The 144,179-nt window shown below is 35.6% G+C and overlaps 6 protein-coding genes across 20 annotated transcripts; all 6 read left to right on the top strand.

Annotated features, from left to right (window-relative positions):
* Nucleotides 1-3,344: 3,344 nt before the first annotated feature.
* LOC110102451 (protein MHF2 homolog) lies at nt 3,345-18,818 on the top strand. Its single transcript, XM_020830794.2, has 5 exons — nt 3,345-3,462; nt 3,585-3,668; nt 9,220-9,256; nt 18,368-18,421; nt 18,532-18,818. The coding sequence occupies exons 1-5, from the start codon at nt 3,382-3,384 to the stop codon at nt 18,633-18,635; spliced, it is 360 nt and encodes a 119-aa protein (XP_020686453.1). The 5' UTR covers nt 3,345-3,381; the 3' UTR covers nt 18,636-18,818.
* Nucleotides 18,819-19,376: 558 nt separating this feature from the next.
* On the top strand, nt 19,377-61,065 carry LOC110102461 (methylcrotonoyl-CoA carboxylase subunit alpha, mitochondrial). Of its 5 annotated transcripts, XM_020830808.2 has the most exons (17): nt 19,861-19,987; nt 21,766-21,984; nt 25,526-25,647; nt 25,765-25,912; nt 38,533-38,670; nt 41,065-41,160; nt 41,240-41,299; nt 41,585-41,680; nt 41,848-41,959; nt 46,541-46,645; nt 46,731-46,867; nt 56,320-56,551; nt 56,637-56,803; nt 57,044-57,160; nt 57,279-57,521; nt 57,610-57,705; nt 60,736-60,781. In XM_020830808.2, exons 2-17 carry the CDS (start codon nt 21,955-21,957, stop codon nt 60,739-60,741), a joined length of 1,905 nt encoding a protein of 634 aa, XP_020686467.1. In that variant the 5' UTR covers nt 19,861-19,987; nt 21,766-21,954; the 3' UTR covers nt 60,742-60,781. The 5 variants fall into 5 exon arrangements, with proteins under 5 accessions (XP_020686465.1, XP_020686466.1, XP_020686463.1 ...); XM_020830804.2 differs by lacking the exon at nt 21,766-21,984 and having other exon boundaries at nt 19,381-19,987; nt 60,736-61,065; XM_020830805.2 differs by lacking the exon at nt 21,766-21,984 and having other exon boundaries at nt 19,383-19,987; nt 41,588-41,680.
* Nucleotides 61,066-68,577: 7,512 nt separating this feature from the next.
* LOC110102453 (serine/threonine-protein kinase STY13) lies at nt 68,578-75,349 on the top strand. The gene is made up of 6 exons (XM_020830796.2): nt 68,578-69,578; nt 73,666-73,787; nt 74,111-74,319; nt 74,398-74,572; nt 74,678-74,812; nt 74,955-75,349. Exons 1-6 carry the CDS (start codon nt 69,278-69,280, stop codon nt 75,162-75,164), a joined length of 1,152 nt encoding a protein of 383 aa, XP_020686455.1. The 5' UTR covers nt 68,578-69,277; the 3' UTR covers nt 75,165-75,349.
* Nucleotides 75,350-80,403: 5,054 nt separating this feature from the next.
* Nucleotides 80,404-121,706, top strand: LOC110102450 (homocysteine S-methyltransferase 2). 11 transcript variants are annotated; one of them, XR_002303826.2, is made up of 10 exons: nt 80,404-80,693; nt 83,991-84,047; nt 84,151-84,380; nt 84,492-84,621; nt 85,647-85,850; nt 92,964-93,035; nt 102,610-102,791; nt 103,178-103,217; nt 120,381-120,436; nt 121,384-121,706. XR_002303826.2 is itself a non-coding variant. In XM_020830788.2 (9 exons), the coding sequence occupies exons 1-7, from the start codon at nt 80,517-80,519 to the stop codon at nt 102,781-102,783; spliced, it is 1,044 nt and encodes a 347-aa protein (XP_020686447.1). In that variant the 5' UTR covers nt 80,404-80,516; the 3' UTR covers nt 102,784-102,791; nt 103,178-103,217; nt 120,381-120,856. The 11 variants fall into 11 exon arrangements, 8 of the variants coding, with proteins under 8 accessions (XP_020686447.1, XP_020686451.1, XP_020686448.1 ...); XR_002303831.2 differs by lacking the exon at nt 102,610-102,791 and having other exon boundaries at nt 121,384-121,704; XR_002303827.2 differs by lacking the exon at nt 103,178-103,217 and having other exon boundaries at nt 121,384-121,703.
* An 8,891-nt stretch (nt 121,707-130,597) lies between these two features.
* Nucleotides 130,598-134,686, top strand: LOC110102458 (type IV inositol polyphosphate 5-phosphatase 7). Its single transcript, XM_020830801.2, has 12 exons — nt 130,598-131,414; nt 131,501-131,588; nt 131,900-131,968; nt 132,149-132,236; nt 132,361-132,465; nt 132,541-133,041; nt 133,139-133,274; nt 133,353-133,546; nt 133,637-133,745; nt 133,905-134,053; nt 134,140-134,530; nt 134,646-134,686. The coding sequence occupies exons 1-11, from the start codon at nt 131,385-131,387 to the stop codon at nt 134,360-134,362; spliced, it is 1,692 nt and encodes a 563-aa protein (XP_020686460.1). The 5' UTR covers nt 130,598-131,384; the 3' UTR covers nt 134,363-134,530; nt 134,646-134,686.
* A 5,397-nt stretch (nt 134,687-140,083) lies between these two features.
* On the top strand, nt 140,084-141,466 carry LOC110102448. Its single transcript, XM_020830786.2, has one exon. The coding sequence runs from the start codon at nt 140,084-140,086 to the stop codon at nt 141,464-141,466; it is 1,383 nt and encodes a 460-aa protein (XP_020686445.2).
* Nucleotides 141,467-144,179: the final 2,713 nt, after the last annotated feature.

Genomic DNA, 144,179 nt, shown 5'->3' with positions numbered 1-144,179 from the left:
GTTTTTGCCTCGAGATTCGTGCCCGATCAAGATAATTTTGTGATGCCGTATCAAATATAAAAATAGTATTCTTAAAGAGAAAAAAAAAATGGAAAATCACTCAACTAAACTCAAAGTGCACAAAAAGTTTTACTTAAAAATCTTAGAACTTAAAACTATTTAAACTTGTTGCGGGGTAGAATATACATGGCGATAGAGTTAAAATATTGCGTCTTAACGTTGTACGAATATCCAGCTCACACACAGAGACACAAGACATTTTTACGTGGAAAAAATTGGAAAGGGGAAAAACCACGGGGACTGGCCCAGTCTGAAATGATTTCACTAGTGTTTGGGTATATTACAATAGGTTAACTTGTCTCTGAGGGCGATCAGATTACAAATGTCAACCGTTTGGTTGAAATCTACTGACAAACGGGGATGAAAGTACATCGTCACTTGGTGGACTAGCAGAAGTTTGGTGTTACTTGAAAATCCAGGCATTAGTTGGTGGTCCGACGGAACTATGGGCCTGACGTGGTGGTCCAACAGAAGTCCGGGCCTCAGGTGGCGGTCTGGTGAAAGTTCGTGCCTCAAGTAGTGGTCCGGCGGAACTCTGGGTCTTCAAGTGATGGTCCGGCAGAGCTGGCGTCTGGTGGTAGTCCAGTTTAGGTGAGGGCCTCAAGTGGTTGTTCGGCGGAGGTGAGGGCCTCAAGTGGTGGTATGGCGGAGGTGAGGGCCTCAAGTGATGGTTCGATGAAGCAACGACGTCAGGAGGTGGTCCTGCGGTGGTTGAGGAGGACCAAGGAGGCAAGAGCGATATTCGATCTCTCTCTCAAATCCTTTGGCTTGGAGTCCATTTTCAAGAGAAATGGGGGTTCTATTTATAAATTTTTGAAGTGACATAACCCATAAGTATGTGGGAGATCAAGGGAAAATGATAAGTGGTTGGATGGACAGCTGATGTTAAATCCCCTAATCATGGGCCATTTGATGAACATTTGAATATCTTAGTGTTTTTGGAATTTGGTGATCTTAGGCTCGTTGGATTTGTCTCGTCAAGCCGCTCGATTGGACTATAAGCATGTTATGTTTGGAAAATGTTTGGTAATCTAAATTGTGGTTCGAACCTTCCAACATTGCTTCTAACCATTGATTTGGACCCATTTGGGCTCAGATTGAGTTGGATTTGGTGTCGTTGGGTTTGTATTCTCAAGACGTTCAATTTTATTGTAAGTTTGTTGAAATCGGAATTCGAATGGTCCCAATTTTAATTTCGGAAGTTTCCAACTTGATTTTGAATTGAGATTCGTGCCCGATCAAGATAATTTCATAATTTTTTGATGTCGTATCAAAACTCAAATAAAAATTTGCGACATAATATTTTTATTTAATCACCTCAAGAAGAAATATAATATTAAATATAGAATATAAAAGTAGGAACAAACAAAATCAATTTTTAAACTAAAATTTTTTAATCAATTTTTAAACTTAAACCTACATATAGTCTTGGCAAGTGAGAGAGAGAAAACGAGAGAGGTGGGGGCAAGTGTTCATTCACGGACTAGCGATATTGTCCTACAAAGAGCAGAGTAGTCAGAGAAGTGGAGCAACTGCGAGTTTGCACGAGTGGGCTTGAGATTGCGGGGTAGGGCAAATAATATTATTTTTTGACACGACGCAAAAAAATTCGGGTTCGGGTTGACCCGGTTAGCAAACGAGTCGGGTTTGTGTTCAAATTTTTGGCCCTTTTTAAAAAATGGGTTGGGTTCGGGTTGACCCGTAAACCCAAAATTAACCCGACAATGACCGAAATATCGGACATGGACTCCGCTGCTGTGCTCTCGCGTGTCGCGACTCTGGACTTCGCCTACAGGCTGCAGCCATGCACTCGCGATCCCGCAGATCACGAACGACTCTGCTAAAACCGTTGGCTCTGCCCGCTACCGCAGTTTGCACTCTCCTACTCGGACTTCGCCGGTTCGCCTGTGCTCGTGATCCCGCAAAGTCGCACTCGCGGACTCATTCACTGCTGCTCACAGGCGCACTAGGGACTTGTGCACTCGCGGGATTCATTCGCTGCTGCTCACAGCCGCACTCGGGACTTGGACTCTACCGCTGGCACTCGTAGCGCGCTCGCGATCCCGCACAGCCGCACTCTCGGACTCACGTTGCTTCAACGGTTCTGCCAAATCTATGAAATACGGGTTAGGTCGGGTCAACCCGGCAACCCGAGTGGGTCAGGTCTGGGTTGAAATGTCCGATCCATTTGCAAAAAATGGGTCGGGTTCGGGTTGATCCATTTGTATCCGGGTCTGCTCGGGTTCGGCTCGAACCCGACCCGTCAACTAGAATTGACACCCCTATCCCCGAGCTTAACTTGGTGTCACCCATGTTTATATCATACCTCTAGAGTATATCATTTTTTCTGCACAAGGCCTGGTAACCCTCTACTTTTTTCACATTAAATTTTTGGTGTCCATTGCATTCTTTATTATTACATATTTATTACATCTTTGTGAAAAGTTAAGACATAAATATTTTATTTCTATGTTTATGAATTTTCTAGCACACAATAATTATGATAAATGAACATTCACAATATTTTAAATTTATAATCAAATTATATTATAAGACCAAGGCTTTGTTTGAGACAGCTTTCCTACTTTTTTTTTAAAAAAGAAATTTTTAGTATAAAAATTTTTAGCTCAAATAATTTCTTTTAATAAAAAGTTTCTATATAAAATAGTAAAAAAATTATTCCCAATGAAACCTAAGAGACTATTTGGTTTATTGATAAATAAATGCATAGAAAAAGGAATGTATGAGATTTTGAAAATTGAATGATTGGCTTGATAAAAATGTATAGTGTGAAATTTTAGTGGATTCATTTTTTAACTCAATAGTTCATTGTTGATTTGTAGTAAACTAGTCAAGTTTTGACCGAATTCCTTTTCACCACAAACTGACTCTGTTTTCAGCTCCTGTCGCTAATTGATGCCTATAGCTACCAGTGCCAGCTGCCGCTGAACACCACCAATGTCAACCATAACTACTCATCACCACCGTTGCCCACAACTATTACTAGCCTCAATCTACCTCATTCATAATTTTTTTTTAAGCTACATTCAATTTACTTCAAACTAAAAAATATCCTACATTAATTTTACACGCCACCAAATAATTTCAAACATTTTAAATATACTAATTTTTTTTACACTTTATTGCTTTTTAGTTTTTAGCAAGCCAAATAGTTCTTATGATTGAAAAAGTATATGCTTAACAATTAAAAATTTATTATTTTTTGAAAGCATGCCTAAAATAAAAGTTTATATATAATAATAATAATAATAATAATTAGACGAGTACAGCGTAATCCGCCTTTCTATTTATCCCGCCTATATGTATAGTATTAGACGAGGACATCGTAATCCGGCTTTCCTTTTCGGTCATTCCCGCCCAATGGAGAACACCTTCGACAGCGTAAGCCTAAACCCTAAACCAGTTCTCCATACTTTTGTCTTCTCTACCGCTCTTTCCCTCCCTCCAGAAGATACTTCCGAAATCTCTCAGCTTCGGTGCCTTTTTATGGTGTTAATTATTAGGACCTAATCTACTCCATATTCAAACTTGCTTGGAGTAGGAAAACGCCCGATAAGAGCAAAGAGGCTGAACCAATCGATACAGAGGTACGATTTTGATTAGGACCAGACAATTGATTTTACTTAGAATCATTTTTCTTTTTGAAAGGATGAATCGATCCGGATTGATTCATTATATCTGTTATAGTAACTGATCGGTGTAAATTTTTAGGGTGCGGCAACTTTGATAAGGTTCCTGATTTATGCATTTGGCGACTTAGTTTGCTCTGCACTTTGTCATAGGGGTTGCTGGAGAGTATTTACTACATCAAGAGGGAATAGAGATGCGCTGAGTTAATTGCTTAGCCAGGGTTATTGCAGAAGATGCATTAGATGTAATGTAGTATTGTTTTCTATATTGGTGCTCGAAATGCTGAAAGTTGTACTCCTAATTAAGAAGTTGCCCAATTGATGAAAATACTGAGGTCGAACCTAGTTTGGGAGAAGTTTTAGGTGAGCACAGCTCCCAAGGGTTTTTTAAAGTGTGCTATATTGGTATTCTTGATTTTTATTGTTCCATGATAGTGTTGCTAGAATGGGTGGGATCATAAAAACACAATCTGATTTGGCACAAATTTTATGCAACACACAAATCTCAAGATTACTTAAAAGTATGAATTAGTACTCAGTTTATTAAGAAGAATAATTTGGTGGCCAAATGAGTTTGTAATGATGCAAAGACCTTGCTAAAAGGTCCGGCTTGATGCAACAAATTCTACGATACTAAAACAATCATTTGAATTTTGAAGCATTGGAAGGCTTAAGAATCTATTGATTCAGAGATCAAGTTGGCTTAAACTTCACCTACTGCTCTTGAATGTCATGAGGACGTTAGGGGTGGGTTGGTCATTAGACCATTTTCTTGCCTACTTCTCAGTGCGAGCATTGTGCCTTCATTGTCTGATTGAGTTAGCACACATTAATTACCATGTAGATTGTTAATGAAATTTTCAAATTTTCATTGTTGTGATTTCAATGTGCATTTTACTTGTAAGCTATTTGTGGCAAAAAGCTTTTCTTGAAAACACGATCATATTATATAAAAAAGTTGAGACTTTATCATTATTTTTTGGTAGGTCCAATTTCGAGTGACGAACCTTCTTGAAATTATTTTTGCCAATTTGGTCATTAAAACTTTGGAACATCACATAAGCAAACCTTCATGTCTAATAAATGTGCAAATGAAAATGGGGTGTGAAGAGAAGGGAAATCCCAACTATTGCCTTGAAACCGGGTTCATGACAATATTCTAGTCACATTCTTACCATTACCATGCTTAGATAGATCAAGGTACGCATTGTTTTTCAACACGCACACCCCTTATAAGGTGTGGCTATTATTTGTCGAAGATCAAGTGATGTAAATGCTTTTTAATCTATCGGACAACATTAATTGTACTATTAGTTGTACCATTAGGTCCACATCCATGGAATACTCCCACAAGCATTAAGGCACCTTCCTCAATGTCATCAACTCTCTTTCATGGACATTAAATCACATTTTTTCCGGCAAAAAATATTTTGTTATTCAATCCATTTCAAGTAGCTCACATTTGTTTTCTTTATTCATCCATTGTTATAATATTTAGGTTTGCCATTGCCACTTTATCTTGTTGTCGCTGCGATTCGTATGCTTGTCACAACCTTAGTCTTTAGGCACCCATTATTGCTAACTTTTTGCCTGCCATTGCTACATTGAGGTTTGTCACTATCACCACTTTTAGGTTTAATTTGTCGTCACCATATTTTTTTATTTTAGTTGGATTACATCGAGGATTATATTTAAACTCATATCTTTTTTGCTTTAATCATGGTTGTTTTTACTTGACATTTTGCAATAGGATGTACCATGGTGTATGCTTTTTGCTGATGATATTCTTCTAGTTGATAAGCCTAGAGAGAGAGAGTTGAAGAAAAACTTGAATTATGGAAGTCAAACTTAGAGTCTAAGTGTTTTTGTTTAAGTAGATCTAAAATAGAATACATGGAGTGTAATTTAAGTAGTAATATATCTAGTGGTGGATTATGATATTGGACTTTCAAGCCATTAAAAAGAGTACACATTTTAGATATCTTGAGTCTATTATTCAAAGTGATAGCGAAATAAATGAGGATATTATTAGTAGAATTTTAGTTGGATGGTTAAAGTGGAGGAATGCATCAGTTCTGTTCTGTGATAGAAAAGTATCCGTCAAACTTAAGGGAAAATTCTATAAGGTGGTGGTGAGGCCTGCAATGTTTTATGGTGCAGAATGTTGGTCAGTTAAAGAGAAACATAAAATTATGTTAGGTGTTGCAGAGATGAGAATGCTCAGGCGGATGAGTGACTTTACACTTAGAGATAGAATGCAAAATGAGTATATACGTGAAAAGGTTGGAGTAGCTCTAGTGGCTGATAAGATTAGAGAGAGTCACCCTAGATGATTTTGTCAAATAAAACTTTAGCGTTCTGATGACCCTGATTAGGAGAGTAGATGTATTCTATCAAACCTATGTTAAGAAAGGTAGTGATAGTCCTAAAATGGCTTCGTTAAAAAGTATTATAAATGATATATTCTTAGCATATTTAAATGATAATTTGACTTTTCATAGGACATAATTAAGAAAAAAAGATTCATGTAGTCGACCCCATGTATTAGGATAAAGGCTTGATGTTATTGTCATTGTTGATTTTTCATCCACCCTTAAACACAACCATTTATTTACTTATAGTCTGTATTACGTGTGCATCGCTTTGTGCATCTCTATTATCAACTTTACTTTGCCTGCTCATACAACAGTTGTGCTGTCACAACTCGGCCCAGTAAGCTCGCATAGGCGAGGCGGAAACGAAGGTCAGACTGTAGACTAAACTAACCAATCTCTAAATCTATCACCATAACATTTGAAAGAGTTGTTAAAAACATTAAATTCAAGAACACAAACTTAAAATCATTAATATTCATATAATTACCTTTCTTCAGGTGCTCCTCTTATACAGCATACATTTCACCAATTCTACTCATTTTGGCTTAAAGTAATTATACCTAAAAAATTTAACAACTAACAGTAAGCCAATGCTTAGTAAGTAAAACACGATTCTAAACTACAGTAATCAAGGCAGAATGAATAATATGCTAGATGCCACATTTCATTTAAACATATTATAAATTTGCTTTCTATAAACATAACATTAAACATACATGTAAATCATAAATTCATATCATTTTATATTCATTTCAATATTCGTAACTTCTCATTTCATATATATTACAACCGTTATAGGAGCCACCGTCTAGTACTATAAAGGTACTCCTTTATCTTTACCATGATCAAGGGGTGACAATTGCTTCATGACATTGAGGGGAGTTCATGTTGATATTTAGGCAGTGGTTAGATATTCTCAATTATGTACTTCTCTTTGTGTGAGTAGTTTATGAGCGAAAACAATAATGATGTCCTATTGCATCAATATGCTCTTGTTATTGGGTAGATCAATTATGGACTTCTTTAATTCTAGAAGTCATAATGAATATTCATTTCACGAGCCTTTTGGTAAATGAATCCTCTCTGAGACATACTTATTCATGTAAAAGTGGTGAGATATTCTCACCATTTTTGGTGGTTCCAAATTTGAGTGATAATATTCTTGAAAGCATTTTTGTCAAGTTAAAAACCAAAGTTCTAATTCGTAACCTTCAATGAGCTAGTAGTATCAAGATGTACAATGTGGTGTGTCTCCTAGTCTTCAATTAAAGATATCTTCGTAGGGAACTGCCGTTGGACCACCGACAACACACATATTAGCCTTGGCTCGAGAATTTCAGTCGGGTTGGTGTATGAGAGACATTTTCCAATCATGGAAGGCTATGATCTGTATTCTGTGCCATATGGAAGGCTATGCTAATTAAATATCGACACCATTTTTTTGGATAACTACAAGGATTATTCTAGATATATTATTAAATATAAGAATGCCCTTAAATTCTATAAATATCATTTCATTTAGTTCATTTGGAGTTTTAAAAAAAGGTAGCAATTATGGTATGATAACTATGAAATTCTAAAAGTTACCTAAATATTTGGAGAATTCATGCAAGCCATTGGCGCCAAAATTTTTCTTGTAGATATCACTCTAAAAAGATGAGTATGTTAATTGTCGCTGCAACATGATCCACACTTGAACCTTATTCACATTGCAACCATCTTTAGTAAGACCTACATTCTGACTTGTGCCGCAATCGCCTCCATCAAGGCCTACATCATAACTTTGCTTGAATGGTAGTTGTTTCCATTAATGCTTGTGCCACTTTCTCTTTTGTGTTGCAGTTCTAATCACATCCAAATTTGTGTCACTGCAAACATGTATCCAAGACCTTCATGACAATATTGATTACACCTCAGTCTTATCCTGCAGGACCTGTGTCGTTACCTTGCTTGGGCTGTTGTCATTTTTCTTAAGGCCTACGTTGTAACTAAAGCTTAAGCCACACCCATCTTCATCAAGACTTTTGTCACAATCCCGCTTTTGTTGCAACTGTTGGCTCAGTAAGATTTGCATTGTAACTTTATATGAACACCACTCATTGCCACTTTAATACTACAACCGCAATCTTGCTTACACTGCATGTTTTCCATTAAAACTTGCGTTTTTACCTTGCTTGAGCCATAACTAGCTCCTTCAGGTTTACCTCACTCGTGTTGTAACCATCGCCTCATAAAGACTTGCGTTGTAGCTTTATTTGCATTACATTGTAACCCTACTCGTATCACAATTATCCCCACATCAAAGCCTGCACTACAACCCCACTTGTGCCTTTGATTCTTCCTTAAATTCTTACACCATAGCCTCCCTTGCATATTAGCCGTGCCACTTCCTTGCTTGTGGCATTATCACACTTGTGCCACAATTGCCTTGGGTACCTCTAGTTATGCCACCGCTCTAACCACGGCATGCTTCTACCATAAGGAGATCTTTCATGCAAATCCCCTTGACTTTTTGTATGCTTTTAGCTTCACTAGCTGAACGTCCACACAAGTCTAGGCACAAATTTTATTTTTTTAAAGTCTAGGCAGAAATTCTGATATCATGAAAATCACTTAAGGGAAGGCCGGAAGGGAATATTCCACTGTACTGCGATCCTACTTAATGCTTCTAGATTTGGTGCAAAGAGACATGTATAAAACATTATTATTCTGGAGTCAAATATTCAACATGTTTTATTTTTTATTAGTTCCTTGGAGATGTTTCTTGATGATATGTAGACCTTTCATCTGTTTGATAAAAGCCCAATCCATATGGGTCCAAAAAATTCATTATTCTTCTTCTAGCTGTTTACCATTTTAATTTGTTTGTCTTATATCAAGTTTTCTTTTATGTGATTAACCTGGAGAAACTGTCAGAAGTCACCATTTTCATTGATGACTATACTTCAAATTTTCTAGGATGGGAACTTTTTTGAAATCCTCACCCAACTTTATGTTTGAAAATTATTTTAAACCAGTCCTAATTTTCTTTATTTCTTCGTTAAAGTTTTTTTCCTTGTCTTTCATATTCATGGAAATACTTGCTTGGTTATTTTTATGCAATAACATAATATTTTTATGCTCTGACCTGGCAGGTTGCAAGAGCATCAAAGAAGAATCGATCAACTACTGGTACATCTTATCATTACAATACATTTAGAGCTAATTTTTTATTTCAATAATGTATCCTGGATAATTTATTTTAAAACAAAATTAACGGTTATGCATTTCTTTTTGCTGACACAAATAAACTAAATCGATACGAATGCATATTGTTACACGGTAATTTCTATTTTATCATCGATTATTGTTTCTGTGCTTATTAGCTTTTTTCAAAGATATGGTGTGTCATTTATTGGCGATTATGGGATATATATATAGATGCTGGGAGGATAAACATCAATGTATATTCTGAAACCTGATGGAGTCAAAGTCATGTCAAAATAGCACATAATCTTAAGTTATATAATGGACTTAGCCTTGCGTTTTAGCTTTTGGCGTCTTTTCACTAACCCTTTTTTCTTTATTTCTCCCATTTTGAGTTTTCCTTTTTGAAGAATTGCTTCGTGGAAGAACATTTTTGCTTGTTTTATTATCTACTTTTGAGCCTTGGAAATTATTTCACATTTATTGTGCAAATTTGCAATCGACTTGATGCCCTAATCTAAGTGAGGCAGCACGCATTTGTAATTAGAAGTACTGTTTGCTATTGCAAATTTAAATTGCGGTAGCTCTTGTATGCCATGCATGATCATTGAAGTAATTGTCAATTAGTTATCAGGAACAATCATTTTAGCCCCACTTGCATTTTGCTGGATTTAATTGTCATGGGAATGCTTGTACAGAACTTGTTTTATCCAAATGGAAAGTCTCAAAAGTCTCAATTGAAGAGGTTTGATGAAAGGAAAAAAAAAAAAAAACTTTTCGCTTAGAAAGTTGGCGATTTTTTTGAAGAAAATCTAAGATATGTTATTGTGCTGCTAAATCCAGACAAAATAGTTTTCTTAGAGCAATCTATGACCACTTAAGGATGCACCACAAAAGGTATCGTGGTTTTCTTATGCTAGAGCATTGGAGTAACTTCGTATCTGGGTTGTCAGTTCACTTTGTTGGTCTGTAGGGCTGGTTCCGGTTTTGACAAGGCATACCTAATAAGTAACTTTGTTCCGAGATCTGGAATTTTGTCATACCAAATCTAACTAGGTCTTTAGTACGTCTCAGCAATATTTAATTTGAAGTTTTGAACTGTAAAAGTTGAAGTCCAGGATGAATACCAACATAAAATGTCATCATATTCTATTGCCATATATTGTCACCAGTTTGATAGTGTTGATGTTTGTAGCGATGGCGGCGACAAAGTTGGTGGGTGTTGGGCCATTATGTCGGTGGCATTTTTTTGGCCTTAGGCAATTGCGTGTGTTGACATTACTGGTGATGGCAAGCTAGTGTTGGCGACGGTGTCGGTGTTGATGTTGGTTACTTTGGCTTTATATACAATGGTGCACATGAATATTGTTGGCGACGGTGGGCGACAAATGCTAGTGTTGGTGTTCAAGGGATTGCTGTCGGACGATAGCGGTCAAGGAGATTATAGTTTGGTGAACGTGGTTAGGAGGCCGTAGTTGAGAGACGATTGTTGGAAGATTGTAGTTGGACGAAGGTGGTCGGGACATTGTAGTCTAGTGATGGTGATCAGACGGTTGTAGTCGGGAGACTTTAGTCGTACAATAGCGATCGGGTGATAGTAGTTGGGTGATGATGGTTGGACAATTGTATTGGGCAACATTGGTCGAAAAACTGTGGTTGGGTGATGCTGGTTAGAGGATTGTAGTCAGACAATAATGATCATGATTTTGTAGTTGGGTGACGTTGATTGGAGGGCCATAATGGAGTGATGGTGGTTGGAAGATTGTAGTCAGACGATGGTGTTAGAGAACCATATCCGGAGGATGGTGTTCAAAGGATCATAATAGGGGGATAGTGTTTGGGAGAGGCCATATTCGAGCAATGATGGTTGGGAAATTGTAGTTGGGCGATGTTGATCGGAGGTTCGTTGTTAGGCGATAATATTTGGAGGACTATAACTAGGCCATGATGATCGAATGATTGTACTTGGGTAATTGTGGCGAAAGGACCGTAGTCCAAAATTGGGCTCAAACATGCACGGGGCCGAACCAACTAATTGCTGCCTAAAGCCAATAGTGCCAAAAAGCTTTTTTGCACTCTAGGTATGTATGCTAAAGGTGTGCATATGATACCCGATTTTTACTATTTTATTATTTTTTTTAATTTTCAATTTGGGCACCTAGATGGGGGATCGATTTGCCCGCATGAATAGTGTGCATCCGACCAATTTTTATGATGCTTTTTTGATGGCAAAATTGATATATAGCCAATAAATTAAAAAAATTTTTCTCATGCTTTTTGCTCCTCTCATATCAATAAATAATCCTATTGGGGTTAGGGATGTGGCACAATTCTCCTGCACATAATTTGATTTTTCTAAGTAATGGGTGTAAAAACAATTTGCAGGAGGGCGACAATCAAAGCGGTCAAGAACTGTAGTCTCTATGATGAGGCTCCGATATTTTCTTAAAAATGTGTTAATTTTCCTTATTTGGCTGACCAAATTCCAAGATGATTAAGGCTTATAGTCCCTGCTATGTGGCTTTGATATTGCCTTGAAATATGTGTTATTTTCTCATCAGTTGAATTTGGAGCGATCAAGGTTTGTCGTCCCTACAATCAAGATTTGATTTTTCCTTGAAAAAGATGTTAGATTTCGTCATTGGATGGATCAAATTTGAAAGAGAGTTTTTTTTTTGTCCCTGTAATGAGGCTCCGATCTTTCTCTTAGGAGATATCAACTATAATCATTGGATGAATCCAATTTGGAGATGATATTTTTCCCCCTCTTATAAGGCTTTTATTTCCTTCTCATTGCCCTTATCTTTTTGCTTTAGTCATGGATGTTCTCATTGGACATTTGCAAGAGGTTGTACCCTGGTGTATGGTTTTTATTGATGATATTCTTCTTCTTGATAAGAATATTGAGAGAGAGAGTTGAAGGTAAATTTGAATTTTGGAGGTCAACCTTAGAGTCTAAAGGTTTTTTTAAGTAGATCTAAAACCAAATATATGGAGTGTAAGTTTAGTAATAATAGTTCTAGTGTGGGGATTGTGATTTTGGGGGATCTAGTCATTAGCAAGAGTAAATGCTTTAGATATATTGGGTATATTGTTTAGAGTGAGGGTGAAATAGATGGAGATATTATTAGTTGAATTTAAGTTGGATGGTTGAAGTGGAGAAATGCATCGGGCTTGTTATGTAATATAAAAGCCCCCCTCAAACTTATGGGAAAACTATACAAGATGGTGGCGAAACTTGCAATGTTTTATAGTGCAGAATGTTGACCATTAAAAGAGAAGCATAATATTAAGTTAAGTATTGCATAGATGAGGATGCTCAGTTGGATGAGTGGCTTTAGTCTTAGAGACATGATAAATAATGAGCATATACGTGAAAAGGTTAGAGTAGCTCCAGTGGAAGATAAAATTAGAGAGTGTCCTTAGATGGTTTGGTCACATAAAACGGTGACCTTTTGATAACCTAGTTAGGAAAGCAAATGTATTAGATTTGGCTTATATTAAGAAAGGTTGTGGTTGACCTAAAAAGCCTTGGTTAGAAAATATTAGATATGACCTTTCTTTATTAGATTTAAATGAGAATTTGACTTTTAATAAGACAGACTGGAGAAAAACATTCATGTAGCCGACCCCATGTAGTGGGATATAGGCTTGATATTGTTGTATTGTACTTATCAAAATGAGTTGAAATTTTTTGTAGAAGCTCCCATTGATGTGTTGATGCTTTACTAAAAATCTTAGACATTTGCAAAAGGATGTACCTTGGTGTATGCTTTTTGCTAATGATGTTGTTCTTGTTGATAATACTAGAGAGGGAGTTGAAGGTAAACTTGAATTATGGAGGTCAACCGTAGAGTTTAAAGGTTTTCGCTTGAGTAGATTTAAAATTGAATATATGGAGTGTAATTTTAGTAATAATGGACCTAGTGGGGGGGATTGTGACTTTAGTCGACCAAGTCATTAATAAGAGTACACATTTTAGATATCATGGATCTATTGTTCAGAGTGATGGTGAAATAGATGGGGATATTATCAGTAGAATTCAAGTTGGATGGTTGAAGCGGAGTAATGCATCGCTTGATAATAGTAATATTTCAACTATTTGAAAGAAAAAAAAAATCAAGGATAAAAATAATGAAGTGATGAAAGATTTCTTAATAATCAAGAGTATTTGCGGGATTGAGTGAAACTAGAAACCGAAAGGTGAAAGTAGTGTGAAGCAAGAGAGTGCGTGAAGATGAATTGCCGAGAAGCATTCTCGGGAAGAATTTTCTAAGTGAGAAGCTACTTGTGCTAGTGGCGAAAATCAGTGAGATTAAAAAAAATTTTCATGCAAGCGTTATGTTGTGAGCTTGTGTTACACAGACAAATGCCTAGGGCCAATGCATCACTTCACTCCTGCATATTATGTTTATGCTGTATAAACGATTATGCAAGTTCACTTGGTCTTAATAAGAAGTTCAACTACATCTATTGGTTTTCTTGGTACTATGACAAATTCTAGTTGACTTGTTCTGCAAACTTATTAATAGATGAATTGTATGCAAGCTATTTATAAATTGTATCAAATACTAACTGGATGCATGTTACATTTTTAGACAACATAACATATTACCTTAACACTTCTATTAACAATCTTAGTTTGTAGATGAATTTGCGGTTGATTGACAATTGAAAATTTTTGTTAGATTACTATTTTCTTTCACAAATTCTTCAAAATAATTCATAATTTTACATCTTTATTAGCTATAATGTTTTAGTTAAATTATGTAATTTAATCACTTCATTAAAACATGATTGTGCCATGTGATGCATCTTCAATCTTATTAGAAGATAGGGTGATATTCATGATTACAGTAGCAACAGCAAGCCTTTATACCACTAGCGACATTGGCTGAATTAATCTTTTTTCTCCATTTTGTCCTATTAAGAGTCAAATTCTTATTTAGATATAATAAAATGTTATTTTAAATACTTTCTGACCAAGTATTTTTAGGTCTACATCTACTTTTTTAACATATGATGGATCTAGTACATCTACTCTTTTAACAGAGTCATCGGAAGGCAGACGTTTTATGTGACCAATCAATCTAGGTGGACTCTCTCTAATCTTATTTTCCACTGGAGCTACGCCAACCTTTTCACATATTTACTCATTTTGTATTTTATCTCCAAGTGTAAAGCTACTCAACAACTTGAGCATCCTCGTCTTTACAACATTTAACTTAATTTTACGCTTCTCTTTTAATAGCCAACATTCTACGCGATAGAACATTTTAGATATATCTTATAAAATTTTTCCTTAAGCTTAAGGGGTGCCTTTATATCAAATAACATGTATGATGTATTCCTCCACTTTAACCATCCAACTTGAATTCTACTAATAATATTCCATCTACTGCGCCATCTCTTTGAACAATAGACCATATATGTCTAAAACACCGACTTTTTTTAATGACTTGGTTACCAAATGTCACAATCCAACCACTAGATCAATTACTAATACAATTATATTCTATTTATTTTGTTTTAGACTACTCTAATTAAAACCTTTAGACTGAAAGGTTGACCTTTTTCCTTCAATTCCATTTGTAGTCTTATTAATAAGAAGAATATCATTAGCAAAAAAACATAAATCAAGGTGCTTCCTCTTGCAAATGTCTAGTAAGAACATCCATGACTAAAACAAAAGGATATGGGCTTAAAGCTAATTCTTGATGTAATACAGCTGAACTAGGAAAATACTTGGTCAAACCACTTTTTGATTGAACACTAGTGGCAACTCATATATACACACCCTTAATAATAATAATAAAAAAATATATGTACCCTTGATGACTTGAATAGAAGCATTATTAGTTTTTTTAGTAACTCTCCGGAGCACTTCTCTTGTGAATTTATCATATCTTTCTCTAAATTAATAAATATCATATGAAGATCCTCCTAAGTTTTTCTATACTTCTCCATCAAACCTCTTAGCAAATGTGTAGCTTCTATAGTACACCTACTCAACTTGAAATCAAATTGATTCTGAGAAACATTTGTATCAGGTTGTAACCTATGCTCAATTATCCTCTCTCATAATATTAATGTATGATATATTAACTTAGTTCCTATATAATTTGCACTCTTGTACCTCACCTCTAAATTTGCACCCTAAGCCCTTAATAATAATAAAAAAAAGTGTACGTACCCTTAATGACTTGAATAGAAGCATTATTAGTTTTTTTTATTAACTCTCCGGAGCACTTCTCTTGTGAATTTATCATATCTCTCTAAATTAATAAATATCATATGGAGATCCTCCTAAGTCTTTCTATACTTCTCCATCAAACCTCTTAGCAAATGTGTAGCTTCTATAGTACACTTACTCAACATGAAATCAAATTGATTCTGAGAAACATTTGTATCACGTTGTAACCTATGCTCAATTATCCTCTCTCATAATATTAATGTATGATATATTAACTTAATTCCTCTATAATTTGCAATCTTGTACCTCATCTTTATTCTTAAAAGTAGGGATTAAGGCACTCTTTTTTCACTCATCTAACATATTTTTGATCTTCTAAACAATATTAAAGAGTTTAACAAGTGAAGAAATAACTTGATCTCCTAAATATTTTCACAATTCTATTGGAATATCATCAGGTTTAAATATCTTAGATTTTTTGCACAAAATATTGTGACATAGATATTGATATAACATCTATAGTTGATATTGGATAGTTAAAACTGAGTAATATCTTTAGAGCTCTGGATGATAGGAGCATATCATTGAGGTTTAAAGTCAAAATTTTCAAACCGTAATGATGCTTGCGATGTTGTATGGATTGTAATGTTGGCTATAAAGAAGCTTTTGATATTAAGTTGATTGTGTATAAGTGAGCGCAATAAGATGGATGTGTGATAAAACTAGCGATGATAAATTAAGTAAATGATTATATATTTATATTATTAGTGGAAATGTTGAAGAAATATCAATTAAGAATAAGCTGTCTGAAAATAGACTTAGGTGGTCTGGATGTGCAATGAAGGGTTGAAAATGCTCTTGTTAGATAAATTGATAAAAGTTAAACTGATATGTCATCAAAAAAGTATCTTGATCGGACACGAATCTTGAGGCAAAAATCAAGTCGGAAACTTCAAAAATTAAAATTGGGATCATCTGAACTCTGATTTCAGCAAACTTACAGTCAAACTGATCGTCTTGGAAATACGAACCCAACGACACCAAATTCAACTCAATTCGAGCCCAACTGGGTCCAAATCGAAGATCCGAAGCGATGTTGGAAGATTCAAACCACAATTTGGATTACCAAACATTTTTCAAATATGACATGCTTATAGTCGAATTGAGAGACACGACGAGACGAATCCAACGAGCCCAAGATCGTCGAATTTCGATATCATTAAGACCTTCCAATGTCTGAAGAACGGTCCACAATCAAGGGGTTCAATATCGGCCGTCCATCCAAACCACTCCCCTTTTGCCCTTGATCCTTCTATTTACTGGCCATGTCATCCTCAGAAAACTATAAATAGCTTCTCATTTCACATAAAAGGGGACCCAAGCAAGAGAAGAATGAGAAGAGAAGATAAGAAGGGAAGGAGGGAAGAGACTCCTCCTTGACCACCGCCGGAGTTCCGCCCGACGTTCAAGTGATGCCGGAGTTCTGCACTACTTCCAAGTGACGCTGGAATTCTTCCCGACTTCACGTGACGTCGGAATTTTATCTGACTTCCAAGTGACGTCGAAATTCTTCCCGACTTTCAAGCGACGTTGGAATTCTGCCCGACTTTCAAGTGACGTTGGAATTCTGCCCGACTTCCAAGTGACGTCGGAATTCTGCCCGACTTCCAAGTGACGTCGGAATTCTGCCCGACTTCCAAGTGACACCGAAACTCTGCTCGATCTCATGACTCTGGAGTTTTGCCGAACACCATCAAACGCCGGAGTTCTCCCCGGCCGCCAACTGACTTCAGATTTCTACCCGACGCCAGACCTATACTCATCGCCAGATTTCTACCCGAGACCGTACTTCCGCCCGTTTTCAGACTTTCGTCGGACATCTATTCGATGTTGGATTTCTATCAATTGCTGAACTTCTATTTGACGCCGTCCTTCTAATCTCCGTTGTTAGACAACGGTCATTCCGACTTACGTCGCTCACTGACTACAGTCCTTCCGACCTCTGTCGTCTGCCGACTATGGTTCTTTGGACTTACGTCGCCCACCGACTATTGTCCTTCCGACCTCCATCGCCCGCCGATTATGGTCCTTCCGACCTCCGTTGCCCGCCGACTACAGTCCTTCCGACCTCCGTCGCCCGCCGACTACAGTCCTTCCGACCTCCGTCGCCCATCGACTACGGTCCTTCCGACTTACATCGCCCACCGACTACTGTCCTTCCGACCTCCGTCGCCCGCCGACTATGGTCCTTTTGACTTACGTAGTCCATCGACTACAGTCCGTCCGACCAAACGAACACATCAACATTGATTCTTTGTATTCCCACCATGTAATGTACTCTATATGATGTATATTAAGCTAAGGCCTTTCCCCAAAGAAGGGCCTCATTTGTAATCGACTGCAAATAATAGTGGATTCATTCAAACTGGTCTAGGCCCCGTGTTTTTTTCCTATCATCAGGGGTTTTCCACGTAAAAATCTTGGTGTCTCATAAATGCTACACCATCTCTTTTTATCTGTATGCGTGCCGGATCTTCGTACAACGTTAAGACACTAAATTTTATATTTCTCTACCGCCACGAATACTCCAGAACGCAATAGTTATGTTAGATAATTATGAGATAAAATGTTTAGATTATAGATTTCATGAACATAAGTTGTTTGAAATGTTTTACTAAAAAAAGGATTAGCACCTAAGTCAAAGCTTAACATGTCTAAATGAAAAATGAGGATTCATTACGCCAGTCTGTTGACCCCAAATAGTTGCGATATATGACTAATGATGATGATGAGAGAATTTTAACAAACCAAAAATTACGAATTCTAGTTTATTTATTTTTGTATTTTCAATTTTGATATCCATTTATTTGATGTCATTAACCATAGATTATTGATGTTTGTAGCTAATTCCAATGCACTAACGGTTAGCTGCGAGCTTCTTCGCATCTTTGTCACGGGTGAGATTGAACTATCTGTAGATAGAGTTCTGTTTAATATTTTATTGAGTTATTAAAGGCTGTGTTGATATTAAGTTTATCACTGCAAACGATTTTTCTTTCTTTCACAGAGGCGGTAGAAAGAGCTGCAATAATCGCTGAAGCAGAGGGCAACGGTAAAATTGAAGCCACACATTTAGAGAGGATACTTCCACAGCTGCTATTAGATTTCTGACCACGCATAAAAATCCGCGGTAGAAGTTGTGCGAGTCTTTAGCCCTTCGAAAGTTTTTGTATCAGTAATTCAGTATGAATGTTGAAGTTGTTTAATTTATGTTAAGATAAGTGTTTTATATAAATAATAAATTAAAAATTATATTAAACTATCTGAAAATAAATATAATGAATTTGAAATTCATGATAACTCTATTTTCTTCCTTCTGTTAAGGCTGAGCTTGTAATTCCTCAAGGTTGCAACTTGCTATTAGTGATCTACAAAGTGCTTGTGATAGGCATCGTCCGCATGAAATTTATTTCCAAATTGTATTTGTGAGAATTTTTGGTTCCGAGGGTGACAATATACTCTTAATAAGTATGTTTTTCTCATTTTATTTTTATCATTTTCTCACTTTATTTTTATCATTTAAATGATAATTAATAAATAATGAAAAATATTTAGAGAAATTGAAAACTTTTTTTATAGGAAAAATCAAAATTTGTTCAAGTGAAAAAAAAAACAAAAACTATAAGAAAACTTTTCAAATTAAAAGCTCCCCTAATTATATATATATATATATATCATTCAGATCTATAATTTCTTAGTTGATGGTTAAAATATAAGATCTTTTAGTTGATGGTTAAAAAATACAATTAATAGATAAAAAAATCTGCGTAAAAGCGATTACTTAATATAAGCAAACAAACAAAGAGCCAATTTAGCTTCTTGCTGGTTTGCAGTTCTTCGCGAGTTGTCAACTGTCAGGCATTCTACCCCGCTAGTTTCCTCCTCGCCGAGTTGTCTTATTATTCCGGCAGACCAACGTTATGAACAAAATATGGGCCCCGCTCTGACTAATTAAGCTTATCCATACCCCTACAAGATCATTGCCAAAAAATTTGCCCATCAGTGTTCTACGCCCTTTCACCAGTGATCTTACCCATATATGAGTTGTTCGACTGCTCCCACCTCGCCTGGGGAGGTAAGTCACAGTCTCACTCAGATAAAGCTAAATGGCGTTAATGTCTTCTTTGTTTCGCAGAACAGCACTTCAACGACCTCCATGCCGAAATCCTACACATACAATTTCACGGCGATGGGCGTCCTCATCGCCGACATCGCCGGAGGGGAAGGAAGGAAGGACTATTGAGAAGATATTGGTGGCGAACCGTGGGGAAATCGCTTGCCGGATCATGAGGACGGCGAGGAGGCTTGGAATCCGGACAGTCGCCGTCTTTAGCGACGCTGACCGTGGCGCTCTCCACGTGGATTATGCTGACGAGGCCATACGTATTGGACCGCCTCCTGCTCGCTCTAGCTATCTCAATGCATCGGCTATTATTGAGGCCGCACATCGAACTGGAGCTCAGGTTGTTAAATCTTTTCTTCTCTAGTTTTCTTTTGTGCTAAGAGAAATGTCGCAAGTGATTAAACTTATGCGTTTTTATTTGGCGATAAGTAGGCCTTAATTTCGAAGCAGGAGCGAGGATAGGTTATATAAATCAGACAAGTTAGCTATGCAAATGTATGGGTTATCGCTTGGTTTAACAGCGTCAAGTTGGAAGCGGAATGTAGTCATCTGTTTGGTGCTGTGAAATATTAGCTGACTTTTCCTTAATTAAGGAAGGAAGATTAGAGATTTGAAGGAGGAAAGGTCCAACCCAGATCATGCGAGAGTCTTGTATTCAACCTTATAGAAGATCTTGTTACAACGGATTATTTCTTGGTGCACCAAGAAGAGTGGTGCTTAAGAAGGCACATTATTCCTTGGTAGATTTGCCATCGTCTTGTTCTCCTGCATAGTTGGAGTTAGAATTGGCACTTAGTTGGCGCTATCTTGGAGAAATGGGTATGCCATAATATAGGCTCCCTTTAAGGTTTGGGAGTAGGCATTCAAGTTGCTGAAAGTGAAGGTTTAGTGGCTTGTGCAGATGCTGTCATAGGCGTTCACTATAAATGTGACGTCCTAGCAGATTATTGTTAGGTACTGGAGAGATCTGACCAAGTGGCGTTTAGGTAGACAGCTTGATAGGTCGTTGTTGAGGAAATTTTGGTGGCAAATGATTGGAGATGGGCTTCTTGCGCGATGAAGTATGCCAAGTAGGTATTTGGTTTGGCTTAAATGGATACCTTGGGTTGTGAAGTGAGCTTGCATTCCAGGGAAATAGGAAAACTATCCAAGATGGAACGTATGAAATGCATTTCGTAGTGTGTTGAGGAAGTTAACGATGACTTTGGCATTTGTTCCTATGATAAGCTGGTTATGAACCTAAATTACAGTATAAATATGTGGTGGTTTTGTATTTGTAGAACATCAGAGAAGAATCTATTGAACTAGCCTTGTGAGCATGACAAGCCATTGTCTAGGAGCTTGTTTGAGATTGCACATGGCCTTTTTGAGGAGGAAAATGTGGTTTGGAATTTGAGGGTCTCGGAAGCCTTGCAATTGAGCAATGTAGACGTTTTCATTAGGACATCAAATAGATAAGGAGGCAGTTGGTTGGAGGATAAGGAACTCTTTTGACATGGCCTTGCGTTAATTAGGATATCGAATAGCTAAGGAGCAGTTGGTTGGATAATGCATGATTGTGGTATGGGAGAGGTTGAATGTTTGCTTTGGTTGGAGGTGGCCACTTTTAATTTTTGATCATTTGGTGGTGGATGGGTGTCAACTGTAAAATAGGTGGAGTTGCTTGCTATGGAGATTGGTTTGGTGGGAAGGTGCCAGGTGAGTTGGGTGGTTGTGTAGTAGGTAAGGATGGACTACTTTATTGTATTGGCAGTGTTAGCATGCAGATTGAGGCACCAATTTCTCCCCCCCTTTTTTTTTTCCTCTTTTGACAATTAATTATAAGCAACGATAATTAATTATAATTAATAAGAATTGATTATAATTAAACTCCATTAATTATAATTAATGATAATTAAAAAATTAGTTATAATTAATAATAGTTAATTATAATTAACAATAGTTAACCATAGTTAAAAAAGTAATAATAATTAATTATAATTAACAATGATTAATTATAATTAATTATTTATTATAATTAACTATAGTTAATTGTAATTAATAATAATTAAATATAACTAATAATAATTAACTATAATAAAAAAATTAGAAAAATTTAACCTATTGTAGGGGGTTCAGTCGGATTGGCTTGCAGGTGAGTTAGAGAGGATTGAGAGGCACGAGATGCTTGATGGCTTGCGTAGGAGGTTCGTGCGAGAGCAAGAGATTTCGCGAACAAGGGAAGAACGAATGACCGAAGTCCTTCCCTTGTCTTTGCCTTAACGATGAGGCATCGTGCAGGAAGACAGGTTGGAGCACGTCGTCGGCATGTCTGGTTCGTGGCCGGATGCCAAACAGGTACTCTAAATCCCCATTTTTTGCTTTTGTATACAAATCAACAGAATGAAGTAAGATGATTCATAAAGCCAATCCGGAATAATGATGATGATAGTCTTTGCATTGCCATTTAGGCTTAGGAATGATAGTTTATTAGTTTTATATGCTTTTAATGATTTTAAATTGAAATCGTTGAAGTCTCAGTGCTTTTTTGTTTTTGTTTGCACATATGTGGGATAAAGGCTTGATGTTGTTGTTGTTGTATATGTGCTGCAAGCTGGTAGATGATAAATTTATGTGCAAGTTGAACTATAGCTCTTAAAGTGGTTCTTGTGTATAATTTGTAACCATAAATAACCTTGAATAACAAATACATAAGTGAAATACTTTTATTCTATCTACATTACATCTACCGATTAGTGCAAATGATGTAGAACCAAGCTAGCCATGGCTGGATAATTCAAATCTGAAATTTAATTTTAGATTTTAACGTTTGGAGAGGATGGAAAAGTTTAAATTTGAGTCTTCTCCAATTAAAGGAGAGAGGGAGGGTGGGCCTTAAGAGGGGTTGCTAAGTTTGAAAATTTAAATTAGGAAAGGAGGTTTAGAGTATCTTTTTTTCAAAATTTAAATTAATTTGAATGGTGGGGCCTTTTCTAATTTAACTCATCTATTTTAGGGAAATAATTTCATATTTTAAAGAATTTAAAATCTGATTTGAAAATTTTGATTTTGAATTGGGAGGTAAGCAAATTCAAAATTTATGAAATTAATTTCAGCCAAAAGGGTGGAGGTAATTGAGGAATTGATGGCTTAATTGGGGAAGCTTTAATTGGGCTCCTAATTAAAGGAGAGAGGAGGGGAGTATTGGGGGGGGGGTCGGCGGCTAGGAAGAAAGGAGGGGAAGTGGCAGATAAGATAAACCACGAGCCCGGATGCTTCCTGTGGCTGATGAATAATGCTTTGTCCTCACCTAGGGACTTCAAACCACGAGCCTGGACATTTCCTACGGCTGGTGGGTAGTACATTTTCCTCACCCAGGGACTTCAACTCTCATAACAACTCTCAAAGCTTTTAAGAACAAGAGTGCATAATTTTATTTCTTAATAATCATCCATTCCCTCAAAAGAAGAGGGACTATAAATAGCCAAAATACAATAATAAGACAAATAACAAAAGTGCCCTCAGGGGTCACATAGGCCTACTTCCTCAAGTGAGGGTAAAAATGGAAAATTTGCATAAATAAATCAAAATACAACTATTCACTCAAAATAAAGTGGAACAATCATGGCCGTTGATCTTCGACTCCTCTGATAAACTTTCATGGTCGGATGTGCTCATCAGAAAAGTTGGAGGAAAGCTTTTGAGGATGTGCTTTTGGTTGTTTCATATTGACTATCTAAAAAAGAGTAACTATTGCAAAAGAATATTACAGTGTCATCCAATCAAACCATTCGGTAAAGAATAATGATTTGATGATTATGTCACTGCCAATCTTCTTTGGAACATGATAGTTGGTTATCACTATTAGGGTTGGAGAATCTATTTTGCAACATGATTGAATATATAGTCTATTTATAGGCATACATGATGTACGCATATGGAAACAAAAAAAGGGGAGAATATTCAAAGTCATGGTGACATAAAAGCATCTTATTCGGATTAGCTCTTCCTAACATGACACTTCTTAATACATATCATACGCCAATACTCCCCTCATGGCGAAGCATATATTATATGTTAGCTCCAGCTTCTTATATAAATGACAGAATAATAAATGATCCAGGTCTTGAAAATATAAAAAGTAATGATATTTTTTGAAAACACAAGATTCCATAGAAAATTCTTAATCAACTTAAATACATTTAGTTTGCTCATGAAAAGAGTTGGATTGTTGGCAATATAGATAGCAACACAATTTTCACATTACCGTGTCATAAGTTGAGAAACAAGAAAATCAAACTCCCTTTTAAATTTTTTACTCTCATCATTTCACATACCGAGTGAGCCATAGTTATGTATTCAGCTTTTACTCTAGTATTTGCTATATTAATTTGCTTCTTTTTTTGGGTTGGGGGAAGGGTATTTTACCTACAACAAAAATATAATTTCTTGATGTTGATTTATTATCTTCAACAGCGCCAACATAATCAACATCTAAAAATACTTCTATATTCAAATGTTCAACTTTTGTATATAGAAACGTTTTTCCAAGAGTTTTTTTTAATGCACTTAATTGTAGCACAGTTGCAAGAATTTCTAGAGCAACCTTGCAATTGTTCTGTTTTAGAGTTTGTATGTACTGGTTTTAGGCATGATAATTGTCAAATAAATCAATTTATCAATTATGGTTCAATAATGAGAATGATCATTGATTAGCTCTTTGTTCTCAAATGTGGTTTGAGTCTCGATATTAGCTGACTTTTTGCAATTAAGAAGATCAATTTTTCCAAAAAGAGTAGTAGCACATTTTTTTCAACATAATAGTATTCTTTTTCTTGTAAGCAAATTCAATTCTAAAAAAGTACATTGGCATTGCCTTGTATTTGGTTACAAAACACTTCAAGTAATGTTTAACCTCAAAGATGCTATCATGAGCATTTTTAGTGAGCAAGATGTCATCAATATAAATAACAAGTATATTGATAGGATGATTTTTAGTGCTAACTTGCCAACCAATCTGAACCGGGGCTTGCAAAATTTTTTCTAAATAAGCTTGTGGAGTCTATTTACTATCATGGATAGCCTTGCTGGTTAGGTTTATGCATTTCTCCTCTTAAGCAATGTATCCAGGAGGCTTCTTTAGATGATCTCTTAGTTAGCTTGCCGTACAGAAATGCTTATTTCCATTTATAGAGCATAGTCCATCCTTGATTGATGGCCATAATAAAAGGATTCTGATCGAGTTTAGTTAAGCAATTGAGGACAAGATATCAAAATTGTTATTCTTTGAGACTTGTGTGAAATCTTTTGCAATCGATCGTGTTTTGTGGCAATTGTTCTATCCATTAGGATGAAATTTAATAGTGAACACATGTCAAAAGATAACTGCTTTTAGTTTTAGAGGTGGAACAATAAAATCCCTTATATGATGATTGAATAGAGCACCCATCTTATATCCATAGTTTATTTTCATAAAAGATTTTGTAGCGCTTTCAGATATGCCCTGAGAATAAACACAAATGTCATGGACAAGGCAAATGCATGGAAAGAGTATGATAAACCATCAATAACATATAATAGGCACGAATGTGATGATCATAAAAGGAAACAAATAAGATATGAGCAATGAATTACTCCTTGACCTTGTTTCAAGTATTTTATATTTTCTGTAGCAATTTTTAAAATATGGTTCGGTCTACCAATTCATTAAATGTATCTTTTTTTTAAGTGTCATGAATGATTTTACTATCCAGGCTAGGCTTCGTTTATATATTATATAAGTACTCTGGCTGAGGCAACTATAGACTGCCTACTGAGATACAAATCTCAAAGTACTGGGTCGATAATGTTTTATGCAGGAATTGTGGTTTTTTTTTCATGATCACAGTACACTCTGCAGGCTATACACCCCGGATATGGTTTTCTTTCAGAGAGTGCTGACTTTGCCCAGCTTTGTGAAGCTGAGGAACTTAACTTTATAGGTCCTCCAGCATCTGCCATTCGTGAAATGGGTGACAAGAGGTACTAATTCTAGAGTAATTATATGATGTTATTTTTTCTTCTTTCTCATGTCATTAATTTGTTCTGATGAGGATGATACACATTACTATGCTACTTTTCATGCCATCTCACTGTTAGTGCATCAAAGCGAATCATGGGTGCAGCTGGTGTACCACTTGTGCCTGGTTATCATGGTGACCGACAAGATATTGATTTCTTGAAAGCAGAAGCTGAAAAAATTGGCTATCCCATTTTGATAAAGCCTACACACGGTGGAGGAGGAAAGGTATGAATTTAAGAACGTTTTTTTTAAGGAGGTATGAACTGAACAAAGAAACTTGTATTGCGATTTCCATTACAGTATTAAAGTTGAGGATCTTGTAAATATTTAAGTTCTCCGATCTCTTTTGTTAGAATGAACATGCTTATATTTTCTTTCCTTATCTCAAAATTTCTTCTGCACTATTGTTTGTTTATATTTTATAAGTTTAAAAAATTTTGTCAATAAATTTCATTTTGGGATATTTACACGTGTATCATCAAAATATTTTTTATTTACAAAAAATCACCAAAATGTTTAAGTATTTACATGTGATATACCCTAATTATTGAGCATTTAATAAATCATTGAGAAGAAAGTTGATAGATTTGTTGTGCACTTCACGATTATGGTCTTATTATAAATAGAAGTATTTGGATGAAAGTTTTGTTAAAAAAAAAATCATTTACATGTATTTATCCCTTTTATTTTATTTAAAGAACTCTACTCCCTCCTCCCTATCCATTGGAGTTCCTCACTACATAATTTCCATTCCTAGTTAGGTTGCTATATAAGCAGTTATGTATATTGATCTCGATATTATGCACTTCTTTGCCATGTACTTTTTTTATCCTTTTACTTCGCTTTAATATGGCCATTGGGAACAATATCAGTCAAAGCCAGTTGGTACTAGCCTGATAAAATAGAATTGGCCTCCCGTATAGGTCATTTAAAATTTAACATAACAAATTATTATCTCCACTTAAGGTTGAACACGTGAAGTAAATTATTTTGATTGGCCAGGTGAATTTATATTTCAAATTCTGTTGATTGGCCAAGTGAATGTACATCACTAGTTAAGCTTTTATGCAAATAGTTAATAGACTCAATATATTTTAAAGACACCCCAAATATTTCTAATTGAGTCTAGAAAAATAACAAGACATTGATTCTTTCTCGTAAATTGAAAATTGGAAATGTGCCTTGGAATCATTGTTCTATCCGCCTTGGATCGAATGACATCCATTGGACGGCTCATTTTGCATACCTGTACTAAGCCCTTCTCAATTACATGTAGGTTCATACAACCTTCTAAGGATGAGGGCTTAGGTTGCACTCTCCTTAATTTATGTGCAAGTCCTTGCAGCTATATGAAGATGTTTTTTAGGGTTGTAAGCTAAGATTTGGTGTTTTTCATGGCATATCCTCAAACATTTTCATGATCAAGACATACCCTCTCAATTAGAGTTTTTTTTTAAAGTATTTTGGAGTAGAAGTCATCTTTATTTGGCTTCTCTCTTTGACTGATGACAATAGAATTACAATAATGACAAGCGATTTCAACAAATGTTCTTAATGGCTTTGTCTTGGCGTTGATATCTTAGTGAGAGATGAGCATCTAGTATTTGCGAGTGTCTTTAATCTTCTTTGTTGAGCATTGCTGGACTTTGGATATGGGAATGGCTTGTGATTCTTCATTTAGTGCTCTAAATTTATAGCGTGAATGTTATAGTGGATCATATCCCTTGCACTCTTTTTCAGGGATAGGCTTGGTGAAGTCAAACCACTCTTAGTCGCTTTTGTAGTTTGTGTTATTGATCTTATTGTGTTTTTGATTTATGGCGCTTCCTACTAGCTCTTGGTAAGCTTTCACATTAAGTTTTGGGGTCGTCATTACATCGAACTAGTATTACAATGAGGTTGTGAAGTACAATGGCTATGAGATTTGAAATGAAGGAGATTGCTGGTTCATGCTTTGTAAAATCAAGATTCATTTGACGATTCGATTATGTTTGGCATAACGTTTTGAGGAAACTATTAAGGAATTAAGAGTGCAATTTGGGTTGATGGTTAGGTTTGGTTTTGAGCTAAAGTTGATTTGACTAAAATCTCATAGGTTTTGAGAAAACTACCAAGGAATTAAGAGAGCAATTTGGGTTGTTGATGGTTAGGTTTGGTTTTGAGCTATAGTTGAATATGGTTCAACTAGGTTTAATGCATGGTTCAAGCCTTATTCGAATATGATTCAAACTATGATTTAACGCTATTGAAGAGGGTTAAAACATAATTTGAAGGGTTTATGTTAGGCCGGTTCTTGTTTATAGGAAGCGGACAAAACCGCCTCCCTTTTGCTTTGCCGCCCAAGCTAGTGGACCCCACTAGGCAATTAATTAGGGAATGAGAGGGGAGCAGCTAGGTTTGGGGGGGAAATTTGGAATTAAGAGTTTGAAATTAGAGAACTAGTGTATTAAATAGTAAGAGTTGTTTAGGGTTAGATTATGCTTTGTTTTGTGGCTTATTTTGGAGTTCTTGTTCTTAGTGTCTTGGGCCCTAGATTCGTCTAGGGATTGGGAGAGAACGATCCTTCTCTCGAATTGAGGATCAATTGTATCTCACTTTGTTTCTTCCTTTAGTTTTGTTTTCATCAATAAACATTGCTTTTTGTTGATTTTCTCATTGAATTCGGGGAGCGATTTGCTGTTTTCATCTCTCTTATTAGGGTTTACTTGAAATCTTTAAGTATTTCCTAACAAATTGGTATTAGAGCGATCTTGGGACCGTTGGTGGGCTATTTTTGGTGAACTTCAGTGGTTGTTTTTGGGCCGGTAAAGGAGGAAATTTCTGCTTTTAGGGTGAAATCCATATTTTTGAATTTGAATTAAAAAATCCGGGGATTGATGGTTGCTAAGAAAGTGGATGTGCTGGAGGAGATACTTGAAGGGGAGATGAGCCAAATAAAAGCAATGATGGAAGACTGAATTTCATCCGTAGAATATAAGGTTGCATCTGTGGAAGACAATGTTTGCGATCTTCATGAGATGGTGAAGAAGTTATTGGAAAATCAAATTCAAACGGCAGCATCAGAGGAAGAAGGAACAGCAAGGACAACGACAAATTTTGAATTTCGTAGGAGGGACAATGAGGTGGAAATCATGGAGGAGAGAGGTGGAAGGTTTGGAGATAGGTATGGTTAGAGGGGTATGAATCAAGGGGTGTTAGTTGGGAGAGAAAAGAAGGGGAGTATGGTAGGACGGGTGCTGATTTTGAATAAAAGAGGGGAGAAAGTGAAGAGAGGTTTGGGTATGAGCTTAGGAGGGAAGATTGTGAGACTTGGGGGGAGCCAAGTACTCGTGAAAAGGGAAAATTACGGAGGAATACTTGAAAATGGGGGAGATTCGAAGGTGAGGAAGTTGAAGATGCCCATCTTTGAAGGGGAGGATGCACACGGGTTGATCTACAAGGTGGAGAGGTATTTCACCGTCAATGAGATGTTGGAGGTGGAAAAGTTGATTGTAGCAGGTTTATGTTTGGAGAGGAAGACGTTGTCTGTATCAGTGGAGGGATCAGAGGAAACCCATATGAAGTTGGAAGGAATTCAAGGAATGCTTATTGGAATGTTTCCGAACCAGTAGAGGAGGGGACTTATATGAGCAGTTCTTTGCACCAGTACAAGACGGATAAATGGCAGACTATCATTAGAGATTTGAGCACTTGGCCAGTCGGATGGAGCGATTATCAGAGATTGTGTTGGAGGGAAACTTCATGAAGGGGCTGATTGGCTGAAATCCGAGATTAGAGCTGTGGTGAAGGGTCATGAGGCCTCGTGACTTGGGAGAGGCCATGAAGTTGGCATAGTTGGTGGAAGATCAGAGATATCTAGAGAGGGGAGCCATGAGCAGCAGTTCAGGTGGCTCTTATAGGATGACTACCACTCTTATAGCACCCAAGGGTCTTGCAACAGGTGGTTTTCGTGAGACTACCATGGAGAAGTTAGTAGGAGGGAGTGGGGGAAATTTTAAAAGATTGATGGAGAGGGAGATGTAGGAGAAGAGGGTGAATGAATTATGCTTCAGGTGTGATGAGATGTATTTTCTAGGGCACAGGTGTAGGGATCGAACTCTTCAGGTTCTCACCATCTATAATAGCGAGGAAACTGAGGGATAGTTAGAGGGAGAGATGGACAAGCTGCACCTGGATGTGGCGGAGGTATCCATGAACTCAGTGGTAGGATTCACACCGAATCATATCATGAAAGTTAAAGGGGAATTATCAGACATGGAGGTTGTAGTGTTGATTGACAGTGGGGCTACCCACAATTTCATCTCCAACTAGGTTGTGAACCAATTAGGGGTGAAATTGGTGGATACAAGACGTTATGGAGTAATGATGGGTATTTGGAAGGTAGAGATGGGCCAAGGGATCTGTAGAGAGATAGTGTAGACTATACAAGTGGTTCATGTGATGGATGATTTCCTCCCATTAGAGTTAGGGAGTGCTAATGTCATCTTGTGGATGAAGTGGCTGTAGACCTTGGGAGACACCAAGGTTAACTATGGGGGATTGATGATGGAGCTAGTGGTGGAGGGGAAAAAGTAGTGATAATAGGTGTAGGGCTCTCCAAAGCCATGGCTTCACTTAAGACCATAGTGAGGAGCATATAGGAGGCGGGGCAAGGTTATCTGATGGAACTACACAGGTTGGAGGGGATCAGGCTGGAGGAGGGAGGGGAGGTTCCTCTTTCAGTACAACCATTGATTCAATAGTTCAGTGAGGTTCAACCAAAGGATTGTCATCACCAAGAGAGCATGAGCATGCTTTCACATTGAAGAAAGGGATGCCACCCATCAGCGTCAGGCCCTACCGCTATCTTTAATTTTAGAAGGATAAGATTGAAAGGTTTATTAGAGAGATGTTGGAAGCAGGGATCATCAGACCCAATATTAGTTATTTTTCTAGCCAGTGTTACTGGTTTGAAAGAAAGGAGTTGGAGGTTTTGTGTAGACTACAGGACAGTGAATAAGGAAATGATGCCAGATAAGTTTTCTATTCCAATGATAGATGAGCTGTTGGATGAGTTGAGTGGGGCAATTATCTTCTCCAAGAAAGATCTGAAGTCATGTACCATTAGATCATGATGAAAAGAGAGGATGTGCCAAAGACTGCTTTCAGGACTCATGAAGGGTATTATGGGTTCCTAGTGATGTTTTTTGGCCTCACTAACACCCCAACCATTTTTCAATCCCTTATGAACAAGGTCTTCAGACCCTACCTCAGGCGGTTTGTGTTTGTGTTTTTTGACGATATTTTGATTTACAGCAGGACAGAGGATCACTGGGAGCACTTGAGGAGGGTGCTAGAGGTGTTATAGAAGCAACAACTGAGAGAAAATATGAAGAAATATTGCTTTGCCCAGGCTAGTGTGGAGTACGTGGGGCATATCATCTCTAAAGAGAGGGTGGCAACATATCAGGTGAAATTGAGGCTATGTTAAGATGGCAGTGCCCAAAAATCTTAGGGAGTTGAGGGGATTCCTGGGATTAACAAGATACTACAGGAGATTTGTGAAGGGGTACAACACCATAGCATGGCCACTGATAGAACAGTTAAAGAAGGATGTATTCTTATGGGGAGAGGCGGTTATAGCAACTTTTGAGAGCTTCCATGACCGCTGTACCGATTTTGACACTACCAGACTTCACTTAGGTTTTCATAGTGGAGATAAATGCCTCAGGATTTGGATTGAGAGCAGTACTCATGCAGTGCAGTTGACCCATTGCTTATTTTAGCCAGATATTGACAATTAGGGCAAGGATGAAATTAGTATATGAGAGGGAGTTGATGGCCATTATGTTAGCCACCCAGAAGTGGTGACCATACTTGTTAGGCTGTAACTTCATCTTCAGGACAGATTAGAGGAGCCTAAAGTACTTACTGGAGCAGAGGATGATGATCAAGGAGCATCAGAGATGGTTGTCCAAGCTATTGGGGTATGATTTTGAAATACAATATAGGTCAAGCATGGAGAACTAGGCGGCCAATGCATTATTTAGGTGTACGGGGGAGTTGCAAGCGATAGTAGTGTTGGTCTCGTTGATGCTAGATTGGGAGGCCATCAATGAGAGTGCACGGTATGAGGAGTTGGGGAAGGATTAGGGAAGATTTGAGGAAGGAAGGGAATAGCCACCCAGGGTATTCTCTAGATGGGGAGAGGCTATTGTATCAGGGGAGGTTTGTGCTACCTAGGACATCAGTCCATATCCCACACCTACTCCAGGAATTTCATTCGAGCGCGATTGGGGGCCCTTCAAGGGTGTAAAAGACATACAAGGGACTTGCCTCAGAGCTGTATTGGAAGGGGATGCACAAGGATGTGGTGGAGATAGTAGTTATATGTAAGATCTGTCAGAGTAACAAGTACATGGCCATGTATCCAGGAGGGTTGCTACAGCCTTTAGCTTTACCATGTCGGGTGTGGGAGGAGGTATCCATGTACTTTATAGATGAATTACCCAGATCAGAGGGGTTCACATTAATCTTGGTGGTAGTGTATAGACTGAGCAAGAATGCTCATTTCATTCCCCTACGACATCCCTACACTGCCGTGATAGTGACATTAGCTTTTATCAAGGAGGTGGTTTGCTTGCATGGGACACCAGAGTTTATAGTATCAGATCGGGATAAGGTGTTCCTCAACCATTTTTGGAGGGAATTATTCAGGCTACATGGGACAATACTGAAGAGTAGCACTGCTTACCATCCATAGACATATGGTCAGATATAAGTGATAAACAAAAGTTTGGAAACATTCCTACGATTCTTTGTGTCGGAGACACCCAAGCATTGGGCAAAGTGGTTGGCTTGGGCAGAATATTGGTACAACACTTAATATAATTCTGCTTCTTAGATGATCACATTCAAGGTATTATATGGAAGGGATTCTCCTCACTTGGTGCACTTTGGGCATAAAAACACCCCAGTATTGTCTGCAGAGGAGTATTTTGAGGAAAGAGACAAGGTGTTGGAAGAATTAAAGAGGCATTTATTAAGGGCACAACATATTATGAAAAAATAGATTGATGGGGCATATGAAGGATATCCAATTTGAGGTGGGCGAAAGGGTATTCTTAAAACTCTGACCTTACAGACAGAGGGATGTCGCCAACAGAAGGAATGAGAAGCTTGCACCAAGGTATTTTGGGCATTTTGAGGTACTGGAGAGGATTGGGGAGGTGGCATACAGACTGAAATTGCCTCCAACAGTAAACAAACACCTTTTTTTTTCATTTCTCACAGTTAAGGGCGATTGGGAAGCATGTAGCTAGTTTTGAGCTACCAATGACATTAACATATGACTTGAAGGTGATGTTGGAACCCTTTGAGTTACAAGGGGTGCGCAAGGGAGGAGGGATAAAAGAGGTGTTGATAAAGTGGAAGGATCATCCATATTATGAGGCCACATGGGAGCCTTACGAGAGGGTGAAGCATCAATTTTCCTCATTTCACCTTGAAAACAAGGTGATTCTGTGAGAGGGCGGTTGTGACGCCCCAAGATCTAACTTGGAAGAATTATTCAGTTAATCCTTTAAGTCAATCTTCTACCAGAGCTATCTATAGTCATCAATCAGTGACAACGGTCTAACAAAAATCTATAAGTTAACAACATCACGTAAAATTTTCTATTCATTCCCAAAAGTTCATTTACAAATATTCAGGATCTACACATTAATCACATGTAATCCATCCTGTCCTGAGTACAAAAAAGAATCGCTATACCAAAAGGATAAAAACCTGAAGATTCCTGATCAACCTCAATCTCCTGCTACCTTGCCCTGACCTGAAATATTGACCACATATAACGAGCTTCAAAAAGTCCAGTAGGTCACCAAATACCTACAACTGAAATCAAAGGACGGTACGAAAGCAATATGCATATTAATCAGTCAAAACAATATCAGTCACTTACACATGATCATTGAGTCAATGCAGAAATAGGAATTAGTACATAAACAGAAATCAATACAGAAACGGTAATCAATACAAAAACGTGTAGAGCCATAATTATCAGTAGAAGAATCAATAAACAGTATAAAAGTTCGTAAAGCTCAATGAATCAATACGTGCGTCAAATCTCTACAGTAGTAGTCGTATCAATAACACCAGTCAATTTAGTAGACAAATCTTCATATCTAAAATCTTAGTTAAATCGTTAAAGAAATCTTCGTATCGGTAATATCAATCAAATTAGTCAATAGTATCAATCGTATAAAGAGAATTCATCGGTTCAATAATATCAGTCGGTATAAAATATCAAATCAATACTATCGTTCATGACTGTTGAAATCAAATCAATGAAATAAAATCATAACATCGTTTGAAACAGTTGGAATCAATCAATGCCGTAGAATCATATCAAGATGTACACTTGTAATTCAGTTATCCAATATCACGTGCTCAGTGAATCACATGCAATCCAATAATCTATATCATGTGTTTAGTGAATCACATGTCACTTACACAGTATATCACGTGCATAATGTCAGTACAGTGAATCAGTAGTATCAGTGCCTGTATCAGTATCAGTAACAATCCAGTGACATGAACAGTAATGCTATTAACAGTAAAATCATGCATTAACAGTAAATCCGTACAGTAACGATAAATCCGTACAATAACGATAAATCCGTACAATAACGATAAAAACAATGATTAAAAACTTGTATTTCAGTAATCAGTAATCATACTCACAACATACTCAACAAGTAAAAGCCCTGGCTATTACGGTGTTTTTCAGTCTTGTATCAGTATCAGTATCTTATATCTTGTATCGGTTGGCTCAGTAAAAAGAGTCGTCACTCTTTGCCCATCGGCACAGTAATCACCTTCTTATAACTCCCATAAGTAATCACGTGATCAGTAGAGGATAACACCAAACCGTATTTAGAGGAAAGCCTGTCGGCCCACCATCCTGTACAGGTCAATCTTCAACCAACGGTTCAACTAGTCTTTACTTATCTTTCAGTAATATAACCGTAGTTCAATCATATATCCACAATCATATACATCTCATTAATACATTGCAATCAACAAATACAATTAACTCAATTGAAGAAAATCGTTAAAATATTGTGCAGTCGACAGAAATCCCAAACAATATCAAAATACACAGTTTCAGAAAATTACTAGAAATCGAATAAAACATCATTTTAAAACTTTACTTGTACTGAAACAATATTTTTCAACATCTGGATAATTTTCTATTAGATAAAAACACTTCAGAATTCAGGATACCCGGTGAAAATTTTTCAGAAAATACTCAAATTGTGCAAAATCATCATTTCAATAACATACCAAAAGTTACGCAGTAAAAGTTTCATCAATACAAAGATATGCAAGAATTTCGATAACAGAAACATAATACTGAGAAAAAAAAAATACGAAATCTTCGAAATCAGAAATAGGATTCGGATTTCTTACAGTGAAACAAACAATTCTTCCAACAGCGGCGTCGGACGAAAATCGCACCGTGGCCTCCAAAACCAAGCTTCTTCTTTTTCTTTCCTTCTATTTCTCTCTCCTGCTTTTCTCTCTCTTCAAAAGATCTTTATGTTCGTCCAGACGATGTTTCCCATTCGTCCCGGGACAAAACTCTCTTGACACATATCGTACAGACGATGATAGATTTCATCCCTGGACGATGCTATCGGGCAAAAATTTATCTCGGACGAACTCAGGTTCGTACAGGCAGTTCGTCCGTACTAACCATACAGATTTTCACAATTTTCTTCAGTTCGTCCCGTACTAAGGTCAGTTCGTACAGACTAACTGCACTAAAAAAATGAAATTCTGAGGGGTTTTATAGCGGTATTGTTAGGCCGGTTTTCACTGAACCGGTTCAGATGGCCCAAGGGGGGCACCTTCAATTAGGGAAGGATAGAGGGGTGGCTAGGTTTGGGAGGGAAATTTGAAATTACCGAATTTATTTACAGTGATAATTTTTTTTTCTTTTATTAAATGTTCTGAAAGATAATGCATGCTTATGAAATCTTTATTGTTAATTAGATTATGATTTATATTTCTCATAACCAATGATTGATCATGTTGAGTTAAATAAAAGTTTATGTTATATTTCACATTATCATCTAATGTTCATGAATGTTAGAAGAATGAAATGACTAGATAGATATGGTTGCACGTGAATGTTGACTGATGGAGCACACCCCATTATAGTACTGGCTGGGGACGCAATGTACCCGTGCATGTAAATAGAAAATGTTATAAAAAAGGAAAAGGAAATGAAAAAAATGAGTACTTTTCATTGTTACATGGTAGCTTCTGTGACGGTTGTATAATTTATAAGAAATAATAAAGATATAGATAAAAGTATTGTTTATGCATAATATTAAAGTCATGAAATGAAATGAATCTAAATGAAATTATTTTATGATATGAATTGAAATGCTCATGCATATTGTTTCAATTACATTGGATTACTATAATTTAGAACCATGTTTTACTCACTGAGTTGTAGCTTACTTTTAGTTGCTCTAATATTTTCAGGTATAATTTAATATAATAAAAAATTAAAAAATGAGTAGAAGAGGTGAAAATGTGTACTGTAGACGTGATACACCGAATAAAATGTATTTAATTCATTTCATATCAGTTTATTTTTTTTTTTTTTAAGTTTTAGTTGCTCTTTTAGTGTATTGGAGATAAATTTAACAAATGAAAATTTAATTTGCCGTCCGACTGTCTGTTCTTGTCTCGTTAATTTGAGCCTCTAGGCTGAGTTATGTAGTATTTTTGTTCTTTAGGATAATATATTATTTTTTATACCATGCTTGATCACAAAATATGCAATTCGTTGAGGTTGACAAAATTTCTCCAACACATGCATGTTCGAATCTTGTTCTAACCATGTTAGAACATTGATAAGTTATGTTCAAATCTTATTTCAACCTTGTTTGAATATTGCTCGGACCTTATTTCAGCCATGTTCTAACTTTATTCTGACCATGTTCGAACCTTGTTAAACCTTGATCTAATCTTATTTAAACCTTGCTTAAAAAGGTGTAAATAAGATTAAGACATTTTCACAATAGATAATGTAATACCTAATGCCACTATGGTTTTAGGTTTAAGAGTGCAAAATTCAAGTAATAACTTGGGTCTATTATTCAGAGTGATGATGAAATAGATGAGGTTATTATTAGTAGAATTCAAGTTGGCTGGATGAAGTGGAGGAATGCATCGGACTTGTTGTGTGATAGTAAAGTACCACTCAAACTTAAGGGAAAATTGTATAAGATGGTGGTTAGATCTGCAATGCTTTATAGTGCAGAATGTTGGCCATTAAAAGAGAAGCATAATATTAAGTTAAGTGTTGTAGAGATGAGGCTGCTCAGGTGGATGAGTGGCTTTACTCTTAGAGATAGGATACGAAATGAGCATATACATGAAAAGGTTGGAGTAGTTTTAGTGAAATATAAGATTAGAGAGAGTCTCCTTAGATGATTTGGTCTTATAAAACGACGGTCTTTCGATGACTCGGTTAGGAGAGTAGATGTATTAGATTTAACCTATGTTAAGATAGGTAGATGTAGACCTAAAAAGACTTGGTTGGAAAATTAGTAGAATGACCTTTATTTATTAGATCTAAATGATAGTTTGACTCTTAATTGGACACAATGGAGAAAAATGATTCATGTAGCTGACCCCACGTAGTGGGATAAAGGCTTGATGTTGTTGTTGTCGTTGTGCGAAATTCAAATATAAATAACCAGACATAAAATCACTAACTTCGAATAGTAGCTGGAGAAGTAGATAGAAATTTTGCAGCGAATTTTTACACATGCTCTGAGATTGTCGGAGATCAGTAAGGTGTTGGGAAGAGGAAAGGTCTAGCCTCTTCTTGTTTGAAAGCTTGTGCGATTTCTTGTGTGACGGTTTTGAGTTCATTTCTATGAAATGGGGATATTTCATTTGACTTGAACTTCAAGGCATATTTTTTGATTTTTTCATAAAAATAAATATCGGGCATAATTTTTCAATTATGAGGCATATGAAGTCAAATTTCCCATTATAAACAATCCCTAAGGCAAAATCTAGATAATCTTTATGAAAATAAATGTGAAATATAAAAATGATTAATTACTAAAAAATTTAAAGTTCTAATACTTGAATAAAATCCTATATTTAGATCATCATCAATTGGATGGAAGATTGTGTCATAAGATTTTAGAGTGTTTTGGATTTGGGGATGTACTTTTTCTAATGCACCATTTTGATTGTATTTTTTGTGACTTATTGTTAGTTGATCAAATTTGCTATCATTTTCTCTCAACTTTAGTGCAAGGGCAACCTCTGGAACCCGGCTGTCTTCTCTATTGTTGATATCTATAGTTTCTTCGTTGTACATTTTATCGGACCTGACTTTTATGGGATTTTAAGGGTGCATTTGCATTGATGACTTTTATTGTAGCGCTTTCCTACAGCTATTCTTCTCTGATTGTGTGGCATTGAAGTGCATCTTCAGCAATCTGCAAGCAGAAATTGAAACATAATTGTTATGGTATTATATATATATATATATACACACACACATGTATCCGTCTTCATTAGATGGCGCAAATACAGTATTGACCATTTGTTAAATTTTTAGCGCCGCCTGAATTCGCAGTCATCAGAAACATTCGCTGGATTGATGAAAATTTTAAATTCGTCATCTTGTTTTTAGAAGTAGATAACTTATTGCACTGTAATGGTCATTATTTGATGGAGAAGCTCATGCTGGTTTTGTAATGCATGCCTTCGGAGAGTAGTTTTCTTTTATTCTTAGTCTTGCAGTTTTTCGATATTCTTTCCAGGGGATGAGAATTGTTCAAAGTCCGGATGAATTTGTTGATTCTTTTTTGAGTGCACAACGTGAGGCTGCTGCTTCTTTTGGAATAAGTACAATTTTAATCGAGAAGTACATCACTCAACCCAGGCATGTAGAAGTTCAGGTAACATTGTTTGAACTCTTAAATTTCTTCAGTGCTTAGTCGTACACCAACTTAGATGCAATCTCATTGTGATATGCCGTACAGAATTCATGTCCTTATGCTATTACGATCCCTTAGATTCTTTTCCCCGCAGGGAAACATATCAAAATTAATTCACAATAATCAATCAATAATTCAATTTTGCCCCATGAGTTTATTTGTAGTGAGAGGGCTTTAGGGACACAAGCGACACATTTGAAAGAAAATAATTGTATTTAAAATATTGCATAAAAGTTTAATATTTTCAAAATATAAAATGATTACAATTGAAATAAAATATTTAATTAATTGTACTATTAATGTCAAACATGTGGTTAGCTCAAACAGTCATCAATAATTCCCTTGGGGCGTGAGAACTCATCCAGAAGATCTCCTAACTTAAATAGATGAGGCGGAGGAGGAGACGGATCACAAAGCCATTAGTTTATTTATTCTTATCTTGGTAGTAGTCGAGACAAAGTCCTTTAAATTATAATAGGTCAGAGTCCACACATTATATGTAGGAAAGGTCAAAATCTCTACATAATAAAGTCATTTAGTAATCGTATTTATTTGAAGTAACAATTATTTACATTTCAAATGAAATATGGCAAATCTGTGTAAGAGCATTTTTTAAGTGCCTACAACTTTGGAGTTCTGTGAGGGCAAAGCAAATTGGCAATCTCTACTTCCTTTAGGGTATGCATTAATTTTTTTCCTTAAATGATATACCTAAATATGGCATATAAAACTTAGGCATATGTCAAAATAGCCTATTAGAGTTAAAGGTTTTTTGTTTTGCTTCAAAAGTTTGGGCTTTGGAGTTATATGAGCACTGTGTTATGAGAACGCATAATAAATCGAAGCTCTCTAATGGTGCTCATAGGTTCAGTGGTAATATAGACTATTTATTTTGAATTTTTTATCTTGCCTATGTTTTTTATCAAATGATGAATCTAGAGATATACCCACCTTCACAGATGATTTTTTTAATGAAAGTAGGTGTTTTCATGATTTAGGTGACCTGTTTAAAATGTTTAAGGAGTGGTAGACAAATTATGAAGCAAACTTGTTAGAAAGTCGAGAGGTTGAGAACTAAAAATAGCTTAAATTTCTGTTATGTTGAGTTTTGAGTCATTTTGTTGTAAGGAATGTATTTCAGGCTCAAGCTCCTAGTAAGTATATATTAACAAAATGAAATGGTAGAAAGAATAAACATGACATGCTTTGAGAGGGCTATATGCATGTTATATCAAATGTTAGTTTGAGTAAAGATTGTTGGGTAGAGGTTGTTAGTAGCACATTCCATTTGATGGAAAATCTATGTCTAATGATATTGAGTTGAGGATTATATAGGAGGCACAATCAAGCCATTTTCCTATCTATAACCAATGCAGCCTTCATTATTGCCTTGCTCAACATAGCCTTCATTACTACCCCACACCTTGCACGCTTGATTGATATAGCCTTCATCGCTATCATTGGCCGTTGTCACAATGTTTGAAAGCCAATTCCTCCCAAAGTTTTGACCAAATAGGGGACTATATGGTGTACCAAGGGACTTGTTAGCTCTACATCTGTGCGACTAATTCCAGGCTGGGAATGAAAGATCTATATTCTCCAGCTCGAGGGGGAGTGTCAAAATTTCAGTCATCCCTTGGCACTTGATCCCACGGTTAGGATGAGAATCCATGGGAGACTCACTTGGATCACGTCAATCTCCTTCTATATTTGGGTAGCTGAATTAAGAAGGATTATATTGAGGCAATTATGTATCAATTAGAAGTTATTTGTTTCTTTATTAAGAGATCTTGTATAGATCTATATATAGGGATAATTAAAAAAATAAAATAAAATAAATAAATATGGATAATTTTGTATAATAATGAAAAGCATATTTTTCCGTCTCAAATTCTATGAATTCTAACAAGATACATGATTAGATCATGTAGGTTAAGTCGTTGGAGGGAACAATGGTAGGCCAAGATTACACTTTTTGAACAAAGAATTACATAAATTGAAGTTATCACCACATAGCACGGAACATGAATAAATAAAGCATTCACAAAGCTAAAGAAAAAATTCACAGAACTAGAGAAGAGAAATTCATAAGGCTCACCTTGAATAGCTGAGGTGAGGCTGCTGCTGCTGCTGCTGATGCTGGGACCATTTATTTCCTTGTGAATATGGAGAAAGGGCGTTCTGATAAATTATGCTTTTTTAAATCCTCTAACTTTGATATAAATGACTAGAAACCATATGATTTTCTCAATGCATTTTGTTTTGCGTTTAGATTATTTAGTTCAATCCTGTAGGCTTTATATATCATTTTGGTGTTTTAATCAATTGATATATTTTATTGATATAAATACAAAGGTTTTTGGAGACAAGCATGGAAATGTCATCCATTTATATGAGAGAGACTGCAGCGTGCAAAGAAGGCATCAGAAAATAATTGAAGAAGCACCTGCTGTATGGTTCATATGTCCTCCATACTGCTGTTATTGTTCTTAATATGATTGTAATAGCTATCTGATCTCTATTGTTGCAGCCAAATGTTGTCAATGAGTTCCGTTCTCACCTGGGCGAAGCTGCTGTTGCTGCTGCAAAGGTGAAGTGATGCTTATTCAAATCAATATTTTTATATCATACTTCATTGCAATTGTTTGATAGGAGTTTTTTTTTTTTCTGCTAAGAAGAGAACCTTTCCTTGCACCATGAGGTCTTGTTTTTTGTGGCGCACTATATTTCATTCCCACTATCTTTGTGCTAGTGCAAATGAAGGAGCAAGTTTTGCCACATTTTTATTTCTTTCATTCAGCTGCTTTGATATTCAATTTTTCTTCATTCTTTCTATATTATGCTGATTGAGAATTACTGGCATTTATTCTCCAAGAAGGCAGTTGGCTATTACAATGCTGGAACCGTGGAGTTTATTATGGATACTCTTTCTAGCCAATTTTATTTCATGGAGATGAACACCCGACTTCAAGTACGCTAACTTCTGTTAACTTTAATTGATTTAGTACATCATAAAAGCATGAGCTTGGATATATTTCTGTCACCTTTTTCCTTTTTTATATTTTAAACATGAGTGTTTAGGGCGTTGAAAAATAGTTTACCCGAAACAGTTTCCTGATTGATGACAAAAACTTGAAGGTTGAACATCCTGTAACTGAGATGATTGTCGGGCAAGACCTCGTGGAGTGGCAAATCCTTGTTGCAAATGGTGAAATTCTGCCTTTGACTCAATCAGAGGTGCCCTTAAAAGGTGACATAGTTTAAGATGCAGCATAGGGCATCATGCTATTAATTATGATGACGTTTTTACCATACATTTATTTCTAATCCAACATGTTTTTTTAAGTTTTGAGGAGGCTTGATACTACACAGGATCTTGCACTTCTTGAAACTTGTTTTTACATGGTTGTTTGCAAAGCAAATGCTAGTGTGCTAAATATGTTTTCTTTTTTGGCAAGTGTTAACCACTGCAATCAATAATAACAAAAAAACACGACTTAATTGGTCAGGTATTATAGCTTCAGTTTCATGATAGTATACGAGTGGCCTTATTTTACAGATCACTATCTTATTTTTGTTTGGATATAACTTTTTTAATATTTTTTAAAAATTATTGTGATGAAGAGTTTTTCATAACTAATAAAAAGTTTGTTTTTTTTTTTCTAAAAGGAAAAATTATAATACAATTAAAAAAATATTATTCTTTCCATAACAGTTCTAGTTAGAAAATAGCCTATGTTCATAGGATAAGAGAGAGAATCCAATCTACTATAGAGAAGCAAAATATAAAAATAAAAGTGGCACAATATTCTTCCCTCAAATAAAGTGGTATGTATGTAAATCCCCCTAAAATATTCTTCCCCCCAATCTAAATGCACTTAATCCAAAAAAAAAAAACAAAGTCCTACAAACCGAGCAGAAGGGAGAATCACTCAAGTATTTTATAATTTATATGCATGATATAAGTACATGTGATCACTTTTGTCAGCGAGTGGAGAAATATAAGTACATGTGACCGCTTTTATTAGCGAACAGAAAAATTCGTATGCATGAAATATAAGTACTCGGTGAGAGGAGAAATTCATATGCATGAACTATAAGTATCTGTGAGCACTTTTATTAGCGAGCGAGAAAATTTGTTTACATGATATAAGTACCCGTGACCGCTTTTATTTGCATTGGAGAAAATTTATTATATATAAAAAATTTAATTACCCATGACTGCTTTTCTTAGTAGGTGGAAAAATGCTATATTTTATGAATAGGTACTTAATGACCTGTGCCCACTTTTATTAACGAGAAGGGAATGAAATTTCGGCCACAATATCCCCTGACACCTACCGTGACTGGTTTTATTAGCATACGGGAAGGTTTTATACACCTCAATGCATCCCCCTACATTGGGAATAACTTGGGGTGTTGTTGAAATTTACAACAAAAACTCATGACTTAGAAAAAATCTAAAGAAATTGAAATCTACCCAAACTCCTTCGTTAATAAAATAAAAAAATAAACTACATCCTAGGTTTTAAAAACTAAAACATAAATGAACAAAAAATAAAATGTAATCAAAAGAACTTACAACAAACTTGTAGGAGAACTAGTTGCTCGTCGACCATCGCAAGTAATAACCTGTTTTTTCCTCTCTTAGCTCCTAGCTCATATAAACCCCTTAGCAACATGCCCTATCAATTGAAATTTGTAAAGGAATGAACTAGGGTCGGGTTTTCTATTTATAACTCAGAAAATTGACCCCCCTTGTGGGACCTGCTAAACTAAACTCTAAGCACAAAATGACAATGGGAGGAGTCACGGGTGCACAAGGCCTTAGGTGTCCTGCACGCCAACTGTTTAAGTCAGGATACTCCTACGTCCCGTGAATGTGTCGTACACCACATGAACATTTGTCTTTGAAAAAAAAATAAAATACTACATTGTTCCAAATCACGGGCGGTACGTCTTTCTCATTCAAGTGTGTGAGATGTGTCAAAGCACAAAAAAGAAACGTCTCCTACACATCTCTTGATCGTACATTGCAAATGCTTTCGCTCCATACAAGTGCACTATACGAGCACACTGTTGCATGTATGTATATTGCCAATTATATGGGTGCACTGGATACTATGTATGCATGTCATTAATCATACAAACGCATCATGCAAATGTACCAGCAATCATATAATGATAGCATGCATGCATACCAAACAAACATACAAATGCATCATGCACGTGCACTAAGTAAAATGCAAGTGCCTCATACAAAGTGCACTAAAATACATTTAAGTGTATCACACAGTAAATGCATCACGTATATTTACAAGTACATCACGTGCGCGGACTACACTACATGCAAACTCATCGCATGCATACATTACGCAACATGTAGATGTAGCAGACCTACGCGACACACAACATGCAAATGCTTATGCAAGCATGCTGATATACAAACAAATATATGAATGTGTATACAAATATGTCATACACATCCAATGTGTCATATATATATATATATTGATGAATAAATATATCATGCAAAATGCATTTGAAAAGCACGATACCCGCATGTGCTCCAACAAGTGCATTACGTTCCTAAACTCTTACCTGAGAATGTTGCGTAGGTTAAAAGCGAACTTAGGTTCAAGTCCAATCCTCTTTGAATAAGTCGGAGTTGACATGATTTGAACCACCGAAAATACACTCATATTAGGCCTTCTAGGTTATTACAAGAAATGTTCACTACTAAAAATATAAACTCTTGGGATCGTCGTTTGTTAAATCAATTCGAATTTTATACGTTCATATTAAACCTTTAAGGTCTTTTATAAAGAAAATTCATTCATCAAAATGCATAGTCTCGGTTCCGATGTGTATACGACAACTCTGAAAATTAGGAGCTGAACTCGATTCTCTGTTAGCAATCAAATAGAGTCGACAAGATTCAAATAATAAAATGAAATTATCCAACACCCCTGATGATGACTGTGGTGACAAAAAATTTCAACCGGAGGGGATCCTAAATATTTTAAATGCCTCCCAAACTCATAAAAATACAAACATTTAAAGTGATTTCAAAATATCCTGATAATGGTTGTGTTGAAAGTTAATATCAACCGGAGGGGTTAATTTTTAAATTATAGCAAAAAAATCTGAAACTTCATATCCATTAATATTCAAAATTGAAATAAAATATCTATTCACCATCCACAACAATTTATTGAGGTGGATAAATTTGAAAAATTACTTTAGCTCATAAAGAGCGAATGTTCAATCGAGAATATTACTAGGATTCATTCTCAAATTATCTCTTTACAGTAAGGACATGACACATGTCCTCTAACCCTTGATTTCACCTCCAAATGACACTACGAGTAAACAATTATGACTAGACCTCTTGACCGGGTGGTCTTGTTGCTAAATGGTACCTCTAAATTACGATCACGACCAAAGCCTATATGGTCCCCAGTAGTTTTAAACCCTTGAGTAATGAATTAATAGGGTATAATCAATAGGGAAAAAAGCAATTTGTTAGCTAAAGTGAACTCAAATATATCCTTTTAGACAAACATTCATTCCAAGTCTATAAGGTACCCATGGATGAAGCAATCCATGGCCACCGACAAGGATATTTCGGTTAGGTTGGGTCAACTACCTCCTATCACTAAGTAGACTAGGGATCATGATGGTTGGGGGTGACGGAACCATGAGATCTTGATTGGGTTCATCATCATTCCCCCCCTCTATCCGCTTTAAATGCGTAGTGATAAATTTTTGTTTTTCAATATCTAATTATGTTGTTACTATATGCTGGATATTACGTATCTATTCAACAACTAGCCTTAATCGAATGTTCTCTCTTGTTATTGGGAGGGTTAATTAACTATAGGGGCTTGTGCCTATGGAAATTAGAACTCAGATCATAAAATTCCTCGCAAAATGAGGGCGAAATCTCTGGGTAGTTTCTTATCTAGAACCTAATCTGCCTTTTGAAAACTTACTGCAGGACCTAAACTTGGTAAAACTCTCATCGCCGACACAAAAAGAAAGAGGTTGTGGAGAGGCCGATGTGCGAATTTTTGGAGCCCACAGTGGTCCCCACCCCAAGGGGGGGGGGGGGGGGGGGGGGGGGTGGACAATGCCCTGTGCGAAATCTGGCTTCCGCTTATTGTATACAAAGGCCGATCCCTCTTAGACCGACTGGACCGGTCCCTCCTGTATCGATCTAGCAATCTGTTTCATAAATCTAAAGGTTCGAGAATGTTGCGCGGGTCAAATAATCTAGGTTTCATCATCCTCCTTGTAATGAATGGACTTGACCTGACTTGGGTTAACAAACGAACACCTAATCACAAATCTACTGGGATATTTTATTTAAAATCCACATTAGGCCTTCAAAGACTCTCTAGATGAAACTCATTATAAAACATAAGCTCTCTATTTTAGCGTTCATATAATCATCAATTGTTGAATCTGATCCTCTGTTAATAGGCAAATAGAGTTGACAATGTTCAAATAACTAGTTATTTAAAATTCCGATGATAGCCGTTTACGACAGATTTATCCAATATAATGCATATAAAATAATGAGAGAAGAATGTTCCATATGTTTTGGTTTATTTGCTGTTTTCCTAGTTTGATATTGTGCGTCTTTCGGTTACTTATCCCCTTGTGGCATGTACTAGCTTCTTGAGATTTCTTCTGGCAAAATGATATCTTCAGGTTACTTGCAATTGGTGCAATTCGAGTTCATTTGCGAACCTAGATAACTAATCTCACGATTCTCACATAGATTTTGTGAGAATGTAACTTGATATGTTCTATTTTTTGGCGATAGGGCACGCCTTTGAGGCCAGAGTATATGCAGAAAACGTTTCCAGGGGCTTCCTACCTGCAACTGGTTCACTACATTACTACCATCCAGTGTCCATTTCTCCAACTGGTAATCCGTTTAAGTCGTGGTTTGTGAATTAAGCTATAAACTTATTTATCCAATTGGCTGCATTCTAAATAAATATTGGAACTAGTGCGAGTTGAAACAGGAGTGAAGGAGGGAGACACGGTTAGCATGCATTATGATCCTATGATAGCTAAGCTCGTAGTGTGGGGAGAAAATCGCCAAGCAGCATTAGTCAAACTGAAGGACTGCTTGCTAAACTTTCAGGTTTTGTCTAAACCTTGGCTTTATCATCAAGTGTTGAAAAATAAAATGCTCTTCTTCGTCGGGTTTGGAACTGCATGGTTTTATTCAAGTCATTAAAAATATATATGCAAGAGCTATTACTTGTGTTCAAACAAAAGGTGATTTGAACAAGTATTTTCCTATTTCAATTGGATTACATCAAGAATCAGCTTTAAACCCATATCTTTTTTAGTCATGGATGTTCTTACTAGACATTTGCAAGAGGATGTACCATGGTGTATGCTTTTTGCTAATGATATTCTTCTTGTTGATAAAACATTAAAACTAGAGAGGGAGTTGAAGGCAAACTTGAGTCTAAAGGTTTTTGTTCAAGTAGGTCTAAAACTAAATACATGGAGTATAATTTTAGTAGTAATAGATCTTGTGGGGGGATTGTGACTTTGGACAATTAGGTTATTAATAAGAGTACACGTTTTAGATATCTTGAATCTATTGTTCAAAGTGATGGTGAAATAAATGGATATATTATTAGCATAATTCAAGTTGGATAGTTGAAGTGGAGAAATGCATCAGGCCTGTTGTGTGATAGAAAAGTACTCGTCAATCTTAAGAGAAAATTCTATAAGATGGTGGTGAGACCTGCAATATGCTTTATGGCACAAAATATTGACCATTTAAAGAGAAGCATAATATTAAGTTAAGTATGCTCAGGTGAATGAGTGGCTTCACTCTTAGATATTGAATATGAAACAAGTATATACGTGAAAAAGTTGGAGTAGCTCCAGTGACAGATAAGATTAGAGAAAGTTGCCTTAGATGGTTTGGTCACATAAAGTGTCGACCTTCCGATGGCTCGTTTAGGAGAGTATATGTATTAGATTTAGTATGTGTTAAGAAAGATAGAGGAAGACCTACAAAATTTTATTAGAAAATATTAGATTTTAATAAGAATTTAACTCTTATCAGGACAAATGGAGAAAAAAGATTTATTTAGCTGACCCATGTAGTAGGATAAAGGCTTTATGCCAATGTTGTTGTAGGCAAATTACACGTGTGGAGTTCAAATTTGTTCATTCTTGACATTTTCATCCAATGGTAGATGTTGGTGTTGCAGTTGTCTAGTTGCATATTTTCTAATGGTTGTCTTGGAAATGTGATATGCCTGGCCTAGACTAGCTCGGCCAGGACGGTCCAGACTAAACTAGCCATGTGGCTAGGCGGAACCAGGGGTAGCAGGAGATGGAAGTTTGGCCCCCCTTATGGGGCCCAGGGGAGCTATTATTCATTATATAAGGAGGAATCAAGTAAGTTGTTTTGTAAGGTTATAAATTTAGAAAAAAAAGTGACAGATTTGAATTAGGAAGATTTTATTTAGGGAAAGATGACTAATTTGAATTCAAATTTGAGAGGGAAGTAGGAAGGATTATATATTAGGGTTAATTGGGCTGTTTTACTTTCATTATGAGATTGTGTTTATTGTAGTTCTTTTTTTGAAGTTGCTCTTAGCGGCAGTTAGGATTTATGGGAGAGCCAATTTATCTCTTGAATAGTAGATCAATTGTATCTTTTGTTATTGTTGGAGTAATAAAAAATAAATTCTCATACTTTTGTTTATGCAATTCCTTCTTACTTAAATTGTTTTTTTTTTTTGCTCCCAAGCCGCATTAAATTGTTATCAGAGCAAGGTTTTGGAGAGATGACAACACAAAAGGTGGATATGTTGGAAGGCGATGTGGAGCAAATCAAATCCGAGATGGAGGAGAAGTTCTCAACCATCGAAAGAAGGTTTTCAACCATGGAGAATTGGATGGAGAGCTAATTTGGAGGGTTGGAGGAGATGATGAGGAAGCTCATGGAGATGCAATCCAAAACTCCGCTTTCGGTTCTAATTGCTAACCCTAATCAAGATTTGATCGGGATTCCCTTGGTCGAATTTAAGGGAAAGGAGATCGAATGGGAGGAGTTTGATGATGAGAGTTTCTTTCATCAAGAGCCACCTCCTAGGGCTCCGATAAGGGGCAGATTAGTGTATTCGGATGGGGGACAACATGGAGTGAATTTTGTGGTGGAGGTGGTGTGGTGGCCACCCATTATGGGAGCCATTTTAGGCAAGGGGAGTGGGCGACCGAAGATAGAGTGGGTCAGGCCGAGCCATGGGGATCGGGTCATGCAAGGGGATGAGAAAAAGGTGGGATTCACACCCTCGATACATGGGGGGAATCATTGGAAGGAGAGGAAGTTGAAGTGGAGATGCTAGGGTGAAGAAGTTGAAGATGACAATATTTAAAGTGGAGGATGCCCATGGGTGGGTGTATTAGGTGGAGAGTTATTTCATGGTAAATGGATTGAATGAGGAGGAAAAACTTATGGCCGTTAAGCTATGTCTGGAGGGGAAAGGCCTAGCTTGTTTCTGGTGGATGGAGGCCATATATCTGATCCACTTTTGGGAGGAGTTTAAAGATTGCTTCTTGAAGCATTTTCGAGCCATTCGGGAAGGAGACCTATATGAGCAATTCTTTGCCTTGGCTTAGGAGGGGACCGTCATGGAGTATAGGGAGATATTTGAGTAATTTTCTTGATGGTTGTGGGGAATTTTGGAGGCAGTGTTGGATCCTGAAGGGCCTAAAGCCCGACATACGGCCAAACCTCTTATTGTTGAGGCCAAGGGGGTTGACAGAGAGGATGAAGCTAGCCTAGATGGTGGAGAATCGGAGACAGATGGAGAGGACTAGTAGGAATGGAGTCATAGGAGGCTCCTATAGGAGTGCCTCGACTTCACTGGCAAAGGTGCGGGACAAAATAGCGAAGGGTTTATGATTCTGATGTGATGAGAAGCAGGCACTAGGCCATCAATGCAAGGGCCGCCCTTACGTTTTGTGATTAGGAGGAGACTGACAACGGGAGTTGGAGGAAGTAGAAGCAGTTGGAGAGCACATACACCTTGATATGGCCGAAGTGTCCCTTAACTTAGTGGTGTGATTTACTCCAAATCATATCATGAATGTGAGCGGACAGATTTGGGAGCGACCAATGGTGATCTTGGTTGATAGTGGGTCTACTCACAACTTCATCTCAAATTGGGTCGTGGATCAGTTGGAATTGAAGTTGGTGGATACAGGGAGCTTTGAAGTCATGATGGGGACAGGGAAGGTGGAGAAGAATAGGGGGATTTGCAGGGGGTTGGTGCCAATGCTCTAGGCCCTATAGATAGTGGAGGATTTTTTTTCCTTGGTTATGGGAAGCACTAATGTGATCTTAGGGATGAAGTGATTACAGACGAATGGGTAAACAGTGGACTAGAAATCTTTGACTATGGATATTCATGTGGAGTGGAAGAGGGTGGTGCTACGAGGAGATGTCAGCCTGTGCATAATTATGGTTTTAGTCAAAACCATGGCCAAGGCGATACAGGGAGCAAGGCTGGGCTACTTGGTGGAGCTGCAGAGCCTCGAGGAGGTCCGAAAATTAGAGACAGACGAGGTCCCTGACTGTAAATTAGTTTTTGCAAGAGTTTCTTGAGGTTTTTGGTAGTCTGGTGGATTACCACCACCCATGGAGCATGAGTACGCTATTACCTTGAAGGAGGAAGCTTCTCTTATCTGTATCCAACTGTACCGGGACCTACATATTTAGAAGGATGAGATAGAGAGACTCATCAGAGAGATGTTGAGGCATGGATTATTAGGCCGAGTGTGAGCCCAACCCAATTTTACTGGTGAAAAGAAATATGACAGTTTGAGATTTTGCATGGATTATAAGGCCTAAACAAGGAAATTGTGCTAGAAAATTTTTCTATCACTATGATTAATGAGCTATTGGATGGACTGTTCGGGGTGGTCATCTTCTCGAAGATTGGCCTAAACTCGGGGTACTACCGGATCGGAATGAAGTGGGGGGATGTGTATAAGACAGCTTTCGGGACTCATAAGGGTCACTATGAATTTTTGGTAATGCCTTTCAGCCTTACCAATGCTCCAACCACTTTTCAGTCCCTCATGAATTGGGTTTTTCAACCCTACCTCAGAAAGTTCGTCTTGATATTTTTTATGCATCCTTATCTACAATCATACGGAGGCGAAGCATGTGGGTCGCCTTAGAATTATACTGAAGATTTTGAGGGAGCACCAGCTGTATGTCAACCTGAAAAAATGTTTCTTTTCACAGCCACAGGTGGAGTACCTAGGACATGTGTTGAGCAGAGCAGGGGTAGCAACAGGCAAGTCCAAAATTGAGGCTATGTTGGATTGGCCATTATCTAAGAACCTGAAAGAGTTGAGAGGGTTCTTAGGTCTCATCGGGTATTATCAGAAGTTTGTGCGAGGGTATGACATGATAACATGGCCACTGAATGAGGAGCTGAAGGACAATTTCAATTGGGGGGAAGCTACAAAGCAGGCCTTCGAGCAGATGGAGAAAGTCATGACCAGGGTGCAAGTATTAGCACTTCCTAACTTTAGAAGGCCATTTGTGGTGGAGGTGGATGCATCAAGATATGGACTAGGGGCAGTACTCATGTGGGATCATCGGCCCATTGCTTATTTCAGCCAGGTGGTCACGACCAGGGCGAGGCACAAGTCTATATACGAGTGGAAATTGATAGCAATTGTCTTGAACATCCAAAAGTTGGGACCCTATTTGTTGGGGGCAACACTTTATCGTTAAAACATATTAGAGGAGTCTAAAGTTTCTGCTGGAGTAGAGGATGGTGATTGAGGAGCATCAAAAGTGGTTATTCAAGTTTCTTGGATATGATTTTGAGATCCAGTACCGCCCAAGATTGGAGAACAAGACCACGGATGCACTCTCAAGGAAGACGAATGAGCCACAATAAACAGCTTTATTAGTACCTGTGGTCTTAAACTAGGAAGCTCTGAGACAGGAGAGTGAACATAATGAGGGTCTGAGGAAGATCAAAGTCGAGTTATTGCAGTACCCAGACAATCATCACCATTACAAACTCATCTTAATGAGGACATCGGGGTATATTCCCAAAGTTGTTGCACGAGTTCCATGGCAGCATAGTTGGAGGACACGATGGAGTTCAGAAAACCTACAGTCGGTTGTCCGTGGAGTTATACTGGATGGGGATGCGCCGAGATATAGAGGACAAGGTGGCGAGATGTGATGTGTGCCAGCGACCCAAGTATTTTGTCGTAACACTAGGAGGATTATTACAACTTTTAGCTCTGTAGGAGAGGGCGTGGGAGGAGCTGACGATGGACTTCATCAAGGGGTTTCCATGTTCATAGTGGTTTTTTTTTGTGATATTGTTAGTAGTTGACCGTCTTAACAAGTATGCACATTTCACCCCTTTGAGACATCCTTACATTGCGGTCTCAATGGCTGCTGCTTTCATACGGGAGGTAGTGTGCTCATATGAATTTCCAAAATCTTTTGTCTCAAATAGAGACAAGATGTTTCTCAGTCATTTCTGGAATGAGTTATTACGTTTATAGAGGACAGTCGTGAAGAGTAACACTGCATACCATCCCTAGACAGATGACAAAACAAAGGTGGTCAACAGAAGCGTGGATGCCTATTTGCGATGCTTTGTATCAGATACACCGAATAGTTGGGCAAAGATGATTGCTTGGGCTGAGTATTGGTACAAAACTTTATGTCATTCAGCAGAACAGACCACTCCTTTCGGGATTCTTTATGAGAGAGATCCACCTCATTTGATACATTATGGGAATAACACTACACCGGTATCTAGTGTAAACTTAGAGGAGATGGATAAGATATTAGCATAGCTCAAGGGACATTTGTTGAGGGCTCGAAAAATCATGAAGAGGAAGGCTGGTGAGCACAGGAGAGAAGTAAACTTCGAGTCATGACACATGGTGTATTTAAAGTTGAGACCCTGCTGATAGAAGCTCTGTTTTAAAAAAAGGACCGGACCGGTCGGTTTAACCGTGAACCGACCAGTTGTCCGATCCGGTCCAGTTTAAAAAATAGGCTTCGCTGAGAACCTGCCTGAATCGGACTGAACCGGCTGTTCAACCGGCGAACTGGTCCAGGTTCGAAAGAATCGGCCGGTTTAAAATTTGATTTTTATTTTAAATAAAATATAAACAATATAATTTACTTTATTACATTTTTTTAAAATAAAATTATATTATAAGAATCTCATTTATTATAATTATAATTAAATGTAAAAATTAATTATAATAAATTATTAGATATTCATAAATATAATATAATTAAACTATATGTTTTATAAATTATAATTATATTATAATATATTCATCATTTCAATTTAATTTAATTATATTGAGAGATAATTTATTAAAATTATATAGTTTAAATTCTTAGAATTGTATGATTTGAGGTTAGATTCCCTTAATTATTCTATTAATGTTATTAATCTTTAACAATATTCTTATTTATTACATCATCCGGTTCGACTGGTCGAACCTTGAACCTCTCCTTATTCCAGTTCATTGTCCGGTCCGGTTTTCACAAGCTTGGATAGAAGACACTAGCTATACGGAGGAATGAGAAATTGTCCCCATAATACCTTGGACTTTATGAGGTTTTGGAGCGCATTGGAGTAGTGGCCTATCGATTGGGATTACCACCTTTGTTAGCACTGCACCTGGTATTTCTTATCTGACAACTGAGCTATGCGATAGGAGATCGCGAGGGGGGGGGGGGGAGTATTGATACACCCTCAAACCAACCCAATCGACTGACCTAACCCAGGCCGAACCAACCATGTGGCTGGGTGGAACTAGGGGCTGCTTGAGGGGGAAGTTTGGCCCCCCTTGTGGGGCTTAGGGGAGTTATTATTCATTATGTAAGGATAAATCAAGGGGGAGCTATTTTTGAAGGTTTTAATTTAGGTAATGAGGGTTGATTTGAATTAGGAAAGATTTTATTTAGGGAAAGATGATCGATTTAAATTCAAATTTGAGCGAAGTATGAATGATTATATATTAGGATTAATTGGGTTGTTTTACTTTTATTATGAGATTGTGCTTGTTGTAGTTCTTTTTTTTTTTTAAGTTGCTCTAGCAGCAGCTAGGGTTTGTGGGAGAGGCGTTCTACCTCGAATAATAGATTAATTGTATCTTTCATTATTGTTGGAGTAATTAATAATCAGCCCCCACAAGGTTTAAAATTATGTAAATAAGCCTCGAGGCGTTTTTCGTTCGTGAGGCGAGGCGTAAGCCTCGAGGCGGTGTGAGGCGTAAGCCTCACGGACGCAGAATTGCGTAAATAAGAATTTAAGGGTTTTAGCATGTAAATAATAGTACGATTCTATCATACAATAAAAATATCTAAATGACTAGTGGAATTAGTGGAAATTAAGAAAGGAGATGCAATAAAATCATGTTTCAAAGTACAAAATCATAAAATTATAGTCTATCCAAACTCCCAAAGTACAAATAAGAAGTAACATATATAATCCAATCATGTCCCATCACTAAATGGTTCTTCCAGGGAATCTTCTTCTCCAATTATATCTATAAATATCATATCTTCATTATCTTCAATGTGACTTACTTTTCTCTTCTCTGTTCAATAAGAATGATCATTATCATGTTATTTGCTCACTTGATATAAATATAATGTAATAGCATATAAAAAGTTGTAGAATACCTTTATTTGGATGTTGTGCTGCAGAGCTAGTGGATGTGTGTGGTGTGGTACTAGTAGATGTGCCCACTTGATCTGCTTCGCCCCTCAAGACATCCACACTTATATCCTCTAGTTGCAAATCTGATAATGGCAAATCTGTCTCATCATCTATGAACCACTCATTATCAGATGTCACATCATCACACACCAATGGGTCCTCATCATTCTTCAACCCCTTATTCCTCAACCTCCTATCTATTAACCTCTTGTTGTGCATAATATACACAAGGGAGTTCATTTTGAGAGTTGAAAGTCGATTTCTTCTCTTTGTTTGCATTTGACTATATATACTCCAGTTTCGCTCACACCCAGAAGAAGAACAAGTGAGGCCCAAAACTCTAACAACAAAACTCTGTAACTCAAGGGTGGAATCACCAAAGTGGATCTACCATTCAACTATTTTCAAGAAGAAAAATGATAATCATAATATAATAAAGTGTTTTGCATTTACAAAAATAAGTATACCTGGAGACCGTTTGGCAATGGTTGATTTTGCTGCTTGCAGACAAAAAAATCCCTTATTCCGAATAGAACAAGTTGTAAATCTGCAAGCTCCCTATCTGTCTGCTCCGGTATTAGTCGTTCCATGCAATGATACAAGCCAAGCTTCACCTCTGGGTTTGAGGATTTCCTCTCTGAATATTGAAATTGAGGATTGAGATAATACACCGCTGCATGTAGATGACGGTGTAACTGTACCTCCCACCAAGCATCAATGATATCTCAAATCTCTCTATAACTTACCTCATCTCCTCCCAAGTTATGTGTAATCAACTCCTTCGCCTCATACATAACATTATAAATAAAACCCATGGATAGTTTCTTCTCGGCATCCACTAAACGTAGGACTTGTACCAAGGGTCTCATGCTCAATATGACATAGGTCACAGTGGCCCAAAATTTATCATTTAAAATAAGCCTTTGTATTTCCTTCCCCTCAGTTTTCTTCCCCCATGTAGAATTAAGCCATTGTGTTGATGTAAACATGCTTCCAGAGGTTGTCTCACATCCAACAGGCTCTGAACAAGGTGCTACATTCTTGTGTGAGCCGGATAAGTGCTCCTTCATGCAAGTTACTCCTCCCTTCACCACCTTATCACAAAAATTGCATTTTAAATACACATACGTCTTCTCGCCCACTCCTACGTCAACTTGCACACTATATTTCCAAGAAGGGTCATGCCGTAATGACGTATTTGTCTTTTCCTTGCCTCTAACCATGTTTCCTAATGCAAAAATCCAAAAAAAAAAAAAAAAAATCAAAAAATAAAAAACCCTGGAATTTCTTTCACTTGAAAAATCTTTGGTTGAACTTAAAAAAATTACCTAAAATTGGTTGTGGACTCCTCCTAGAGGGCGGCCGAACACTTCAAGATGGCCGGAGTGAGGCGGCGTCGGCGGGAGAGGCGGCGGGAAGGGAGGTCGAGCGGCGTGCGAACAAACAAGAGGCCTGCGGCTTTTTTTCTGTTCGGGTTCGGGTATGGCTGATAGGGGAGGGGAGGGGAGGAATGAAGTATTATTTCATTGAGACTGAAGTGAGTGGGTTCCAGAAATAGAGGCGTGCGCCTCAGGCTGAATTGCGCAATTCTGCCTCAGAGGCGCGCCTCACAGTGCACGAGGCGTACGCCTCATGGAAACCCAAAAAGGCTTAAGCAATGAGGCGCTTTTACTCAAAATTGCGCAGAGACGCCTCTCATTGCTCAATTTTAAACTATGAGCCCCCATACTTGTGTTCCTGTAATTTCTTCTCATCTAAATTATTGCTTTACTTCCAAGTAACATCATAATGCTGTAATTTTTACATTTCATTTGCTATTATATGCATGCAGGTTGCAGGTTTGCCAACTAATATAGGTTTCCTACATAAAATCGCAAATCATTGGGCTTTTGAGAAGGGCCTAGTTGGAACACATTTCATTGAGCAATTCAAAGAGGATCTATTCATTGATTCAGGTGTTGATATAGCGGCTGGGACATCTGCTGCCTCCAAACTTGGGGCGGCACTTGTTGCTGCATGCATCTGTGAAATGGATCATAATTCCTACAAGGAAAATTTTCCTGGTTAGCAATTTTTGTTTTTCAATTCTGTTTTTAGTCTTTCTTAGCTAGAGCTGTTTTAGAACCTGAAGTTAGTCAACATTTGCAGGTGGGGACAAATTGCTTTCATTATGGTATGATAATCCACCTTTCCGAATGCATCACTCTGCCAAACGTTTGATAGAGCTGGAGTGGGAGAATGAACTCGAAGGAAAATGCCTAGAACTCTTAAAGCTGACCATTACCTGTGTATCCAAAGGAGGATATTTAGTTGAGGTATTAAATTTGCAATTGAATGTGAACTGATACGGTAGATTAATATATCGCAATAATTTAGGCATTTAAGTTGTCTTCCGCCTGTAATTTATGCTTTTATTTCAACGCTATTTACCTACTGTGTATCACTTTTAATCCAATTCTTGATATCTCATGCTTATAAGCTTATTCTGGCCCTAAAGTGTTAGTTCATTGTACGTATACTAAATTTCTTAGGCTCAAAGCTTATGTCATTGGCAGTTTGAAGGTGGCGATTCCCCTGTCATGGAGATCAAAGTCGTGCATTTGGGTGAATGCAAATGCATTGTTGAAGCTGATGGACTGAGCACCCACGTTACTTTGGCACGGTATTTCAAGGTCAGATTCTTTTCCTCCCTAGTTCCTTATACAATGATTCGAGCAATTCAGTTTGATATATTCTGCACAAAAAATTCCTTGTAACATTATAGCGAGAGGCAGTCTCTTTTTCCGTCAGGATAATTGCCAGCACATACATATATGGCACGGGCAGCATCACCATCATTACCGAGAACCTGTGACTCTTGATCGTTCTGATGATGATGCGAGTGACCATAAACCTAGTTTTCAAACGGCTTCACATCCTAAAGGGAGTGTGTTGGCACCTATGGCTGGTTTAGTGGTCAAAGTTTTGCTAGAAAATGGTGCAAAGGTGGAGGAAGGACAGCCAATTTTGGTACTTGAGGCCATGAAAATGGAGGTGCGCTAGACCATAGTTTCATATTCTCCTCAGTTTCTTCTCGGTGAACCTATTCCATTTAAACTAATATTGTTGCTGATTGTTTTAGCATGTTGTCAAGTCTCCTCGTGCTGGTTATGTTGAGGGGCTTCATATTGCATCTGGCCAACAAGTCTTTGACACTAGTGTTCTCTTCACTGTCAAGGTATATTCCTCTTTCAGTTACCATACATATTTCCTTACGCACTGCAAAAGTTTTAATGCGATTTCTATACTTAATGGATTTTCACACGTTCAAAATGGACCTGTTGATCTGTCATCGAGAATGTGCGTTTTATGGGTGGTTTTGGAGTAATGGGAAGGTTGACATCATTTTGACCTTGAGGCCATTCATTTAAAAAAAAAAATGCATACCTGGTAAATGAGGCTTCCTTCCATTGCGATGTAGCTTGAGGTATTGAGTCGAATCAGGTTGAAATACCTCTTTTAAAATGCAGGGCACGGTTGCAAACATCAACTTATCCAGCCCCCCACATTAATAGAAGCATGGTGCACTGTCCTTTTTATCATGCATGCATAGGGGAACATTAATTAGTATTTTCTGAGTGGAGATGCTAAATATTTTATTTATTTTATATTATATGACGCCAACGGTCTATTGTTCTTGTTGATAAAACTAGAGGAGTAGAATAAAAACTTGAATTATGCAAAGTCTAAAAGCTTTTATTTGCGTAGATTTAAAGTAGATTTAAAACTGAATATACGAAGTATAATTTGAGTCATATTAGATCAAATGTGGGGATTGTGACTTTGGGCGATCAAGCCATTAATAAGAATTCACGTTATAGATAATTCGGGTCTATTTTTTAAAGTGATGGTGAAAAAGATGGCGATATTATTAGAAGAATTCAAATTGGATGGTTGAAGTTGTGTGATATAAAAGTATCCCATAAACTAAAGGAAAAATTCTATTAGATGGTGGTAAGACTTGCAATGCTTTATGGCACAGAATGTTGGCAATTAAAAGAAAAGCATAAAAGTAAGTAAAGTGTTATAGGGATGAGAATGCTCAAGTGGATGAGTAGCTTCACTCTTATTGACAGAATGTGAAATGAGTATATACGTGAAAATGTTGGAGTAGCTCCAATGGCAGATAAGATCAGAGATAGTCGTCATAGATGGTTTGGACACATTAAACGTCATTTTTCTTATGACTGTGTAGGAAAGTTGATGTATTAGATTTGACCTATGTTAAAAAACGTAGAGGTAGACCTAAAAAAACTTGGTTAAAAAAAGACTACAAAACCTTTTCTTATTAGATTTAATGAGAATTTGACTCTTAACATGACAAAATGGAAAAAAAATTATTTATGTAGCCAACCCCACGTATTGGGATAAAGGCTTTATGTTGTTGTTGTTGTTTGATGCCAAATGTGGGGTGAGGAATATATGTAATGAAACATAATAACTAAATGATCATAGTTCCCATCTTAAGTTTAGCTTGAAGCCTTGGTTTGTTCTTTAATTTTCACCCATTTCTCGGTCCTTCTAGTAATAGAATATCAATCCAATCTCTTGGTTATGGTAGTCTTTTCCTTAAAGATCTCGTTCCCCCTTATATAGAGTGTGGTGGGAGAAGATTGCTGATGGTGGCTTAAAGTGGCCTAGTCTGATTTGCAAGTGATGCTTCTCTATCGATCCTTTTAGTTATGGCTGCCTGACACCATGCAATCTTTTGCCAGATTCAACTGCCAATTTGACTCGCTTAATCCACGAACCCTTTAGGCTCTGATTGACTTTTTTAAAATGCGATCAAGATAAATTTATGGAGCAACTTGTCGGCGAGGTAAAATTTGGCTATGCGTGGCACCACGGTCTTAGTGGAACATCAATGGATGCTAGCCCAATGGATGCTAATTCAATTGGACCAGCCTAGTCTAGTTAGCCCATAGGGTCATGAGCTATTTTTAGGGCACCAACTTCAGTGAGCGTTGAGGCTATATTGCCATTGGACAAGTTAACTTGTCATCCTGAAGTTGATCAACCAAAAGTCAGGCAGCCTAACTCTTGCGTGTTAGTGAATTCCCAAGTTGGTGGCTCAAACTTTTCTATCACCCTTTCCCGTCTATTCATGCCTAACATGATGTATGCCAATCTGTTGAGCCTGTCATATTCTATTATAAGGTGTCACTCTACTATGTTTATTGTCGGCTAAACCTGCTAGATCCCTTGGCTCATCCGTCCATCTATCGGTTAAGTCAAAACTCATTAAATTTTTAATTAAAATTTCTGGCCCTTACATGTATACCAAGAACCAAGTAAAATAGTTGGTTGGCGCCATGACTTCTATAAGAAAAAAACAATTAAGTCAACGCCATGACTTGCATAACCTATAGTTACAAAATCATCAAAACTAAAAAAGAAAAGATAAATTTTTTATAGATACAAAAGCCAAATGTCTCGTTATCCAAACAAAAAGAAAAAAGTATTTTTTTTCACCAAATATCTTCTCAACCAAACAAGTAGTCATTTTTGCTTTATTTCTTTTCTTTCAATTCCTTCAAAATTTTACGCTTCTGTCACTTCAAATTTTCTCATTGCTTTATGCAGCAAGATATGTTCTTCGTTCTTATCGTCTGTGTTTTGAACATTGCATGCTGAGGATTGAAGAGGAACTTTAATATTTGTGTCTTTTTGGTTTGAAAGAATTTGAAGGATTACTTCATAATTTCTTAGTGTTTGTTCGAACATTATTAGAAGGAAATTAGGTTTATCTTGAAAATGTGAACAAACGATTATTTTCATTGGCAATTCCTTGCCCACTCCTGATGAAATGGACTAAAAAATTATCTAGCCATCGGTGTGACTTGCTTGCGTTGTACTTGCAAGAGAAACTATTTTTTCACACAATTTCTCCTCAACCTAACAAGCTGTTGAAAACTAATTTCAATTTTATTCCTTGGTTATTTTCATCTATTTCATTTTCCTCTTCTAATTGCTTCAATCCAATGCAACCTTTCTAAATGTGATTCTTCATTACTGTGCTGAGCGAAGAAAATCAAGTACGTGTTAGCCAAAAAAAAAAAGTACGTGTTAGCCAATGCTTCCTAAACTAAAATTTAGTCTGGAACTGTTCAATCATTAATCTTATGCCAATTGCATTTCCTTGCACATGGAATGTTACGCATAGTACTAATATTTGATCAGTGAACCATCTTCTTCTCCCATAAACCAGGATTAGCGACTATCATTTCTTCTGGAATATAATACTTCTGGACTTCAACCACATCTGCAACTGCACCTAACTACGGAGGTCTTTGGCACACAGGCTGAGAGATAAATGGCAGGAATTGGCCCAAGAGACTTCATATCACTTTTCTCAGCGTTCGTAAGCTTCAATAACATAATCTTAAAAAATACTTTGATTTTGAGTATCTCAATGCGCCAATAATTTTTCATGTGGTAAATTCTTTTTAAACTTCTGCTTTGCTTGTCAAATAATGTAGCCAAAACATGATCAAATTCTTCTTATTTGACTCATTAATCACAAAATATTTTATGGTTCTTTGTCCCATCGCCTAACTTTAACCGATTAGTCATTTTAATGATAACATAAAAAACGTACAACTTGTTTTTTCCTCGGGACTTATTCGGGAACATTGAAATGATCAAATGAACTTGAAGAAAGGCTTGAGACTGGATTCATGTTCCAAAATAGAAAAGATTCAATCTTTGAGCAATTCTTTCAAACAATGTTTAGCCTGCCTTGTGCGGGCGGCTAAATATCGAGCTGTCACGCATATTCACTCCAGCAGACCATTTTCTTTCTTTTGAGGTCTGTTTGTTTTGCCTTTTTTAAGTGTTTTAATTTATAGTGTTTGGATTCATTCCGAAAATGAGCTGTGTTGAAAAAGGTTGTGATATTTATTTGTTTTATAGTAATATATTTATTTATTTTTTGTTTGTTTGTGTCTCAACGAGCTTAGTATTTTCACACATAACCACATTAAGGCTTGTCTTGGACGGCTTTCTTACTGCTTCTTAAAATAATTTTTTAGTATAAAAATTTTAATTTTTTAATTAAAAAGTTGTTGTAAATAATGTTGTAAACTTATATCGTTATCTTAATATTATCTTGTTGTTTTAAATAAATTTAAAAAGGACTAAGTTGTAGGTGATTTTCTAGTTTAATTTTTATTTTTATTTTTTTTGGGAAAATTTGTTAGATGAATTTCAAGAATTGAGGCTTCAATATCATTTACTTGTATTATAATAAATATTTGAACACTTCTGAAATGAGATTCAATAATGCTTTTTTCAGTAAGGATCTATAACATCTTTGGTGTCTTTTGTGTATTTATAAATATTTTTTTTTTCCTTTTTGGGGTTGATTATGTGTGAGATCTAATTTTGAATTATTCTTTTCGTTGGGGAAGCTGAGACTTTCAATTTTTAGGTTGTAAAGTCTTGCGCTCTACCGCATGACTTGTCCAGCTAATAATGATTTTCTTTTTTGTCATTAATTTGAAATAAAAGATCAAATCATTCAATCTTTTTAATGTCATGAAAGTTGGTGATGTTTTATGATTTTAATTTAGTTTGGTGATCAATTAGATATTACAATTTCTATAATGGATGTCTCCATTTGCTACCTAAAATAATTGTAATTTTAAAATAGAAAGGCTTTGAAATTATTTGGAGTCAATTACATAATTGGTTGATGGTATTTAGAGAGTATTTGATTATTTTTATTGTTAAATAATTTTAGTTTGATTAGATTTTTAGGAAGAAAATATCATTTAGTTTGTAAAGCTTATAAAATTATTTTGAGTGAAAGTTTTTATATTCAATATTGCTCAGTAGTTTGAATTTTTTTTTATAAATGATTATTAGTTCAAAATTAATAAACGATGTATTAGAAATTAGTAAATTTAATGTCAGAGAGGTTTTAAAAAAAAATAAGTGTGGGAAAATTGAAGTTAGAGGCTTTTAAAAAATTCTTTTAAACCAAGTTAAAGAGGCTTGAATCATGGACATGTGAATTTCTTTTTATTGGCATATTGGTAAAATCGAAATTAGAGAAGCTCTAAAAAAAATGAAGTGTGAAAAAATTGTTGGACCTTATGATATTCTAATAGAGGTGTGAAAATGTTAAAGAGATGGAGTTTTTTGTCTTACAAAAATTTTTCAATATTTTTTGGCAATCTTAAAAGATGTCATATGAGTAGAGAAGGAATGTGTTGATTCCTATTTTTAAGAATAAAAGTAATACACAATAGTGTGTTAATTATAAAGGAATTAATTTAATGTGTGATAATTTAAAACTTTTGGATAGTTATTGAGCATATGTTAAGGTGATACTAATATTTCGCAAATATAATTTGGATCCATGCTGCGTAGATCTATATGGAAGTTATACATTTATTGAGAGGTTGTTGGAGAAGTATAAGAGAATTAGGAGGATTTACATATGATATTTATTGATTTAGATATAGCTTTTGATAAAGTTTCAGGAGAAGTGCTATGGAGAGTTTTAGAAGAGAATGGGATTAATAATTCTTATATTCAAGTCATTAAGGATATGTATACAAGGGTTGTTATTTGTGTTAAAAAACAAGAAGGTTGGACAAGTATTTTCCTATTTTAGTTGGATTGCATCAAGGTTCGGCTTTAAGCTCATATTTTTTTGCTTTAGTCTTGGATGTTCTTATCAGACATTTGCAAAAGGATAGAGGCTTTTTGATGATGATATTTTTATTGTTTATAAGACTAAAGAGGGAGTTGAAGGTAAACTTGAATTATGGAGGTCAACCTTAGAGTTTAAAGGTCTTGGTTTGAGATATCCAAATTTCAATACATAGAGTGTAATTTTAATAGTAATCGATCTTGTCTGGGGATTGTAATTTTAATAGGAAAAATTCTATAAGATAGTGTGAGGCTTGCAATGTTTTATGGTGCAGAATGTTGGCCATTAAAAGAGAAGCATAATATCAAGTTAAATGTTTCATATGTGAGGATGCTCAAGTGGATGAGTGGCTTTACTCTTAGAGATAGAATGAATGTGAAACTAGTATAAATGTGAAAAGGTTGGAGTAGCTCCAGTGCCAGATAAGATTAGAGAGAGCCACATTAGATGATTTGGTCACATAAAACATCACCCTTTTGATGACTCAGTTAGGAGAGTAGATGTATTAGATTTGGCCTATGTTAAAAGAGGTAGAGGTAGACCTAAAAAGACTTGATTAGAAAATATTTGAAATAACTTTTTTTATTATATTTAAATGATAATTTCACTCTTAACAAGACATAATGGGGAAAAAGATTCATGTAGTTGACCCCACGTAGTAGAATAAAGGGTTAACATAATAGTGTCATTTGGATTTTTGATTGTTTGAATTTAGGGTTTTGGTTTGGAAGGAGGCAACCGGAGAAAATTTGTTTCAGGATATTTTAATTAAATGTTGATTATGAAATTACATTTATATTAAGATAAACGCATAAAATAGAACTAGTCAACTGAAATTTATATTGCTTCATTCTGAAATAAATTTAAGGAATATAAAACACACACTAACCCAATTTTGGATAAGGCTTGAAGCCAGCTTAGGTTCCGACATTTGTCTTCAGTAGAAATTGTTGTTTTAAAATAAAGTGGAGGTTATAATAATAATTAGATCATATCAACAAATCTTTGATTGATAAATGTATTTATTTGATAAAATTGTGAAAGATAATGAGATAAGTGTAATCACTACTGCATCATATAATCATTTGTGACTGACCCTTATTGGTAGTCCCAACTCAAATCAAGAGCTAGCAATGTTCTGGGTTGGATGGTTTGGGGTCTGCTGGTGTTTGGAGCTGGCTGAGGCGTTAGTTTTGTTGTTGTAGCCTGGAGCTTCGGTTGGAGCTTTTGTTGTGTGGTCCTTTGTTTCTTTTAGGAGCCCTGCTTGGGTTGTTTTGGTTCTCTTATGTTTATTTTGTTTGATTATTATAATAGGTTGGAATAATGGCTCTTAGATTTTACTTTAAATGCTATTGTTAGGAAGCTTATGTTCCTTTTAAGGACTTGTAATTTTTCACCCAATTAACGAGTAAACATCTTTGTGGGTTTTAACCAAAAAAATAAAAAAAGAGGTAGCAATGTTCTTGTAGTGAGAAAGCATGCAACTTATAGCTAGATAACTTCAAGTGTGTGATTATTTATTTGTTCTCTGCGCTCATCTAACATAATTTTCTCTAAAATACATGCTTATTCTGGTGCTATGAGGACTTCTACGCATAAGCATTTCTTACTTTCTAGTTAGGTCATAAGACAATCCCAAGAAAAACAAACAAATGTATCTTTTGCATTAATGATTGCTCAAACTTTGTATTTTCAGACAGTTGTGGCATACCATCAATCACCTTGGTGATATCTCATTATTGTCAACATTTGATTTTTTTTTTTTTCCGAACAAATTAGGGAATTCGAGCGTGAGATTATCTTTAAAAATATTTATCATAATGTTTTCAATTTAAATTCCTCGCATAAAAAAATAAAATTTATTATGGGTTTGAAAAATTCAAAACTAAGATGATTGTAGTATTTGTTGATTCATATCCAAAAAGAAGTAATGTGTTGTCTTTGTTTTTGTCTTAGGTTGATGGTCATTATTTGGTTGGTTGTCTTCTTGTTGTTGGTGTTCTTTCGATAGTGGAGTTTTGTTTGATTGTTTGGTGTGCGGCGTGTGGGTGGCTGGGTTGTTTTAGTTGCAGTTGGGCTGTGTGGGTGTTGTATCATCGGTTATGTTGGTTGTTCCTGTTTGTGGATTGTTGGTTTTTGTGAGTAGTCCTGTGAAGGCTCTTTGCTTGTGTTGGATCTGTTGCTTGGTGGGTTTTTGGCTTGTTTTGCTTCTACGTGTTTCTGGTCAGGGGCGGAGCCAGTCATAATTTTTATTTGGGGGGAACTTATAAGTAACTGTTAGTATATATGTTGGGGGTCCAAGGGGCAGCGCCCCTGGCAGGTTCGCGGGGCTGCCCCCGGAACAAATTTTGATTTACTATTTCTCTTTGTATTTGGTTCATCATTCCCTGACAATAACACATCTACACAATGTATTTAATTATATTGGGGGTAATAGCCTAAAGATCATAGTATTTTAATATTTTTAAGGGGAGCAATTGCCTAAAAACTTTTATAATAAAGACTAAAAAATAGATTGAAGGGGGACAAATCATCTAAATAAGAGTATAATGAACAAACAAAATAATTATTTAAATAATTACAGCCGCCCAAATATATATATTGATAAGCCTAGAATTTCTCCCTGTAATACAAATGGACGACTAAAAGGCACAATTATGTACAGCTGTTATGCTTGATATTTGATTAGTGCTTAAAAATATAATAAATCAATGTTTAGAATTAAAATGAATGAAATTTACCATTGAAAAAAAAAAAGAACTTAAATTATAACTATAAGAAATAATTGCTCAATTTTGTTTAAGAAAATATTCAAAAATATTCTTAAGAATATATATTTTTTTCTGAAATGGATCCTAACTATAGCATTTCTCAATGTAATATAATATAAATGAAAGCCTAAAAAATGCTCAGCTCTTACATATGATATTTAATTAGCTTAAGAATATAATATATGAAAAAATAAAGCTTATTTTATAGTTAGTTTAGTATTTCTAGATGAAGCCAGCTTGTTCAAGTATGCAAGATGGAACAATCTCAGATTTGTTAGGTAAGAAAGCGATGTAGATAATTTTCAAAAAAATAAAAAAGTCAAAATATTCTATTTTTTATTTAGATAAATTTAAAAGTACTAAATTAACTTTTAAAAAATATAATATAAATTATTAATATGTTATATTTAACTTAAAATAGATCTAAAAACAACAATAACAACAGCATCAAAGCTCTATCCCACCACGTTGGATCGACTACATGCGTTCTTTTTCTTCATTGTGTCATGTTAAGAGTTAAATTCTCATAGTATTTTTTTACCTAAGACTTTTTAGATCTTCCTCTATCTTTCTTAGGCTTTATTCGGAACAATTTTCTATTTAATTTCTAAAGCAGCTTTCTAGTATAAAAAATATTTGAACTAAAATTTTGTACTAAAAAACTACTTTAAAAAGCAATAAGAAAGATGTCTCAAATAAATCCTTAATATATGTCAAATCCAATATATCTATTCTCATAACCGGTTCATCGGAAGCCTGGGGCTTCCAGCGGAACCAATCTCTCTTTTGAGGGTGGGTAAAAAAAATTGTGAAATACATTATTTTATGTGTGAAATACAAAGTTGATTTTTTGTCTTACAACTGGGTAGTTGCATTAATTGAATGTAGACAATATAATTAAAATGTTTATTCTTCTATTAAAAAAAGATTTTAAGGTTAGTAATTACCCACCTTAAACTCTTTCTAATTCGACCCCTAATCAGAAGACCGGTGTCTTATTTATCCTTAAAATAGGTCTTAAATGTTATAATTAGTTTTTTCTTCTTCTTTTTTATAGACATGAGCTATTAAGATGAATTTACACACATATTATATATGCAAGCTTCGAATTCAAAACTTTTAAATTAGTAGTTAAAATTCTAATCAATGAAAAATTATTCTGTGCGATATTCGGACATGTCAGGAGGCTAATCCGGTCGTGCCACATCATCCAATTCACAATATATTGGATGATATGATGCATTCAGATTGACCTTCGAATATATTCAAACACCGCACATAATAATCTCTCATAATCAAAAGATTGAGATTAGCTGATTTTTTTCTAAGTTTTTAAATTGAATTCCCAAAAAGAGAAGGAAGCGTGGCTAGCTCGCCCGTTGTCATCATGTGCAAGAAGTAAACAACTCTGACATCTTAGATTTGCTTTGAGCTCTTAGTAGTACAAGATTGTCAACGCCTCTATGTAAGATTCGTACATCACATTTGAACTGTTTTTCTCTGTTCAAACAGTTGTGCACAAAACAATCACGTGTTCTCATGTAGATGTTTAATTGCAAGTATTTAAGAATATTTTAATATTTTAAATATAGCATAAATAAAATACTTTGTATTTTAATTTTATTAGATTATTTGATTAATTGTACTATAAGTTTCTAATTTTCTTATATTTAGTTGGTTAATGGTCACCTTTTGATTTTAATCATAGCATAATAGAGACGGTGTACATGTTTGATGCGAAACATGCGGATGATAGGGATAACACTGGAGACCATGAAAGCCTGGTTGGGGTTGTCAGGATGGGGTCGAGCTCAAGGATAGCATAATATCAAAATTGGGGAGCGGAGTGAGCAAGGTTTCATGAAAATAGGCATTGGTGATTGGCGAGAGACGATCGATGTGATTAATTCAGTAGCACTACATGAGTGAGAGAGACGATCAGGAGCATGATTTATGAGGAATGACCGAACAATGCAAGCAAGGTTCCACCAGGGTTTTGTGGGATTCCACAGGCCAGGGTTTGCTATATTGCTCCGAATTTGTTCAATTTAGCTGAATCAAGCAAATTTAGAATAAAAAAAAAGACAAGTACTTGTTTTTAAATACCCTAAAAAAATATTTTGTTTTGATTCTTTAGGAAATCAAACATTTAAAAAGTTAAAGGTCTTGCATTGCAAATGAAATTCCCTTCTAATCGACTCAACCAAAAATCAAGTAATTTTTTTTTTCTTTTTTGGGTGACTTAAAACATTTGTTAAAAAAATAAAATAAATAAAACGTGTAATCATGAATCTCAAAAATATGACGATGCGATTAATATAGAAAAACTTGTATAACTTGTATAACTAATCATAGGGCCAAAATAAACACGCAGGAATATACAAATGTAATCCAAAAAGCAACCTGTTGATAATAAAGAGAGTAAATGAGAACCAATTAACCAAAAAAAAAAACAATACCTAAGCCACATCATATTAATCAGATTAATAAATTAAAAATCTTCTCTAACAAAAATAGATAATATTTATTATTTTTACATTATATTTATTTTAAAATAACTATAATAATTAAGAATTTGATCTCATTAAATTCGGATTAGGATATCGAGCTTTTTTTATTCCTTTTTGCCTTCAGCAACTTTTTTATTTCAGAGAACTCTTCTTTCTCCGGCTCTCTCGTCAGTTATCCTTCTGGGTGACGAAGCTGAGATCATCTTTCTCAAGTCGCCAACAGCTCTCGAGTCGTCGTCTCTACTTTTCATCCATTCAACTTGTTGAATAGAGGAAGTAGAAAAGTACGGCAGGAATGTCAGACATCGGGTCAGCGATGTCTGCAACCCGTTTTTCTTGCTTCTAGGTTAGGTTTTCACTCTTCGATCTGTCCATCGGCTGGCTTTATTTAGTTTGCGGAATTGTTATAGTTTTTTTTTTTTTGGTGCCCTTCGTCTGGCTTTGGCGTGGTGCGGTTGTGGACTTCTGTTTTCTTGTTTCTTTGATTTGATAATTAAAAGGGGGTTGCGTTCTGTGTGCTGTTTCCTGATTGAATTTTTGAATATCTTTGGCGTTTTGATTGAATGCTGTTTTGGTTCCTATTCCGTTGCTGAGTTTTCCGTTTCTTCCTTTTCTCTGTTTGGTTGATAATTAGTGAATTTCATCTTTTGAGTAGTTTTAATTGAAGGAATTTCATAAAGGAAGAGCTTTTAGGGTTCTCTCCAAGTGATTGGCTTTTAGTCAGCCATTTGGTTTTGTTTTTTCTTCCTTTTTTTTAAGATCGCTTTTTTTTTTTTTGCGGTTATTGTGATTGGTGTGGCCCCCTGGAATATGGATTCAAAGCGGGAGAAGTCTGAAGGTGAGGTAAAGGAAGGGGGTTTCCGGTCGAAATTGAAGGGTTTAGGGAGCTTTAGTGGCAAGGATATGTTCTTTAGAGCAGATAAAATTGATCTTAAGAGTTTGGATATTCAACTGGAGAAGCGGTTGAACAAGGCTTGGAGTGAGGATAAGGTTGAGAACCCCAGGGAGGAATGGGAGATTGATTTGTCTAAGCTTGAGATTCGGTATGAGGTGGCTCGAGGGACTTACGGTACTGTTTACAAGGGCGTTTATGATGGACAGGATGTAGCAGGTACTTAATCTCATCTCCTTAATGTATCATTACTGTAGAACTGATTAATTGATAGTTATTAGTTGTGCATGTTGCTATGCTGCTGCTGCTGGTCTTTTTTTAATTTTTTATTCTTACAATTGTCGTCCATTTGAAATAGTTACGTGATTGGAACCTAGAAAATCTATAAATGTAATATAATTTTCTATGAAGTTTGTTTGGATGAATTTGCACAACATATACATGAATTGCATGATAATATTCAATGTAAATTTGTTGTCAATTAATCATAGTTTTAAACCCATTACAGATGCGAACTAGAAGCGTGGAATTCAAAGTAGATATCAGGTAATCGGATTTAAAATCTTTAAAGGTTTTCTACAAAACTCTTAAGAAAAATAGGGTCATATGCAGTCACGTAACTATTAAGTTTGAAATCCAAAAAAAAAATAAAAAATTGATGTTAAAGTTGAAATCCAAAAAAAAAAAGGATGCTAGTCCAATTTTCAATGTATTTGATTTGATTATATATTCGGAAGCATCAACAATGCTTTGGGTTATTTTTCTTTCCACTCTTCCTTTTATTTTGATATCAAACACCTCAACAATACACTTTTGGATAGCAATACAGATATTGTTTCATAAGTTTTAATAGATGATGAAGTTATATCCACTATTTATGGCTGGGATTAATAACATGTTATGAATTGGTTATATATATATATATATATTATCATTTTTGTCACACGCAGCTTAAATATCAATGATTTTTTTAATGGTCCAACATTTAGATCCATATAGCATCGATGATGTAATTTTTATTGTATGAAATATACTTTTAAGCCTCTATGATATTCTCTTATCACATAAAACTCGAGAGGCACTTCTCTATTTTAATCATCCAGGATTTAACTCTAAAAGTTATATCCTCGTCTATATCTCAAGTTTTACGTATACCAGATGCAATATATTTAAAGTTATCTCATCCAAGTATCACTTTATTTTTCAATAATATTGAATGATAATTTTTAATATTTTATCTAAAAAATTACATAGCGTATACTCAATTTTTATTATACTAATTCCGAGGCCTCGATTCTCTAAATATTTTCCCAACCGTTCTATTTTATTATTTATTCTATTGAATGTTCACTAATTAGAATTATATCATATGTAAAAAACATACACTAAGGTACCTTGCTTTGAATATTTTGTAAGGAACTCCATAACCTATACAAAAGGCCTTGATTTCATATTTGTCCTTGAGATACATTTATGATAATTGAAAACTCTTAGGCAACTTCACAACTAATTCTAATATTAGTCAATATCCCATCATACATATATTTAATAATGTCAATAAAACTTAGATCCACATTCTTAATTTAAAGCACCAAATCAATTCTTGTGGTACTTGATCATGCTTTTTCAAGATCAATAAAATTACATGAAGATTATCTTTTTGTACTCTTTACTTTTTCATTAATTGTTTTTACACAAAACTAACTTATATAGTAGATCTTCTTAGCATGAAATCAAATTAGTTATTTTAAATTGTTGTAACTTTATAATCATATACTCCAACATTTTGTCTCCAATAGCTTCAGTATACGAATCATAAATTTGATTTCTTTATAATCAGCACAATTAAACGACATCTTTGTTCTTAAATATTGGCATTAAATTGCTTCTTTCTCAATCATATGACACTCTCTTAGTCTTCAGAAAACACTATTTAAAATATTTGCTAACTAAATGATTCGATATCCTTTATAACTCCTCAAATTTCAATATATATTTTATTTAAGCCTAAAGTCTTACATTTATGCATTTTTTTAGAGCTATATCTATTTTATTTTATTTGGATAAATCTATTTTATTTTCAATGTCACCTCCTTATAGTAGATGATGTAGAGCCATAATTCTATTTGATTAGTTTTTTTTATACTCTTAAAATATAAATCCATAAGTGTTGTCCGATGATGTTCTGTGGTCATGTTTTTTTCTTGAAATCACCTTACAATCTTTCAAAAATATTATTTATTTCTTTCTAAGCTAGATATAAATTAGTTGTGGTTTGCTAACTTTAAGCAGCCAAGCATTCTTTCATTTATTAAATTGTGTTCGATATTGCAAGATCATATGTTACTATGACATTGAGTATATTTTTTCTACTGTATTTCTATATCTCCGATGCCATAAACATTATGTATCCTCTTATGACCCATTTTACAAGAAACTTTATACCTATTTAATCACTACCAACAACTATCCTTTCTTCTATAGGTTTACGATGTAATAGTTCATTAATCTCTTTCCAGAATTAGTTTTTTCTACACCCAATTAGTTGGTTGACATCCTCATGATATGAACGTAAATTAAATTATCAAATTACTGGGCTCAACATATGATAAATAAGTTTTCTTTCTATGTTAATTTAAAAATGAATGAAAAGATTATTTATATTTTTCGTTTCTCAGAAGTTCGGTCCTATCAAACTTGTTCCTCTTCTAAAAGATTTCATAAACGTTGAAGCTCCAAGCCCACCTTACCTTTGTGTCTCTTGCATTGTGTCTATCTTTGAATCTACACTCACTTTGCTAGAGACTCTTTTCCTACCTTTTCGTTTCTTTTATTGGCTCACTAATTGTCTTCATTTACGTCTCATGTGGACTTATCACTTATCTTATTTCATTTGGACGCCTTTTTTATTTAAATATATTTTTTGTCGGTTACTTTGGAGTTAGAATATGAATCATTTGATTATGAGATTGGGATTTTATAATTTATTTTATCTTTAATTATATTTATTTTTTATTCATAATTTTTATGAAATATATAATATATTAAATTCATGGGGATTTCATCTCCTCTCATTTACTCAACGGTATTTATCAATTTTTTGTTGAATATTTTACATCTTTTTTGAAATTTTCTCTTCTAGAGTTCTATTTTGTGCTCTCTAATTTTGCTAGACATCTGGATGCTTCTTTCATTCTCAAAGCATCTATCCGTTAATGTAAGAATATTGGATCTATTGACCAAAAATCTTTTTTTTTTTGTGCATTAAAATTTAGTTTCCTGGTCAATGGCTATTAGATTAACTTTAAGATTCGTTCTATCATGAGATTTTCATCAGTAATAATCCTAGAACCACCTCAGGGCTACTCGTGCCACTATTTATTTTCATAAAAATGATGTTCTTTACTATGACCTAGAATTTCAATTCTCATTAATAAATGGACCATTAGAGTTTCTCTTTTAAATTGGGTTATATTAGTTTTTGCATTAGAGCGTTTTCTTTTGAGGTGTATGTCAATTGATAGCACTAACTTGTTTGATAAGAAACTAAGATTTATACATCTTAAGGGATTCCAATGTTGATAAAAAATGGGTAAATTAAGAGAAAGTTATTGCAGCGTAATTTTCTCCTGTAGTTCATAATTCTTTTATGGATTTTGAGTACATAATTTCCTTGAGATAATTGGCATAAGTTTGACATCTTAATATTTAGTCAATAGTGGTTAGATTAATAATGGTGAGGTACTGAGGTTAGCTGAAGCCAAGAAATTTGAAGTGGGGCTTTAATATTACAACAACAACAACAACCTAAAAAGACTTGGTTAGAAAATATTAGAAATTATCTTTCTTTATTAGATTTAAACGAGAATTGGACTTTTAACATGACACAATGGAGAAAAAATGATTCATGTAGCCGACTCCACGTAGTGGGACAATGGCTTGTTATTGTTATTGTTGTGGGGCTTTAATATTAAAAAAAAGGGCTCCTCTCCTTACAGATCCTAATTATATGGATCATATTTGCCTCGCTCTTGCAGCTTTAGTATAACTTAGCATGGTTTTTGCGCCATTACCCGATCTTTGTTTATTTCTTGCAAGCGGAAATATTAGTCTAAGCATCTAAGCAAATGTTGACAAACAGATGTTTCCATATGCTAGCTGCATTATGTACTTGTTATTGATGTTTTGTTGCATAAATACTTTCAGCACAGTTCCTCTAAATTAGTTCAAATTGTTTTTCACTATTGACCGGTATTTATTTTCCAACTAAAGTTTGACTCGGATCATTTCGTTTTCCTTGTTGTAGTGAAGTTATTGGATTGGGGGGAAGATGGCTATGCCACAGAAGCTGAAACAGTTGCTCTTAGAGCATCGTTTGAGAAAGAGGTTGCTGTATGGCATAAACTTGACCATCCAAATGTTACGAAGGCAAGCCTTCTTATGGACACATTCTCAATAGACATTAGATGTTATATTGTTTTATTTTAAAATTTTGGTTTTTCATCCACGTAGTGGGATAAAAGCTTGATTTTGTTGTTGTTGCTGTATAGAAATGATCTTTCTTTATTAGATTTAAATGAGAATTTGACTTTTAATAGGACACAATGGAGAAAAGTGATTCATGTAGCCGACCCCACGTAGTGGGATAAAGGCTTAATGTTGTTGTTGTTGTATCCATCTTTTAACACCCGTATTTCAGTTACAATTCAAATGCATGGGTGAGATGATAACTTCTTTTCTCTTTGTTTTAGTTTGTTGGGGCCTCTATGGGAACGAGTGAGCTCAAAATTCCACAAAAAAAATCACCAAGCAATGGCAGCAATACCCTCCCTGCTCGAGCCTGCTGTGTTGTTGTGGAGTATCTTCCTGGGGGAACATTGAAGACATTTCTAATAAAAAACAGCCGAAAGAAGCTTGCCTACAAAATTGTAATCCAATTGGCATTAGATTTATCCAGGGGGTGGGTGCACTATTATTTCAAATACTTATGATATGATATCTTAAATACTAATCAGTAACACAATTTTTCATCTTGTAGATTGAGTTATTTGCATTCACAGAAGATAGTTCATCGTGATGTCAAATCTGAAAATATGTTGTTGGATAGCCAAAGAAATCTCAAAATTGCTGATTTTGGTGTCGCTCGTGTCGAGGCACAGAACCCAAAGGATATGACCGGCGAAACCGGCACCCTTGGCTACATGGCTCCAGAGGTGCATAATCACTATATTTGTTCTCCATGCTTCTCCATAATCCTATCCTTGATTTAAGCTCTTTTAGGGTTAAAGACTACTTAATGAAATCTCTAATGTATATAGGTCCTTGATGGTAAGCCCTACAATAGAAAATGTGATGTATACAGCTTCAGCATTTGTTTGTGGGAGATTTACTGTTGTGACATGCCATATCCTAATCTAAGCTTTGTTGAAATCTCATCTGCTGTTGTTAGGCAGGTTAGTTTTCCAAATTTTTCTACTAAACATTTTCATTCACGCAAAGCAAATCTTACTGTTACTTAGATTTTGGATTGAAAATATTTAGATCTCATAATAGAAACAAATAATGTGTTTATAATTTTTGTTCTGAATGTTACAGAACTTGAGACCAGAGATCCCTCGCTGTTGCCCCACTGCCTTGGCAAACATTATGAGAAGATGTTGGGATCCAAGTCCTGAGAAGAGGCCAGAAATGGATGAGGTTGTGAGGCTTTTGGAGGCGATTGACACTAGCAAAGGAGGCGGCATGATTCCAGATGACCAAGTTACCAAATGCTTATGCTTCTTATTTCCAACCCGAGGTCCTTAGTCTGTTCTTCTTCACCTCAACCTATGTGTTATTCTCTTCTCTTCTTTATTTGCTCGTCCTTTTTTTTTGTGTATAAATGTGATAGGAAACTTTTGAAATTTCCTTTCTGATGCCATCTCTTCTGAATATTGACAGTATTCAATCTTATATGATATCATAATCGTCTTACTTTTTTTTTTTTTTAATGTTGCTGTGTCTCTGTGTTGATATTATTTAATAAGAGTTTTTGAAGTGTGCTTTTGGCTTACTGCGAACGCACTGCAGCTTCTTCTGATCAGCCCAATTCCATTTTGATAACGATGAGCTTTTTAGTCATTATTTTTTGTTTTGAAATGACTATATTACATGATTAAGCTCAATTATGATGTTAGATGAATGATTTGCAACAGTTGAGCTATTAGTGGATGTCCTTTTGTCACATATTTGTACGAATTAGTTTTCATTATTTGTCTCAAGATGCCCATATTAGATTTCGTTTGGAATGGCTTTCTTGCTGTTTCTTAAAGCAGCTTTCTAGTAAAAAATTTTAGTTTTATATTAAAAAGTTTCATTAAGAGAGTAAGAAAGCCATCTAGGCTTTGATTGGGAAGGCTTTATTCTTGCTTTCTAAAATAACTTTTTAGTAGAAAAATATCTTGAATTTGATGTTTTTTTATTAGAAAACCGTTTTAAAAAGCAGTACGAAAGCTGTCACAAATGAAGCCTTAGTCTATAATCCGTTGGTGCATCATCTGAGTTTATTTTCCAAATATACGACTCTTTTATCATTGCTATCAACATGTTACTGGTCTATTATTTAAAATTCATCATTTTGGATGAAATACTTATCAAAATTATTTTATCTTTATTCCAGAGTGAGTACCATGCAACCAAATAGTAATAATGATACAGCAAGATGTTTCTATGAAAATAATCAAATTTTTTTTTTCTATAAAATCAAGTTTAGCGTCTTTTAGTTTTAGGTATGAATAAATTAACTCAATTCAAGATCATAGTATCAAGATGGATTACTTTTTAGTGGAGATTAATAAAAGTATAAGCAGCAACTCGTCTTGATATGTTTGTTAAACATTTTAGCTATCAATCATGAGGTCTTGGTTTAAATTTTACGTGTGATGCGTGTATGAATTTGACTTAATTTAAAAAATAAAAATAATAATAAGGTTTACTATAGAGATATCCAAGTGGTTTATATAAATAAAGATTGTATTTTGTCACAGAACAGAAAAGCCAAAAAGCTGTGATCTCTGTGCAAGTCTGTAGATGTCAGTGGCTAAGAAGTTGATGGCAAGAAGCCATTGATTTTGTTTCTCCGTTGACAAAGCAGGCTGGCCATCAATTGTGTCGAGCCGTGGTATTGAGTGGTACCAAGCAATACCGAGTGCAGGATTGATGTGGCGTATTCTGCTTGATCTCTGAATAGCGTTTCACATCCATATAGAATAATTAATCTGAATAGGGGAAGGTTAGATTTTGAATAGAATGTTTTTGTTTGATTTAATTTAATTTATTAAATGATTATTTGATTTTTTTTGGATTATGATTAATAATTTAATTTTAAAATTTTTAAAATATATCACTGAAAATTAAAACTTAATTTAAAATGAAAAAAAGACTGGTTGCCTCTAATTTAATTTTTATGGAAGGTGAGACATTAATTTTTTTTGCTGCTTTTTCATTGATATATAAATATTTATGTTGGAAAGTTGCTTTTTTGCATCAGAATATTTAAGTTAATTTCCACTTTAATTTAACAACCAATTTTATAAAATACTATAACCATCCTAAACAGATTCTAAAGCTTCAAAATTGATTAAATGATCATCATTATTAGGGTAAAATGAGTGAAGGAAGAAGGAAAAAACCTAAGTAAAATTGATTACAGGGCATGAGAACTCGGATTTATGAATAACTAGAATTGACTTTATTAGACGAAAGGCCGCGGGTTAGAGTCAACAAAATATTGATAAAAAAACTATCCCAAATGAAAACATAATCATGTATCAAATAAATCGTCTTCATAAGTCCATTTATTAGTTGTGATCCCACAAATTAGCTTCATCCAACTTCGACCAACATATAGATCATAGTCATTTTATGCTATAAAGAGATTCATAAGAAGCCATATGAAGACTAGCTTATTAAATATTGTCATAGAGTAAATTCTATAAATGGAAGATGATTCCTCCTATTAGCATCTCTCTCCTTACAAGGTCATGGTAAGGTAGACATCTTATGTGACAAACCATTGAAGACGGCTCTCTCTACTCTTATTTGTCACTGGAGCTACCCCAATCTTTTCATGTTTTTGTCTCTATGTGTAAAGCCACTCATCCATTTGAGTATCTACATCTTGCAACACATAGCTTAATTTTATGATTATATTTTAATGGCTAACATTTTGTTTAATGAAGCATTGTAGGTCTCACCACAATCTTATAAAATTCTCCATTAAATTTGACGGGTACTTTTCTATGACACAAAATAACAAAAAGCCCGATGCATTCAATGATGTCATAATATTTTTATATGAAAAATTCGTCTCTTTGGGAACATGTTCATCACAAATGCATTATGAAAATGATGATGGATACAAGCTGCATTGAGTCAAAGAAATATAAATCTCTTAGGATAAATTGCACAATAATAAGCGCATATTCTAGGGTTAGGAAGCTTTTGGCACTAAGCACTTAATAACCTTCAATTTTTTATTCCAACAACTTGTGGTTGTTCCAACCCATTTCTTCCTTACCTACAACCTTTTATTTTTTATTCCAACAACTTTAGGAAGCTTTTGAACTTATCATTACCTGTTAATTCATGTGTAAAAGTATATTTAATAATTAATATAGCTTGTTTAGCTTACCATTAAATCCTTTTGAGTGAAATTGATCATTTGCTCTTGTTGCATGTTGGAATATTTACGATTGTGGAGAGCTATAGTTTAGCATCCAAGATTTGTACGAAGATCCAACACACATAAAGATAAGAGTGAGAGGTGCAAGAGTTATAAGGGACACCAAGATTTTTATATGGAAAATCATGAAAATGGAAAAAAACCATTGAGCATGATCCATTTGAAATGATCCACTAATGTTTGTTGTTGATTATATAGTACATTACATAGTTGGATTTTGAAGAATCTAATATCATAAGAGTCATTTTCAAGAGGGGTCATAGTCTATTGGTGACGGTGGTCGAAGTGGCATGTCAATGGAAACCGAGTAGAGGCCTGGCCGTGGTGGGAGTCCATGCAGAGGTCCGATGGCGGTTGACATACATACGTTGATCTGGCAATGGTCAGGGTACAGGCGATGGTCTGTGGATGGGAGGTGGTTTTGGGACGGTCAGCGGCCGAATGGTTGTCTGAAGCAATGTAGTGGTCTTATGATGGTTCGACGGCTAGGCGGTGCTTCGATGGTGGTCAGGCAGGAGTCCGACTGAGATTGAAAGATGGTCAGTGATCTGATGACAATCAGTGGCCGAGCAGTGTTTTGGCAATTCTCGGTGGCCGGACGGTGGTCTGACGATGGTTGGGAGGAAGTTTTATGGAGATCAACAGATATGCGAAAGTTCAATTGTGATCGGTGGTGCGATGATGATTAAGCGGAAGTTTGGTTGAGGTCGGCAAATGAGCGATGGTCCAACGGCAGTCATTTACCCGTGGCCAGCGGTGGTTCATAAAAGCTTGCCTGCGGTGGTGCCTAGGCACAATTCTAGGATCCTCAAAGTCTTAGAGTCCTCTCCAATCTTTAGTAAAAGTTCCAAGCTCTACCTTCATGTGGGAAGTGGGGTTTTTGAAAGTGGCATGCCCCTTAAATATGAAGAAGATTTGGGTCAAATTCGGAGTGCTCCATCGAACAACCATTATTGATCCCCTCGATCATAGAGCATTTTTCAAGCATTATGTGGTCAAATGATGTCAAAATTAAGTGATATTGAGCTCATTGGATTCATCTCATCAAGCCGCTTAATTCTACTACAAGCATTCCATATTTATAGGTAATTTAGTCATTCAATTAATGATTTGAACCTTGTGAATATGCTTCAGCCCCTTAATTTGGACCTATTTGGTCTTGGATTGTACCTCTTTTCGTGTCGTTGGGTTCATCTCCTTGAGATGTTCAATTTGACTATAAGTTTGTTGAAATTAGTGTCAAATGTTCTCGTATTTAATTGAAAAAATTTTCAACTTGAATATGCCTCGAGATTCGTGCTGGATCAAGGCAATTTTTTGGTGACATATCAATTCTATTCTTCTAATTAAATTTGAGATTTGTACGCATCTTACTTTGGACTGTTTGTTGAGTGCTTTAATTACAAAGAAAGAATTCTTGATTTCTTAGTCTTGTGTAGGTGATATGTGTGTTTATCTTAATTAATCTAAATGTAAAAAAATAATAATAAATTGAGATCTATATATTTTGTCTGAATTGATGTTGAAATATTTTAGACCTTCTAGTTGGATTATAATACTTAAAATTAAACTACCATTTTATATTGCAGTGCATTTTTTCTCATAGAAGGATAATGTTTTAGCCTTTTTTAGTAAAATTATGCATGATATTCTTATACAACAACTACAACAATTCTTATAATATATGAAAGTCTATTTAAATTTATAAAAAAAATATCTTTTTTGCTAATTAATCAATATATTTTTAACATTAAAATATATTTTAAATACCATACTATCATATTCATAAAATATATTATACAACTTTTATTTATAGATCTCATTTCTTGTAAAATTATGGACTTTAAGTTCCTTTTATTCGGTAAAATTATGGACTTATATATTATACACGATATCCATATGTAAGATACCAATTGTTTTAAATTGAATAATTCAAATAAAATTTTAATTAATTATTATATTTAATTGAAACTAATAACGTTATTCGTATATGTAGTTTAAATTATTAAATATACGTATTTTAATAAGATATCTGTTAAAAAAATTCTTAACGATAAAAAAATTCTTATCTTATTTAAATATTTCAAAAATTTTAAATTAAGATGCAATTCTTAATTTAATAAAAAATATTAAATATCGTATTAAAGCAACCAAATTAAAAAACAATAAACAATTATAAAGTTTGAAATCGTATTTTGATTGTCTCTTTAAAAAATCGGAATATATTTTTCTGATCGGAATTTTAATTTTCGATTTTATTTATTTCTAAATTTTAGAATTCTTAAGCTCAAATTTATAATAAAAATTATTAAAAGCTCATTTATAAAATTTCGCCTTTCGGCGTCCTCTATCACCTGAAGGAGCCGAAGAATCCCGCTATAAAGCCGGCGATAGCCGAAACGCCGCCATCGCCTGTATTGCTTGCTCTCTCTCTTATGGGTTTGGGGTTGAGGGATCCATCTGCAGCGATGAGGGATTTTCTACAGCAGGCCGGTGGCTGTGCGGTGGTGGACGGCGGGATGGCGACGGAGCTCGAGGCAAATGGCGCCGACCTCAACGATCCTCTCTGGAGCGCCAAGTGTTTGTTCAGCTCTCCCGATCTTATTCGCAAGGTAATTGCTCTTTTCCCCGATGTTTTCTTTTTCTATCTTCTTTTTCCAACTATTATTAAAATTGTGAGGACGACCAACACTCGATGTGAATTTGATTGATAATAATTGCCTAATTGGTTTATTCGTGCGGGCAACGTGAAGATTTTTAACTTTAGTAAAATGTGCACTTGTGGAGTTTATGGCTTCGTTTTTTTTTTGGGAGAAATTTTATGGCTTCACTCACTTTCCTTTTTTAGTTTTTTTGTTCCCCTTTTACCTTCCATAAGTTGGAAGTGGAATCGTTAGATGGTGAACCGATGAGCGGTTTTGTTTTATATGATTTCATAGTGAACGCTTAATTTGTTCTTCTTCTCATCCTGTCAATTTGATGTACAAGATTGATTGGCATTTACTTGTTTTCATTTTCCTAGAAAGTGGGCAAGGCAGTGAGTAAGATGCCATTAGTATAACAAGCTAATATCTGAGCTTGAAAGGTTCTCAACCTTATCCTCACTCCAAGCCTTGTTCAGCCGCTTCTCCAGTTGAATATCCAAACTCATAAGATCAATTTTATATGCTCTAAAGAACATAACTTGCCACTAAATTTCCCTAAACCCTTCAATTTCGACCGGAAACCCCCTTCCTTCACCTCGCTTCAGAATTCTATCTCTTTGAATCCATATTCTAGGGCCACACCAATCACAATAACCGCAAAAAAAGCGATCTTAAAAAAAGGGAAGAAAAAACAAAACCAAATGGCTGACTAAAGGCTGACTAAAAGCCAATCACTTGGAGAGAACCCTAAAAGCTCTTCCTTTATGAAATTCCTTCAATTAAAACTACTCAAAAGATGAAATTCACTAAATATCAACCAAACAGAGCAAAAGAAAAAACGGAAAACTCAGCTACGGAATAGGAGCTAAAACAGCATTCAATCAAAACGCCAAAGAAATAATAAAATTCAATCAGTAAACAGCACACAGAACGCAACCCCCTTTTAGTTATCAAATCAAAGAAACGAGAAAACACAAGTCCACAACCGCACCACACCAAAGCCAGACGAAGGGCAACGTCATCCAAAAGCTCAACTCGCCAAGAAAAAGAAAACTATAACAATTCCGCAAACTTAATAAACCCAGCCGATGGACAGATCGAAAAGTGAAAACCTAAAGAAATTTAATAAACCCAGCCGATGTTGAAGACTTCGCTGACCCGATCTCTGATATCCCTACCGTACTTTTCTACTTTCTCTATTCAACAAGTTGAATTAGGGGTGTAAACGAGTCGAGTCGAGTATTTGCCTTATCAAGTCTGGCTCATTTAATCCTTAATGAGCTTGAGCTCGTTCGAGAAGCACCAACACATGTGATGCGTATTATTATATATAAAAATAATATATATAATTATATCGAGTAGCTTGGTAAGCTTTCAAGTCGAGTCGGGTTGAGCTCGAACTCGATCTCGTTTATTATTCGAGCTCGATTGTAGGCTTGAGCTCGAGCTCGAAGCTCGATAAGCTCAGCTCTCGAGCTCGTTAACAAGTCGAGTTGGAGCCGACTCACGAGCCAGCTCGGCTCACTTACACCCCTAAGTTGAATACATGAAAAGGAGAGACATGGGACTGAGAGCTGTTGGCGACTTGAGAAGATGATCTCACCTTCGTCACCCAGAAGGATGACTGACGAGAGAGCTGGAGAAAGAAGAGTTCTCTGAAATAAAAAACTAGCTAATGGCAAAAAGGAATAAAAAAAGCTCGATATCTTAATCCGAATTTAATTAGATAAAATTCTTAATTATGAAATTTATTTTGACATAAATATAATATAAAAATAATAACTTAAATATACAAAGAAATAGCAGCATTGCTAGAATGAAACATTTTACAGTTTCTTTTTGGACTCCAATTATATTGATGAATTAATTAAGTTTGAAAAAAATATTATCTATTTTTGTTAGATAAATTTTTTTAATTTATCCATCTGATTAATATTATGTGCCCTAGGTATTTATATTTTTTTAGAATAATTTTCTTAGAAAAGGAAAATTTGGTTCTCATTTATTTTCTCTCTCTATTTCCGAGATTAATCACATTATCGTATTTGTGAGATTTATGATTATGGTTTTATTTAATTCATTTTTTTAAAAAGTGTTGTTAAGTCACCCAAAAAAAAAAAAATTACTGGATGTTTGGCTGACTCTATTAGAAATGAATTCCATTTGAAATGCAAGACCTTTAACTTTTTAAATGTTTGATTTAGTAAAGAGTCAACACAAAATAAAATTTTTTAGGGTTTTAAAAAACAAGTACTATGCCTTTTTTGGTGTGATCCAAATTTGCTTGATTTTGCAAAATTGAGCAAATTCAAAATAAATAATTTAGCAAACCCTATAGAACCTCGTGAACCCTTGTGGAACTCTTGGTCGCATCATTACTCATAATTCATGCTTTTTATTAGTCCTCTCACTCATGTAGTGCTGGTAGAACCACGCCAGCCATCTCTTTGTGAACTTGATTGCCTTTGGTATCTGAAAGTGAAGCATTAAGATGGAATGAATTTGTTGTGGGACCAAAAAGAAAGTGAAATGCCCTCGATAAAAGGGGATAATTGTTATCGTTAAATTTTATATTGATACGGACAGAGGAAGAGGGTTTTGATTCATTGAGATATGAATGCTTAGCCAATGGATTGTAGGTGTGAATGTGGTGAATGCAGTTGCGACGTAAAGGAGAGAGCGAAGGAATATGAGTTGAGAGAGCAGGAGTAGGATTGGGGGGTAGGGTCTATTACAAGAACAATCTTGTTTTGATAACATCTTAGAGAAAATCTCTTATTATATTATTTACTGAATATATGAGCCTATATATATGCATACTAGAAATTACAAAAAGAAAGAAATAAAGAGAATATCCATGATTATGAGAATATAACCATATCTTCCTAATGAAATATTCTCCTAATATGGCATTTCCTAATACATCTATGCCCATAATAGGATATTTAAAGCATATCTTCCTAATTGGAAATTGTTTTATATATATATATATATTGTGAATTGTAAGAGAGAAATTACAAAATATGTGATTTGAAGCCATGACCTTGGAAAACCACTGGACCATGGATCCTTTCACAATATAACACTTCCAAATATAACATTTCCTAATAATCTAGGCCAACAATAGGCTGTCTACCTAGCTATGACTATCATGAAACTTTTTGTGCTATTGGAGTTCAGATCATGTTTGAGCTAAATCATCATACGTTTATGCTTATATGCTCTTTTATTGTTTCAATGACCAACTTGCTAATGCCGTAGCAGGTTCATTTAGACTACCTTATGGCAGGTGCAAACATTATAATTTCGGCATCCTATCAGGTATTATGCTTTTTGTCTCCATGATTATCTCAGCATTCAGCATTTATTTGTAGGCCACAATTCAGGGCCTACTAATAAATTAGGGCTTCTTTGCTTTTTGTAGGCCACAATTCAGGGTTTTGAAGCTCGAGGCTTTTCCAAAAAAGAAAGCGAAGCATTACTGTTCAAAAGTGTCGAAATTGCTTGTGAGGCGCGAGGTATATTTCAGAGTAGTTATCGAAATGGACCCTATACTGTAGGTGCAGATGAAGCCAGTTCAAGAAAACAGCCTATTCTGGTTGCAGCTTCCATTGGAAGCTATGGAGCTTTTCTAGCAGATGGTTCTGAATATAGGTGAAGAATTGTTTAAGCACACATCGTTTCCATTTTAGTTTTATATGATAGTTTTATATATTATTTGTTAAAATTTTAATCTTGTCTGATTCTTATTTTGACGTATTATAGTGGACACTATGGAAAAGAAGTAACTTTGCAAACTTTGAAAGATTTTCATAGAAGAAGAGTGCAGGTGCTTGCGGAATCAGGTGCTGATCTGATTGCTTTTGAAACAATTCCTAATAAAATAGAAGCTCAGGTACGTCGTGTGTACGATGTGGTTATGGGTGGTTCTTATGCTGTATTTTTCTCTAGTGCTGCATTAGTTTTATGCTTGTTTATTTTCTATGGACATCATCTTCATTACAATTAGTTCAGATTCTAAACCAACCACTGCTAGTTTGATAATTAAGTGGTGCTGCATATTCAATAGACTAGGTTGAGAACTCTATATGGCTAATATAAAGCAGTTTAGGCTCATTTTTTGGGGCTGTTTGTTAGCACTCAAGATTTGATTTAAGTAGGATTTTGTAAATCCGTTAAATCCAAATTTGGAAATCCTGAGAGGCCTAAATCTTGAAAACTATTTGGTAATGTTCATGATAAATCCTATTAAATCACATGTGACTGTTTGGCTATAGTGAGAATTTAACGAGCGGGCTCTTCCTATCGAGCCAATGGATTTCGTAAATCCGCAAAAAATAGGATTTCGGAAATCCGGGATTTAGCACGAAAAAGCGGAATTTTCCATCTATGGCGGCTTACATTTGCCGTGAAATTTGTTTTTGCATTTTAGGCTGTTTGACTGGTTTTCGCTCAAATCCGCCTCAAATCTGGCTTAAATACTGCTATCAAACAACCCCTTAGGGTTATAAAAAGGCAAATAAGAAAAGAGATGCTAAACCAACCACTGCTAGTCTGAGAGTTAAGAGGCGCTGCAGATTCATTAGACTATGTTGAGAACTCTATATGGCTAATATGAAGGGTTCCCATTTTATGGTTACAAAAAGGTAAAAACTAAAAAGGAAAAAGATGCATCGGCTACAGTGTTGCTTCTTCTGGTTTATTGTTGAGCTGAATTGTTACCGTGGATAATATTGTTTTTGGTGTTGGAAACAATATTGATCAAAGCATGAGGAGAACTACACAGTCATGCTATCCATTTCAAATTTCCTTTAAAAGTGCTTTGCATTTCCCTTCATTGTTCATGGTATTTCAGTACAACTTGACTACTGAAGCCTAGAATATTTTATTTATGCAACGTTGCAATCATTATACTTGCAGGCTTATGTTGAACTTCTCAAAGAAAATAACATTAGGATCCCTGCTTGGTTTTCTTTTTCCTCAAAAGATGAAAATGATGTCGTTAGTGGAGATTCAGTACTTGAGTGTACTGCTGTTGCTAATGCATGTCAGAACGTTGTTGCAGTTGGTATCAACTGCACTCCCCCAAGATATATCCAGGGACTAATTTTCACCATTAGGAAGGTACGTGTTTAAACGAGCAATCCTCATGCAAGGCTCAGCAATACTAAATATAACTCATTTGGTTGCTTCTTAAAGAAAATAACATTAGGATTTTTTTCCTTCTATATATATATATATAATCTCATTAATTCAATTTCATGTATGTTGGAAAAGTATTCTTTGCCATTAAAATTATGCCAGGTTTTTGCTAATTAAGTTTGTTTTATGTTCACAAAGTAAAAATATATTTCAAAAAAATGTATTTTTCATTTTGTCATGATCTACAAATTCTCGTATTATGCCATTTTTGTGAGGTCTGTAAATTTGCTTTTGATTGATTTAAACTCTAGCTTAGTACTTTGTTAAGGCCGGTCCAGCATGACTGGTCTTGTAGCTGGCCCAACAGTCAGGGGGCGGACCAGCTACAAGGGGTGGAGGGGTTGAAATTTTGGCCCCCCTTTGAGGCCCAATAAACCAATTATTCTATATGTTAGGATGAGGATTAAAGAAGGAATGAATGAAGGGAATTTGAATTCAAAAGAGGGAGGGAATAAATTAAGGCAAGAGAGATCTTTTAGGGCTAAATTGGAGGGAAGAGTAGGGGCTTATATAGGGCTTATTATTATTTTTTGGGGATCAGCCTTAAGCCCATATCTTTTTGCTTTAGTCATGGATGTTCTCACTAGACATTTGCAAGAGGATGTACCTTGGTGTATGCTTTTTGCTGATGATATTCTTCTTGTTGATAAGACTAGAGAGGGAGTTGAAGGTAAACTTGAATTATGGAGGTCAACCTTAGAGTGTAAAGGTTTTCGCTTGAGTAGATCTAAAACGGAATATATGGAGTGTAATTTTAGTAGTAATAGACCTAGTGAGGGGATTGTGACTTTGGGTGATCAAGTCATTAATAAGAGTACACGTTTTAGATATCTTGGACTATTGTTCAGAGTGATGGTGAAATAGATGGGGATATTATCAGCAGAATTCAAGTTGGATGGTTGAAGTGGAGGAATGCATCCGGCTTGTTATGTGATAGAAATATACCCCTCAAACTTAAGGGAAAATTCTATAAGATGGTAGTGAGGCCTGCAATGCTTTATGGCGCCGAATGTTGGCCTTTAAAAGAGAAGCATAATACTAAGTTAAGTGTGGCAGAGATGAGGATGCTTAGATGGATGAGTGGCTTTACCCTTAGAGATAGGATACGAAATGAGCATATACGTGAAAAGGTTGGAGTAGCTCCAATAGAAGATAAGATTAGAGAGAGTCACCTTAGATGGTTTGGTCACATAAAAAGGCGGCCTTCCGACGACCCAGTTTATCAAATTAGTATCAGAACGGTGTCTTGGGTTGAAATTTAAAGTCACTATTGCTGTTTTTTACTGAAATTTTTCCACCTTGTTGATTTTCGCTATTGGAGGCTAAAATCTGTGAATGAAAGCAAAGAAGATGGAAGCTTTGGAAAGTGAGATGGAATAACTTAAGGCTGAGATGCAGGAGAAACATTCCGAGATGGAGGAAAGATTTTTTGGAATGGAGGGAAGGTTTTCCTCCATGGAAAGCCATTTTGGAAACATGGAATGCATGATTAAAACATTGATCGAGATGCAATGAAAGACTTCGCTAGCTACTCCTAGGACTGATTGGAAAGGGAAGAAAGTTCAAGAGTAGGATGATGAAGGGTAGAGCTTTTTTCCTCAAAGATCACCCCGAGAGAAGGGCATCAGGGTATCCGGAAGAATGGGTAGCAGAAAGAGGGGAGATCGAACCCTTTTGGAGACCACCCAGGCATGAAGGGAGGTGGACCAGAGGAAGCAATGGTGGGGCTGAAACATGGGGTCTAAATGCGCCAAGGGAAGAAGGGAGAAAATTACACCACCACTACACGAGAGGAACCAATGGTGGAAGAAACCATTGGGGTATGGATGCTAGATGGAGGTAGCTAAAGACGTCGTTCTTTGAAGTGAAGGGTTCTTAGGGTTAGGTATGTCGTTGGAACGTTACTTTGCGATAAACGGGCTGAAGGAAGGGGAAAAACTCATGGTGCCAGGTCTATGTTTAGAAGGGAAAGCCCTAGCCTAGTTTCTAATGGAGGGAGGCTAGGTATCTGATCTAAGCATTGGGAGAATTTAAGAAGTGCTTGTTGGAACGTTTCCAAGTCATTCGGGAAGGAAACTTTCACGAGCAGTTCTATGCCCTAACTCTGGAGAGGACAGTTGTGTAGTACCGGGAGATGTTTGAGCTACTGTCAGGGAGTCTGAGGGGAATCTCCAAGGAAGAATTGGAGGGAAATTTCATGAAAGGGTTTAGGGAGGACATACAGATAAAACTCAGGATATTGAGACCTAGAGGGCTGAAAAAGATGATGGAGCTAGCTTAAAGGGTGGAGGAGAAACATCAGATGGAAGGCCAGCCAGAGCATGGGAGGAGAAATTATTATGTGCAGAGTTTGGACTGGAAGAACCGTCTGGATTGTTGTGTATTTATTGAGTATTTACAAATACTCAGTAAATACACAGTATATCATTAAAAAATTATAAAATACTCGGCGAATGCTCACAAAATACTCAGTAATACTCACAATTGAGTATTTTTTGAGTATTTACTAAGTATTTGCAAATACGCAGCAAATACTTAGTAAATCCAGACGGTTCTCCATGTCCGGACTCCGCACTTAATTATTTCTCCCCAGGGGAGGGGCTTATAGGAACACCTTTACTATCTTGGCACCGAGGACCCAGATGGTGTCATTTCAGAGGGAGGCACCTAAGGAGGAGAACATTGGAGTTCATCCCAGAGGCAATTTTAAGAGTCTCATAGAAGTAGAAGTACAAGACATGCGTATGAAAGGGCTATGCTTCAAGTGTGATGAGAAATTTACACCCGGGCATAGGTGTAAGAATCAAGCCCTTCATGTCTTGATGGTCTTTGAGGGGGGAGAGGAGAGCGGGGCCGAGTTGGAGGAGGGGTATATATTAGAGGAGACTAAACAATTGCATTTGGATGTGGCGGAGGTGTCCTTGAACTCTGTGGTGGGATTTACTCAAAATCACACCATGAAAGTAAGGGGATAAATTGGAGAGCAATTTGTGAGTTATGGTGGATAGTGGAACCACACATAACTTCATCTCAAATTCGATGGTGGACCAATTGAGGTTGAAATTAGCGAAGATGGAAGGATGTGGGGTGATGATGGGCACGTACAAGCAAGATGATAGGAGCTGGTGGATACATAAAGTGTTGATGATGACCTTGTAGGGCATTCAGGTGGTGGAAGATATCCTTCCCTTAGACTTGGGATGCACGAATGTGATTCTAGGGATGAAGTGGCTACGGACTATGGTGGATATGAAGGTGAACTAGAAGTGCTTGACCATGGAGATACAGGCGGAGGAGAAAAGGTAGTGTTTCAAGGGGATGCCTGCTTATGTAAGGCCATGGTCTCTTACTCTCTTTAAAAGCCATGCTCAGGACAATCCAAGGTGCATGCGTGGGATATTTGGTAGAGTTGTAAAGCATAGAAGGGGTCCATGAACAAAAGGAAAGGAAAGTTTCAATGGGGGCCCAACAGATTCTGCAGCAATATCAGAATGTATTTCAATCACCGGTCGAGTTACCACCGCCTCGAGAGCACGAGCATGCCATCAAATTGAAAGAAGGGGCTTCTCCCGTCAGTGTCAGACCGTACCGTTCCCCCAGATCTAAAAGGATGAGATAGAGACTAATCAGGGAGATGATTGAAGTAGGGATCATCAGACCTAGTGTAAGTCCTTTCTCTAGCCCAATAATATTGGTGAAGAATAATGATGACAGTTAAAGGTTCTGTGTAGATTACAAAGCTCTAAACAAGGAAATGGTGCTAGATAAGTTTCTAATTCCTATGATAGATGAACTCTTGGATGTGTTATTTGAAGCTGTGATTTTTTTTTTCAAATTGATTTGAAGTTGGGATACCATCAAATTAGGATGAAGACAACATATGTGCACAAGATGGCCTTTATAGCACATGAAGGGCACTACGAGTTCCCGATGATGCTTTCGACGTCACCAACCCTCCTGCCACCTTCCAGAAATTTATGAATCGAGTGTTCTAGCCATACCTCTGAAGTTTTGTCCTAGTATTTTTTGATGACATTTTGACATACAGCAGGGCAGAGGCAGAACACTAGGAGCACTTGAAGACTGTCATAAAGACATTGAGGGTGCATTAGTTGTTTGTCAACTGAAAGAAGTGCCCATTTGGGCAATCACAGGTGGCGTATTTAGGGCATGTGGTGTCCAAAGAGGAGGTGTTAGCTAACTAGTCCAAGATTTAGGTCATAGTGGACTAGCCTCTTCCTAAAAGCTTGAGAGAGCTGCAGGGGGGTCTTAAGGCTCACCGATTACTACCGAAGGTTTATGAAGGGATATGGTACCATAACAAGGCCTAACAGAGCAATTAAAAAATGATCATTTCAAATGGGGGGAGGAAGCAACTCAAGCTTTCCAGGAGTTGAAGACAATGATGATCAGTTTGCCTATGTTGGCACTTCCAGATTTTAGGAAACCCTTTGTGGTGGAGATGGATGCATCAGGTAATGGGCGAAGAGCAGTACTTATGCTAGATCAGAGGCTTATTGCATACTTAAGCTAGGTGCTCACAACCAGGGCAAAGCTCAAATCTGTGTATGATCGGAGCTAATGGCGATCGTCTTGGCTATTCAGAAATGGTGGCCTTATCTGCTGCGGAGATATTTCATAGTCAGGACAGATCAGAGGAACCTGAAGTTTTTGTTGGAACAACGGATAGTCACTTAGGAGCACTAGAGATGGTTATCCAAGTTACTTGGATATGATTCTAAGATTCAGTATTGGCCAATAATAGAAAACAAGGCAGCAGATGCCTTATCCAGGAGAGTCGAACGCCCTTAGTTGGTGGTCTTGTCAGTACCATTGATGATAGATTGGGAGGCATTAAGACATGAGAATGAGCTGAATAAAGAGTTGAGGAAGATCAGTGAAGAGCTATTGTAGGATCCAAACAATCATCCAAGTTATGAACTGAAAGAGGGTCAGATACTGTACCATGGGAGGTTTGTGTTACCTTGAACCTCGGGTTATATTCCAAACTACTACAAGAGTTCCATGGCAGTGCGATAGGAGGGCACTCCGGAGTTCAAAAGACACATAGTTAACTATCAGTAGAGTTATATTGGGTAGGGTTGCGTCGTGATGTAGAGAACTGGGTAGCCAAATGTCATGTGTGCCAAAGTCATGAGTACTTAGCTATGACTCCAGCAGGGTTACTACAACTCTTAGCCCTACTGGAGAGGGTATGAGAGGAAGTGATGATGGACTTCATCGAAAGGTTACCACGATCAGAAGGGTTTTCAGTGATCTTAGTAGTAGTGGACCGTCTTATCAAGTATGTACATTTCATCCCTCTGAAGCACCCTTACACCACAGTCACAGTGGCCACTGTTTTCATTCAAGAAGTGATATGCTTGTATGGGTTTCCAAAACCAATATGTCAGACAGGGACAAGGCGTTTCTTGGCCACTTATGGAAGGAGCTAAATTGTTTATAGGGGGCAATATTGAAGTGAAGTACAACCTATCACCCTTAGATTGAAGGTCAGATAGAAGTGGTCAACCAGAGTGTAGAGACTTACTTGAGATGCTTTGTATCTGACACACCAAAGAGTTGGGCTAGGTGAATTGCATTGGCAGAATATTGGTGCAACACCTCATACCACTCAGCAACAAAGATCACTCCATTAATGATTCTCTATGGGAGAACCCACCTCACTTGATTCATTACAGCGGAAACACTACACTAATGTCCAGTGTAGAGTAGTAAATAGAGGAGAGGGGCAGGGTACTAGTGGAGCTTATGTGGCATTTGTTGAGAGCCCAACAGATCATGAAGAGGAAGGCAAATGGTCACAGGAGAGGTAAATTTTGAACCGAGAGACATGATTTACTTAAAAGTGAGATCCTATAGAAAAAAAAAACTTAGCTAGAAGAAGGAATGAAAAGCTAGCCCCATGGTATTTTGGGCCTTATGAGATCTTGGAGCACATTGGAGTAGTAGCTTATCGATTAAGGCTACCACCATCCTTAGCTTTGCATCCAGTCTTTCATGTATCGCAGTTGAAGAAGGCAATAGGGGAACATGCACCATCATCACTATCTCCAATTTTGACAAAGGACATGGAGGTTATGTTGGAACCCCTAGAATAGCAGGTGTATGTAGAGGGGAGACGGGGCATAAGAGGTGCTAATCAAGTGGAAGGATTTGCTAGAGCATGATGCCACTTGGGAATCATACAGGACAATTAGGAGATAATTCCCAACTTTCCACCTTGAGGAAAGTGTGTATTTTTGGGAGGGGAGTATTTGTTACGGCCAATCCAGTAGGACCAGTCCTGCAGTCGGCCCAGTAACCAGGGGGCGAAGGGGCTGAAATTGCGGCCCCCCTTGTGGGCCCCAGTAAACGAATTATTCCATATGTTAGGAGGATTAAGGAAAGAATTAATGAGGGGAATTTGAATTCAAAAGAGGGAGGGAATTAATTAAGGCAAGAGAGATCTTTTATGGTTAAATTGGAGGGAAGAGTAGGGGCTTATATAGGGATTATTATTTTGTATTAGGATTATATTTTATTGAGATTTTTGCTGTAGTTTCTTCTGTGAGGGTTTCCTAGCAGCGTCTAGGTTGATTGGAAATGACGATCTACCTCTCTATTTGTAGATTGCTCGTATCTTTTATTTTTTGTTAGTTATAAATTGAAATTTACCACTATTTCCTCCAAATTCTGTTGTTTTCTACTGTTTTTCTGTGGATTTCTTGTTGTCGTTTGTTGAAATTGACTCCAAGGCATATCATTACTTCTACAAATCAAATTAATATATTACTTTTTAAGTGCATTTTGATCACCAATTTCTCTCCATATTATGTCAATTTCTTGGTTTAGTTTTGATCCTTCCCTTTGCAAAAGTTTATAAATGTGACTCTGAAAACAATTACTTGCCTTGTTCCATCAAGCAGTAAATATGATATTTTTAGTTGTTTTTTTTAACAGTTTAGTTGAGATGGCCCTGCTCTTGCCATTGAATGCTTAGCCATTTGTATTGGCTTTTTTTTTTTTTGACAGGCGACAGATAAGCCAATTGTAGTATATCCTAACAGTGGAGAGCGATATGATGCAGATAGGAAGGAATGGGTGGTGAGTTTATTTAATCTTGCTAATCGATTCCTCTGCCCCACCTTCCTTTTGATCAGCTGAATAAACTGGCATATTACATTTTTATATTTTCTTGTGAAGTATTTTATGGTTATTTATCTTCTGTGGAGTGCATCCCACGAGCAGAACATGAAACAAATACATTACATATGTATGTAAGACTTGTAGACGTAGTTTATCTATAGTTGATTATTCTATAGGATCTACCATTGCTTCAGACCTTAGTCTTTTGTAGAGTATCAAGGTACATGAGATTATTTGGTTTAATCTCATATAATGTAGTTGAAAATTTAGTTGATAGATGTACATATGTATTTGTATGAGTCAGGTTAATCAAGTCAAATTATTAACTTGAACTAGGTTTAATATGTCATTGATTGTGAACCTTACACGATTCATAATATTGAGATACTAAACTTGCTCAAGAGGCTTATAAAGTCACTTATTCGTCAAGGCTATTCGACAGGCATCATCTCACCAAGAGTACTTATTTTATTTTTGTCACGACCCGGCCCGGCTAGCCTGAAATAATGGGGCGAGAACAATCGGCTGTACGGAAAGTACATATAAACCATAAACATTAAATTCATTTCTTTTCAACAATAAGACATAAACTTTATCATCTATATACATTAAGAAAGAACCACTAAAAAACATCAATTTGAAAGTTCCAAAAGTATCCTCAAACCACTAAAAACATAAACAAAAACAATTATATAAACTCAAATAAATTGTTCAGATACAAACTACTAACTCAAACTCAAAACAGTAAACATAAAAACCTCTCTTTCTGCGGTCCTCTACGACGGTAGGTGTACTGTCGTCTCGTAGCCATCACTTATCTCCTAAAAAATATTTCCAATAATAGGATGAGCCAACACTCAGCAAGTTAAAAACATTTATCTTAAATTCATGAAATATTTTTCTTATCTTTCTTAAACATGTCATTAAGCATGAAACAATAAAAGATCATAATAAACATTTACATGCATAAATTTATAAAACATTTTCAATAATCATTTCTTAAGATATATATTTTTTCCATATCATTCATTCTTTCTTTTCCATAAAATTTCCTTTTCTTAAATCCTTTCATAATAATGCATAAATGAGGACTAAGTCTGCCAAATGGAGAAAAAATATAGGAGTACTTGATTCTGAGGAAACTCAGATATACTCAAACTATCATATGTTAGGCTTTAGTTTTAAAATTAGAATTTTGTTCGAGTTAACCATTTTAATTTAGAATGTTAGGGTTTATATTCCAACAACACGGGTAGGAGGAAATGTTTGGAATGTGATGGCTTATGAGGTGACTGGAGTCAACAACAACCTCAAATCATAGTGCTAAGATGAGGACTACTGAAGGGTAGTGCTTCAAACTTAAGTCTAACGGAGTGTTCTACACCTCACATGAGGCATAAGTCTGCCCGGGCTCTAGATTTTACAATCATGCTTGAAAATGGCTACTAGCTAAACCCACATAAATGCTTTGTAATTATGAGGTCCGATCTCAATGCGTATGAAGATTAGAGAGGTTTTGATTTAGAGGATAATACTTATAACTTGGCCTTTAGAGATATCTGATCATGTGGGTGTGCATATACTGATTCATTGAATACATATTTTTTTTATTATCTGGTTCTTAAGTGAAGGCTTTCTATATATGATACACTGGCCATGCATGATCATTTCAATTTTGAAAAACTTAGCTCATAGAGTGAGCCATGTAAATTTTCTTTTTTATTAGAAAATTGATTATCGATTTTAGATTGTTTATATGTTAATTGATAGAAAAAATTAGTTTTGTCCTAAGAGCCTACCGCATAAAAAAGTTCAAACCAGTACCACTCGAAGCAAGTGAAGAAACCTAGGAGGTATTGCCTAAGGCTATCAGAAGCCTCAGAATATGGTCGAGGTGGTACTGCCATCGGCCTACCCACGATTAGCTGCCTAGAGCTAGCAGCTCTTAATGTCAAAATCACATTATGGACACTCAACAATCCTATGTCCGTACTAACCACAACGAAAACATATTCCTGATATTCAATATTGATCGTTGTGTCTCCTGCCACACTGCTGACTTAATGGGGCTCCATTGACTGCACCCCCATAACTAGCAACACTGTCTCTATCAGATCCTGAAAGAACTATTATTGACGGTCCCCTCCTAAACTTAGCAAGTCCAAATCCACTCTTTTTCCCAAAATAACTACTTCTAACTGTCTCACCACCAAATCTCTTCCTGCTCGCAGTCCATAGTTACTACACTGCTAGCATATCTATCTTTATTCTCTTCGCCCTCTCGACAAACTGAGCAAAGTCTATGATATCCTGTGCCAACAACGGCTGTCTCAAAGCATCTCAGAGTCCCTCCATAAATCGGTAATACTTCTCCTCAAAAGTGCCAACTAACTTTGCAGCATACTTGGAGAGAGCAGTAAACTTTATTTAGTACTGCATCACTGACATGCTTTTCTTAATCAACTTCAAAAAGAGCTCTGTAATTGTCTCATAGAAGATGGAGGTACAAACCATGTCCTAAATGTCTCAGCAAACTCATCCCAAGTAATCAGGGTATTTGCACGATCCTGAAACTTCTCTCTGTTGGCCCAACCACCAACGCTCTGCCTCATCATCTAATAAAAATGCAGGTAATGCAACTCTTCTTTCAGGAGGATAATGCATCCCATACAGAGTCTTCTCTATCCTCATCAGTCAATCCTCAGCTGCTGTAAGGTCAATACACCTAAAAGTTTAGGAGGATGTTCCAAGAGCAGTAAACTTTATTTAGTACTGCATCACTGACATGCTTTTCTTAATCAACTTCAGAAAGAGCTCTGTAATTATCTCATAGAAGACAGAGGTACAAACCATGTCCTAAATGTCTCAGCAAACTCATCCCAAGTAAAGTATTTGCACGATCCTGAAACTTCTCTCTGTTGGCCCAACCACCAGTGCTCTGCCTCATCATCTAATAAAAATGCAGCTAATGCAACTCTTCTTTCAGGAGGATAATGCATCCCATACAGAGTCTTCTCTATCCTCATCAGCCAATCCTCAGTTGCTCTAAGCTCAATAACACCTAAAAGTTTAGGAGGATGAATCTCCTGAAATTCTATAAATATATATCTGTGTCATCAGATCGGGTACCAACAATTCGTGTGTGAGCCTCACCAACTAGCTATGCTACTATACCTATAATATGAGAAATCGCCTCAGAACTGATCACAAGAGCGTACCCTGAACCTGAGCTGCTTGACTAGAACTCTGATCATTGGTTATATCTGGATATGGCTGTGGTGGATCAGTCATCTTAAAACATTGAACACGACAGAATGCAACACATGTATATGAAAATAAATAAAATGAGAGCCCAAACTACCCATAATCATCTCACTCTTCTACTAGTTAAATCTCGTGACTTTGTTACAATTCAGGAGGATGTTTAAAGAGCAGTAAACTTTATTTAGTACTACATCACTGACATGCTTTTCTTAATCAACTTCAAAAAAAGCTCTGTAATTGTCTCATAGAAGGCGGAGGTACAAACAATGTCCTAAATGTCTCAGCAAACTCATCCCAAGTAATCGGGGTATTTTCACGATCCTGAAACTTCTCTCTGTTGGCCCAACCGCCAGCGCTCTGCCTCATCATCTAATAAAAATGCAGCTAATGCAACTCTTCTTTCAGGAGGATAATGTATCCCATACAGAGTCTTCTTTATCCTCATCAGCCAATCATCAGCTGCTCTAAGCTCAATAACACCTAAAAGTTTAGGAGGATGAATCTCCTGAAATTCTACAAATATATATCCATGTCATCAGATTGGGTACCAACAATTCGTGTGTGAGCCTCACTAACTAGCTATGCTACTATACCTATAATATGAGAAATCACCTCAGAACTGATCACAAGAGCGTACCCTGAACCTGAGCTGCTTGACTAGAACTCTGATCATTGGTTATATCTGGATATGGCTGTGGTGGATCATTCATCTTAAAACATTGAACACGACAGAATGCAATACATGTATATGAAAATAAATAAAATGGGAGCCCAAACTACCCATAATCATCTCACTCTTCTACTAGTTAAATCCCGTGACTCTGTTACAATTCACTTCTCCAACTTTACTCTGATGCCAAAAAATTTGTCACAACTCAATTCGATATGACCTAATATCACACAGGTCCTACCGTGTCCGATTATGATAAGACTGACCCCAATGTCTGGTTGGAAAAATATTGAAATAAAACTTCCAATTTATATACTGCACATAATCACGATTGAATGCAATATAAAGCGAAAGATTATTGAATCTCAACATGATTTTCTATATATCATCCAAAAATATATAATCTGAAAGCTATCTACAATATCGTTTGAAAACGGGGAGAATAACAAAATAAAATTCAAGCCTATAAAAATCAAAACTAACCAAAACATATCTATAGCATAAATCAGAGTTTGCTATCCACAATACTCAGCTCACACCTTATCCTTCTCTAGGCTTGAAAATAAAAGCAAAATTAGGGATGAGCTAACATGGCTCAGTAGGCTATCGCAACCTAAAACAAAAATCAATAACTAAAACCAAAAGAATTCTGAACTGAATCATTTATTGAAATTAAATACAATTAAATAAATATAAAAATTAACTAAATTATAAGGAAACACTTTATAATGATTATCAGAAAGCTCTTAAGCTCAAATTTTTATATATTTACTAATATCTCACCTCGGCACCCACTGACACTGGCATAACAAAATCTCATCTCGGTTGCCCACTGGCACCCGCATAATATAATTCAACCTCGGTCATCCACTAGCGTCGGCATCACAACACTTCAGTAACAGAATCCCACCTCAGTTTCGCTTTGATGCTGGCATTACATCACATCATATTTTTTCACATTTTTCAATGTATTTCATTAATAAAGTATAATTGTACTGAATTCAAAAATTGTCAAAATATCTTAATGGTAGGCAACATAAATATTACTGAGCAAAAATTCACAATTTCAAAGCATAACTAAATTACCAGAGATTGTGTAAAATATCATTCTAAAGCTTTAATTGAATTAAAGCACTATTTTTAGATGTCAAAATAAATTTTCGAGTAGGAAAAGAATTGTTAATCTTTTAAAATCATCATTTGAAAAATTTTCAGAATATAATCAAAATGTTCATAATCTCATTCTCTATAACATATAAAAGTTACACGGTAAAAATTTTATAAAAACAAAATTATCCTCGTTATTCGGTAACAAAAATACAAATTTGATAGAAAAATGCTAAAAATATTAAATTATTGAAAATTGAAATAGGTAAAATGTAACCTATCTTGAGACGAGCAAATTTCTTAATTTGGTCAACAGATGAAATAGGTAAAGGTACATCCTCTTGCAAATGTCTAGTGAGAACATCCATGACTAAAGAAAAAAGATATTCTTCTTGTTGATAAGACTAAAGAGGGAGTTGAAGGTAAACTTGAATTATGGAGGTCAACCTTAGAGGACATCTGATGGTCCCGAAACCTCCACTTGTCCTGACAGGTGCTAATTTTTTAAGAAATTTCATTAGTTCTAAAAAATTATGAAAAAACTTAGTGACACTAAAATACTATAATATATTTATGGCGAAGACGATTTGCAATTTGGACTTATAATGACTCCTGAATAAATTCTTGACTATTGTAGGTAAAAATATATTTTTCATTGAGTTATAACAGAGGCAACCAATGGCTTCTAATCAGATTCTCTGGATATTATGATCAACGATCGCCGTGTTAGTAAACTAATATATATGGTACACCTAGGACGATGGAACCATGGGATATTGATCGGGTTTACTTCCACTTCTCCCACAACCGAGACTAAAACATCTAACATTGTTCATCCTTAATCGAGAGTTCTCTCTTACACGCTAAGAGGGGTAATTAACTATGAGTGAGTGCGATCATAGGAAGTAAGGACCCAGATCTAACTAAATCCTGACACCACCCTGGGGGAAAATTTAGTTAACTACAATTTGACTTAAGGGGAATGAAATCATATCTCTGTAAAGCGGGATTCATGCCGATGCATCGTTTTTCTTGAGCCAACACATAGTTTATAATTTTGAAACAATCAATTTAGAATTTTTGTGTTCAAAGATGAAGTTTTCACTTGCTTAGTTTGGATTAATTAAGTATGAGATGGTAAGATTAGAATTCTATGCAAAAGAAAAGAGCTATTTGTTAATTTTGGTTGAAATAATTAGGCTAAAAGGGTTGCTAGCAATAGGGGTGGCAAAACGGGTCAATGAGTTGGGTTTGAGTTTGACCCAAAATTGATCTTATCCGAATCCGATCAACTCAAACTCGATCTGCTAGCAACCCAATTGATTCAAACCTGACCCGATAATCCATTTTGATTAAAAATAATAATAATAATTTTTTAACACTAGATTTTAGATTAATGAATAAAAAATACAATTATACTAACAAATAAAAATATTTAGGAAAAAAGTAATTTAGATGGATCATTTCAGAACAAAATCAGGTTGGTAGGTTAATCTGAACCTGATCCGTTTATTAAACGGGTCAATCCAAACCTAGATTGTTCGGGTCGAGTTGGCGAGTTGGGTCATTTTTTTGACACCCCTAGCTAGCATTTTCTTAAACACTTGAAGAGATTGCTTAGAAATCTCGAAAAGTTCATGAAAACTTCGAACAAGGAGAGGTTAAGTAGTTATGATTCAAATTGAATTTGGTTCAACTTAAATCAAGACAATCTTATGATACGTCTATGGGTAATTAGATATAAAGAGGATTCAAATTGAATTTGGTTCAACTTAAATCAAGACAACCTTATGATTCGTTTATGGGTAATTAGATATAAAGAGGTCCTACAGTTCATGTAGTAAAATGCTTGGAGCTTTGGAAAGCTTTAAAGTACCACTCATGAAAAGAAAGAGAACTCCTAAGAAGATTTCCTTTTTTATTAGAATATTTTGGATTCACTTGAAATAGGAAATGTCACTTGTCTGACTTTGAGAGGGCCTTAAGGTTAATTTTGGTGTGATGTATGACTTTGGAAGCGCAGAGCAAGTAATTTACATATTTAGAAACTTTTCATGTTTGAAAAATATTAAGACAAGTTTAATTGATTTCAATGACTATGGGGTACGAAACATAGACATTTAAGAGTTTTTCAAAGGCTGCATAATAGTTTTATATTTATTGAAATAAATTAAATTTAGTTAAATATTTTTCAATCATCTTAAAGAAATAAAAATCCTAACAAATGTGAGACTTCTATAACTCTAAGTTAATTTTGTCATTACCATAGCAAGGAGATAAAATGCAACTTGTAATGAGTTGGACAAGTGCCTGGCCATTTGATTTAGAAGATCCAGCGGCTATGTACTACATATGGTTTAATATAAGTGGAAGCGCAACTTGTATGGATTAAAGCAAAGTGCGTAGCCATTGGATATAGGTGCGTAGTCATTGAAATCAAATGGTCATGAACAAGTGAACAACCTTAACTTTGATATAGGTGGAAGGATTATCAAACCCAAGTTTGATAACTCGACGCTTTGTGGTCCTCTTAGATTTTTAAATAAGAATCATAGGACTTCTACAGATTAAAGTAAATGACAACAGAGTTGTGGGTTAGACAATGTCAACAAGGGTCATCTATTCTGACCTAGGGCTTGAAGGGATTTTCACATACATTTTTTTATTTTTTATTATTGTTATTTTTTTTAAATTTTTCACATACATAATCATGATGGCTAGTAGATCTAGGTTTCCTAAGTTTCAAGAGTTTTACCTTATTGAAGCTAGTGCTCAGTGGTTGCGTTAGGTAGTCGACAGCCAGCGTAAAACTTGTCGAGGTTTCTTAAGTTTCAAGAGTTTTACCTCATTGAAGCTAGTGTTCAGTGGTCACCGACCGCACTAGCTTCATTAAGATAAAAATGAAAACAACTGAAATACTAGAGGATTGCTTGCCAATGCTTGGATTCTTCTGCCGTCATCTCCACCACCAACTCGCCGGAGTTGATTTCTTGAATTTGGTAGCCTCCAAAATCAGCCAACAAGAAGAAGAATGAACCAGGAAATAAGAGGTTGATAGCAGCAAAAGTGAACAAGGAACAAGATATGTAGGTGTGGTGAGTAGGTGCAACTATAGAGAAGAGAAGAGAAGAGTTAGGTTTTAAATAAACTCCAGCTAACAAATCATTGGTCTCTCCTTCTCTTCCAAAATAGACAACAAAGAGACTCTTCCTGTCTCTTGCGTGCCTCCTACGCGGGTTTAAAGCCAAAAGAGAACCTGAAAAACTCTTCTCCTTTCTCTTTTTCCACACCCGAACTCACTTTGCTTCTGCACTCCCTCTCTCTCTCTCTCTTTTTTGCTTGCTACCAACGAATTAAACAAAGCCGAGGCCCCTCCTTGTGATCCTACCCTCGAATGGCTGTAGAGAACAGTTGAGATATCTCGGTGATGCCCTCAATAACCTGAAGGCATGGATTGTCACAAAATGAGCATGAGATGTGCCGGTCCCTTGGACCCTTAACTATTGGATTTAAATAACATAATTTGGAAGACCAACAGGAATGCTAAAAGGAGCTTTGAATGCCAAAGCAAGCTAAAGAAGTTTAATTTTAGAAGCTTAGTTGGGTTCGATTTAACTCAATTCAACTTGATTCAATTCAATTAAGCTCTTGATGGCTGGGGAATGCCAAAGCAAGCTAAAGAAGTTTAATTTATGTGTGGACTGAACTGGGTAAGGTAAATTGTGATCGAATTTGTTCGATTTGATACAACGTCACTCAATTCAATTCAACTCAATTTGATTCAAATTTTATTTAATTGAGTCCACTCTCAATTAAATAAAATTCGACTCCATTGAGTCAAATTTCAACTCAATTCTACTCATTGAGTTGATTTGATGCAATTTTACTCGATTTGATTCAAATTCATGAAATTAAGGTTAAACCAAACAACTTAAATCGATTAAATTGAATCAAGCTGATTCAAGTTAAAAATTGAGTCAACATCTATGTGCGCTTAAGAATGAATGGTAATCGATGTGGAGAGCTTTCGCTTGAGAGAGAGAGAGAGAGAGAGAGAGAGAGAGGTAAGACATGTGAGAATAACGAGTTTATTCTCACTTTAAATAGTTGAAAATATTATAGTGCAACAATATTAGTAGTTGACTAGGATTTTTTTTTTGGTTAGGTTTGTGCTATGATTTTTTAGACTTAACTTTGTAGGTTCCATTCTTCCTAACATAGATAATCCTCTTTTGGAACTGCAAAACCCATCTCTTTTCCAGAAGTTATGACTGCATGATTTACGAATGCCAAATTTCATTATCGATGGCAATTGTACTCGTGATGGAAAGAGATGCAATGGCCATTGCTTTCATTCTTATATTTTCGATATGCAGATGCATGCAACATCCTTATCTTTTCAGGATATGTTTGAGTGGTGAATAGAGTAGAAGTGACACCATATGCTGTTTAAGGATAATGATAGAGATGATGTGCTGTGCATACTTTTAGGCGTCTACCAGCATTAGTGAAGAGGATTTTGTCTCCTTTGTGAGCAAGTGGAGAGAGGCTGGCGCCTCTCTTATTGGAGGATGCTGCAGGACAACCCCAAAAACTATTAGAGCCATAGCTGAAGCATTGTCCACCGTTCGATCAGCTCCTCAAGCAACTTCAGCATGTGATTGAGAAAATTTGTAAGTGCTAAACGTAAGAATTAAATCATTAATTGAGCTAAATCAATAGCAATATGCCATGTATATTTCATTTGAATGGACGGCTTGGATGGAGAAATTTTTATTGTTAGTATTGTTTCTAGAAATGCTTTGTTATTTTGCAATAAAAAATATGTTACTAGCTGGTTTTACTTGATATTTTGTCCGGCATTGTTTCCAGATTTCCATCTTTAAGATATAAATTTTACCGTGCTGATATTGTGCAACTTAAAATACGTCTAGTATTTATTGATATTGATATTTTGTCCATAAGTATTCACAAATTTACAGCTCATGGTTAAAATATTACTGTTTTATCGTGTAGTTTCAAATTTGTTAGTATTGATCGGTATTATTTGATGTTTCAGAAGGAACTGTTTCCAGATTTGCTTCTGTTAGCTTACTAAGGTAACGTCTTGTCAGATATAATAATATTGGTTTGGTATTTAATAACTGATGTTTTCAATATCTAACAGTCGATAAAAGAGTATTTAACTTTTGAATTTCTTTTTACATATGAGTTTTACTAATTGCCAAATGTTATATTCTAATTGATTGCTTAATAACTTAAGAATTAATGCTCAGCTCACAGAAAAATGTATTCATAAGATGTTTCATTATGTGAGCTAAACTGAGTTTATCTGTATCAGCAAACGCCTGTCTTATGCGTTGCGTATGACTAAAGACTAAAGCTTACGCACTTGAAACAAAATTGGTTGTTGACAACTGGTTGGTCAATGTCATTATATTTAGAACTCCTCTATGCATACTGTTGTAAATGCAACATTTTTCCTGATGCGGACATCCAACCGTCCATCCCAATCCGAGGAGGAGCTGAAGATCGACGACCGAGATCACTTTGTTTTATTTTCATTTATTAAGTGTGTTTTAATTTAGTTTTGCAATTTCCCTTTTTACCCTCTTGTCTTATGTAAGCCCAGGGGGCAAATGTGTCTTTTAATTTCTTTTGAGACCTATATATAGAGGCCCCTTCTCTTGTATTAGAAGGATGGATTATTAATAAAAAAATTTGTGTTTTGCACTTGGGTTCTTTGAGAAGAACGTCAGTGAAATCTCTATGGGAGGGAGTCGGAGTTTCCACCAGCCGCAGGATGGGTCCGAGCTCGTGACGTGAAGTTCCTTGGAGAAGAGAAGCGTAGTACCCGTCAGCCGCAGGATGTGTCCGGGCTCGCGGTTGTATCTTTGATATTTTGTTTCTCTGTTTTTGTTCCTCCTTATTGCTCCTAGTAGTCATTTTCATCTTCTTCCTCCTCCCCATCTTCGTTTGGCCGCCGGATTTTAGCCTCACCTGAAAGAATTTTTATTGCCTCCTCCCACCTGACGCATTTCTACGTTCGGTATGATTTGATAACGTGACACCTGGCAGCCAACTTTACCCGAGACCCGACGCGGCGAAGATTGGGTATATGGCACGTGCGAAATTTAAAACTTACGGCCCGACCAACGGACCCGAATATTATCGCGCGGACCCGAAAAAAACGGCTTTGTTTTCAAACAAACCTTACCGTCTTTCACTTCAGTCATCATTTGCTTGGATATACTTCATCTTCTCCAACCGGCGATTCTTCTAGTTTTTTAAAAAAAATTAAACAAGAAAAATAAAGAAAAAAAGGTGTAATTAAATTATCATGAAAATCATGAATAAGAATATTATAACTAAATATGAAAAAATATATAAATATTTTAGGGCAAGTTAGGTCAAAAGAATTTTTAAGGGGGGCAAAAGTAATTTTTAGGAGGGGCAAAATATTTTTTTTACTCTCCTATATATATATAAAAAAAAAAATTTTTACTCCTACAAAAAAAAATTTTTTTTTTGAGGGGGGGCAATTGCCCCCCCTAAAGCCTACATGGTTCCGCCCCAGGTGTCACATCTATGATTATAAAATAATGCTAATAAGATTTCTGGTTGAAAAGTATTACGAGCTTGAAGGCATACCAAGGGGGGGATTTAATTGGGTGTCATCAATATTATTAAACTTCTCTAAAAAAAATTCAGCTTAAAATCATAACAATAAAACATATAGTGACAAATAAATAATCAATCAATCAATTAAACTAAACACACAAATATATACACAAGTATATATATTTAAGACAGTGATAAGCTATGACCTTGACCAACTCGGTCAAAAAATACGTATATATGAGGATGAGATAACTGTTACGAGCGGACCGGTCCCCACTGGACCGGTCCGGTTTTATGCCAGGCGGGCTGGGCGGAAACAGAAGCAAGGGGCGGAACTCCCTGTGGCCCCCACGCCGGATTAAATCTGATTTGGGAGGGAGAATTTTGAATGAGGGGGCTGTTTTAGGAAATCCATTATTGTTCTTTATGATTATTTGTTTAATTAGGAGTTTGGGGGGAATTGGGGATCATCTTGAATTTGAGTTTTCTCTTTGAGATCTAGGGTTTGCTTTGGCTCTTGGTGTTGCCGGAGATAGTGGAGAGTTTTTCCTTCCTCTCGAATTGAAGGAAAATTGTATCTTGCAAGTGCTTTTTATCTATTCTTGAAATTAAAGCATTTGCTTCTTTTCCCTACGATTTTTCCTTGCGTTTCACTCAGTTTTTTCTGCTGTTGGGCTGAGTTTTCGCTGTGGACAGCAGATTTTCCTTGCTTAAGTACTCAATTTGGGTTAGGTTTACTTGTGAATACAAGCATTACCTATCAAATTGGTATCAGAGCATCGATTTGGGGATTTTTGGCGGCTGAAATCAGATTTTTCAGCGAACTTTTGGGCTTACGGAAGTGTTTTTTTGTGATCCGTTGGGAAGAACGATGGCCGGAAAGAAGGTAGACGTCTTGGAAGGCGAAGTCGGTCAATTGAAAACCGATTTGGAGGCAAGATTTTTTTATTTTCAAAATCAAATCACCATCAACAATGAAAGTTTGGAGGGAAAGTTCACGGCAATGGAAGAAATGATGAATAAATTATTTGAGATGAAGACTAATCCGACGACGTCGGAAGCAAGAGGGACTACCGGAGACCATGGCGTAGGAGGGAATCCGAAACCGCTTAGGGGGAGGAGGAATATGGAAGTAGAGATCCTTGAGGGAGATGACGACATGCCGCCTCTAGAGCCACCTTCTAGAGAGGAGATGAGCATGGGAAACGACCGAAGAGGTGCTGATTTTGGTGGAAGAAGAGAGGAATTTCAGCGTCGATGTGCTGAATTTTAGCGTCGAGGTGCTGAATTTGAAGGGAGGAGAGGGGAATATGACGAAAGTGCAGATTTTGGCTGAAGAAGAGAGGACTTTCAGCATCAAAGTGCTGAATTTCTGCGTCGAGGTGTTGATTTTGAAAGGGAAGAGGGGAATATGACGACGAATTCGAATACCATCGCCGTAGGGATGACCGGGACACTTGGGAGCACCTCCTCTTCGAGGTATGGGGAGTTATGGAGGGTACCGAGGTAATGGAGGAGATCCAAGGGTGAGGAAGCTGAAGATGCCCGTCTTCGAGGGCGAAGACGGCCATGGTTGGATCTATAAGGTGGAGCGATATTTTGTTGTCAATAGGCTGACAGAGGAGGAGAAATTGACAGCGACGGGAATATGCTTGGAGGGAAAAGCCTTAGTATGGTATCAGTGGCGTGACATGAGGGAGCCCATTCGCAGCTAGAGAGAGTTCAAGGATTGTTTATTGGAGCGTTTTCGAGCCGATGATGGAGGAGACTTCTATGAGCAATTCTTTGCTCTGACTCAAGAGGGAACCGTGGCGGACTACCTGGACAAGTTTGAGTATCTGGCTAGCAGGCTGGATCATATCTCGGAGTCAGCCCTGGAAGGGAATTTCATGAAAGGGCTGAAACCAGAGATAAGAACAGCAGTCAGAAATGTTCCCGCTACAGTACAGCCGCTCATACACCAGTTCAGCGAGGTCTTTCAACCGCCCCAGGGTTTACATCCTCAGAGAGAGTTGGAGCATGCCATTACTTTGAAAGAAGGTGAGACTCCGAGCAGTGTCCGTCCTTACCGCTACCCACAGATTCAAAAAGATGAGATTGAAAAGCTGATCCGGGAAATGCTGGAGGCGGAGATTATCAGACCTAGCAAAAGCCCTTTTTTTAGTCCAGTCCTCCTGGTTAAGAAGAAGGATGGGAGTTGGAGATTTTGTGTGGATTACAGGGCTCTGAATAAAGGCACTGTACCAGATAAGTTCCCAATTCCGGCGATTGATGAGCTGCTGGATGAGCTACATGGTGCAGTGATGTTTTTGAAGCTGGATTTGAAATCCGGATACCACCAGATCAGAATGAGGGAGACAGATGTTCCAAAGACAGCGTTCAGGACACATGAAGAGCATTATGAATTTCTGGTAATGCCCTTTGGATTGATTAATGCTTCTGCAACCTTTCAATCCTTGATGAATCGGGTATTCAAGCAGCACCTCAGGAAGTTTGTCCTGGTCTTTTTCGATGACATCCTGGTGTACAGCAGGACTGTGGAAGAGCAATTGGAACATCTGAGGGTGGTATTGGAAGTGCTTCAGGAGCATCAATTGAAAGCCAACTTGAAGAAGTGCAGTTTTGCTCAGGCGAGTGTGGAGTACTTGGGACATGTGGTTTCTCAAGAGGGAGTGGCAGTGGATCAAACTAAAATTGAGGCAATGCAAAAGTGGCCACTGCCTAGGAACCTCAGGGAGTTGAGGGGTTTCCTAGGATTGACTGGATATTACAGGAAGTTTGTGAAGGGATACGGTACCATTGCATGGCCCCTAACTGAGCAGATAAAGAAAGACAATTTTTGCTGGGGAGAGGCAGCCACTCAGGCGTTCGAGAGGTTAAAAGAAGCCATGACAACGGTTCCTGTTCTAGCTCTTCCAGACTTTGGTGTGGTCTTTGTAGTGGAGACGGATACATCGGGATATGGGCTAGGTGCAGTGTTGATGCAGAATCACAGGCCAGTTGCATACTTCAGTCAAGTGCTTTCAGCCAGGGCTAGATTGAAGTCAGTGTATGAAAGAGAGATGATGGCCATTATATTGGCTATTCAAAAGTGGCGGTCATATCTCTTGGGAAGGCACTTTATCAAGCGGACTGATCAGAGGAGCTTGAAGTATTTGCTGGAGCAAAGGATGATGACTGAAGAGCATCAGAGGTGGTTATCCAAACTCCTAGGCTATGACTTTGAGATCCAGTATAGGCCTGGTTTGGAGAACAAGGCAGCCGGCGCTCTATCCAGATGTGTGGGGGAACTCCAGGAACTAGCTCTGTCAGTGCCATTGATGGTTGATTGGGGGGCCATCAAGGAAGAAAGCATGCTAGATGAAGAATTGGGGAAGATCAGGGAGGACCTGCAAAAAGACAAGAGTAGCCATCCGGGCTACTGCATTGAGGGGGAGAGATTATTGTATCAAGGGAGGTTTGTGATGCCACGAACTTCCGTACATATTCCCCACCTGTTGCAGGAGTTCCATGGCAGTGCAGTTGGAGGCCATTCAGGAGTTCAGAAGACATATAGGAGACTAGCAACGGAGCTCTATTGGAAGGGCATGCATAAAGATGTGGAAGAGCTGGTGGCAAGGTGCGAGGTGTGCCAAAGAAATAAATATATGGCAATGGCACCAGGAGGGCTACTCCAACCCTTGGAGCTTCCAAACCGAGTTTGGGAGGAAGTGTCCATGGACTTCATTGACGGCAAAAAACAAACAGTATACATAAAAACTTACTAATATCAAATCAGAAAAAGCTTCATCATAGCTTAAAGTTTGAGTTTCCTCGCAGAATACGAAGTCTTCGAAATCGGAACCTTCATTCGATCCTTCCATCTCCTAAAATACTTAACGATTTCTTTACGTTAGGTTTATGAAAATTATGGGAACCATAAAGACTGTAGAACATCTTAGGTTTAATACAGAGAAGGTTTTAATACCAGAGGTAAAAGCCGCGTACTTTTTTACTTTTCCCGCCCATTTCATATACATTATGACGGGCCAACCCGAAGAATTTTAAAAAACGTGGTAAAGCATATGGGCTAGCGTCGGGTCAAAATGGGTAAAGTTGGCTGCCAGGTGTCGCGTTATCACGGCATACCGAACGTAGAGATGCGTCAGGTGGGAGGAGGCAATAAAAATTCCACCTGAAACCCCTTCTTTTTCCAACAGCCACGGCCAACATCCCACCCGACCCCTCCACACCGCCGGCCCAATCTTCTAGCTGCCGCCCACCGTCTACCTGTTCATCCACATTAAACCTTGCCTAATTTTGATGAAAGTATTTTGGGACAGAATTTTGAATTCAAATTTGTTCAATTTGAAATTCAAAACTTTCCTAAAATATCAAAACTATTTTAGGAAAGTTCTTTAATTAAATCAATTTGAATCTGAAATTCAAATAGGATTTAGTTAATTACTTTTCTAAATCCCCCTAGCCTATTAAATACACCCAAAATCAATTCCCAAATCCTCTCCTTCAACTCTAAACCACCGGCCCCTCCCCCTTAATTAATCCTCTTGATTTATTTCCTAAAGCCACTACTCTCATTTGGAAAGAATTAAAAATCGTCACCTTAACCTGGCTGAAATTCTGGAATCCCCTCTTAATTACTCCCTAAACTCAGCCCTTAATCTTGAGAATCCGAATTTCCTTCCCGTATTCCCTGCTGGCCGAATTTCCCCAGGTTTCCTTTGTTGGTTTTCCTCTACTAATGTCTCCAACAGCCCACAAATCATAAACTCCCTTGCTCCCCAAAGCTACAGCGGAAATTCTCTGCTATTGGCTTGCATCCTCAACATCTGAAGGCCCTTAGAACTGCTGATTTAGAAGGCAAATCTGCAGCCCAGTACATCTTCCTCAGCTTTAATTCCTATTATGATTCCCCAAATCAATTCACTAATTTTGGGGAATTGAATCCATTAAATCTCCCTGTTGTCCCGCCGTCCCCCTCTTCTCCTAATTGCTCCAGCAAACTTCTCTAGTCAAGACCCGTGGATTGGAATTTCTTCTCAGTCTTTCTCTTCTCCATTAAGGATAAACTTCTCCCTCAACTGTCTCTAGATCCTTGTCCACTAAAATCTGGGAATTCCTTTCAGATTTTTGTTAAAAGTCTGAAATTGTTTTCAGATTTTGAGAGAACGAAGTTGGGAGTTTGTTTCCTCTTCAAGTGCAAGAGAAACTTCTTTCTCTTTGCCACCACTCAAGAGGCCTACCAAGTACTAAGGAGATTTGTTGCCAAGCACCCATGAATGGTGGACCCGGAAACTTTGAAGGCATCGGGTGGAGGATCTCCACCTCTCCCTAGCAAAGCCGCTCCCGTTATACATCATTTCCTCTTTGTAAACATCTCCACTTTGTCTTCCATCTTCTTAATTTTAGCTCAAGAGTTTGTGTTCTTAAGTTATGCACAACGTCTATACCCGTGTGTGTGTGTATATATATTTATTTATTTTCTTAGTTGTGCGACAAACTCAGTGGTGACTGGGACATGATCCTAGTGTTCCCATCATCCCAACACTCATCTTTAGGATTCAGATGGCCTTGATTTACGAGAACAACCCTGTCAAAGTTACTTATCTCATAATCAATCCCAGTCCCCACAATTTTGCCTCCCCTAGTGAGTTCTACTCTATCTCACCCATTATTATTGAACTCAAAGCTGAAGGAGACTATAAAAGTCAGGTTCCAATCACCAGAGAGTTCTTTGCTACAGTTAATAGGTCATTATTGATGAATTATTGGACTTGTATGTTTTAAGATAATATGTGATACTCAATCTAGTTCTCTTTTTTTAATGAGATATATACATCTGTGACCAAACTGAGGTGCTGCAAAAATTGTCATCAGTGGCATGCTTTTGTTCATAGTGTCACATCTATGATTATAAAATAATGCTAATAATATTTCTGGTTGAAAAGTATTATGAGCTTGAAAGCATACCAACGGGGGGGGATTTAATTGGGTGCCATCAATATTATTAAACTTCTCTAAAAAAATTTCAGCTTAAAATCATAACAATAGAACATATAGAAACAAATAAATAATCAATCAATCAATTAAACTAAACACACAAATATATACACAAGTATATATATTTAAGACGTGATAAGCTATGACCTTGACCAACTCGGTCAAAAAATACGTATATATGAGGATGAGATAACATCATTGAGACGCCATGGGAAATGAACCAATACGTTCTACTCTCCTATATCATGAACAACCATAGCAAGCTTATTGGTCTTAGAGGTTGACTTGGCCAGTGAAGCAAAGCTTCATGGAGCTGACAAGTCTTGCACCTCTTTATGAATTCTCTACCATACTTCCCTGATGTTGAGAAAGAAGAATACTTGATGAATTGCGCATCGAGTGGGGCATTCCACTATAGAGTGACTTTCACTCTCCATTGAATATATCTCATCCATGTAGTCCTCCATCTCTTAAGGACCTATGCAACTTAGGCAAATTCTTGAGTAGGACTTGTGCTTCATTCTTGTCCTCGGAAAATTCTTCTAAAACATACCCTAAATTGGGCATTTATCCAATTTTTGAAAATAGACTTTTGCGAGGATTTCTTCTCATCAATGGAATGCTCAAAACTACACCTATGGCCAAACAAATGTGTTTGTACTTTCACTATCTTGTGCGAAATGTGGTATCATCATCATGCTTTTATTCATAGTATCATGTATATGTGGGCTCTTAAAATTCATGCCCATGCCTCTTAGCACCCTTTTTTTATTGACATGGAGAGTTTTAACAGATTTAAGTTATGGGGTAAAATTTCAAAAGGCATATTTGATTTTTTAGATAAGACACTGCCCAGATATTTCACCTTCATTTTGCGAGGACTTTATGATGTGAGTTATTGTTTCCCATAGGCGTCAACCTCTATAATTAATTATCCCTCCAGATAACGAGAGAAAACTTTCGATTAAGGTTAATCATTAAATAGGTCGCAAAAATTATCTTTTTTTTTTTCTTTATCTTTTTTCGGGCACATAATTACCTAATATATAATAGTAGCAATTTTAGGGTTTGAATTTTGGAGTTTAAGATTTGAAATTTATTAATCTACTTAAAACGGGTGATGGGGGAATGAAGATGGGTCTAATCAAAATTTCATGGTTCCGTCGTCCCGAGCTATGATGGTTCCTGGTCTACTTAGTCAGAGGAGGTAGTCGATTCAACTTGACAGAAGAAACTATGTCGGCAGTCATGAGTTACTTCGTCCAAGAATATCATATAGACTTGGGGTAGATGTTTGCTTAAGATGATGAATTTAAGTCAACCTTAGCTAATAGATGGCTTTATATCTTTTAGAGTGCACCCTATAATTTATTACTCTGTGAGCTGAAGTTATTCTTTATTTCATCGTCCTCGCCAAACTGTTGCGAAGTGTAGATGGATTTTAGTTTTAAGTTTTGGTGGTTAAATTTTCATTTAATTGTTTAGAATTTGATAGATACTAGATTTTAAAATTTTAATAGGATTTGAGAATTGACCCCTCTTATTGGGATTTATATTCAACATGGTCATCATCAGGGTGACATGGTTTTCATTTAAAAATATGTGCATTTTGTAGGAATTTGGAAGCATTTAAAAGGTAGAGTCCCCTCCGGTTGAGATTTTCTATCAACACGGCCATCATCGGGGTGTTTATGTTCTCCCTTCCCGGGCCTATACAATTTTTATTGCCAATGAACCTGTTAAGGTATTAAGTCCATAATAACTCCATTTCTTTTGTTTAGCTTCCGACTAGGTGCTTGAAGTTATGAAATAGCCATGGTTTGAGTTTGATTTGGAGGTTCTCTCTTTCTTTATCATCAACTTGGTCTCCCGTGTCATGCTTACAAACAGGTTGATCATAGGAGAATTGTTTTGGGCCTCCTATATGGTTGTTTGTTATTCATTATAGTTGTTTGTTGGTTCTTTTTTTTTTTTAGTTGTTTGTTGGTTCTTAAGACTTGTACTATCCACTTAAAGGTTTTTTAAATGGCCATGTCTCTCCTTGTAATAGCATCTGACTACATCATTAGTAATAATAGATCCTACCTTTATTTTTCTTATGAATTTGAGATAGGAGCATCCATGAGATCTATGCAGAAGTTATCTTAAGGAGCTTCTCTTTTCAGAGGGATTTCTTAGCATTTGATATTATTGGGTATGGTGCTTGGAATGTCCTTATTCATATGTCTTGTTTGTTCCCATAACATCACCATTGCTTCCAAGCTATTCTTGCCCTCGGCCAAGGAGACCATATCAATTGGATAACCTCTTCTGATTATTCCCTTAAAGTTAATCCATCAATCATTATATCCAACTTTTTGAACGTGACTTGGTAAAATTTTGTATGGTGATGCATCAAGAACTTTGTAGTGATCTCTTTGTCTAATAAGTTTTCCTATGCTACATGAGGATGATAGAAATCCTTTTTACTTGGGGATTCTCTTATAAAATGATATGCCGTCCTTTTTAGTTTGATGATTGACTTAACATATTCTTTAAATACCCCTTCTTTAGCTTAATATTCTTAGCCTTGTTACCACCAGGAGATTTCATCATAAGTGCACCAGGCTTTTCCATCCATTATGTAGCAGGCTAGTTCCACTCACTTCCCCATTATTCTTTATAATAACCTTGTTGGATTTTGCTTTATAAGCATCATTTGTTGTTTGGGGTGAGAATAATACTAAGATTTTGTTAAAGGGTCCTATTCTCTTGCAATGATTATTAGGGAGATTTGGCATTAGGTCTTTCCTCACATTAGGGATTGTCTTGGAGTACTATAAGACTATTCTTCTTATTGATGTTGGTGTGGACCCCTTTTCTTTATTATAATGAGCTAAAAAGCATATCAGGAAATCAAAACTCTATCACTGTTTTCAATGCAAGACAAAATAATCAATATGTATGTTCAGTTTTAGTCAATATCAATCATTACTTAATATGAGTAATAAAATCTAAAAATTTAATGATAAAATCAATATGATCAGTAAAATCAAAAGAGATCTATCAAACTATTAGACATACGGTAAAGAATATTATCACCCAATGAATCGTGCTAGTATGCTATGCTATGTTGTATCAATGTTAATGCCGGTATCAACTATCAATCTGTCAATCAGTTTAATGTGCTATCAGGTAAATATCATCATGAGTATACTTAGGAAAAGGAAGGCATGACATTCAGTTTTAATGTGATGTTTTCTTCCATACATCTGTATTATGTTATAGCTTTCAATCTATCAAATTTCACAGGTAACTTTCAATAATCATTTAAGAGTTGTCACTCTCTACCCGTCGGCTTAATTCAGTTAATCAGTTACAAACTAGAAGTAAGATTACACCATCAACCTTTTATTTAAAAGAAAGTCCATCGGCCCATCTTTTTGTGCAGGGTATTATATTTAAGAGTAAACCTGTATTCATTATAGTGTTAACAGTCAATCTTCCTTGCTTATATGCAAATGCTATCTTTTTTCTATATAATGTAAGTTAATATCATGTATGAAATGCATAAATATATAAAAACAAGAAAATTTATTAAATTTGTCTATTATACATTTATTTTAAAAAACAATAACTTACAATTTAACTTATGATAATTTAATATGTTTCAATCAAAATATTCATATTGACGAGATCTATCACATACCAAAAGTTATGCGATGAAAATTTTACAAATATAAAATTATCTTTATTTTTTGGCAACGAAAATACAAATTTAATCAGAAAAATATCAAAAATATATAATTATTGAAATAAAAAATGGCATAAAGATTCCTTACGACGAGACTAGCAAATTTCCTAAAAGGCTCAATGGACAAAAATCGTTCTATGATCACTAAAACCTAATTTTCTCTCTTTCTTTTTTCCCTATAAATCTCATTTTCATTTATTTGTTGCCGAAATGAATAGGGAAAAATGGATTAAAAATCATATTTAATGAATTTTATAGAGTGATCTAAGATATTTATATTATTATAATATTATTAATTAATTATATTTATATATAAATCAGTTAGTTTTAAATATATAAAATCATATAAATCATTTTATATCTTCAAATCTATAGCTTCAAAAATTATAGAAATATTCATAAAATAGCTCATTTAAAACTATTTATTTGTATCGACAGGTGTCAATTTCTTAAGTATTTTCACCAATGCCCAAAAAAAGATGAAAACTTTAGTATAATTTAAACACGATAATATCAATCTTATGGCGAAGACAATTTTCAAATTTGATTTATAATGACTAAAAATTGATAATTGTAATGACCCAGAGTCAAATTTGAAAGAATTGTCTATTTTATATTCTTAATTAATCAACCATAGCTTCTATAAATCTTCAAAATAATAAATATATATCCAATGAAAGCAACTAACAATTACATACTTTACTTTAAAATATTGCACGATAGACGATTTTTTCAAATTTGATCTTTGGACGTTACAGATACAATGGCACAAGGTCTTCAAATCAAACATTCTTGTCTGGATCAAAGATACAATGACGCAAGTCTTCAAGTTAGCAATACATGCTTTATTTATTTAACATTTTCTTGAAAATTTGACGGTCTCCTAGCATCCCCTCCCCACAAAAGGTGGTTGAGATGACACTTACCATATTTCGTCTTGCCCAGATCAAAGATACAACGACGCGAGATCTTCAAATTAAAATATTCCCACTCATATCAAAGATACAACAGTGTGGGTGCTTCAAATTAAACATTCTTGCCCGAATCAAAGATACAACGGCGTAGGCCTTCAAATTTCAAAATACGACGGCGTAGGTCTTCAAGTCAACAGGTACCTATTATACGCACACACAAAGTTGCCTCTGTTGAATTCCCATACTCGCGAAGAACAATAGAAGGACGTGCAGGGCTTGGGATCAGAGGCAAAATGAACTTGTGCACTAGCTGGGGTTGATCTGGTGCAAGAAGATTGGGGCTGAGTGGTAGGTCTGGACGCAGGGTTAATCATGGCATCATGCTGATCGGGTCGGGTCGCACGTGGGCTGTAATGGCTCGACGCATGTGCAAGACAGGCATAGGATTGGGTCGGAGGTGGGATGGACCGGATAAGGGAGATCGCATGCGTAGATGAAATCACGGAACTGGACCCGGCTGAACAGACGAAGGCATGATTGGGATTGGAGACGCTGAAGCATGCATGGGCACAGGCCTCGGGTTAGAGCTGGGCTCGACCGGGGTTACTTCGTGTGGATTCATACAAATGAGAGGGAGAGGGGCGTGTGATGCCTATTCCTATGTTCGAGAGAAGTTGGGAGGGAGAGTCAAGCAGGAGAGCCAGTCGGTTTCGACTCTTAAATTGTTATTATGTTAATATTTTTAGGATACAATTTTACTTAAATTAAATAGTGATTGGCCTTACTGTACTGGTTGTCTGGCTGTTACATTAGAGCACTAAAGAAAACTTATAATTTTTTTTCTAGATTTGAAATTAAATATTTTATATTTACATTTAATTTCACAGTTTCTATAATAATCTGGAAAAATAATATATATTGTATAGAATATGAGAAGGAAATAATGGTTTTACGATTTTCTAAATTAACCGGGAGATAGAATTCCGGTAGAAACCGGAAAATAATTATCTAGTTTCTAAATAAACCGTGTAAACTTTTCACGGTTTCAATAATTGTGGATTGAGTTTTCTGTTTCTTCAAGCCTGTGAACAGGGGCTGAACCAGCCATAATTTCAAGGGAGGCAAATGTATAAGTGACTGTTAGCATATATGTTGGGGGTCCAAGGGGGCAGCGCTCCCCTTGTAATAAAGACTAAAAAATGAATTGAATGGGGACAAATTACCTAAATAATAGTATAATGGAAGAAAAAAAAAATTTAGGGGGGGCAATAGACCCACCGGGCTCAAAGGGGTTCCGCCCCTGCCCGTGAAATTGAATTACGGTTCTGCTCCTTTTTAATTAGCCTTTGACTCAACTCCTATAGCTAATTTTAATTGGTAAAATGCTATTTTCAAAAATTTGGCCCCATTACTCGAGGCTATCTGATGTTCTTTAAGAACATGAAATTCGAGTGAAGTATGATTATGCATTATGATGAAACTGCAGTGTTGATCCTTCTATTGCTACTTTAAGATGAGCATGAGATGTTACTTGTTAGACCACGCTGTATTTTCATGTGTCGAAAATGTCATTCACCTTTTAATGAGCCATAGCTAATGAACCATCATTTTTATTTGGGGGTATTACTACTGCCACTCTCTAGAGCAGATTGTTTTGCAACTTAGGAGAATATGGTGCATGATATTTATTTTTGACATATTATAGGTAGCTTATTGGGCTTTATGTTAGGGAAATAATCACTGGAATTGTATTTTATTCTTGATTAAAAAAATGTCAAGATTATTCTAGCTTGTCATTCAATTTGTTATTTATTTTATTTTAACATTTAGTTAGTAGTTTATTAGCAATTTATAGCTATTATTAGTAGTTTATGATTATTGTAATCTATGTTGCACCGATACGGATACGGTGACACGGATACGACACGATACGGATACGGGACACGTCAATTCTTAAAATTCAGGATACGGGTACGGCGTGGACACGACATCATAATTTATAAATCATACATAAAAATTTAGAAAGCAATCAAAGCATAATATTTGAAATTACAAAAAAAAAAATGACAACAACATCATTTGTAGCCTTGTAGCTTATAATATCAAAATATAAGTAAGCATTAAATGTCTAGTACAACAACAAAAGCATAAACATAAATTATCTAGCACATAAAGTTTCAACTATTCAATAGAAGGAATGATATGATTAGCTTCTTCAGTGGTTTGTCTTTGAACTTCTATATCATCTTCATTAAATATCATAGCTTTTAATTCAGGCTCATCAAGTGAAAGAGTAGTAATTTCTAATATTCTCGTATCATCAAGAGACTCAAATCCATCTCGGAAATGAGAGAACTTTGCTCGCAGCTGCGGAAGTAAATACGACGCATCTTTTTTTTTTCGGATTTCTTTTTGTTTTTCAACGAACACGTGTATCGGATATGCGTGTCCTTTTGAAATTAAATAGTATTTTAATTGGATACGTCTTTGGCGTATCCGACATGTATCGGTCGAGTATCGGAGGCGTATCCGTGTATCGGATACAGCACGTCTTCATAAATAGGTGTATCGGTGCAACATAGATTGTAATCTATAAATAAGAGAATTCTGAAGCATTTAACTTCTATTTTATGTGTAAAATTCTTACTATGAATCTGAATATCCTTCTTGATCTATTAGGATTTCAATAGTAGATCCGATGTGAGACTTGAATTAGATAAAAAAATCTCCTTGTCCATGTGTGAATTTTAATTTTTTATTATTTTCTATTTAGTTTTAGCCATTTTTTTATCTTTTCTATTTTCTTCCCCAATATATAGTTTTTTTTTTGGGAGTTTTGGGTCTACCGTTCCTCCTAATCTTTGATCTAATGGAGGGGGCTGCAAGTTCAAAAGTTGGATACTTTATTACGAAAGAGATGTACATCTGATTGGATGATAACCCCCTAACAGTAACGCGTTGGATAGGGATGGGTGGTGGTTCATATCTTCTCATCGTGACTGAATAACTTAGTAAGCAAGGAAAATACTTAACCGCCAACATATTCAGGTGAATAATTCTCCACTGCTTCTGCTAGTGATCAACGATATTTCAATTCTGAAATGGAAAAAGAGAAGTTCATAAACTAACAGTTTGCAGAATTTCACCTAATTTATTCTTTGATTTTTCCTCGTAATAAAAATTTTACCACCTTAAAGAATTTTTTGTTTTTGTTTGTGCATTTCTGAAAGATGGAACTCTTATTTACACGAATAAATCAAGTGTGACATGAGATTTTTTTGCAGTAGGGGTGAACCTCATAAAGTTACATGTGGTGGTTTGAAAAAACGAGTATGACTTGTTGACAGGGCGATTTACAACAACTTTTATGTCATTTGTTTTTAGTTAAACTTATAAATCCTTCATTGAATTCTATATATGTTGTTTCACGTGTTAACTCCAGTTTTTGCTAAAGTTATATCTATATACTTTAAATTTCTACCTATTTTATGTTTGGTTTAATCATTTTCCATCATATTCTGCCACATTAATTTCAGCTACCAAACTTATTAATGCATCTTTTATCTACCATTCATTGTACAAAAGTCAATTTCTTTTTGAGCTTTTCCTTCAAATATTATTTTTTCTTGCTCTACTAAATTCCTAATTTTATCGCACGTTTATTTCATAATTTTTTTTTTGGGAATAGTTTATTTCATAAATTATGTTCAACTTTATGTAACTTGTCGCTTGGCTGCATTGGAATTTATGCAACATAAGTAGAACCATTTATAAGGATTTTTGTGTAGTTTTTTTTTTTTTTTAAATTATTGAAGCTTTATTTTCATTGTAATTGTTTGTAGTTTTACTCGTTATAATAGGCATTAGTAGAACCATTTATAATAGGCATTAGTAGAACCATTTAAGGATCCTTAAATCCCAAGAAAACAAGATTCCTGAATTCCTGTGCAAGTATTCTGAGGGGAATTTATTCTATTGCTTTCTGGCTCCACTCCCAGTCAAATCCAAGAATTCAGGAGATTGCATAGAAACCAAAAGGTATTAAGAGTTTTCATGGAAGACTTCGATTTATGAAGGTACCACCATTAATAGAAGCCTTGTAGGGCACACAATTCTGAAACTTATTGCAGGGTTGATTGCTATCTGTTTCTGGCATTTCTGTCTGGATTTTTATGAATATTAGCTGAAAATCATATCATAGTAAATTCAAAAAGAATATTTCGTTACCTCCTCACACAACTTGGCTTGTTGCTACCCTCCTTTATTTTGCATTATATAATTAAAACTACTTAAAGCTATCCTATGATATGGGATCAAAGAGCGATTGTGAATTGAGGTGGGCTGCGAATTTCGGATGCCAAAATGGGTATTTACAGAAGTTAATAACATAATTTTGTAAAATTATAAATTTTTATATTATATTAATTATCATCTTATTAAACTTTATATTTATATTTATAAATTTATATTATAAATTTTTTTAATTTTAAATCTATTTAATGCTCATATATCTATATTTATAATATGCATATACTAATATTCATACTAATAGTTGAGTCATATTTTTAACAATCTTTATGTTAAACCTTCATTGATGTAGTTATGTATTCAATTTTAATAATTTAATTTTCATGTAATTTATATTATAATGAAATAATTTTAATATTTATTGTATTATTTGGTTCAACTTCAATTGAGCCATTGAACTGTAAATTCCTTCTTTTAGTTTTATGTTTGGTCAAGCTTTTTGAATTTTGCTCATCTCAAATTAAATTTAATGATTTTGAAATTCTTCATGATCAAAATGAGGATATTCTGCATAAAGTTTTAGATTTTTTTCTCATTTCATGAGAAATTTCATTTGAATCTTTTTAGCAAGATATTTATTCAGGTTAAAGAAGATTGGTGTAATGTACAAGACACATTTGTACACATTGATGTGCAGCCCAGTGCATTTATTGCCTATAAACATTCTTTTTTATTTATTTTTGCAGTTACTTCGGATGTCAACTTCTTGCAATTAAATACGAAGGGGACATTTCTTCAATGGGTATGCCTCTTATCAGCCCTCCTTTAGTCAATTTAGTATTGAATGCTAATATCTTAATCAACAATGTGGATCACTCAAATCAAATAAATTTAATAAACTCTTTTTCTAGCTGGAGAAAGGTATTTCCTGTGACTTCTGATCTTTTCGTTCATTCATTTCTATGCCGATAAGCATGGCTATTGCAATTGCCATTCTTACATTTGTATGGTTAGGCCAACTTCAATACTGATTTGTTTCATTCTTTTTATAATATTGGGATGTTTTGTGATTTATGAGATAAATTTGCAATTTTTCAAGTAGAGTGTGCTATTCTGTAAATATGTTCCTCATGATTTTGAAGATTTTTTTTTTCTTAAATTAAAGTATGGTATAATATCTGTTACAAATATATAAACTTTGTTCAGATGGCTTAAACCCCTAAACTCTCACCACTAGAAATATTATATATATATATATATATATATATATATAATTCCCCAAATGGTTTGGTATTTTTTAAGAAAACGCCAAAACATTTGATGTATTTACTCTTTTTTTTTGTCCTAAATTTTACAACAAAATATTAATTGTTGTGCAATCCTGCATCTTTTTTTATTTACTCGGCTACTACCTGTTCATTTGCAGTTGGGATGGTACTTGGTTGGAAGAGTTTTCTTTTTTTTTTCTTTTCTAATGAGTCTTATACTGTACTGAGCCACTGAGCTCGTTTCATTTTATTTTGTTTATTTTTTTGTCTCAAATATGTTTAGAAATTTTTACTTACATTTTATCCTACCTATTTTTTATCTTATAGCCAGTTGATGTTAGCTTTTGCATTCACCATTCAGCATTTTTTTTTGCTTGATGTCACATTTCTAAATAATTTTATATGAAAAGATATATTCATATAGCCGATCTCAATTAGTGGGATAAAGACTTAACATTGTTGTTATTATTTTGAATTGCAGAAGTTTATTTAAGGATGATATGTTCTTAATGTAGCTCATTAGTCGAATTTATTTGATAAAATGTTTGTTCGACCCACCGAGCTTAATTGGGTTGGTGGGCGAGCATGTTTAGGAACCCTCTAATCCATGTTCGATTCCCCTCTCATTTGACGCGACCCCTTAAATGAGGAGAAAATAATTGTGAGTCCTACACCTGTGGAGCTGGTTACTGGTAAGCTTGCCGAGGGATTAGTTACGCCGTCAAGCGCCTCCTATGAGGGTGACAGCGGGTAAATACCCCCATTCCTAAAATAAAAATATTGTTTGAGTTTTAAATCTATTTTTATAGCCAATTTTTTTTGGGGGCGGGTTAGTACGAGCAATGTGAAGGATTTTTCGTCCATCAACCAATAAGTCACATTGCTTGATCTCTTTTATAGCCACTTTCACACCCTATTTTTGAAGAATGATGTATTCATGCAAGAGCTTGCAGCCATGAACATGATAAAGAGAGAAATCCATGCTGAGATGGTGAGATTGTGAAGAAAATCTTTATATGGGAGAACGGAGAGAGAGAGAGAGAGAAAAAAAAGACTACAAACAACTGATACAGAGGTTGGTTCTTTTTAAAGCTGGAAAAAGGAAAAGCGATGTTTGTTGAAAGTACGGTAAGAGATCTTTGACTGCTTCTCTCCATATTTCGAGATTAGATGATGAAATGGGATTTATATATTGGGATATGTGAGAGAAATGTCTGACCTCTTATGTGATCAGATGAGTTTTTTCATTTATGCCCATGATATGATATGTGAGCTGCATTTTATTTCATTTTGATATATTTATTTATTTATTATGCTCATCCATATATGAATCAATGCACTGTTATTTATTTTTATACATTATGAGATTAGCTGCTTTTTATTTTAATTTTGAGAAATTATGGTTTGTTTTTATGGCAATAAGACTCTTTATTAATGATATTATTGTATTGTTGATTGATGGTTGGTTGTTAGGTTTATGTGTTGAGAAATGAATGATGATGGATGACGAACTCGAGGTGCAAAGATTACCATACCTATGGTAGATGATTGATTACTATATCAATGAGTTATACTAACATCAAAACATGGCCTTAAGCATAAGGAAAAATGATGCTCAATTTTATAAAGGTATGATTCATCTATGTAGATGAACTTCACTATTATGAAATCTAGGCCTTATTACTTTTGAAATAGCACAACTAAAAAAGTGAAATTTATGGGGTTGTGATACAATCCAAAAATATAAGCAAAACTTTTGTGATTATGACCCAACCTAATAAGGTTATAACTGATTCTAAGGATGGTAGAGTTCATGTTTTCTTCATTCATAAAATATGCAAAAATGTAGCTGGATAAATTGGATAAACTTTGTGGCATAGCTAAGCATTATAATATCTATATAAAAAAATGCTCATATATGGGACTTACAACCTTGCCCAATAAATGAGGATGGAATTAATTATAATTTTGATTATGATTGAGGATAGGAATTACATCTTAATAGTAGAGAGGCCTATGGAAATTATAACCTAAATGTATATGTAGTAAGAGGTGTAAACGAGTTGAGTTGAGGTTTAATCAACCTTGGTTTGAGCTTCAGCTTGATTAATTAATCGAGTTCGAGCTCGAGCTCCATTATAGGAGTTTGAATTAGCTCAAAGGCTGGCTCTTTTACTATGAAAGATAGAAAGTGATTTGATTGAAGCATTAATTGTAATAAAATGACTTTAAAAAAAATTATATAACAAATAATGAATAACCACCTGATATTTAAATGTAATATATATTTTTAAAATTTGTTAATATATTTGTACTTATATTGTTGAATTCTAATATATTTAAAGTATATTTTATATTAACGGGCTAGCTCAGCAGTAATGAGTTGAGTTAAAGTTAGCTCAAATTTGACTTGTTAGTTTATTGAATTAAACTTATGAGTCTTTTATCTAGTCAAGCTCGAGCCAACTTGACTCAACTAAACCCCTATAGGTTACTATAGGCATACATAATATTAGCCCCGTATTTGAGAAGCTTATAAGTGAGATTTACAATATTGGATTGAGAATGATGAATCATTGGTCTTTTAACCTAATCCTACATGTAAGGTGGTTTGCGTTTGTTCATGTTTTGAATTAGGTTATTTAATAGGTGTTGCGTGTGACGCTAGGGCTTACAACTCTATTGGTCAAGATGCCTAAGAATAAGACCTCCAATCACTGGATTATAGGGCGCTTCATTCATAGGTCTTATAACCTAATCCTACAGACAAGACTACCAAATTTAAATTATATATATAAATCAACATATGAATTAGCAATTATGTATACATTTCAATTAAAAAAAAGATAAGATAGCAATGGTTAATTATAAATCATCTAAAATCTCATTAATGTTCTCTATGATCCATTGAAATGATATTAGTTTGAGCATTTAATTTCCACTGAGAAATCAATAACTGTTGGTAAGAACCAAATGATTGGATTTTAGTGATGGGATCATGAGAAGCATCAAATATGGCTGTATTGGATTTGGTTAGAACTGACTGAAATGTAAAAAGGTAATATTTGAAGTGGTCCTCATAAGAGAAAATAAAGTAAATTTATTAATGAGTGGTGCAGAAGAGCTCAAATCTCCAAAGAATTGACCTCTGGTAATATCACTAGCTGTCTCTCAGCTCTTCACTACTATTTTTGTACAGTAAATTTTTCTAAAGACCTAAATTAGTTAAAAAAAAAAAATTGAGAGTAAATTCACGATGAAGTAATGCATTTTTCAATAAATTCACATATTACATGAATTATTTTGTAAAATGTAACTATAAATTATTCTAAGATGTTTTTTTTATTTATTGTGTAATTTATAATTTTTAATAATGGAAATATGATTATAAAAATTATTTCTTATCACAAATTTTTAAAAGCAAAAAGTATATAATAAAGTAAAAATATTATGATTTTCTTAAAACAAAATATGAAGAAAAAAAACTACATCAAATGACTCCAAAGCCTTCCATCTTAGCCCTTGAATGCAGAGCTTATGATACACTGCGATAAACAAACTGAGAGAATTAGAACATAATTAATTAGGATTAAGTGCACTAATGGTGTTGATCCATTCACTAGTAGTCAGATGCCATTGATAATTCAATTCAGTGTTTTTTTTTTTCCTTCTTCTTCCTTTTTTTTATTATTATAGTATTGATTTGATGGTGATGCATGTCACATAGGGGTGTCAATATTTTACACGACCCGAAAATCTGTCATAAACCCAACAAGAAAATTCCAGGTTATGGTCAAACCAGACTTGAAACGATTCAGGTTCGGGTTCAACAAATTGATTTGTTTCAAAAATTGAGTCGGGTTTGGGTTGACTCAAAAATTTACCCATTTTCTACCTAAAATCCAAGATTGATCTGTTTTTTATCTGAAAATCGGAGATTGACCCATTTTTTACCTAAAAACTAGTAATTTTTGCCCAGCCCCAGGTCATTCGGGTCATGTCGGGTTAATCCAAACCCGAAGCAGGTCGAGTTCGGGTCCGAAAAATCGACTCGTTTTTAAAAACATGTCGGGTTCGGGTTGACCCGAATAGAGCTTGGTCAGTTCTGGCTTCGACTCGAACCCGACCCATGACCTGAAATTAACACCCCTAATGTGACAGGTCTCAAGTCCTGTATGAAGAAAGTAAAGGCTTATGTTAGTAAGTCGACAGTTGGTGTAAAATTTGTCGAATAATTATGACATGTTATTATAGTGATTTGTTAGTGATGCAACTGACACTGTTTGTCAAACCCTAACCCTAAAATCAGCTTAAAAAAAGGTAATGAAAGCATATTCCAAAAAAAAAATAAAAATTAAAGCATATTCCAAAGTCTGCGTATAGCATCAAAGAGCTATTATGTGTGGGAATCAAATTAGTTTCATGAACTGTTGAGAAGATCTTAGTCAAATTCCATTGATTGTGGAAGGTGGGAACCATTCAATCTTTCTAAGTTGTTTTCATGAGCCTGCATGATTGAGCAGTGTTCTTTCAGTTTGAACTATTATCACTTAACACACATGTGGAAAGATGTGGTGAGCATCAATTGGCATATTGTGAATGAATAAGATCAAATAGGGTATATCATATATAATTGTTATGCCTTATTTTATATTAGGAAAAAGACATGTTACGCGGGTTTAGAATTTTTTTTTTGTTGAAGTTATCGTAAACTTAGGCTTTATTTAGTACGGCTTTCTTACTGCTTCTTAAAGCAACTTTTTAATAATTTGTGTAATAGAGAATTACTTTAAGAAGCAATAAGAAATTCATCCCAGTAAGAAAGTCGTCTCAAGCGAAACCTTAGTAAACTTATAAAAGATTTCTTACGTGTACTTGTGAGTTAATCTTATCTTCTATTTTCTTGTCTTTTTCACTTTCAGTGACCGAATCATGTTCCGTCTACTTTCAGCAATTAACAGATACCTGCCACCATTAAACAGTGCAGAGCGATCAACTGAATCATTAATATGCAATCATCATAACCTTGTTGAACTCAATTCCATTGTGTTCCAATGGATCTTCCACCAAGATGTAGAAAGTGGTCCTTAAGATGGAGAGGTATTGGTGAGAGGGGTCTCATTCACCCAACCCACAGTAGTGCATGTAAGGGTGTGGGGCCCTAAGGATTTCCCATCCCTTTGGGCTTTGGCATATGAACCTAATTGAGTTATCAGTTGTGGGACCCTCCATAGGACACCTGCACCATATTCTGCTTAGATTGAGTTTTGTGGTGAACAAATTAGTGGGTGGGTGATGGAACAATAGGTCTTGATTTGAAATTTGGTCTCCAATGTTGGATGTGTTGGTGAATGCTTTTAATTAAGGGGGAAAAATAATTTTTTTTTTTTTTTGTGATTAAGATATTTGTATTTTTATAATAGTTTAGGGTTTAATTAATAAAGTTATGTATTTTTTATGTTCATCATATTAGATTTATGAATTCTTTAAAAGAATTTATGATTTTTAAAGTTTCTTCCTCAAAAATATAATATACACATTTAATGGTTTATATATAATTTGGTATTTTAAGAGTTTGGTAGTCAGTTAAATTTATATGAAAAAATGAATGAGTTATAATGATATCAATCAAATTTTATGACTTTTGTCAAAAAGAAATTTAAAAAAATATCATAATATTTTGATAAATAAATAGTCATTTTAAAATTTTAAATTTATTTTATTATAAGTATAATATTAATTATTCATATATGATGATATTCGTAGGCAAAAAAAATGCTGTACCGCGGTGTACCGAGTTTTTCAAAAAACTCGGTACACCTCGGTACCGAGTTTTTTTTGCCTACGATCGGATGGCTCTTGCATCCGGTCAATCAAACCAAATAAAAATTCTTTCAAGAGAGCGATAAAAAAAACTACTAAAATTGCAAATAGAGAAAATGATTGGACATAAAAAGAAAAAATAAACAATAAATTCAGATTCAGCCCTCTTTATAGGCTATTCTGAAATTACCTTTTTCTCCATTTTAACTATGAACCGGGTCCACCACCACTAGCTTAATATGTGGGGGCCACTCTATGATAATTTAGATAAGAATTTTGTAAAGCTGGATCTGAACTGATTATTTTTATCAAAAAGTACCATTTAGAATCTAAATTGGCTAATTAGCAAGCAGTGTTGGTGGAATATTATCCTCTTATAATTTATTTATTAATTAAATTTGATACTATCGAGGTGGAATATGATCCTAATTCTAAAATATTGTTCAGAATTATTTATTAGCTTTTATGTAAAGAATAACTCATTATATATTTAATATTGATAATTTAAATATTATTTTTTTATTATTTTATATATTTAAATTTATAGATTTATAATATTTATTTTTGGGTGAATTTTAAAAACTAATATGAAATGAATTTAATTTATGTACATTTATATATTGATTTGATATTTTTATTAAATTTTTACATCTAAAAATTTATATAAATTTTAATAATCGTTAGAGATTCATGAAAATTAATAGAATAACATAATAAATCATAAAATAAATAGTGAAACCAATATTAAATAAATATTTATTTTAATGAATAAATATTTTCACATATAATCATTTTAGAAATGAACAAACAATCACAACTTAATTTTTTAATATAATTAGCCTCAAAAATTTTATTCAAAATTATTTATCTATAGAATCAAATAAAGATAATTAAGTATTATATTAGCAAAGATCAAATTAATCCACATTTATTCTTATTGAAAGCTGCTTAACCTATAAAAATGTGTTATAGAATAAATAAAACCTATATTGAGAAGGTTTTTGCTTTATAATCCAATAGATTAGTGGTGACTTTTTGGATTAGCGTGAGTTTAGACCATGCAATTGTGGACCATACACAGTCTTCAATGTAAGAAACGGCAACTTAATTAAGCAGCTAATAGCTTTGTTAATTAAGGTTTCCATTGGAGATTATGGGGCATCGGTGGTGGTGATTATGACCACTAATATGATTTTTTTTTTCTTTCATAGAAGAAGAATTATTATTATTTAATGGTTGATGTTATGGTGTTAAAATATGAAGTCCAATCCATTCAATTTTTCTTATCAACATTAAAAACTTATTGATTGCACAATTTCAATATTTTTTAATATCATTTAATTATCAATTAAAATATATCTAATTTTATTAATGAATAACTAAATAATTATATTTGATAAGTATATATATATATATAGTGTAAACATTTAAAATGACTTTTATATGTCATTTTATTTATTGTTCATATTTCTTAAAACAATTAAATTATTACAAAAATTGACAAAATTTTAAAAATTGATATCCACATAAATCACAATCAATCATTGGATTTTAACATTAAAGACAATATAAAATAATAGTTACAAAGATTTAATTATATATATATCATGAATGAGTGATTCAATTCTATCTTCTTTTAGTCAAACCTTATATAATCCAACCAAATTGCACCTATTTGTTGATGAGAAAATTGTACAAGAATTCAACTACTTCAATAATTTTTTAGCTCCAGTGGAAGAAGAGATTAGAGAGAGTCGTCTTAGATAGTTTGGTCACATAAAATGACGGCATTTCGATGACCCGATTAGGAAAGTAGATGTATTAGATTTTACTTATGTTAAGAAAAACTTAGGTAAACTTAAAAAAACTTTGTTAGAAAATATTAGAAATAATATTTCTTTATTAGATTTAAATGAGAATTTAACTTTTAATAGGGCACAACGAAGAAAATGATCATGCAAACCGACCTCACATAGTGTGATTAGGCTTGATGTTTTTGTGTTGTTGTTCTTTTTTTTTTTTTTGGATAAATAAAGGAACTTTTATTACGTTCGGTGCAAGGACTTAGAGTAACGTCCAGTTGGAGGCAATTTTCCGTCCAAAAATTAGTTATTTGCTCGGTACAACTAGGTATTATTTGATAATAATGAAGATTACCATTCTATGAAATTCAATACCGAGTTACACCGAGCTGTACCGAGAAATACCGAGTTGTACTGAGTTTTTCCCAGAAAAACTCGGTACAACTTTGATATAATTCGGTATTTACTCGGTAAAGCCCGGTATAACTCGGTATTGGGTCTTCAAATGATGGTATTCTTCGTTATTGTTTGGTATTGCTCGGTATTTGCTCGGTACAACTCATTTTTTGGCAGGAATTTGCCTCCGACCGGACGTTCCTCTACGTCCGGTCGGAGGACGTAATAATTGTTCTAAATAAAGAGACCATTTGTCTTGAGTAAAAGGAAGCAACAATCTAGAAACAAGCAATGGAACCCTAATAATGTTGAAAAGCTAATTGAGCACAATCTAATCTGCTCTCAATAGAGATGGCAAGCCTTAGCCCATAGTGCCAAAAACCCTAATTAGTGATCAGCCCAAACTCCCATGAAAGCCATTAGAGACTCAACCAAAGCATTTCATCCCCAATTTAGGCTGCCATTGCACTGAAAGGCTACCCTTTGTAGTTAGGGCTCCCCTTATTGTGTCTATTACCCTAAAATTAAATTTACTATTTACTATTCCCCATACATAAAGTTATAAATCTCTCTCTCAGCCCAAGACATTCCCTTGCCCAGATGCCTTTAAAACATTTTTTTATACTCGCTTGCAATTTTTGTATGATTAAAATAAGCAAAAAAAGACAAATTTATGTAATAATAATAAAAATAAATCCTCAGATCTCCACTATGCAAACAGTCTTTATGTCACTGTGGGAAGAACCAGATAAGAAGCAGAGTACAGCCTTATTTGATTGTAAGTTTGGTGATATTTTATAATTTTTGTTTTCATTAGAAATTTTATGCAAAAATTGGGTATCTTGTAAGTAATTTTCATCAGAAACCAATGATGTTATAGGCATGATTTTTTTTTTTTCAGAATAATTTATTGACTGCTTTCATGATAAGATTTCGGTTGTATTAGAGACGATTTTTTTATTACTTATTAAAATAAAATTTTAACAAAAAAATTAAAAATTTGTACTAAAATTTTATTTTTAAATCAATAAAAAAGCCGTCTCAAATGAAGCCTTCATCACTATTTTAAAATTTTGCCTTTATGGTTTAAAAAAGATTTTTTATTAGAAAAATATAAGCTATTTCAAACAAAATCATTTTTATAATGTTAGTTTCGTATTTATAGATTCATTATATAAAATATGGCGTTTTGAAGATTTTGGCTTCATTTGAGACAGCTTATTTATCATTTTTTAAAGTATTTTCTTAGTAGAATCTGCTTTAAAAAACAGTAAAAAATCATTTTAAATGAAATCTTTAAGAATGGACCCTTTTTTTTTCATTGATGCATGTTAGTGAGCTATGATAGAGAGGATGCTTGAGGACGTAACGTTCAAGTTGGAAATTGAGTCCGTTTATGAAATTTTGTTAGTTTATATTATTAAAAACCTATTATAAATTTATATATTTATTGAATTTTTTAATTCAAATTTAAATATTATAAGGCTTACAGAAAATATCAAGTTTTGAGTTAAAAAAAAAATCAACAACGGATCTATCAAATAAAAATCAGTAGTTGTTAACAGTGATTTTTCATCATAATATTCTTATCGGGAATTTGTTTAGCTGTAAATTGTGAACAGAAAGTCTCAAATGAAGCTTAAAGGTTCAGTCTTGTAGCTGCTTGTGAGAGGAGGGAGATCGGGCAGCAAGGGCAGTTTAATTTTGTGTTTCTGCCCGTGAAATTCCTCTCTGTAGAGTTGGCCAGTTAAAGAAATAATATTTAGGAACTGGCTTCGAATTGGTCATAAAGACCTTGAGAGGAGCAGGAGAGAGAGAGAGAGTGAGAGAGAGGGCGAGCGAGCAAGCGTGAGAGAGAGAGAAAGACAGAGAGGAGACTAGAGAGGGCTCCATTCTTGCGCTTTATTCGCTTCAAAATAGAGTCTTTGCTGCAACTCTGAGAACGAGGTTTCGAACGGAAGCGTACCCACCCACCTTCTTCTCTCCCTATCTTCGCCTCATTCTCCTCTAATCCTGTTTTCTAGTGCCTACATTGCTTTCTACCCTTTCAAAGCTCCGACTTTTCTACTTAATCCTGCATTGTCGTTTTAATAAACCAACTTCCACTTCTTTTCTTATGAGCCTCAATTCCCTTCCTTGATTCTATAAATGTAATACTGGGAGAGTTCCAAAATCCTTTTTTTTTTACTCTATATGATGTTTATCGCTGTTTCCCTGTTCATTTCTTATGAAGAATCCATTAATTAAGTGATCAGGGGAATAGTTCAGTGGAGAAAGAGGTGGGCCTCTTTCTTCAAGGCAGTCTCTCTATTTTTAAGTTATAGTAGGTTTGGACCCATTTCTCTTTTTCTGTTATTTCCCACCAGTCAAGTAAATCCCCAATTCCTAAAGAGCTGCATAGGCCAAGGAAGGGGAAAGAGGAGGGCTTTTCTCCTCAGCTGCATGAAGGAGCTCTGCAACAATGAGAGATGAGAATTCTAAGAAAAGCAAGGTTTTTGGATTCTACTTCGTTTGGTTCTTTTTTCTTGAGTTTCTTTGAGTCGTGGGATACTGATCTATTCCTGTTCTTGGCTTCAGCTCTCATGGTCTAAGTCCCTGGTTAGGAAATGGTTCAATATCAAGAACAAAGCTCAGGACTTCCATGCTGATGATGTTGTCGAGAGAGGTATCTCTTTTTGTTCCTCTTCTTTGGTTTCGTGATTTGGTTTTTTTTTTTCTAGGGTTTGGATTCATTATGTTTTTTTTCGATTAGGATTGGGGGATCTCTTCTGTATGCTTTATTGATGTCTGATTGAACTACTTTATGGCATTTGATTGTGTTTTTTGGTAGATTGATAGATTTGTTTACTGTTTTAGTTTTTTATTTTTTTGTGATAATTGGTAAAAAAAATAATGGTTTGATCTGCAAAACAATATGTAAGGCTGCTGTCTTGTCTTCCCTCCATTCCATTTTTTGAGCTGTTTTATCTTTTGCAGGAGTAGATGGAGAATGGAGGACTAACTTTTCAGAGAGAGAAACATGGACTGTTAAGAAAAGCAAGACAGGTAAACAACTCTGCCAGTCCCTTAGCCCTAAGAGCTTTGGACCACATCAAAAGAGCTGCTTCTCTTCTTTTGTTGCTCTCTCCTTTTCCATTTTTCTTTTAAATGTCTAGTTCCTTTCAATGCCTTAGCTCACTATCTCTTTCTTTCTCTTCGCATCTAATTTTCATTGTGGGTCCTCAGAGAGATTCTGTAAGAAGAACCCTGATCGGGCTTGGCAAGCAAAATTTGATTTTGATGAATCTCAAGTAACTGATACTCAGGATTACAGGTTTTTTCCCTTGTTCTTCCCTATCAGAATAATAAAAATCACATCTTTTTTGTTGTTCTCAAGTGCTATCAAACTTACTTTCACTCATTGCCATCAATTTTTTGTTGGTTTAATATTTGATTAGATTGTTCGTCGCAACATGGAATGTTGGTGGAAAATCCCCACCAAGTCATCTGAATCTTGAGGATTGGTTGCATGCTTCTCCTCCAGCTGATATTTACATCTTGGGGTAAACTGAATTCATATCTCTAATTGATCTTTTAATAGAAAGAACATGTATATAACATAAATTTCTTGCTCAAAGGTTTCAAGAAATTGTTCCACTGAATGCTGGGAATGTACTGGGCACCGAAGACAATGGCCCGGCGAGGAAATGGGTTTCTCTTATAAGGAAAACATTGAACAATCTTCCCGGGGCTAGCGGATATGGGAGTTACCATACACCTTCACCAGTCCCCAACCCAATTGCTGAGCTTGATGCTGATTTTGAGGGCTCTTCAGCAAGGCAGAAGAATTCATACTTCTTTCACCGCCATTCTTTCCAGTCCCTCAGCCGGAGCTTACGGATCGATAGTGATATCATGGTGCCACAGCCAGGCCTGGATCGTCGGTTCAGCGTTTGTGACCGGGTCATTTTCGGTGGCAGGCCGAGTGACTTCGACCCCAACTACAAATGGGGTTGTTCTTCAGATGATGAAAATGTTGGAGTAGAATCACCTACTACTGTCTTTTTCTCGCCATTCTCCTATGGCTATGGAGTTCCTACAAGTATGGAAGATAGAGAGAGATGTGCAGGGAGATCTAGGTACTGCTTTGAGCCTTCCTTGTCTTAGTTTCTTGATTAACCTCGCATGCTTCTTATTCTTGCTGAGCTAGTCCTGATTATTCTTTGATCAATACAGGTACTGTCTGGTCGCAAGCAAGCAAATGGTTGGGATATTCCTCACTGTTTGGGTTAGGAGTGAAATAAGAGATGATGTAAAAAATTTGAAGGTGTCTTGTGTTGGTAGAGGTCTGATGGGCTATCTCGGGAATAAGGTTATTATGACTATTTTTCCTGATATTAATTCATACAAACTTATAGGCTATCTCTAAGTCATATTTTGGTTCTTACAGGGTTCAATTTCAATAAGCATGTCTTTGCACCAAACAACCTTCTGCTTCATTTGTAGTCATTTAACCTCTGGGCAGAAAGAAGGCGATGAACTTCGGCGGAATTCTGATGTAATGGAGATTCTAAGAAAGACAAGATTTCCCCAAGTTAATGGTCAGGGCAATGAGAAATCACCTGAAACAATCTTAGATCATGAGTAAGTTCATTCCATAATTATTTGTTAGTTTCAACTAGTAAGTTATTAAATAAAAAACTGAGGTGTTTTTGGCTTTTCGTCTTGTTTCAGTCGAATAATATGGCTTGGAGATTTGAATTATAGAATTGCTCTTTCCTATCGGTCAACCAAGGCTCTAGTTGAAATGCACAACTGGAAAGTGTTGCTTGAAAAAGATCAGGTGATTTTGGAATCCTTGTTTGTGTGGTTTGCTTGACTTCACTTTTATTGCAACTGTTAAACAAGGTTTCTTGTGATTTAGAGAAAGTTATGATTCTTATATTCTTTTCTTAATGCTTGTATTAGCTTGACCCTTACATTTACTACTTTTTTAAAACAGCTTAGAATCGAGCAAAGGTGCGGGCGAGTCTTTGCAGGGTGGAATGAAGGAAGAATATACTTCCCCCCAACGTATAAGTACTCGACTAACTCAGATCGTTATGCTGGCGACGACTTGCACCCGAAAGAGAAACGACGAACGCCGGCTTGGTAACTAGAATAAGCTCAATAATATCATTCCTTATCATTTCCCTTGATTTTTAAAGACAATGAAAAATTTTCCTTTTGTTCGAAAGGTGTGACCGAATTTTATGGCATGGAAGAGGTCTTCATCAGTTGGCTTATGTTCGTGGAGAGTCGAGATTTTCTGATCACCGACCGGTTTATAGTATCTTTGATGCTAAGGTTGAATTGAATCATAATCGTTTCTCTAGGAATACGAACTATGCAAGCTCTCGAGTAGCGGTGGAGGAACTTTTACCTTACTCACATGGTTACGCTGAATACAATTTCTACTGATTTTGGATAAGTAGATTTCTTGGTAAAAAGAATGTACAGATTACTTGTTGAGATCTCAACAACCTGTGAGAGCTGGAAACTAAGAATCAAGGTTCTCATGGTAACCTATGTTTCTCTAGGCTTTCAGGACTCTGCAGTATTGATCAGAGAAAAATCCAATAGCCAGAGGTAATCAATCATCTAATGCATCATAATTTTTCTTTTTCATGTCTTTGTATGATTATTGATTATCAAAGAAAAATTCTTCATCACTTGAACTGATTCAGATCATGCTATTTTATAGATAGAAAAAGAAGAACTGAGTTCTCAACAACTGATTCAAGGCAATTACTTCTTCTCCCCTCATCTCCCTTTGAATATTCTCCTACATCTTCTTCTTTTGCGAATTTAATCCTAATTATTCCTCTCCTTGGCTCTTACAGGACATAATTTTACCAGAAACTCTGCAAATTTTGTGAAGATGGACCTCATATGAACCAATAAAATCACTTACCATACTCATTATATCATGAAAAGAGTTCTGAGAAACTTGTAACTGAGAAACTTGCAACTGGGATTGACAAATTGGCTGAAGAGGATGATCATTTCAGCTTCCTTCATCATAAAATCAGCAAAAAGAACTCTTTTTTCTGAGAAGTGCAAGCTCATTAGTTATGATTGCTAACATATTCTTTCTTAGCAAATAGTAGGTAGGGATTTTGATTTTATTTTTATTTTTTGGAAGCATGGGGCAGTAGAATGATAGCAAACAAATAAACAAGTGTACAAATTTCTTTTTTGAGTTTTTATAATTTGGAAAGGATGAGTGATGAGCTGCTGCATACATACTTACAGCATCAGAGACAGGGAATGTAAGCAATTTTATATGGTTTTATTCATCTGTAAAAGGTCTTTCTATTGATTACATCTCTGAAAAAAGCTTTGGTTTTCAGCTTGAACTGCTGCTGCTTTAATGTGTAGAGTGCATAGAAAGCTACAGGCATGACTGTTGGTCTGTGAATCTAACCAGAATTGTTAAGCTTCTTGGGAACCCAAAAAAAAAAGGGAAATACTGTAATTATATTCTTTTGGTAACTAAATTCTTCTTAGCTATGAGTGGTGGGGTGATTCGTTATGCAAATACTGTACATTACAATACAGATTAATGTATAGATTTTTAAAATAGATTTTTCTTTAATTTTTATTCTTAACTAGAATAAAATTATAGTTTATATTTAAAAATGGTAAGCCATGTATATCTTATTTATGTAATTTTTGTTTAATTTGCATATCATATTTATATTATAAAATAAATTTAAATTTATTGGTATATCTTTGTTATGCAAACTAATATTCTATACATTACAATACATATCAACAATATAGTAATACATATATAAAATTCATCTAAGCTTGACATATGAGGAGAGAGAGAGAGAGATAGAGAGAGAGAGGAAGAGATAGAGAGAGAGAGAGAGAGAGAGAGAGAGGAAGAGAGAAAAAGATAGAGAGGGAGAGAAAAGAAAGGGAGAGAAAGAGATAGAGAGAGAAAGGGTGGGAGTGTGGAGGATAAGAATGAGAAAAGAAATATGGTGATTTGACTAAGGGGCTTAAGAGTTTGGTGATCAAAATATCTGCATTTCAACCATGAAGAGTTCTTAAATTCAGAACTGCTTCACTCATCTTTTCTATTTTTCTTCTTATTTAAAAGAAAAAAAGACTAAGAAAGTAAGAAGTCCATATGAAGACTTATGCAATTCAATGTAGATTCTCAATCCAAATGAGAAAAGTTTAAAAACTGGAAAATTTATTGCCACTATGATACTGACCCAAACCTAATAAATTGATATTCTACAACAACAAAGGAAAAGAGGAATCATAATTACAATTTACAAAAAAAAAATTCTTTCATAAATGTTGTTTAGGGTTTGTTCGATTGAAAATATTTTTGCAATGATGCAATTTAAAATTCAAATAAAATTTAAATTATACAAATATTTTCACAATTCGTAAAAAATAATAATTAAATTACATATTCATGAAAGAAGAAACCAACTTTGACCGCAGTCTGCTGATTGAAGAAGTCCCCGTGCCTAACCAAGAACCGGAAATCCAGTGGCGGCGCCGTTCGGAGATCCGAGTACTAGAAGAAGAAGAAAATATGGAAGGGGGAGACAACATTGAAGAAGAGAAATTCCTTGAAAAGGATGAAAATATACAAGAATACCTCGAAGGGGAAGAAAACATTGAGACATTAAAATAACCACTTTTTAAATTACATATACAACCAATACAAGCAACAAAATGAATCATTATAGTACTCAAACAATTGAGAAACATTGTGCACATATTTGAAGATTAATATTATACATTTTTCATGTTACAAAAATCACAAAGCAACTCTATGACTTTCGTACTCATTCTTATCAAAACATGCATTAAGGATCTTCATTACTTTCACGTTGGTGATAGTTAAGTTAGATCTAGTCAATTTAGACTTCGGTTGAGACGGCTTTCATATTGCTTCTGAAAGTGACTTTTTAATACAAAGGCTTCGTTTGGGACAGCTTTCTTACTACTTTTTAAAGCAGCTTCCTAGTACAAAAATTAAAAACTAGGAAGCTGCTTTAAGAAGCAATAAAAAAGCCGTCCCAAACGAAGCCAAAATTTAAATTTTGTTCTAGAAAGCCGCTTTCTTCTACTTCTTAAAGTCATTTTTTAATACCAAAAATTTAATTTTTTGCACTAGAAAGTTGCTTTAAGAAGCAGTAAGAAAGCCTTCCCAAATAAAATCTTAGGCTACGTTTAGGACAATTTTATTGCTTTTTTATAAAACAATTTTCTACTACCAAAATTTTTTATTTAAAAATTTGGTACTAAAAAGCTATTTTAAAAAACAGTAAAAAGACTGTTCAAAACAAAGCCTTAAACACAAAATTATAGAATTAGATTTTGACTTGTGCTGAATTAGGGTTGAGTGGAAAAATGATTAATTATGCATATGTACATAATTGCCTTTTGCATTAATCCAAAATCCTCTTAGCTATATTGGATAGAGATTACTGTTAATTAATGATTTCAGCTACACTGAATGATCTCTGTGTTATGAATTTAAAATCAGACAAATCAATTCTTTTCAGATATAAAAGTTTAAACTGTTTATTCGAACTTAGGTCATCTCCAACCGAACGCCAAACGAGCGTATGATGTCGTTCGGTCGCTCCAACCGAACGCAAAATTTTCCGCCATCTACTTGCAGGTGAACAGTGCGACGCCAATATTGGCGTCGCACTGTTCACCCACGCCATTTTCGGCTCTCAATCGGAAAAACGCGCGAAAGGAGAACGATCGTTACCTTCCCAGAAACACCTAAAATGGCGTTCGGTTGGAACAACTGCACAGCATTTTGGAGTTTTGCGTTATTTTGCCGTGAAAAGTAGAGTTCTCGGTTGGAGATGCCCTTAAGCTCTACTCTATTCAATATTGGAGCATTTGAAAATTATAAAATAAAATAAAATCATCCCAACATGATAATCTAAAAAAAAAAAAAACAGTTGCATAATGTAATAATAAATAGATTAAAAAATAAATAGAGGAAAACAGGGGGCAAAAGAATACTATGGATCAACTATTCCTTTTCCACGTGGAGGATTCTCTGCACTATAAAAAAAGCCTACAAATTATATGAGAATTTATAAGAAATTTTTTGATGAATTTGTTATTTTAAATTGATGTTTCATTTGTGATAATATTTTTATTTCTTTTTAAAGCAACTTTTTTATACATAATTTTTTAGGTTTAAAAATTTTTATACAAAAAATTTGCTTAAAAAAACAGTAAAAAAGTTGTCTCAAATGAAACTTTTTTTTAAATATTTTATTCCAACAGCAAAACGAGTACAACCAGCTAGGAAAACGATACGAAAAAAGTTACAAAGGATAAAAGGGTTAACAACTGGTCGGGCTTAGTAGTTGGCAGAGGCTTCAAACTTCCCTCGAAGTCAGGCACGGGCCATCCAGTATGGTAAAAAACTTAAGTATATGATAACCTAGGTTTATGGAATTTGAAAATATGGGGAAGAGGTTAAGAATTAAATAATAAAAATAAAAATATATAAAAAATGGATTATAAATTTTTTTGGGTAAACTTAAAGTGTTTTGATCATTTTTATTTTATCAGATTCAAATTTTGGCAGAAGATGGAATAAAAATTGGGTTGACTTTAATATATTTTTGTGTCAAACGTTTGACTTTAGTTCCACCGATTTATCGGATTTAACAGTACTATTTTAGTGTAAAAAATCAATATAATTAATTTTTTTTAATTATTTATTCAATTTGGTCTCCAAGAATTGATTCATAATGTGTCAACATGGTATTAAAAAGTCAACTAATTACAATGTTAGGTTGAGTTTGCTTTTATCTCTGTTCACACTGAGATTTTTTTAATTGAAATCAAGCCCTATTAACACCTAATGACACCCTAATTTGACTCTACTCTATGGAGAAGGACATTAGTATTTAATGTTTGACTTTTATTATTTATATATTATAATACTCGTTCAATAGAAGTTAACAAACTTGCGAAATAAAGTGGTGACTCAAATCTTATTAAATGATGAGGAGGCGACAAAGTCACGATGAAATCGAGCTGGAAAGGACATTGATGGGATCACCAGAGTGTAAAAGAAGAAGAATGTGATAGAGATGGAGAATTAAGGGCGAAGGGCATCCTACAATCTCTCCTCTTTCATTTTCATTCGGGCGAATACTAAGGGGTTGTTTGGTATTAGATTGGATTTAACTTTAATGGGATTTAGTAAATCCTTTAAATCCAAATTTAGTAAATTCTGATGGTGTTAAATCCTAAAAAATGTTTGCAAATATTAAATCTTGATAAATCCCGAGAAAATATTTGACAACGTGATATAAGATTTAAGGCAGTAGGTTCATTTAGAAATTAAATTTAATGTGTTTTGAATTTAATTTGTATGTTCACTATATGGGACAATTTGATAATTAGATAATTAACACCTAAATAATTAATTTGATAATTTATAATAATTAAGGTAACTTCTAATTATGTTACTAATTATTTAATTATATTCTTAAATTCTAATTAATTTATTAATTATGTTTTGAAATTATAAATTATTTAATTGATACTCATATGAATGATTTAATTAAATATTTAAATATTAAACTAATTTAATGACACATATATTACTAATTATTTAATTATACTAATGATTATTTAAGTAATCTAATTAATTATTAATGTTTGAATTATATTGATAATATTAATTTAGATTAATTTATACTCGTCTAGGGTTTGCTTTTCCTTGCCTTTCATCGTCGTCATTTCTTCGTGGCCGCTTTGGCTTTCTATGTTGTGCGTGCAAGAGCTCACTCGCTACTTCGCCTCCTTCAAAGACGTAGGATCGGCAGTCACCATGGGAGCTTGCTCGTTACTTAAATAACCGCCTCCTCCTTCCTTCAAGATGGGAATTAGCTTTGCTCGCAAGCTCGTAAATTCCGTCGTAAATTTTAAATATGGGATTTAGGCGGGATTGGGATTTAACCATTTCAATAAGTATTTTATTTTTTATGACACAAATATTGAAAATATATTAGAAGTAGGTAACGGAAACGATTGTTGCCGCTAGGGTTTGCGATTCCGAGATTTCTCCACCCGCTCGTTTGCGTTCTCCGCCGTCGCCATCGGCCGGGGGTTTTTTCCCCCATGGCTGATCAGGGGTTCCCCTCGCTTCCCACACTTCCCTCCTCTACCATTTCCTCCCCCTCAAGACCGTCTGTTCTTCCCCTATGGAAGAATCTACTCACCACCACCCCACAAATCTCCACTGATTTTTCCCACTCCCTCTCCTATACTCCCACCCAAAACTTTACCGCCAATTTCACTGCTGACCAGTATGTGGCTGGCGCCCCGGAATGGTCTTTATCGCTGGTTGGTTACTCCATTGGGAAGAGGCCTTTTTACGAAGCGCTTCTCTCGACGATCAAAAAGGCATGGCAACTTAAAGGTGAGCTTTCCCTGCTCACCATGGATGATGGTTTCTTTCTACTCAAATTCACAGCCCTAGAAGATTACGAGCATGCATGGACTGGAGGGCCCTGGTTCTTTTTCGGTAAGCCCTTCATACTTCAAAAATGGAGCCCAGATTTCACTCCAAAGCGTGAGGAATTCCCGTCAATACCTTTATGGATCAAAATCATGAATCTTCCGCTTTCTTTATGGACGCCTGAAGGTATCTCTAAACTTGCTAGTTGCGTTGGTATTCCGATTGCTGTCGATGCTTTAACTGCGGCGAAAACTCGCCTGACTTTTGCGAGAGTTTGTGTACAAGTCACTAGCAATTCTCCTTTACCAGAAGAAATTTTCTTTTCTGTTGATGGAAAAATTTCTCCTCTTCGTGTGCATTACGACTGGAAGCCCGAACACTGTTCACAATGTGGTTCGATCATGCATCCCCCAACGCTTTGCCCAAAAGACCCCATTACCAAGCCCATTAGTAACAATAATACTAGAGGAAGAAGCTCAAGCAGAAAACCCCGTCCATCCCCACCTCCCAGGCTTACTATTCCTAAACCCCCACTTCAAACCAAACCTTCTCCCAACAATGATGTTTCCACTCAACCACCAAATACCCAACCTCCCACGAAAATCACCACAGCCCCCCCCACAAAAATCAACACACCTCTATCTATTCCTAATCTGAATTCCCCTTCGGGTGAACTACAGGATTCCACAGACATGTTTCTAAAAACAACAGCTTCTAAGCCCATCATTACATCCAATAAATTTCAGACGTTGGGGGATGTTGACCCGACTGATGTGTTGCAGCCGCAAAACACATCTCTGATTTCTTCTCCTACATGCAAAAACCAAATGCCAACAACTTCAGCCAAAGCTCCTACCACTCAAAACCAAAACAGCCAACCTCAAACCTCTCCCCGTTTCCATCAGCCAAACATTCCCCCAATTGCAACTGAGACTTCAGGCTCTTCCTCTAGTAGCTCAACAGTTCATCTTGATACAAACCAAAACCAAAAACAACCTCGAGGCAAAGCTAAAAAAGCCTCTACCCCCAACAAAAAATCATAATGCCCCTCCCAAACTTAGCAGCGTGGAATATTCGAGGGTTTAACAACCCAGCCAAAGTTGCTTGCTGCAAACATTTAGTCCGTTCCCAAAATCTAGACCTCATTTTCATTCTTGAAGCAAAAATTTCCCACTCCAACCTCTCAAATGATTGGTTCCTTGCCAACCACCAAATTTTTCAGCATGAAGGTAATTGTGACAATTTTTTGCATAGTGATCCTGGTCGTATATGGGTCAAATGGAATAAAGATGCTCTTATTTTCACCCCACTACACAAGACGAATCAATTTATCCATGGTTCTATTACTACTGCTACTAATCTCACTTATGCTATTACTGCTGTGTATGCTAGCAATTCTCAGTCTGAAAGACAAATGCTATGGAATGACATTCAATCTTTAGCTCAGAATATCAATACTCCCTGGGCCATTATGGGAGACTTTAATACTTGTCGTGAGCTTGGTGACAAAGCTGGTGGCACAGCTCTTTCTGCTACTCGTCTTGGTGATTTTAACAGCCTTGTTTTCAATATCGGGATGCATGAACTTTCATCTGTTGGTCATTTTTACACATGGTTTAATCAACAACACCACAATCCCATACATATCAAGCTAGACCGTGTCCTTACCAATGAGCAGTGGCTGTTAAGTTTTCCCAACTCCTTCTATAAAGTCCTTGATCCGGATTGCTCTGATCACTCTCCACTCATTTTGGTTAATGAAACGGAAGTCAAATGTGGGCATAGATTCCTTTTCAAAAACTACTGTGTCAAACTCCCTGAGTTTTGGGACTGTTTGCTGGAGGCTTTTTCTCTACCTAACACTAGTAGTCCCTTAAGCTCTTTCAATTTCAAGTTGAAATCGCTTAAAAATTCTATGAAGCACAAACATTGGTCTAATTCCAATACTCTTCAAATGCAAATTGAGGCTCTTAATTCCAGTCAGAGAGAGGTTATCAGCCAAATTCAAAGAGATCCTCTAGATCCTCAACTCAATAGTAATCTCAATCTCATCAACAGCAAACTAGCCTATTATCATTCTGCACTTACTAGTTGGATCTCTCAACGTGCAAAGGTCAAATGGCTCACTCATGGTGAAGATGATTTGAAGTTCCTTTATTCAAAAATTAACATCACCAAAAACTATAATAGAATAAAGGAGATCACCAATGATCAAGGCACTTTTAACTCTAGAGAGGATTTGGCTAAAGTCTTCATTAATCACTACAAAACTCTCTTCAACACTCCTGTTCCTTCGGTTTCCAATCATTCTGCTGTGAATATTCCTGCGGGTAGAGTCATTCCACAGCATCTTACCTCTGAGCTTATTGCACCTGTTACTTATGAGGAAATTAAAAGCATTGTTTTTACTGGAAACTCCAATACTGCACCGGGTCCGGATGGATTCACTTTTGATTTCTACAAATCAACCTGGAATGTTATTCAACGCCAACTCTGTAATGCTGTGTATTCCTTCTTTGCCACGGGTTTCATGCCAAATCAGACGAAAGCTACAGCTATTGCACTTATTCCTAAAAAGCCTCATGCGAGCAATGTTAAAGATTATAGGCCAATTGCTCTCTGTAACGTCATTTATAAAATCATAGCTAAAATCATTGCCAACAGAATGAAAAAGGTGATGCCTCTCATTATCCACCCGAGCCAAGGAGGATTCATTCACAAAAGAATCATTTCTGACAATATACTATTGGCTGCTGACATCCTTGGTTGTTTCAATCTTAAATCTCACCAAAAACTCCTTTGTGCCAAATTTGACATCACTAAGGCTTTTGACATGGTTTCTAGAGACTACCTTTATGAAAGACTTGAAATTAAGGGTTTTCCCAGCATTTTTATCTCTTGGATAAAGGCTTGCACTTCGAATGTTTACTTTTCTATTTGTATTAATGGGACTTTAGAGGGATACTTTAATTCGAGCTCTGGTATTAGACAAGGCTGTCCACTCTCACCTTACCTGTTTAGTATCATCATGGATGGTCTTTCATCCAAATTTGAGCAAGCCACTATCGATAAATCCTTTCATGGCATCTCGTCTGGGAACTGTGAGATATCTCATTTAATGTTTGCTGATGATCTTTTAGTATTTGGCGCTGCTACTATGGATAATGCTCACACCATTAAGGGAATTCTTAGCGATTTTGCGGCTGTTTCTGGGCTGGCGGTGAATCCTGACAAGAGCTCCATTCTTATATCCAAAAACACAAACGCAGCCAATGATATTTGCAATATTCTGAATATCCAGCAATCTTTTGCGCCTATCAAATACCTGGGGCTTCCGATCTTTTATAAAAAACTTAAGATCAGAGATTTCCAACCTCTGCTTGATAAAATTACCAATCTTTTACAAGGTTGGAAAGCAAAAACTCTTTCTTTGGCTGGGAGAATTCAATATATCAAATTCACTATATCTAATACTTTGGCGTACTGGATTCGTGGATCAATTATCCCTAAGAGCTGTTGCAAGATTATTAATAGTATGTGCTCTCGTTTTACCTTTTTTGGCAACATCAAAGATAGAAAATTGGCTACTGTCTCTTGGAAAAGCTCCTGTTGTCCCAAAATTAATGGGGGTTTGGGCATCTATTCAATTGAATCTCTTTATCATAACTACTCCTGCTCTCTCATATGGAGATATTTAAATGCAAACTCACTTCTTTTTGCTTGGTGGAGAGGTAGATACATCTCTTTGTGGAATCA

Source organism: Dendrobium catenatum, unplaced genomic scaffold (assembly GCF_001605985.2).
Source record: "Dendrobium catenatum unplaced genomic scaffold, ASM160598v2 fragScaff_scaffold_716, whole genome shotgun sequence".
Classification (NCBI taxonomy): Eukaryota; Viridiplantae; Streptophyta; class Magnoliopsida; order Asparagales; family Orchidaceae; genus Dendrobium; species Dendrobium catenatum.
Note: the sequence above shows the minus strand (reverse complement) of the source record. Positions and strands in the feature narration are given on the sequence as shown.

What these genes read in the sequence shown, in the direction of transcription:
- LOC110102458 (XM_020830801.2), top strand. Translation starts at nt 131,385, where the DNA reads ATGAGAGATGAGAATTCTAAGAAAAGCAAG. An exon ending in TGTTAAGAAAAGCAAGACAG is followed by an intron (nt 131,969 to 132,148) that starts GTAAACAACTCT and finishes GTGGGTCCTCAG; the next exon opens with AGAGATTCTGTAAGAAGAAC. An exon ending in GAAACAATCTTAGATCATGA is followed by an intron (nt 133,547 to 133,636) that starts GTAAGTTCATTC and finishes GTCTTGTTTCAG; the next exon opens with TCGAATAATATGGCTTGGAG.
- LOC110102451 (XM_020830794.2), top strand. Translation starts at nt 3,382, where the DNA reads ATGTATAGTATTAGACGAGGACATCGTAATCCGGCTTTCCTTTTCGGT. An exon ending in TGGAGAACACCTTCGACAGC is followed by an intron (nt 3,463 to 3,584) that starts GTAAGCCTAAAC and finishes GTTAATTATTAG; the next exon opens with GACCTAATCTACTCCATATT. An exon ending in GAAGAATCGATCAACTACTG is followed by an intron (nt 9,257 to 18,367) that starts GTACATCTTATC and finishes TGATGTTTGTAG; the next exon opens with CTAATTCCAATGCACTAACG.
- LOC110102450 (XM_020830788.2), top strand. Translation starts at nt 80,517, where the DNA reads ATGGGTTTGGGGTTGAGGGATCCATCTGCAGCGATGAGGGATTTTCTA. An exon ending in GCAGATGGTTCTGAATATAG is followed by an intron (nt 84,381 to 84,491) that starts GTGAAGAATTGT and finishes GACGTATTATAG; the next exon opens with TGGACACTATGGAAAAGAAG. An exon ending in TAATTTTCACCATTAGGAAG is followed by an intron (nt 85,851 to 92,963) that starts GTACGTGTTTAA and finishes TTTTTTTGACAG; the next exon opens with GCGACAGATAAGCCAATTGT.
- LOC110102453 (XM_020830796.2), top strand. Translation starts at nt 69,278, where the DNA reads ATGGATTCAAAGCGGGAGAAGTCTGAAGGTGAGGTAAAGGAAGGGGGT. An exon ending in TGATGGACAGGATGTAGCAG is followed by an intron (nt 69,579 to 73,665) that starts GTACTTAATCTC and finishes TCCTTGTTGTAG; the next exon opens with TGAAGTTATTGGATTGGGGG. An exon ending in CATCTGCTGTTGTTAGGCAG is followed by an intron (nt 74,813 to 74,954) that starts GTTAGTTTTCCA and finishes TGAATGTTACAG; the next exon opens with AACTTGAGACCAGAGATCCC.
- LOC110102448 (XM_020830786.2), top strand. Translation starts at nt 140,084, where the DNA reads ATGGCTGATCAGGGGTTCCCCTCGCTTCCCACACTTCCCTCCTCTACC.
- LOC110102461 (XM_020830804.2), top strand. Translation starts at nt 19,631, where the DNA reads ATGGCGTTAATGTCTTCTTTGTTTCGCAGAACAGCACTTCAACGACCT. An exon ending in CCAGGCATGTAGAAGTTCAG is followed by an intron (nt 38,671 to 41,064) that starts GTAACATTGTTT and finishes ATAAATACAAAG; the next exon opens with GTTTTTGGAGACAAGCATGG. An exon ending in TTGAGGCCATGAAAATGGAG is followed by an intron (nt 57,522 to 57,609) that starts GTGCGCTAGACC and finishes TGATTGTTTTAG; the next exon opens with CATGTTGTCAAGTCTCCTCG.